The 120,012-nt window shown below is 45.8% G+C and overlaps 8 protein-coding genes and 1 pseudogene across 11 annotated transcripts; 7 read left to right on the top strand and 2 right to left on the bottom strand.

Moving 5' to 3' along the window:
* Nucleotides 1-20,023: 20,023 nt before the first annotated feature.
* LOC136537686 (dolichol-phosphate mannosyltransferase subunit 1-like) lies at nucleotides 20,024-22,964 on the bottom strand. Of its 2 annotated transcripts, none has more exons than XM_066529644.1 (8): nucleotides 22,643-22,964; nucleotides 21,584-21,683; nucleotides 21,444-21,477; nucleotides 21,287-21,327; nucleotides 21,156-21,181; nucleotides 20,691-20,855; nucleotides 20,500-20,614; nucleotides 20,024-20,406 (listed from the first exon to the last, which is right to left on the bottom strand). In XM_066529644.1, exons 1-8 carry the CDS (start codon nucleotides 22,750-22,752, stop codon nucleotides 20,302-20,304), a joined length of 696 nt encoding a protein of 231 aa, XP_066385741.1. In that variant the 5' UTR covers nucleotides 22,753-22,964; the 3' UTR covers nucleotides 20,024-20,301. The 2 variants fall into 2 exon arrangements, with proteins under 2 accessions (XP_066385741.1, XP_066385740.1); XM_066529643.1 differs by having other exon boundaries at nucleotides 21,287-21,363; nucleotides 22,643-22,963.
* A 949-nt stretch (nucleotides 22,965-23,913) lies between these two features.
* On the bottom strand, nucleotides 23,914-26,122 carry LOC136515329 (uncharacterized). Its single transcript, XM_066508958.1, has 2 exons — nucleotides 25,907-26,122; nucleotides 23,914-25,131 (listed from the first exon to the last, which is right to left on the bottom strand). Exons 1-2 carry the CDS (start codon nucleotides 25,997-25,999, stop codon nucleotides 24,382-24,384), a joined length of 843 nt encoding a protein of 280 aa, XP_066365055.1. The 5' UTR covers nucleotides 26,000-26,122; the 3' UTR covers nucleotides 23,914-24,381.
* A 40-nt stretch (nucleotides 26,123-26,162) lies between these two features.
* Nucleotides 26,163-32,859, top strand: LOC136515318 (pentatricopeptide repeat-containing protein At1g74850, chloroplastic-like). 2 transcript variants are annotated; one of them, XM_066508947.1, is made up of 5 exons: nucleotides 26,163-27,789; nucleotides 27,874-28,289; nucleotides 29,344-29,658; nucleotides 29,749-29,856; nucleotides 31,963-32,859. In XM_066508947.1, the coding sequence occupies exons 1-5, from the start codon at nucleotides 26,293-26,295 to the stop codon at nucleotides 32,291-32,293; spliced, it is 2,667 nt and encodes an 888-aa protein (XP_066365044.1). In that variant the 5' UTR covers nucleotides 26,163-26,292; the 3' UTR covers nucleotides 32,294-32,859. The 2 variants fall into 2 exon arrangements, with proteins under 2 accessions (XP_066365044.1, XP_066365048.1); XM_066508951.1 differs by lacking the exon at nucleotides 31,963-32,859 and adding an exon at nucleotides 29,979-31,934.
* LOC136515336 (mitotic-spindle organizing protein 1B-like) lies at nucleotides 32,369-37,545 on the top strand. Its single transcript, XM_066508961.1, has 3 exons — nucleotides 32,369-32,486; nucleotides 32,940-33,451; nucleotides 37,030-37,545. The coding sequence occupies exon 2, from the start codon at nucleotides 33,139-33,141 to the stop codon at nucleotides 33,448-33,450; it is 312 nt and encodes a 103-aa protein (XP_066365058.1). The 5' UTR covers nucleotides 32,369-32,486; nucleotides 32,940-33,138; the 3' UTR covers nucleotide 33,451; nucleotides 37,030-37,545.
* Nucleotides 37,546-38,245: 700 nt separating this feature from the next.
* On the top strand, nucleotides 38,246-41,922 carry LOC136537685 (calmodulin-binding protein 60 A-like). Of its 2 annotated transcripts, none has more exons than XM_066529642.1 (7): nucleotides 38,246-38,604; nucleotides 38,705-38,780; nucleotides 39,414-39,466; nucleotides 39,559-40,046; nucleotides 40,524-40,684; nucleotides 40,790-40,990; nucleotides 41,104-41,922. In XM_066529642.1, the coding sequence occupies exons 1-7, from the start codon at nucleotides 38,462-38,464 to the stop codon at nucleotides 41,689-41,691; spliced, it is 1,710 nt and encodes a 569-aa protein (XP_066385739.1). In that variant the 5' UTR covers nucleotides 38,246-38,461; the 3' UTR covers nucleotides 41,692-41,922. The 2 variants fall into 2 exon arrangements, with proteins under 2 accessions (XP_066385739.1, XP_066385738.1); XM_066529641.1 differs by having other exon boundaries at nucleotides 38,247-38,604; nucleotides 39,556-40,046.
* A 13,349-nt stretch (nucleotides 41,923-55,271) lies between these two features.
* Nucleotides 55,272-59,185, top strand: LOC136537684 (nucleobase-ascorbate transporter 6-like). The gene is made up of 14 exons (XM_066529639.1): nucleotides 55,272-55,651; nucleotides 55,808-55,905; nucleotides 56,050-56,226; nucleotides 56,319-56,419; nucleotides 56,511-56,586; nucleotides 56,688-56,747; nucleotides 56,845-57,029; nucleotides 57,174-57,270; nucleotides 57,374-57,460; nucleotides 57,560-57,618; nucleotides 57,723-57,814; nucleotides 58,018-58,095; nucleotides 58,191-58,351; nucleotides 58,634-59,185. Exons 1-14 carry the CDS (start codon nucleotides 55,552-55,554, stop codon nucleotides 58,850-58,852), a joined length of 1,590 nt encoding a protein of 529 aa, XP_066385736.1. The 5' UTR covers nucleotides 55,272-55,551; the 3' UTR covers nucleotides 58,853-59,185.
* Nucleotides 59,186-59,841: 656 nt separating this feature from the next.
* Nucleotides 59,842-63,458, top strand: LOC136537683 (uncharacterized). The gene is made up of 2 exons (XM_066529638.1): nucleotides 59,842-60,335; nucleotides 63,209-63,458. The coding sequence occupies exon 1, from the start codon at nucleotides 59,961-59,963 to the stop codon at nucleotides 60,327-60,329; it is 369 nt and encodes a 122-aa protein (XP_066385735.1). The 5' UTR covers nucleotides 59,842-59,960; the 3' UTR covers nucleotides 60,330-60,335; nucleotides 63,209-63,458.
* Nucleotides 63,459-65,988: 2,530 nt separating this feature from the next.
* Nucleotides 65,989-80,319, top strand: LOC136537682 (ras-related protein Rab11C-like; annotated as a pseudogene).
* A 16,540-nt stretch (nucleotides 80,320-96,859) lies between these two features.
* On the top strand, nucleotides 96,860-99,561 carry LOC136537680 (protein NRT1/ PTR FAMILY 5.6-like). The gene is made up of 4 exons (XM_066529637.1): nucleotides 96,860-97,159; nucleotides 97,258-97,475; nucleotides 97,579-98,105; nucleotides 98,388-99,561. Exons 1-4 carry the CDS (start codon nucleotides 97,021-97,023, stop codon nucleotides 99,265-99,267), a joined length of 1,764 nt encoding a protein of 587 aa, XP_066385734.1. The 5' UTR covers nucleotides 96,860-97,020; the 3' UTR covers nucleotides 99,268-99,561.
* The last annotated feature ends 20,451 nt before the right edge of the window (nucleotides 99,562-120,012 follow it).

Genomic DNA, 120,012 nt, shown 5'->3' with positions numbered 1-120,012 from the left:
CCACAATCTTTGGCCCTAGAGAAGACATTCCTAATTTAAGATAACGTGGACTCTAATCTTTCCCTTTTTGTAGAGTCCAACATGCTTTGTCCTGGTGCCGATCGTACTGGTGCTACCTGAAGAAAGTCGATTTCAGTGTTGCATTCGAATCAGCTGATTCTAATCTACATGCAATTGATTCCTTGATGATATGATCTTGGGAGCTTTTAAGTCCCTACGACTCTTCTTCCAAATTTTGGTGTAAACAGTTGGTTAGAAGAGAAAGAATACCAGCGTCAACAAGAAGAGCAGAGGTATGAAAGAAAACAAGTTGAATCACATTGGAATTGTCCTTTTTCAGACATTATTGGAATGAAGGTATGAAATTGCCTACCAGAAATAATTGCCCAGAGTGTAGTGAACAATATTGAGAGTTTAGGCAATCTCAAGCCAACCGCCGGTCTATCCGTGCTAAAAATGAGTACCATCATAATAATATGGATCGACGCTTAAAAAATAAAAGTGTTCATGATCGGCTCGGGAAGCGAGTTGTTGATCAAAACTAGGCTAATTATGAAGAAGAGGGTGATGAGGAAGAATATGTTTGGCAGGAAGGGCAATGATGTCCAGAAGGTTTGACAAGAAGCCAAAAAGAAGGATACAATGCCTAAGGAATAAAGAGCTAGAACAGGCTCAGGCATCTGGTAGACCTCAAGTGTGGTGTGCTAAACAAATATCCGATAGGGGTCAACCATCGGCTAATATTCAAATGGCTTTTTTGTTGCCATCATAATTTAGAGCTCTAGCAGACCAAGAAGTCTATTTAGATTTTGATGAATTGGAGTATGAGGAGATAGTTTCCAAGTTGATAGTTATACAACAAGCTATATTCGATAAGCCAGTCAAGCATTGGCACTTAAAAGCTTTATATGTAAAATGTTTCGTTGATGGGAAGCCGATGAGCAAAATGTTGGTGGATGGAGGTGCTTCTGTTAATCTTAAGCCTTATACTACTTTTCACAAGCTTGAAAAGGGACCAGGAGATTTGATTGAGATCGACATGATGCTTAAGGATTTTGGGGATAATGCATCCAATACTAGGGGGCAATAAATGTCAAATTGACAATCAAAAGTAAGACTTTGCTCACCACATTCTTCATCATTGATGGAAAAGGATCATACAGTTTACTCCTTGGTCATGATTGGATTCATGCAAATTATTGTGTACCATTGACTATGCATCAATGCTTGATTCAGTAGCATGGAGATGATGTCGAGCTGGTTCATGCTGATGATTCTGTGAGTATAGCAATAGTTGATCCAATGTATTGGGAACTAGAAGACTTCGAATGTTTTTCTAGCAAACTATAGGAAGGAGGCTTCATTAAAATAAATGATGAAAGCCAAGAGCCGATCTAAGTAGTCGGCTCTGAGAGTTTATTTTAATGGATAATCCAATAGATGGTACAGATGGTAAACTAGGACATGGCTTTACGTCGGCCAATGAATTAGAGGAGACAGATATTGGTCCTAGAGATAAGGCCTAGGCCGATGTATGTGAGTGCTAAGTTGGATCCTGAGTATAAGCAAGAGTTGATAGATTTATTAAAGGAATTCAAATATTGTTTTGCTTGGGAATAATATGAGATGCCTGGTCTAGATCGATCAATTGTTGAGCATCGGTTGCTAATTAAACCTAGATATCAGCCGTTTAAACAAGCTCCGAGGAGATTTAACCTAAATGTTCTTGATGATGTCAATAGGGAGACTGAAGGATTACTAGGAGCGAAATTTTTCTGACCATGTCGATATGCAGAGTGGATATCGAGTGTTGTTCCTGTGTATAAGAAAAATGGGAAGTTAAGAGTTTGCATCGATTTTAGAGATTTGTACAAAGCTACACCCATGGATGGTTATCCGATGCTGATAGCCAATATGTTGGTAAATGCAGTAGTTGGGCATAAGGTTATTAGTTTTTATGGGCGACAATGCAGAATATAATGGCTAAGGAAGACAACTTTCAGGTGCCCTGGTGCAATCGGCTGATTTGAATGGGTTGTAATGATCTTTGGTCTAAAGAGTTCTGGTACAACCTATCAAGAAGCGATCAATGGAAAATGTCTGAAGGAATATTATCCTAGCATTTGGATTAATACTTGATAGCCGATTTATTCAGTCATCGGCTCTAATAGCCGGTTCCAGAAGGGTATCGCCTTTAGCTCCAAAATTTCCCCAAAAAGGGGAAAAGCCGATACGATATGTATCACTTGTAGAGCAAAAAACCAACACAGAAACTATTATGGTATACACAAGACATTGTAGAAAGTACACTGAGATACGATCATAGAAAAATAGAAGACTTTATTCATTGATTAGTTTGCCCTAAGTACAAACTAGTCAAAGACATTGTTTATCACATTCTGAGCGGATGTAATGTCCACGATGGCCTCCGCTGCATCGACGAAGTCCTCGATTAACTCCTTGTGCTCCTTGGGGCCTCACCCATCGAGAAACCAGTCTCCATGGTATGGAGCTCGTACCCGGTCTGAACCTACACCGCAGCTAGCGCCACCGATGCACCACGACGAATGCCATGTAGGGCGATCTCCTAGACATGGGCTGGCACATCATGGAGGTGGGCATTAATGAAGGGGCCCTGAGCATTGATGACCACCGAAGCCACGTTTGCCGCCAGCTAGAGGTCCTCCAACTGCATCGTCAGGGCTGGCGATCATAGAAACAAATAAGATATCAAGGCAAAGACAGTGGAAATTAAAAGAAGGGTTTTTTTGGAGTTCATCTTACCTGCCAGCATGGCGTCAAACTAATGCTAAAGAGAATGCAGCGTTGATAACCGAGGACAGAAGATTGAGGAGTTTTCTTAATGAAGGCCTTGTTTTTAGACTTAATTGGATTAAGGTCAGAGGTTTGGAATCGGCTTTTCAAATTGGTTCTTTAGCCGAGACAAGAAATACAATAGATCAGCGGGAAATATGGTTCTTATTAGTTTCACATGAGATATATGTATTACAAGTAGTGACATCACAAATTTAAAGTATCTCGGAATTGCCTTCAAAGCTTTTAGCCTGAATAGCATCAACCTCTGCAATTTGTTGCTTGTCTCCTTCGGCTGAACCAGGAATGTTCTCAAGGCTACTTGCGGATAGCTTTACCTTCTTTGACCTTCGTCATCATCTCTTGTTTCTTCTATTTGATGGCGTTGGGGATCTGAACCAAGTTGGACTCATGGCAATTGATGGTGGCCTTCACACTTTCTAGTTCTCTCTCAAGTTAAGCACGCCTAGCTCTCAACTGGTTCAACTCTGGTTCAATTCTGGAAGAGGAATTCTTCAGATTGTCAATCAGTTGCGCTAGCTCCCTGGCTTCTTGTTTATTGGAATACTTCTTGGCCATCAAAGCTTCACGGTCAGACAGATTCCTCTAAGCTTTTCTCACCTTCAGAGCTTGATCTTCGATGATAGATAAAGGAGTCAGAGCTTCGATGAGATCTAGGGACCAATTATCCCTAATAGCTAAGAAGATTCTTTGTATTAAGTTTGCATCTTGGACTAAATTGGCTATATCTTTCTCAAGCATCGGTAATATATCCCTTAGCCGATTTCTGGTCTCTTCTGATAAAGTCTCTTGGAGAGAGGTGGTGGATGAACGGATCTTGCCTTCATCTATGTACTCTTCAAAATTGAAGGAGTAGCTCAGAACTAGAGAACTAAGTACCTACATATGAGTAAAGGAAATCTTGTTAAAAGGATCAGATCAGTTGATGATGAGATAAATGGTGAAGTAGATACAGTACCTTTTCTAGGGTAGCTTCTATCTAAGGAGAAGGAACAACTGATGATGCACCAATGGTGTCTGGTTGAATCGGCTCTGAACTTTCAACATTGGTACCTACAAACATCAAGGGAGATTTTTCAATTCATGATTGCTGTAGAAGGATAAAATAGATATATGATTTTTCTGACCATTAATTGTTTGCTGGACTAGGGAATTGATAGTCTGAGTGTCAACATTAATCAGGTCGCCTTCTGTTGATGGATTGTTCATATTCTGTTCTTGCGCTGGATATTTCCTCAGGGAGTAAAGTGGAAGGGTTCTCATCTTCTACTGTCTTGGAAGCATTGGTTGTTTCAACTGGAATCGGCTCCTTTTGAGGATCAACTGATGAAGGTTTGGTTGGTGCTAATTTAAATGCCTGGGATAATAGTTCAGCACCCAGAGCAGATTGGGAGGCAATAGTTGACAACTATGAGAAAAGAATCAGAATTAGAAGTTGAATATAATTTTGAGAAGAGGATAAATTGTTTTACCTAAGCAGTTGATGGTCTTGTTCTGTGAAGTTTTTTCCTAGTAGTGGTTTTTTGGGCTACCCCTTGGGCTGCCTTGCATTTTGAAGATTGATACGTTATGATTGTAGGAGCAGCCTAGGTTTTCATTAGCTTCTTTAGTGTAGGTGCAGTTGATCCTAGTCTTGAGGCTGGACACGGTGGATAGTACTCTATAGCATGCCCTTTTCTATCCACAATTGGAGGATTCAATTTAGCATCCTACAAGGGAGTTCTGTTAGATAAGTTGACAGAAAGACTTTAGTAGATGATCTTTATGGACGGAAAAGAGTTAGCTAGTTACCTCACATGTCAGAAGCAAAATCTTCATCTAGAGCTATGCAGCTAGGATGAATTGGCCTACAGAAGATAGTGGGAATACCACTCTTGCCACCAGGAGTCAAATAGGTTGGAAGAGAAGGTGACTCTTGTCTAGTCATGCAAGCAAAAGGAGGGAAGATACGATCCTAGTTGAAAGACTCTGGAAGTTTCCATTACTTCACTAATACATTCTCTTGGCTTTAGTGTATTCTTGAAGAAGAGTTGAGGAGGTAGCTGACCAAGGCTGAATTGACGAGCCATGAAGCAAGGATTGTAGAATTCATAAGTTGGAAGATTTTCTAGGGAGAAAATAACCAGTAGCCATTTTGCCACGGTCATGGTGAAATTCAGCTGGTAGTACATAATGTTTGATGATGCAACTAAAGATTGTTGCAGCTATTTCATCTGAATAGCCTGATTCAAACTGAAATTTGACTGGCAGAACTAGTTCATTATCTTCATCTTTATCATAAGGCAGCCAAGTGAAGATGTTTGCATCAAATCCTCTGTAGAATTTCTTGAAGAGATGGCCTACGTCAATAGCGATTGTTATGGCTGATGTAGCTTCACCATAGTTCATGCACTATTGAACTTCCCAGCCATTGGAGTCAATCATTTCTCTCCATTCCAGACAGTGAAAGTGTCAGGCATTGGCTTAAATCGTAAACTTCCCAGCCTCCGCCCTTTTTGTCTGACACTTTGCGAAACCAATCTCTCAATCCCTTAGATAATTTACACCAGTTTCTAAAGGGGGTTTTGATGTTCCAAGAAGACAAATATACTACAGATTGTTTGAAGGGGATTCAGTTAGTTTCTTAACTGATAAAATCAGATAGATCTGGATCACCCATAGGCCCAACATAATAGACATTGGGAGTAACCGCCGATGGAATCAAAATCTCGTTCCTCATCTTCTAGAAACCAGATAAAATAGATTTAAGAAGAAAGGAAACGTAGGGTAACAACTGATACTTGGAAGACGGGAAACTTGAAAGCATACCTCAGGGACGTGGTCACTATTCGCCATTGTAGCCAGGATGGATCTAAATCTGAGGAAGGTTACTTGAATAATAGCTTGACAGAGCAGATGATTTGCTAGAGTTAAGGCCTTGATGATGGCGGCTTTGGTTGTTGAGGCTTGCTTGAGAAAGAAGAGGAAAACAAATGGGCCGAGTAAGTTGGAAATGATACTGTTGAGGTATTATACAAAATTTGGACCGAGAAATCAGAAGTCACGCGTATATTTAGGAATGAACGGTTGTGACACGGTGAGCGGGTAAATAGATAGAATAAAATCATTTTTATCCCAAAATTGGGGGGCATGTGTTTACAACAAAATTTAGAAACAGAAGAACACGGAAACTCAAATCTTCCAAGATTGTATCATCAAGGGATCGATCAGATGTGAATCGATATCAGCCGATTTTGATGCGGTATCGGAAATCAGTTATTTTATAGATGATGTTAGTAGATAACATCAATAGATTATGTACAGATGGCGTCGGGGGAGGAAAATATGTTGGACTCTACAAAAAGGATTAGGGTCCAAGTTATCTTAAATTAGGAATATTTTCTTTTATTTCAAAGATCGTAATAAGTCGTGTTTGAGTAGGATTTATGTTTAAATTCTGGGTATAAATATTGGACCCCGGCTATTGTAAGAGGGATCAAATCAATCAATACCAATTACTTTTTTTGGCTTCACGCTAACCCTTAGGAGTTGGAGTACTATAGATCTCGACGAGTTCTTCAACAAGTGGGCTACATCGATCCAGTCGACCTCCGGCTTGTCTGTAAGTACCATCATGGCTTATACTTGTGTTTATAAGGCTGCATCGGTTTGGCCGACCTCTTTCGAGCTCTAGTATAAGTTAGTTATCGATCCTTATCTAGTTCAAGTACAGCTGCATCGGTTAAGTACGACCTCCACCGCTCGAATTAGATTAAGGTCAAGTTATCGGCTCTACCTAAGGGTGGCATCCTTTAGGTAGATTTATTAAGTTACCAATTTTGCTGATGTTCTTGTTGTTATTAGTTTCAGCAATATCAACCTGCCTGATCGAGATCGATCTAGATCGGCCTCACATCCTTTTAATGCATCATTTATTTTGTCACATTGCGATGGTTCTTACTTTAAACAATAGATTATGTCTTATTGGTCATTCTACTTCGATCTTGATCGTGCATAGTACGTGGCTAAGGCATGTCTGATCTTGAGAAGGTTTATTAGCTAGTTGAATCTGGTCTATAGCTCGCTATTATGGCTGTAACGATCCGGTCGATCCCCACTGTTAGCACTTTAAATCGGAGTATGCTAGTTGGTAGATTTGCTTTTGACTAGGCGTGACCTTGGTTGTTTGCTATGCCTGCATCTGCTAAATAGCCGATTGCCCATACTTTAACGCTTATAGTGTGTCTTCATAATTCTGTTAAATGTGAATAGATCTGTTTATTTTAAAGGTTTGATCTGCTATCTTTATCATGGTTGTCATCGATCCGGTCGAACCTCACTGTTAAGGATAACATGTTAGATTTGATGAGTTTATAGATCTATCCATATTAAGCAGTCGATTGTTCACAATGTTGTAATCCCTTTTCTACCAGAATCAGCTATTTTAGCCGATTCGCCTATGCCTTCACAGATATGGCACGCTTTCATGAACCTATTGAAGTATGGTCGGTTCTATGGATTTTCTGGTTCTAGACTATCATCATCATCGTAGCTGCATCGATCCGGTCGAACCTCACTGTTGATGGTAATATATTAGATCTAGATAGTTCGTAGATCTATCTATATCGGACAGTCGATTGTTTGCGTGGCATATCCCTTTTCACCGGATTCATTGGCTCTACACCACGTATTGATCAAATCTAATTTAGCCAGTGATGTATCTTTGACGCATACATGTTAATAAGGGAAAGGATCATTAAAACTGGGTGCATTGTATTCGTTACTATAAAATCAATTATGACCTGCGAAGCATTACAGTCCTTAACAATCGATTTATTCTTGTATCGGCTATTTAGTCGATTTTCCCATCTGGCTGCTCCCAGAGCGGCACACTTGGAACTGTCTGGGCAAAACCAGCATGTTCCACTCTAAATTACTGATAAACTTTCACTCCTTATAAATTGCCTGCTATGGAATTCGCAAGATCGACTGATCCTGCGTTGAAGCCAGGCAGATCTCTAGATCGTTATGGCTTGCTGCGTGTCCACCCGGCGCGGCTACCACGTTTTCTCGCCAACACGTGTTCTTGGTGGATGCTTTGCCACCGCGGCTACACCGCTTTTGCTGGCACCCTTGCGTTGATTATTTTTTCTTTACAGGTCCGGCCGGTTAGGTTTCTTTTGGAGAGCCTCTCCCTAACACCTTGCTTTTCGTCTGTTGTGATTTAGATTCCTAACCACTTTCTCTGTGGCTCTGTAACCGGCACTATGAGTTTTTCCATAGCTGAGTTGTGTAAGCTATTCTTTCAGCTCTTCTTCTTAATGAAATACGCGTAAAGTTAGTGGGTGTCAATATTGTTGCTACACTAGTACAGATCTCTCCAAGACGACCCTTAATTTAAGCTAGTTTATGTTTCATCGTTGCCTTCAAAGCGATAAATACTCCACAATAAAGTCGACTTTAATCATCTAATGAAATAATAATAAAATAGATGCCAATATTTTTCAACTTGATACAATAGAGTTTGAAATGGTCGATTATTTAATTTATTAAAGAATGGTCTTAAAAAATTAACAATTAGTCAATGAATATTTCTTTTCAAATAAACGTTTAATGCTATTTTGAAGACATGTTAGGTAAAAAAGGAATGATATGGTATTAAGCAATATGTGTATATTAGCATTATATCTTGTAGATAAGTTTAAGATCTACTAATAAATTTAGCATATGGCCTCTAAAATTTCGGGGATGGCCCTGTGGAGAGGGGAGGTATGGCAAGGCTTAGGGTCTATTTGTTTGGGCTTCCCGTGAGCTTTTGGACCTTCCAAGGCCAAAAGCTCTCGGAAGTCAAAAGCCAAAAGCTCACTATAATTAGCTTCTGGGCTTTTGGCTTATGGAGGCTATTTAGCTTTTGAAAAGTTTAAAAACTAGTAGTCTAAAGTGACCAGAAGCTCAAACGAATAGGACCTTGGACAGGAGGAATCGGTTATCATTTTAGACTACCTTAGTGGAAGCCTATGTTTTCTAAAGGACAAAGTCCAAATCACTCCTTCGACACTCACTCATGTCTACATAACCCTATAAACTAACCTGATCTTTTATTTCTTTACAAACAAGGGAAGTTCCAATTCAAAATTTTGTTAGGCGATAGAGCGTACATCGCATTTTATTTTTTAAAAAATACATCACCATTTTCTATCATATTTAAAAAGGTATGGCACATTGTAATAAATTGACACTAGAAAAACAAAAAAAATATGAAGCATGATAATGGCGAATTCATATTGTATTGAGCGTAAATTATGATGCCCGCTATCAAGTCACAAATTTTGAAAACAAAACTCAACTTGTACTAGAAGTAAAAAACAATCTTGTTAAAGGGTAAGTTGGATGAACCGAACGTCAGATTAAAATATTATCCTATAATAAACTAGATGGAAAAAATATTTTAGAAAAAATATTTTTGTTTTCTAAAATATCTTCCTGGCGGTGGATGTCTCCGTTGATTTGATTAACACAAATCTTGTAGAAGCTTCGGTATCAACAGGGTTTAAAATGAGTACTAATGGAAATCGGAAGCAAAAAAAAAAAAATCAGAATTAATCACGAAGATTAAGACCTACGCTACCGAAACCGAAATGCACACTGCGTCACAAACAGGCGGTGGCGGCAATATAAGGAGATCTGCATCTGCATGGGCTGCGCACATCTTCACGTCGATCGTCCCCATCAATCGTTCCACGCACGCCCCGCGCACCTGTCGATCGGCGGCGAGAAACCTAGCTAGCCGATCCACCGCCACCACCACCTCGACCTCGAGACCGGCGGCATGGTCGCCAACGACGATCACGTCCGGCCCACTGACGAGGCTTCGGTCGAGCTCCTGCGCGGCCTCCGCGCCAAAACCGTCAACCGCAGCTTCATCCACCGCGCCGACGTCTGCTCCGCCGCCCCCGAGGAGCTGGTGGCCGATCTGCAGCCGGTGCCAGGCACCGACGTGACGGAGGACGGGTACAACAGCGTTTGGTACATCTACTGCCCGAAGCGATACAAGAACACCCGGGGCAAGGCCAGCGGGCACAGGCAGCGCGCGGTGGAGCCCGACGGCAGCAAGATGTGCTGGCACTCGGAGGCTGGCCCGAAGCCCGTGCCAGGCGTGCCCGGCGCCACGTTCTGCAACTTCTCCTACGGCCGCAAGGAGAAGGAGGGGGCGTCGGGTCGGCAGCACTTGGACAGGATGGGATGGTGCATGACTGAGTTCGACGACACGCAGGGCGGCGGCGGCGACCACGTGCTGTGCAGGGTGCACCGCTCGTCCTCGTCTCTCGCCAAAAGGAAGTTCAAGTCGTCGTCGTCGTCCAAGAGGAAGGCGGCAGGCGATCACCCCGAGGCGCCGCCAACCAAGCTGATCCACGACGAGCAGGTGCAGGTGCAACACAACCCCGCCGCCTTCTTCACCAACGCTTACCCGACGATGCCCTGCTATGGATATGGACCTCCCCAAGGCGTGGATGCCGTGACGATGGTCGGAGGCGAGGAGGAGCATGGTGTGCAGCAGCCACGCGTTGAGCCGGAGTACGGCGGCGAGTTCAACTTCGATGAGTTGCTCAACATCGACGAGCAGGTGCAGATGCAGGACCCCGCCGCCTTCTTCATCAATGCTTACCCGACGATGCCCTGCTCTGGTTATGGACCACCCGAAGACGTGGATCCGGTGACGATGGTCGGAGGCGAGGAGGAGCGTGGTGTGCAGCAGCCACGGGTTGAGTTGGAGGCGGAGCACGTCGACGGCGGCGAGTTCAACGTCGAGGAGTTGCTCAACATGGAAGAGTTCACCAATGGTTACCCGAAGACGACGATGCCCAGCTATGGTCATGGTGGTCCCCAAAGCGTGGATCCCGTGATGATGTTCGGAGGCGAGGAGGAGGAGCATGGTGTGCAGCAGCCACGCGTTGAGTCGGAGGCGGAGCACGGTGGCAACTTGGGCGGGTTCAACTTGGAGGAGTTGCTCAACACCGACGATTGGAAAGGCTTCCTGCAGATGCTCCAAGCCGAGGTGGAGCAGGGGCAGCAGCAGCCATGCGCCGAGCCGGAACAGGGCGGCGGGATCGTCATCTCCGGGGGTCTACTTTATGCGTGCTGATCTTTGTTTTACTTTTACCACCATATGGCACTGACAAGATGAGTGCTTCTCTGATTGTAAACGTACACTTGACACGGAAATTAAAGATGATGTTGTTATGAATCAAAGGAATGGATGCATGCACGGTTGTTTTACGAGTTACTTTGATGTTAGTAGTTAATAGTTCTCTCAATTATTCGTCATGACTCATGACTCATGAGTGATGAATATTGTGTTGAACAAGCAATGAAAGCTGTTCGATGTTTTTCTAGTGTAGTGTAGCCTGAAGAATCATATTCACAGGGCCGTACCTATAAATTGGAGGCCCCTGTGTGAAACATAAGATAGGGCCCTAAAATCTAAGAAGCCAAGCCAAGCAGGCCGGCCGGCATTGGCCACCGAGCTTACGTCCTTCTGATCCAATTAGCTAATCGGTAATCTAAAGCCTATGTTGTAATGTTGCATTTTATTTCTTCTATCCAATAATTGATCAACCATTGTTAATTAGTACTTTGGAGGCCTTTAAAGTTTGGAGGCCCTAAACAGTCGCACAGTTTGCTCCTGCTAATCTACGGGCCTGATATTCAGATTATAGGGCGTTTTGTGGCTTTGTCAATGTGACTTGCTTTGGTAATGGCCACTGGCCAATCATGTACGAGCTAGTGAATCTTTATAGTCGTCCGTGTTGTTTCAGATAAGTGAGTGTTCACGGATGGCACAGTACACTAACTTGACATTTACTTTAACACAATTAAGACACATATGACGAGCAAGGAGCAACAGCATATTTGTCACAAGGTCAACTTGCGGAACGAATTTTAAATGAAGTTCAGGTTGCATTGGCCCTCGAACGCATGCAGTCCTTGAGGAATAACATTCTTTAATTCGTACAGTCATTTCCTCGACTAGTCTTCAGACAACTGGTATAAAAACTAATCTTCAGACAATGGACAATGGAACTGATGGATTTTTATTTACAAAAAAAAAAAACATTTGTGCTGCGGGGTAGACACCTCCAAACTATTTTAGCTTAAGATAGATCTTCGTCTCTGGAACGAAAGACTGATGCTTGATCTGTAGCGGTGTTTTGCTAGTTCGTTAGAGTGAACATGTGCCAATGCTGCACCAGTATCACTATCACATCACATGCATGTTTAGTTTCCAGAGGCCTGCGCAGCATTCTGTGTCCTTGATCATCGTCAGCTCACGCAGCATATATATAAACTGCGCAACTGCGGCACTACTGCGCAAGGTGTGCTAGTTACTTTCTTCAGTCTCTCAAGGCTGCATTCACTGGTACTCGATGCAATTCTCATTTTTTTTATGAGTCAAGCAATTTTGAATTTGACTAAATCTATATAAAATATTAATATTCATGCACTACAAGAAATAAGGCTTTATATGACGGTTTACTGGTGACGTTCTAAGAAAACATCATAGAATTCTATTGTCTGTGACGGTTCATTTCTGAGGTGATACATCTATGACGACTGGTTTAGTTGTCGTCATGGTTAGACGTCACAAATCATATTCCCCTATAAATGTTGCAAGATCCAGAGTATTGGATATCCAGCCCAGGACCCAGTACTCCTCACATATATAAGCAGAACCAAAACTTAGGGTTTCTCAGCTCTCTCACCCTCTCCCTCTCCCTCAGCCGAGGGCGGCGCACACCCTCACCCTCTCCCTCAGCCCAGCAAGCACATCTCTCTCTTCCACTCCCTCTCCCGCAGGCCTGCACCCTCTCCCTCTCCTCCTCCTATCTACGAGCGGCACACACACCTAGCATCCGATGGTGGCTGGCCGCGTGGTGGCGCCCTTTTCCTCCCCTCTGGCGTGGGCAACGGCGGGATCCGGCGTGGGCGACGGTGGTGGTGGCGGCGGGATCCCAGTGGCGGTAGCCACTGGATACCGGTGTGGGCGATGGTGGTGGCAGTGGTGGGATCCCGGCGTGGGTGACGGCGGCGGCAACGGGTTCTTAGCACGCGGGCGACAACGACGATGGGTAACCCTAGTCCCTACGGTACTGAAACTCATCGCTCCTGTGCTAGTTCCTGCCGCTCCTGTGATGCTCCTAACCCTAAGCACCTCTCCCCCTTTGTAGGGATGAGATCCAGGTGAATCCCCACCCTTCCTTCCTCGTGTTGTCTCTCTGTGTAAAGATTTGGTGACCTTGGATTCAATCTCGGTTCGAGCTGATGGTGCCTAGTGCCTGCTGTCTGGGATTTGGTTGGGGTACTGAGGCACAAGATGTGGTGCTACAAGGGCAAGGCGGCAAGCCAGATCTCATCCTCAGCTACCACCACTACAGACCAGGTTTGGATATTTGTAATTCTTGTGTGGTAGGTAATGCTAGCTTTGGTTAAAGAAGCCACAGATGTGCAATTCAGCAGGCACGTAACTTCAAATGCCTGCACTAATATATTTCATTGTGACTTACTGCCTAGTGCCTAGTGCGTACTTGTGAATATGCTATTTGTTTGCAAAGTGGAGTAGAGAGGAATGATTATGTATAAAATTCTTTGAACGACATGGATGAGGAATATAGAGGAACAATAACAATTATATATAATTGTGAAGCAAAAGCTTATATAATAATTGTTTGCTGCAGTTACTGGGCTAGCTTAGAAAACCCGATTAGATGCTTTCATGTACAAGTAGGTGAGTGAGCTTTCTTGTAATCGTTTTTCTTATGGCTTTGAATTGATCTGATACTGCAGCTAGAATACTCTGGAATACATACATGCATCTGAGGTTGATCTGAGCCTGCTCTAGAATACATGCATTGCATCTCAGGAGATCTACTAAGTGATTTCTAGTTGTTGTGACGATGGGAAGGGGTGCTGGTATTAATGATGCAGCCTAGCATGTGGGAGGACCATTGTTATGATCTGCAAACTGACCATTGTTATGATTTGGAAACTGACTATTTAGTACCTGATATCTCTAGCTCCATGCTTCGATATAGTATGGTGCTCAATATGGTATCCTGTCTCGCTGTTTAGGTTGGAGAAGCATTTTGAGCTACAGCAATTTACTGTCCTCTTACATGTTTACAGAGAGACTCAGCTGAGATGGCTACTCGCAACAATGAGTTGAAAATCATGATGCAAGCGATGGAGAAGCAAGCACAGCTAAGAAATGGTAAGCTTATTGTGATACTTGTCTGCATTGTTCCAAAATTTGTCTTGTTTCAGAAGCTAACTCATAACCCGGCCATTTAGAATGTTTAAAAAATCTCATTTTCCTAGTACTTTAGAAGTGTTGCATCACTTAATTTGTTGTAAATATCATTGAACATGAGTTTTGGACCAAAAATTTAGATGTGCGGTGGATCTGTACTCTTTTAGCCTTAGTGTCTTGTTTATAGCTAATTATTTTCTAAGTTTCTGATCTAGAAAAAAAAAGAAATTAAGTTACATTGATTTCTTTGACATTTTAACATATCCAGGATGAGAACATATCCAGGCATCAGACACTGCATACTTTGAACTACCCTGTGTTACTTCAATTATCTATTCTATAGGCTACCTGATGTGAAATTTATGCTAGATTAAGTTACCTAAAATATATTGGTTGTGCTCAATACTAACAATCAGGAGGTGTCTCTTCTGAACACTGTAGGCTAATAGTTCAAATATGATGTAGCTAGAGTACACTGCCGCTGATTGTGATTATTTCTTTGATACTCTTCAAATGCAAACCCAATGGATTGTTAGCTGAGACCAACACTTGTGCTCTCTAAATTGCGGCAAGAGGATAAGGTGCTCATGGTGACTATTTTCGTTAGTTACGAAAGATTTAGTTATCTGAGCAAATCACATGAGTTGTGTGCTATACAAGCCAACATCTTAGTTTTGTATGTACTTGAGTGTAGCTTGGTTATTGCCTTAGTATTTCCTGTGGAAATTTGTACAAAAACAAATGTTGATGGTTTTAATGAAAATGATGAGCAATGTTCTGTCAATTGTGAGTATTATTCCAGTTTATGTATTTTATGAGTGTCTTAATGTGTGACACGGTTAATCAGCCTGTTTGGTTGGCTGGTTCATTTCGTTGCTGGTTCGTGAAGAAGTACTGCTGACTGGTTTGTGTCAGAGAGAAATACTGTTCCAGCTGAAAATTTACGATCGTTTACGACAAGCCACAGCCAAACGAACAGGCTGAATGTTAATTGTATCGTTAATGCTGTGATGATTTGGCACTAATTTGTGATGTTTTTTTTGTCACTATGGTTTGGATCTAGGCTGGTTATAGGAGACGGACAACTAATTCATGATAGACAAATGCCAATATATGACGACTCAATTTGGTCCAACAAATGTTTGACGTGGTATACATGACGTTTTTCGCGATCATCGTCGTGAGTTAATTGTGACACATTTTTACTTGTCTATGACCAAATTAAACCGTCATGTATAAGGGTATTTTTTGTAGTGATGATATCAAATAAGTAGCATTATATTAATCATTGAATATATTACTTTACTATACATTTTGGAGTAACAAATGTTAATAATTATTGCTTTATAAACTTAGTTAAACTTAGAGAAGTTTGACTCGATTCAAACATAAATTGCATCATTTTTTAGACGGCGGTATTGTGTGATAGGCGCTATGGACAAGTTTATAAATTTCTCATTTTCTTTAGAAGTCAAATAGTTTTAAGTCTGACCAAATTTATATACAAAATATATATTATATATTAATATGTATGATATACCGAATAAGTATCATTAGACTAATAATATAATATACTTTCATAATGTCTCTATTTAGAGTTATAAATGTTAATAATATTTTTTTATAAATTTAATCAAATCTAAGAAAGTTTAACTCAATCCAAATTCCGAATTACGTCTTTTTATTCCTTGAAGCCAATCTGTCCTCATCTACCTGCCTCCTTCCTACTGCTATTCTTGTTTCCCATCTTCTGTTAACACTGGAGCCCATTGACAGGCAAGAAGAGATCGGGGTGTATATAGATCGAGAAATGGGGTTGAGTTCTTGGATCTGCAAAAGAATCTCTCTAATCTGAAAGGGACGTGCTAGGCGCGCCTAGACGTCCGACGGGATAGGATTCTGTCCGACGGCCATTTTTCGCATGCACCGGCACAGCCTGCGCCCCGTCCACTAACTCGCCCTACACGCATGCGCATCACGTCGTCGTCGCGTTCATACGACTCGCTCGCAATCCGCCCCCACCCATCCACGCACCCCGCACCTATCCGTTCGCCCCGCCTCGCCGTGCCCCTGACCACCGGCCTCCAACGCGCCGCGCACCACGTTCGCCGGCCACTGGCTCGCCACGCCCCATTCCCTGGCGCATGTGTCGTGCCACCATCACTCCCCCGTGCCCCTGACTCTCGGAACAACATGAAACACGTGCAACATGAAACACCTGAATGCAACATACGTCTGAAACAGATGAAATATCTGGAACATACACTTGCAGCATATGTGTGAACACATATGCAACATCCAGATAGAACAATTACAACTTACAACATAAAAACACTTGCTGCAACGAAAGACTAGAACAGATGAAACATTTGGAACATATTGTTGTAACATATGTGTGAAACATATGCAACACCAGAATCAGTTTGCAACATACGTTTAGAACAAATGAAACATTTTGAACAAACTCTTGCAACATGTGCAACATCCCCGATCTACTATGCAACATCTATATGAAACAACTGCAACATACATCTGGAACGTTTGAAACACTTGAAACATATATTTGAAATATATGGGAGGGGGAGTGCCTGTGCCGGCCAATTCCGGCTGTTGGGATGGGAGCCGGCGGCGAGTGGTGGCACGCGAGCACCACTAGCATATAGCACCAGCGCCACCAGCACTGGGCTTGGGTCGGCCGGGCAGGCGGCACGCGCGACGGGCGGAGCAAGCACCACCAGCGCGCGCGACGTGAGGGGGCGAGAGGCGTGCAATGGGGGGCGCGGCAGCAGCAAGGGTAGTGCGCGTCCGTGTCCAGAACGCGGTAGCCGCAAGGCGCTGCGATAGGGGAGAAGGAAGCAGAAGGGATAGCCGCAATTGCTTGTTCAACACAATATTCATCACTCATGAGTCATGACGAATAATTGAGAGAACTATTAACTACTAACATCAAAGTAACTCGTAAAACAACCGTGCATGCATCCATTCCTTTGATTCATAACAACATCATCTTTAATTTCCGTGTCAAGTGTACGTTTACAATCACAGAAGCACTCATCTTGTCAGTGTCATATGGTGGTAAAAGTAAAACAAAGATCAGCACGCATAAAGTAGACCCCCGGAGATGACGATCCCGCCGCCCTGTTCCGGCTCGGCGCATGGCTGCTGCTGCCCCTGCTCCACCTCGGCTTGGAGCATCTGCAGGAAGCCTTTCCAATCGTCGGTGTTGAGCAACTCCTCCAAGTTGAACCCGCCCAAGTTGCCACCGTGCTCCGCCTCCGACTCAACGCGTGGCTGCTGCACACCATGCTCCTCCTCCTCGCCTCCGAACATCATCACGGGATCCACGCTTTGGGGACCACCATGACCATAGCTGGGCATCGTCGTCTTCGGGTAACCATTGGTGAACTCTTCCATGTTGAGCAACTCCTCGACGTCGAACTCGCCGCCGTCGACGTGCTCCGCCTCCAACTCAACCCGTGGCTGCTGCACACCACGCTCCTCCTCGCCTCCGACCATCGTCACCGGATCCACGTCTTCGGTGGTCCATAACCATAGCAGGGCATCGTCGGGTAAGCATTGATGAAGAAGGCGGCGGGGTCCTGCATCTGCACCTGCTCGTCGATGTTGAGCAACTCATCGAAGTTGAACTCGCCGCCGTACTCCGGCTCAACGCGTGGCTGCTGCACACCATGCTCCTCCTCGCCTCCGACCATCGTCACGGCATCCACGCCTTGGGGAGGTCCATAACCATAGCAGGGCATCGTCGGGTAAGCGTTGGTGAAGAAGGCGGCAGGGTTCTGTTGCACCTGCACCTGCACCTGCTCGTCGTGGATCAGCTTGGTTGGGGGCGCCTTGGGGTGATCGCCTGCCGCCTTCCTCTTGGACGACGACGACGACTTGAACTTCCTTTTGGCGAGAGACGAGGACGAGCGGTGCACCCTGCACAGCACGTGGTCGCCGCCGCCGCCCTGCGTGTCGTCGAACTCAGTCATGCACCATCCCATCCTGTCCAAGCGCTGCCGACCCGACGCCCCCTCCTTCTCCTTGCGGCCGTAGGAGAAGTTGCAGAACGTGGCGCCGGGCACGCCTGGCACGGGCTTCGGGCCAGCCTCCGAGTGCCAGCACATCTTGCTGCCGTCGTGTTCCACTGCGCGCTGCCTGTGCCCGCTGGCCTTGCCCCGGGTGTTCTTGTATCGCTTTGGGCAGTAGATGTACCAAACGCTGTTGTACCCGTCCTCCGTCACATCGGTGCCTGGCACCGGCTGTAGATCGGCGACCAGCTCCTCGGGGGCGGCGGAGCACACGTCGGCGCGGTGGATGAAGCTGCGGTTGACGGTTTTGGCACGGAGGCCGCGCAGGAGGGCGACCGACGCCTCGTCGGTGGGCCGGAACTCGTCGTTGGTGGCCATGCCGCCGGTCTCGAGGTGGTGGCGGTGGATCTGCTAGGGTTCTCGCCGCCGGCCGAGAGGTGCGCACGGCGTGGAACGATCGATGGGAGCGGTGGAATCTACGACGATCGACGTGAAGGTGTGCGTGGCAGCGCAGCCCATGCAATGCAGGTCTCCTTGTATTGCCTTGCCTCTGGCGCAGTGCGCATTTCGGTTTCGGTAGCGTCGGTCCTAATCTTCGTGATTCTTTGTGATTTTTTTTTTGGCTTCCGATGTCCATTAGTATTCAGTTTAGTTCCGTGCCAAGTTCCCCTAAAAAAAAGTTCCGTGCCAAGAAAACTAACTGTAACATCGCTTCCGATGGCGCATCTACCGCCACCGAAGATATTTTAGAGAAGAAAAAAATATATTTTTTCTAAAATTAAATTTTTTCCATCCAAGTTTACTTATGTCAGAAGGACGGGTCTGGTGCAAGCGGTAGAGTCTTACCGCCTGTGACCGGAAGATCCCAGGTTTGAGTCATAGTCTCCTCGCATTCCATAATATTTTAAAGTAATATTTGGTTCAATTTCAGTAAATCCAACTTACCCTTTAACAAGATTGTTTTTTTAACTTCTTCTAGTATAAGTTGAGTTTTGTTTTCAAAATTTGTGAGTTCAGAAAATACATTATAAATTTGTCATTATCATGCTTCATAATTTTTTTTCTAGTGTCAATTTGTTACTATATATGCCAACCTTATTACGAGTGAATGTCGAAGGAGTAATTTGGACTTTGTCCTTTAGAAAACATAGACTTTGACTAGTAGCCTAAAATTATAACTCTGATTCGACGCTCTTAAATAAAAAAAAAGCATATTATTTATCTAGGAACTAGTTTGAACCATACACCAGACTGAAATGGAGAACTCAATATCTCAGGTAAGCAGATGAGTACAGGGCGTTTAGTTGGACAATCTCTTTGTTAGGAAGCTGAAATTGCACCCAGCCTATATATCATGGCTCCTGCATTCAACAATTGATCATTCAGCTACACTGGGGCATATATCTACTGTGAATCTTCATTCAGTTACACTGGGGCATATATCTATCACTAAAAAGGTACTGTGAATCTAATTATAGAGAACTCGAAGCAAAGGATCCCAAAATGGAATGTGTGGCACAAGGCACGTTAACCTAAACAACTGATCAGACCGAGCATCACAACGACCGGACGCCAACAAGGACATGATTTTTTGTATGTTTTGTAGAGACCAACATACAGCATGTCAGCATTCATGTCTGATCTTTGATATAATGCATAAACAGATAGAGGTAAGACATAAAAGATGAGTGCTCTAAAAAGATAAAGATAATCCATATATCATCATTCTATCCATGCAGAGTGATGTAGTTCATAATTTAGTTTTTAGTTTGTTGATGAGAACCAGATCCTGCTAGATGAGTAGACCAGGAACAACACATCCAGCAACAGTTCTGTGTAGACACATACAGCCGGTTCCCTTCGGAAAACAAGGGAGGTGAAGCCACACAATAGGCTCAATGACAGTAAATATTCGTAAAACATGTCAGAATTACAAACCGTTAAAAGAAGCACTGGAAGTCAACAGAAAGGAGGGCGCTGTGTTGTGTGAGAAAATGTACAGAGAAACCATGACTTGAGTACAACAATCCATTCACTGGAAACATGCATGATTGTACTGATATACAACTCAAGCTGCAATAATAACACATCAGTAAAATTCTCTATAACACGGTTGTACCCACAAACCAGAAGCCTACTACATATCTTCAATCATGTTGTGAGCAGCAGATAAACAAGGCCTTTCAAATATTCAACTATCTCGGACCCACCAAGTTTTGAAATTCCAAATACTCTGTCGACAAATGTTATTGGAACCTGGAGAGGAGAAGGCAATCAACGATTCATTTACCAAAGTCAAGAGATGATCCAATATTATTCGATGAAAAGCGAGACCCCACAGTGGCATACCTCTTCAATGTGATAACCTTTCCTAGTAGCCCTAACAATCATCTCCATCTGGAACACGTAGCCCTTGCTGACACATGAGGAGATTAAGTCTTCCAGGACATCTCGCTTATATAACCTATTATGATATGCTCATCAAAAGAGGTGATTGAAGGGTGGGTATTTAATCTGTTCGAGATAAAAGAAAGACAGACCTAAATGATCCAGTTAAATCTGAAGCTCCAGGCTGTAGTAACGTTTGTGCAAGAACATTTGCACCTCTGCTAGTCAGCTTGCGCATGAGATTCCAACCATGGACACCACCATTCTTAACATACCGTGTGCCAGTTACAACGTCAGCTCCAGTTTCCTTTTGTTTCCTGGTTAAGGAAATAACATGATTAAAAAAGACACGTTTTGTACACTACTTCATTTCAGTAGCCTCAGTGAGGAGCCCAAAGGGACCAACTGACAAGATTTACTTGAAATGTGTTTTCAGCTATTGGATCCAACAACTGTGACACTATTATTTTTTTGTCGCTAAAGATATTTTGAGAACATATTGGACTGAGAATTATATGCACTAAAAAAATAGATTTGAGGATGCAGACTAATATCTGTAAAATAACATGTAGTAGAAACCCAATAACTCTTTATATCTTCAGAGATACGATTCTTACCTAATAAAGCTTGGCAAGTATTTTGGCTGTTCAGAGTGGGAAAATAGTTAGTAAGCTAGGAAGAAAAATATTGTAAATAGCAAACATAACAAAAGTAGTAACAGAAAGAAGAAAAGGTGAAAGATTTATACATGGTGAGATAGGTCCGCATCCATGATAACGACAAATTCCCCTGAGGCATGTTTTAATCCATGTAAATATGCCGTACCTGGATATTTCCAGTTGCTACTTAATATAAGTGGGGAGAATAATTTCAGTAAAAAATTAAAGTCAAATGTCTAAACTCACCAAGTCCTAGCTTCCTTGGCCTAGCTCGCAGTAGCTGGCATCATGTCAGGTTAAAGACAATGTATTAAGCCATGACACTGAACAAACAGATTAACACCACATGTACAAAAACTTCAAGTGGACCAGGAGCATATACTTACAACAAAATCTTCACCATATACTTGCTGCAGTTGTTTTACAATGTCCTGAGTTCCATCTGGACTACCATCATCCACAACAATGATCTCAAAGTTCACATCCCTGGGGTAAAAAAATGTCAAATCAGGTTATATAATATGTAAGAACTTGGCAACATATCTATATGAATGTAACAATTTTTCCTTTCCACCACAGTAGCAAGCTTCCAGCAAACAATGGAAGTTAAATAATGGCCATGTAACGCATGGTGACATTCTAAGAAAAGGGACACACAACAAGCCAACAGTTGCAAGTTGTAATACCTAATAGTGCATTTGATATCCAAGCAGGAGAGCCTCTCATGACCCATTTGACATATCCGATGAACTCATAAAAGTTTTTCAAGTTTTTCTGTCTGATGGATTGAATTAGGCCTGCCCAGCAGGGCAGCACTAGAATGAAGGGTATCTATGACCTGTATGGCCAAAATACACAAGTAAAAAAAGGAAAACTGGTTGCCACTATGATAGTTCAAGACTTGATAAACAAGAAGCAAATTCTAGCTCAAATGTTGGTAAAATAGCACTAGAAAATTGTTTCAGTTCTTGTTCTCAGGAAAAAAAAAAGGTGGACAGTGACCACTTCAACAGTACTGGCATCATTAGAACTCTGCAACTATCTACTGTAAGATGTGCAAGCAGAGCTCAAGGGAGGGCTGGTTAATGTCCGCATAACAGAGTTCGAATTGCAGCAAAGAGGGAACATAAAGAATCTATGTCATCTACTTGGACGCATAATGGAGTAACAAGTGATTCTACTTTGCAGTTGCATCTCAGAGCAAGGTAACACCTAAACAGATCGGCAGTTCCATTCACATATTCAGATCAGGTCGATTCTTGTTAAGTAGGTTATTAATCTAATCGATCCAGTTGACGCACGCAACCGAATGACATCTAATCTAATGAAATAAAATCCGACAACGTTCACCACTGAAGATCTCGACGCAACCGTAGCAGCAAAAGGCGCAACGGAGAGAGACAGATCAGCGCCGGACGGGAGAAAGGGAGCTGGGCGGTGCTTACGGGAGGTGCTTGAAGATGAGGTAGACGATGAGGGCGATGTTCAGGCGCTCGTTGTAGGTGGGCACGATGATGCTGTACGCGCGCTTGCGGCCCGCCGCCGCCGCCTCCATGGACGGCCGACTGGACACAGCACCGGATCTCTCCTCCTCGAGCGAGCGCTCCGTCGGAGCCTCGCTGGGTCGGGAACAAGTGGCTCCGCAACTGACCGTCGTCGCTCGCAGCCCGCAGCCCGCAGCCGCCGTTGCAGAGGACGAAGCCGGCGAGACGAACAAGGCCAGGCAGGATGGCCGGGCTCAAGCCCTCATGGGCATGCGTGTGAATGGGTTTAGGCCTGCGCAACCTTCGGGCCCAGGCCCATAGCCCACGAATGTATATTCTGTCAGATAGGCCAGTGAAGAAGTAAATTTTAAAAAAAAAACGATTTGAAGAAATTAAAAAAACTTTGAAGACCTCTGGAGCATCTACGAGAGTCTTTCTAAATCACACTCTCTAAATCATCATTTAGAGAGCTATTTGCATAAAAATAACATTCTATATCTTTTTACTCTGTCTTTTTTTTTTTTGCGAAGTTCTTATTCTGTCTTTCTAAAGCCCAATCTCTAAATCATCATTTGGAAGGCTTCTTTGGCTGACGAGAAATCCGTAATAGAAGATGGCTATATTTAGATAACCAATAACCAATTAAAGAAGTTTTTATAGTGTATCTTTTTCACCAAAATCTCTATTCGTAGAATTAGAAAGAAATATAGATAGTCTCTTAGAGTTGCTCTTACACTCTTCTTTTAGTTCCAAAACCTACTTTGTATCCAAAATTGTGAAATTCAAATAAGAGGTGTTAAACTTACTTTGTATCCAAAATTATGAAATTCAAATAAGAGGTGTCAAACTGTTAAGGCTATGTTTGGATGCATATGTATTCACTTCAATCCACATGTGTTGAAATGAAACTTAGTTTAATTTCACTCTAATACACTTCAACACGTGTGGATTGAGATGAATACATACGTATCCAACACAAGGCCTAAGTTAATAATGTAAGCACACGGAAATACAGCACACAAAAAAGAGAGCCAAAAAAAACCTGAAAGTACCTCACAGGGTACCACAAGGAACAAATAATGTACTTACTCGTTTCGTTTTCATTTGGTATGTGGCCGCCTAAAATCAGTTGAAGATCATGCGCCAGATGTTATTTTTCTATAACTGATCTCATATACAGGGTTAAAGAAAAAGCATTCCAAATCTTCTTTTCCTCTCATCTTTAAATAATCATTTAAACGCAATAATTGATACAGAAAACACAAATTCCAATTGCAGCAAGATAAAGAATCCATAGTACTGTAGCAACGTAGAATATATACACACACGAAGAGAACATAAGACAACAATTTAAGCTACCAAAATAAAAAGGATCAGTACTTTCAGTACTTTCGTTTGCGCCATAAACTAATCAGGCTAGAATCAGCCTGTTCGCTTGTTGGTTTCAGCCAGCCCAAACCAGCCAGCCAATAGTGTTTTTCTCTCACAACAAACCAGCACCAGCCAGCCCAAACCAGCCCAGAAACCAATCAGCGAACATGCCGAATGATTCTTGCAGTCCGAGTGTCTGAGCAAGTCAGAAACCAACAGTAACATTTCATTCGAACACATCTAAACATACTGCCATCTCAAATTTGCAAAAGACTTCTTGCTATATTTTGGAGCTGATGAAGACCCCGAACTGGCAAGGCCATGAAATGCTACGAGTTCTTGTGCCAAAGGGATTTGAAAGGCAACTGAGAAAACCATGACTCAGAGCCTGAAGATTTAGGAGACGCACTTGAAACAGCATGCGGATCTCTCCAGAACTTGAGAACATAAAGGCTCTCCTCCTCAGTACACCTCTTCAAGACAACGCGTGATGCATACCCCATCTCGCTCATCAGATGGCATATATCTGAAGGATCATTATCTTCGAGGGCCACCATGTACAGCCACCCTCTTTCTGATAGCACCTCACGCACAGCAGGAAGGATCCTGTGTATCACTTGGCGCCCGTTCAAACCTCCTGCCCAAGACGAAGCAATGCCTTTGCATCCAACTTCTTCCACAGGAGTTGGCACATAAGGAGGGTTAACAACTGCCACATCAACCATACCAGCAAGGCGTTTATCAAGACCAGACACGATATCAGTAACAATCACATCTGCATGCACCCCATGAGCCTCAAGGGTCGCTTGAGTTGTCTCGGCAGCATGTTGGTTGATGTCAGTTGCTAGGTACTGGGCTCCAGAGCCTAATTGCCTGAGCATGATTGCAAGAGAGGTGATGACATAACCACTACCAGACCCTACCTCCATACATAACCTTGGCTGTAGTGTCAAAAGTTGCGCTTTGTCTGAGAGTAGTGCATCAACAAGGGCAAAGGAATCGTCACATGGCTCATACACATCTGGATGGCTGGCAACAAGCGGAATTTGTGCAGTGTTTAATGTCCTCCCTGAAGAAGCCTGCAAAAATAAGTTTTTGTCATACAACTAGCATAGACAATCGCAGAAATAAATATAGATTGCACATATTATTTTTTCTATCTGTTTAAAGCAAGCACAATAATTGGTTAGAATGAAACAAAAATAGTACATGACAAAATGGATGATATGCTTTTTAGCACTCCAGCAGTGAACATCGAAAAGAGCACAATAGTTGAATGTCACTTAGTGGAATTGGATAATATCTCGCCATTCATTTCCTGTAAATGCAACATTTTGGCAACCGATATGTCTCTCTTACATTAAGGATATCCAGCAACATAATTTAACGGCATTGATGATCACCAGAACAGTTCAACATGGTGACTATATGCATTACTTATAACACACTATAGTTCAGTATGCTGAGGACTTCTTTTTAGTGGGCATGTTGAGGACTTTTGAGATCTTCAACAAGACATTGTGTCCCTCATGTCTCTTTCAGCCCAAGCCCAACCATGGATTGTGTTAGTTAAATGACTTCAGTGCTTATTACTGAGAAAATTGTACCAAAGATTGATTCAGGATCAGATTTCCGAACTACTAAATCCAACTTTAGTGAGGATGGGGATCGCCGCCGCCCCTTCCGGGCAACTACCTTGCGGCGGTGGCGCCGCCATGGATATTCAAAACGAGCTCGGATCCTGCACCTCACCACCTCCGCTAGGTTTCATATCGGAGGAAACGAGGACTCCGCTCCCAAACCCTCGGCTTTTCTCCCAATCTGGAATCAGACGTAGGAGGACGAAGTGCTCACCTTGCCCCTCCTGGGGAGCCCCTTCTCGGTGCCGCTGGGGAGCTCCGCCAGCTTCCCCGTCGCCGCCGCGCCGTCGCCGGCGCCGTCCGCCATGGAACAGCAGTCGCTGGGCCGCTGGGGGTGACTGGATGAGAGATGCCGCCGCGATGTTGACCTGTCGCAAGTTGCGTGCGGCGGCGTGCTGGTGAGAGAGAATAGGAAAGGAACGGAAGTGTCTTTTTAACTGAACCGACGCCACGGCGGACAGGTTGGTCAGGCTCAGCCCGCTCGGGGAGTCGGGAGAGAGGGCGCGCTGCGATTCTATCCACTCCCCCCGGAGGCAAAAATCTCCCCTCCCCCCAAAATCCAAGGCGTGGTGGAATCCTAAACCCCCTCAGCGCGCGGCGATGGCGCTCGTGTCCACCGCCACCGTCGCGTCGTCGTCCTACCACTGCGACATCCTCCTCTTCCCGAGGACCAGGAGGAGCTGGCGCGGGCCGAGGTGGAGCCGCGGCGGCGCCGGCGCGGGCGCGAGGCTACCGGTGCTGCAGCGAGCGGGCGGTGGGCTTGCGGTGCTGGAGCGAGCGGGCGCGGGCGCGGGGCCTGCGGTGCTGGAGCGAGCGGGGGCCACGGCGGCCGCGGCGAGAAGGGAGGAGCTGGTGCCCGCGGGGAATGGCAGGAACTCGTACGAGGTGGAGTCGCTGATCGACCGGCTGAGCAACCTGCCGCCTCGGGGCTCCATCGCGCGCTGCCTCGAGACGGCGCGGCACCGGCTGACGCTGCAGGACTTCGCGGCCGTGTACCGCGAGTTCTCGCGACGCGGGGACTGGCAGCGCTCGCTCCGGCTCTTCAAGTACATGCAGCGCCAGTCGTGGTGCCGCCCCGACGAGCACATCCACGCTATCGTCATCGGCGTGCTCGGGCGCCAGGGCCCCGCGCTGCTCGACAAGTGCCTCGAGGTGTTCCACGACCTCCCCGCCGAGTCGCGCACCGCGCTCTCCTACACCTCCCTCATCGCCGCCTACGCGCGCAACGCGCTGCACGAGGAGGCCCGCGCGCTGCTCGACCAGATGAAGGCCGCGGGGGTCGCGCCCACCGCCGCCACCTACAACACCGTGCTCGCCGCCTGCGCCCGCGCCACCGACCCACCCGTCCCCTTCGACATGCTCCTCGGCCTCTTCGCTGAGATGCGGCACGACGCGTCCCCCTCCGTGCGCCCCGACCTCACCACCTACAACACCCTCCTCGCCGCCGCCGCCGTGCGCTCTCTGGCTGATCAGTCTGAAATGCTGCTGCGCACTATGCTTGAGGCCGGCGTCTCCCCGGATACTGTATCTTATCGTTACATTGTGGATGCCTTTGCCAGCGCCGGCAACCTCTCCCGTGTAGCCGAGCTGTTCTCCGAAATGGCTGCCATGGGGAACACGGCGGATGCCTCTGCGTATCTAGGACTCATGGAGGCACACACGCGTGTTGGCGCCACGGCTGAGGCGGTGGCTGTGCTGCGGCAGATGCAGGCTGATGGGTGTGCGCCAACAGCTGCCACTTACCGTGTCCTGCTCGATCTTTATGGAAGGCAGGGGCGGTTTGATGGAGTGTGCGAACTCTTCCGTGAGATGAGAACTGCTGTACCGCCAGACACGGCCACATATAATGTGCTCTTCCGTGTATACGGGGATGGTGGCTTCTTCAAGGAGGTGGTGGAGCTCTTCCATGATATGCTTGAAACTGGGGTAGAGCCTGATATGGTGACCTGCGAAAATGTCATGGCTGCCTGTGGTCGTGGTGGCCTCCATAAGGATGCAAGAGAAGTTCTTGAATATATGACCAGAGAAGGAATGGTACCTACTGCAGACGCCTACACTGGCCTGGTTGAGGCTCTTGGCCACGCGGCTATGTATGAGGTCAGGAAACAAATCCTAAAATCTTAACCCTGAGTAATCCCACCTGTGATGAAATGATTTATTCGTGACCTTTTCGGTATGCAGGAAGCCTATGTTGCTTTCAACATGATGACCGAAATCGGTAGCTTGCCAACTCTTGAGACCTACAATGCTCTTGCGTTTGCATATGCTAGGGGTGGGCTCTTCCAGGAGGCTGAGGCCATCTTTTCTCGGATGAGTAACAATGCTGGCATTCAGAAAAACAAAGATTCATTTGATGCCCTCATCGAAGCATATTGCCAGGGCGCACAATTGGATGATGCAGTGAAGGCGTACATGGACATGCGCAAATCCAGGTTTAATCCAGATGAGCGGTCCCTTGAGGGGGTACTTAATGCCTACTGCATAGCAGGGGTCATAGATGAGAGTAAAGAACAGTTTGAAGAGCTTCAATCTAGCGTGACTGTGCCCAGCACCATTGCCTATTGCATGATGTTGTCACTATATGCTAGGAACGACAGGTAATGGTGAAGGACTCGTTCATTGTCTTAATCTGTATTCCCTCTGGAATATTCCCTCTGGAAGATTAAAAAGGGGGGCAGACCCAGTGCCGGAGGCTCCCACATGAGTGGGGTCTAGGGAAGGGAAAAACCGAGGCAAGCCTTCCCCCCGCAAATCTGCAGAGAGGCTGCTTCGAACCCACGACCTGGTGACTCAGTGAGACAGCTCTCACCACTGCACCAGGCCTGCACCACTCTGGAAGATTGCTCATGGTTTTTATAACAAACAGCACATTGCATGTTCTCGACTGAAACTTAGATTGCATTAACAACGTGTTATATGTTTCCTTATGAAACTAATTGGTTCTGGGGGAAAATAGGAAAATAGATTTCTGAACTGCGATTTGATGTGCCTGTCATCTACATTTTAGATTGCTAATCAAAGTTCAAACAAGCAATTGTAACACAAATTGCAAAAAACAACTGACCCTCAGCCTCCAAAAACAATTGAGCACCAAACAGCATTCTGGTAAGCGCTAATAGAATTTAGATTAATAATTTATCAGATCAGGGATCCTGATCCTTGTTCACCCAATCACCCTTACCAATACAATTGAGCGCTCAATTTCAGAAGCAGTTGTTTCATGGTGTGTTGAGTCACACATCATGGTACCACCTGTTTTCACTTTGGTACTATTGGGTATGAATTCATATTTATTCTATGCTTTGTGTTGGAATAGGTTTCTTCTGTTATTTTGTGTGCTCTTTCTGGTGCTTAGCAATCTTACGTTGGCCATGGATATTAATCTAGGTATGGCCAGGTCTACATTATTAAGGATTTCAGGAAACTAATGGACGACTGCACAATGCCTATAGTCACAATTATCAGTTTAAACCAAACTATTGTCAAAGAGACGATCAATGCTTTGGATGCAAAGCGTATTTGTGTTTATATAACTTAGAATACTCTGAAATTATCTTATTTGGTGTCAGATATGACATTGATGTGCAGACCACATTCCCTTTTTCTACCCAATGTGATTGGACCACACCATAATCAATGTTCATTTTTCAGGTGGTCTGATGCGTATGATCTGCTGGAAGAAATGAAAACAAATCGTGCTAGTAGTACACATCAAGTAATTGCTTCCCTAATCAAAGGGGAATATGATGATAGCTCCAACTGGCAAATGGTTGAATATGCCCTCGAAAACAGTACCATGGAAGGCTGTGACTATAGTTTACGATTCTTCAACGCTCTCCTTGATGTGCTTTGGTGGTTTGGTCAGAAGGGCCGAGCTGCAAGAGTTCTGGATCAAGCAGTAAAATTTGGGCTCTTCCCTGAGTTATATCGTGATACCAAGCTCGTCTGGTCACTAGATGTACATAGGTAATGCTATATGTCTCGTTCATAGTATTTGTGTTAAGCAACCTGATTTTCTTTCGGCTAGGCTGTACTCACTATCAGTTTGCATTTCAGGATGTCTGTAGGTGGAGCACTGGTGGCTGTATCAGTATGGCTCAATAAGCTTTATGACAGACTAGTAGAAGATGAAGATCTTCCACAGTTAGCATCTGTTGTTGTATTGTAAGCTTCCAGCCTAATACTCAAATGTTCCTTTCATATTATCATCTTATGTTGCTCTCTTATGGTATATTCTTGAATTGGCTCTATAATTAGTTCAGTTGTTTTGCTTGATATATTCACAGAAGTGCAACTTGATTTTAAGCTAGTGCCTATACTGCCGTTAAGTGCATTAATAGGAAGGAGAGAAGGACATTTATAGGATGGCTAGGGTTCGTGAGAGAAAGACACGGGACCTCAACCAAGTTAAGTGCATTAAGGATGAAAGGGAGCATCTCTTGATAAAGGAGGATGAGATCCGACATCGATGGCAAGAGTATTTTGACAAATTGTTCAATGGTGAGAATATGGACACAACCTTTCAGTTGGATGACTCTTTTGATGACACCAATAGGCGCTTTGTGCGGAGAATCCAAGAATTTGAGGTCAGAGAGGCGTTGAAAAGGATGAAAGGAGGTAAGGCGATGGGACCGGATGGTATCCCAATCGAGGTGTGGAGATGCCTCGGGGACATAGCTGTGTATGGTTAACCAAGCTGTTCAACCATATTTTTCGATCGAACAAGATGCCTGATGAGTGGAGGAGAAGTATATTGGTACCGATCTACAAGAATAAAGGGGATATTCAAAGTTGTACAAATTACCGGGGAATTAAGTTGATGAGCCATACTATGAAGCTATGGGAGAGAGTTATCGAGCATCGCTTGAGAGCAATAACGCGGGTCTCTATGAACCAATTTGGTTTCATGCCCGGAAGGTCAACCATGGAAGCCATTTTCTTAATAAGACAAGTTATGGAGCGGTATAGGGAGAAGAAGAAGGACCTACACATGGTTTTTATTGACTTGGAGAAGGCTTATGATAAAATACCAAGGAATGTTATGTGGTGGGCTTTGGACAAACATAAAGTCCCAACGAAGTACGTTGGGCTCATTAAGGACATGTACAGCAATGTTGTGACTAGAGTTCGAACAAGTGATGGAGACAAGAGACATACAAGGGGACATCCCTTGGTGTATGCTTTTCGCGGACGATGTAGTGCTAGTTGATGAAAGCCGGACATGGGTGAATCAGAAACTGGAGTTATGGCGGGAGACTTTGGAGTCCAAAGGTTTTAAACTTAGTAGAACTAAAACTGAGTATATGAGATGTGACTTCGGCACTACTACTCGGGAGGAGGAAGATGTTAGTTTGGAAGGTCAAGTAGTGCCTAGGAAGGATACCTTTCGATATTTAGGATCAATGCTACAGATGGACGGGGATATTGATGAAGATGTTAGCCATAGAATCAAAGCAGGGTGGATGAAGTGGCGGCAAGCGTCTGGTGTCCTATGTGACAAAAGGGTACCACAGAAGCTAAAAGGCAAGTTTTATAGGACGGCGATTAGACCTGCTATGTTGTATGGTGCAGAATGTTGGCCTACGAAAAGACGACATATTCAACAGCTAAGTGTCGCGGAAATGCGTATGTTGCGTTGGATTTGCGGTCATACAAGAAGGGATCGAGTTCGGAACGATGATATACGTGAGAGATTAGGGGTAGCGCCAATTGAAGAAAAGCTTGTCCAACACCGGTTGAGATGGTTTGGACATGTGCAACGGAGACCTCCAGATGCACCGGTGCGTAGTGGAATCCTAAGTCAGGATGGTAACGTGAAGAGAGGCAGAGGAAGACCGAAGTTGACTTGGGTAGAGGCAATAAAAGGAGACTTGAAAGGATGGAATATACCCAAAGACTTAGCCTTAGATAGGAGTGCTTGGAAGACAGCTATTCACGTGCCTGAACCTTGATTGCTTCTGTTGGGTTTCAACTCTAGCCTACCCCAACTTGTTTGGGACTTAAAGGCTTTGTTGTTGTTGTTGTTGTTGCCTATACTGCCGTTTGAACTTTACATGAAGAGAGGGCCTTGGAGGGTATAATTGGGTATTTTACTGCAAGTACAAAATTGAAACGTAAACTTTTTCACAGGATAACAATACTCCATAATTGTCATTTCAATTTTATTCTCATAGAACAATATCTTGCCTTCACTCACATATAATTGTCTAGTTCAGTGAATATTTTCCTGCTAGCCTGCTTTGGTCTGTCTGATAGTTTTTCAATATCCAGGAGAGGTGAAATGGAGAAAAGCACAATTACAAGAGGACTGCCAACCGCCAAAGTTGTCTACTCCTTTCTAAATGATACACTATCAGCATCCTTCCACTTCCCAAAATGGAACAAGGGACGAATCATATGCTTGAAGTCCCAGTTGAAAAAGCTGCAGTCAGCCGTAGATTCCTCAAATGGATCTCGTGCAGCTGGTTTTGTCCCCATGACGAACTCCCGTTTGCCGTCTCCTGGTTCCAATACAAGGGAGGACCAATTGGAAAATGGTACCAGCCATTTGCCAGACGAACCGTTGGTAGAGGAAAAGGAGTCAGAGCTTCTCGCATTGTGAGTTCTCAGGAGCTGCTACCCTTCGCATCTGCAGTTGTGATGCCATCGGTCTGAACAAGGGGAGACGGGATCCAGAATAACAGCCATATTTTGGGAGTTTGCTCATTCAGATCTCCGTCTCAGTACTATGGCACATCCATTCGCATTTTTGCAGAGCGCGGCTGGCTTCAGTTATGTATGGTCCTTGTGAAAAGGTGAGTTCAGTTATCCACGGTGGATGCTACTGCAGATTCACATCTTGCCTGAAATTTGTCTGAAACTTGTGAGCCGCTAGCTACTGCAAGCTTGACAGATGACAGACAATGCTGATCGTCAGTTGCATTTCAGGATTTAAGCACGTTGTAGGGAGAATGAGCTTATGGGTGTGTTGTTTGCCGCTCACTTGCTGTGTATGACATCCTTGTACGTCTAGCTCAACTCTGTAAAACATGATAGCTTCGTTAGCCTGATAAGTCACTGTTAGTGAATCATGTCAACTGTTGATACCCTCTCCTGATGAGGGAAATAGTGCCTGTAGTGTGATTTCTTTTCTTATACAGGGTCGCCGTGGCAAATGTCACTTGAATTTTTTGTTGCTTTTATCTGTATCTATCTGTATGATGCCGAATCTCAGATATTGAAGTGACTTTCATGTTCAAACAAGGAAGAGCTGGGAAATCACAAAATGGATCCACTGTCATGTGGGGCAGCCACTAAACGAAGCCACTGGTATGTGGAGCCAGGCCTTTCGACTGGTTTCTTCCACCAGCCGCCGTGCTACTGCCCAGAGTATTCGAACCCGGGAGCCAGAGCGGCAGAGCCCAAGCTACCACCTACCAGAGGCTGGAAGCGACGGCGCCGCCGGAGATGGAGATGGAGATGGAGACGGAGGCGGCGGCGGCGAGGCAGGCGAAGGAGTCCCTGGAGCTGGCGTTTCAGATGTCTCAGATCCTCGACACCGGCCTTGACCGCCACACCTTGTCGCTGCTCATGGCGCTCTGCGACCGCGGCGCCAACCCCGAGGCCCTGGCCTCCCTCGTTCGCGAGCTCTCCTCCGCTGCTCCCCCAACCGCCGCAGCCGCAGCCGCCGCCGCGGTTTCCTCCCCCGTGAGCAACGGCGCCGCGGGGCCGGCCCCGGCAACTGCGTCGATGTTCCCCTCCGGCCTTCGCCGTCCCTAGGGTTTGTGATATCCCTTTCTTCCCCGATGAGACTGCTTGTCAGTTAGTCGACTAGATCCCGTAGTATGCAGCCGTTGTGAATGCCTGAATGTAGCATTTCCTTCTGTTGACTAAATTTGTGACTTTGGCTTATGATTATAATTCACAAAGGGATAATGATTCAGACAAAATGGGCATATAGCACGTGACTGCATAGATGTGTTACTGACTGCATTTGGCATTATTCAAGTTACAATGTACTTATTTGAGTCACATTATTAGTTTGGAATCTCGCATCTTGCATACAGGGAATGGTTTGGTTATTGTTTCTATGCAACATCAACAGTTGTGGTAGTTTCTCGTTCTCTATATGCCACTCTTTTAGTTATACCTTCTTGAGTGGTGGCATTGTCATGATATAGGTGTGTTGCGGTGACTAGTAGATTAATGGGGTGTTTGGTTGAGGAGTGGGGTAGTCCATCATACTCTCACTCCTAATGGGGTGTTTGGTGGAAGGGCGGGCCTGGTGCAAGCGGTAGAGTCTTACTGCCTGTGACCGGAAGGTCCCGGGTTCGAGTCGCGGTCTCCTCGCATTGCACAGGCGAGGGTAAGGCTTGCCACTGACACCCTTCCCCAGACCCCGCACAGAGCGGGAGCTCTTTGCACTGGGTACGCCCTTTTTGGAATGGAATGGATTGATCCACCATCATCTCATCCCTCATAAGCTAATAATTAGTATAACCACCTCATGCCACTAAAATGCATGTGATGAAGACCACCTCACCTGTGTTCCTGTCCAGACTTCACCGTTCATAGGGTTTGTGGCATCCTTTCTTCCTGGGTGAGATTGCTTATCATTAGTCAAACTAGATCCCACAATATGCATTTAGCCACTTTGAATGACTGAATGTAGTGTTTCATTTTGTTGATTAATTTTGCATCTTGGCTAATGATTCACATTCACAAGCAGATAATACATGGACTGTTGTAGTTCCTAGATGAATTGGTTCAGACAAAATGTGCATATGTTACAAGACTGCGGACAAGATGCCTGATGAGTGGAGGTAAGGCGTTGAAAAGGATGAAAGGAGGTAAGGCGATGGGACCGGATGGTATCCCAATCGAGGTGTGGAGATGCCTCGGGGACATAGCTGTAGTATGGTTAACCAAGCTGTTCAACCATATTTTTCGATCGAACAAGATGCCTGATGAGTGGAGGAGAAGTATATTGGTACCGATCTACAAGAATAAAGGGGATATTCAAAGTTGTACAAATTACCGAGGAATTAAGTTGATGAGCCATACTATGAAGCTATGGGAGAGGGTTATCGAGCATCGCTTGAGAGCAATAACGCGGGTCTCTATGAACCAATTTGGTTTCATGCCCGGAAGGTCAACCATGGAAGCCATTTTCTTAATAAGACAAGTTATGGAGCGGTATAGGGAGAAGAAGAAGGACCTACACATGGTTTTTATTGACTTGGAGAAGGCTTATGATAAAATACCAAGGAATGTTATGTGGTGGGCGTTGGACAAACATAAAGTCCCAACGAAGTACGTCGGGCTCATTAAGGACATGTATAGCAATGTTGTGACTAGAGTTCGAACAAGTGATGGAGACACGGATGACTTCCCGATTAGGATAGGACTACATCAAGGGTCAGCTTTGAGCCCTTATTTGTTTGCTTTAGTGATGGATGAGGTCACAAGGGACATACAAGGGGACATCCCTTGGCGTATGCTTTTCGCGGACGATGTAGTGCTAGTTGATGAAAGCCGGACAGGAGTGAATCAGAAACTGGAGTTATGGCGGGAGACTTTGGAGTCCAAAGGTTTTAGACTTAGTAGAACTAAAACTGAGTATATGAGATGTGACTTCGGCACTACTACTCGGGAGGAGGAAGATGTTAGTTTGGAAGGTCAAGTAGTGCCTAGGAAGGATACCTTTCGATATTTAGGATCAATGCTACAGAGGGACGGAGATATTGATGAAGATGTTAGCCATAGAATCAAAGCAGGGTGGATGAAGTGGCGGCAAGCGTCTGGTGTCCTATGTGACAAAAGGGTACCACAGAAGCTAAAAGGCAAGTTTTATAGGACGGCGATTAGACCTGCTATGTTGTATGGTGCAGAATGTTGGCCTACGAAAAGACGACATATTCAACAGCTAAGTGTCGCGGAAATGCGTATGTTGCGTTAGATTTGCGGTCATACAAGAAGGGATCGAGTTCGGAACGATGATATACGTGAGAGATTAGGGGTAGCGCCAATTGAAGAAAAGCTTGTCCAACACCGGTTGAGATGGTTTGGACATGTGCAACGGAGACCTCCAGATGCACCGGTGCGTAGTGGAATCCTAAGTCAGGATAGTAACGTGAAGAGAGGCAGAGGAAGACCGAAGTTGACTTGGGTAGAGGCAATAAAAGGAGACTTGAAAGGATGGAATATACCCAAAGACTTAGCCTTAGATAGGAGTGCTTGGAAGACAGCTATTCACGTGCCCGAACCTTGATTGCTTCTGTTGGGTTTCAACTCTAGCCTACCCCAACTTGTTTGGGACTTAAAGGCTTTGTTGTTGTTGTTGTTGTTACAAGACTGCGGACATGTGCTGCGGCCTGCATTTGGCATCAAGATTCAAATTACAATGTCTCTATTTGGGTTACACAATTAATTTGCAATCTGGCATTTCTACAAATAGGGAATCGAGGTATGAGGTATGGGCATGTGCACTGGGGTGGGGGGGGGGGGGGGGGGGGGGGGGGGGGGTCTATGCAAGGAGAACAGTTATGTTAGTATCTATCTCTTGTTCTATATAGATATACCTCCTTTAGTAGTGGTATTGTGATGACATAGGTGCGTTGAAGCAACTAATAGATTGATTGTCCATGTGATTTGGTTGAGAATGTTAGTACATCAAGTGTTCCATCACAAATCGATTTTATGCTGTAGTAGAGTGCTGACAAGTTACTTAATTAGAGTCTAGAGTGCCACAAGCTTCTCGATTGTCCTTGGATAGTTGATCATATATAGAGGTGATAATCCATGAACAATTCATTGATCGAGTTGAATATTATTGTCTTTTTTGTGTTCATATGGCGGCGGTGCATGTGGGTTGGCTTCTACATGTATCATTTTCTTTTGTTTCCTGGTGCTGGATAGGTCTAATACTCTGTGATATCACCAAATGGTTACATTGGATTTCAAATTGGTTGATTGTCGTTATTCTGATGAATGTTATTTATAGCTGTGGTACCCGTTTCAGAACAAAAAATAGCGTTGATACTGATACTGCTCAGGACGAAATTAGGCTTCACAACATGGTGCTGTCACACCAATAGCCCTCATGGTGACTTTTAGCTGTAAATCGTTTGGCTCAATTTTTCGAGTTTTATATGATACACATTGGTTAATCACTTAGAACTGCTCCTTCAACATTATCCTGCTGCTTATCTTTTCCATCGCATAGTTCCATGGGTCAAATCTGAGCTATCAAAAGCATTTTGTCCAGGGCATTGAGATTTGAGATTTGACCTAATCCTATCTGAAAAGCATTTGTCTCTTCATGGGGATGATATTTCTTGCATCTGTGCTTTTAATCAGGTGCTGCTAAAGTCTGGATGGAACCGACGTGGTTTTTGAAGCAAGAGCAGATCTCGCTGCTGGGAATCGCTGTCTGAAAAGGATTGCCTTTACAACTCCATGTGCGCTGTTGTGGCTGTTGTTTCGACAAGAAACCTGCGGTTGGGTTCATAGAGCTACAGAAATCCACGTATCCCTCGCAGGACTTGTGCGGGTTAACAGTAGTTGTATAATCATGAGGATTGAGGAGTCATTCGGCCTATTGGCTAGTTGGTTTGTGGGCTGATAAGTCTGACGGGTGTTGGTTTGTTGTGAGAAAAAAACACTGTTGACTAGCTGATAAGCTTTGACTGAAACCAAGAACAAACAGATTGTCTCTTCACCCATCATTGGACTGCTTCCATCAGTTGTATGTATCGGTTTCACGCCCGGTCTTTCGCTTAATTATCCTCTCTTTGACCATACACATCCTTTGGCACTGGCATGTGCTTATCTTGGGAGGAACGTGCCATGTCTACCCATCGAGCAGTGACATCTTTATCGCTACACCCCTGTCCTGTTATGAGTGCATAGTGATACCATTTACTGTTCATCCACTTGCCATATCTCGATCTGATCGAGCTCTTGGCCGTTATTACGGCGGTGAAAAAGAGCTGCTGCAATCGCCAATTCATAATTGTGTAGGTTTCATCGACGCCTACAGGCTACAGGTTGTCCAGGTTCAACGCATCGATATCGTGTTACTCCATGATTGCAGAGTTTATATAAATTTTTTGTTTTGATTGACGGATTGCAAGCTTATTTTAGCTTGGTCACAGGTCAGGAATTGTGGCTGAATCTTGGACGGAGCAAAGCAAACATATTCGAATCGATCAATCAATCAAGTAAACCACTACGGCTCCGTTTGGTAGAGCTTTCTCACCGGTTTCAGGAGTTGTTTTGGAGCCGTTTTGTATTAAACGGGGTAAAGTAAAATAGCTTTACTTGTGAAACCCCTAAAAACATATTTTCACAGTGATTTGGAGTGGGATGGAGCAAAAAAAAAAAGTGGCTTCTTCCGGCTCTTCTTTCAGGCCCCTAAAAACATGCTCTCACAGAGAAATCATTTTGCCAAACAATTTACCAAAACCACCGCTTCAGTTCCACTGGTGGAACTGTTCGGAAGAAAAAAAAAATGGCTTCTGAAGTGAAGCCTTAAAGAACGCCGGCCTGGGCCGACCCGTCCTGCCTCCGAGCGGACCTGTCGTGCGCCGGACCGCCCCCGATGGCCCACCAGCGCAGCCTCAGGTCAGTCATTTTCTAGAAGCGAAAAAAAAACATGTCCATGGAAGCGAACGCGTGGTGCGCCTCTTGTACGGCGCGGAGGTAGGTCAAGCCGCGGTTGCGACGCGGTGTGGGCGAGCCGAACCAAGCGGCGATCGATCGAGGCCAAGGCGTGGCGTGGCTGTCGGAGATGTCGCAGAAGAGGCAGCCGGATGAGAGCGACGGACCCCGGCGCGCCAGCGGCGGAGGAGGCGAGCCCGGTGGGAGCTCATCATCATCCTCCCTGCCCCAGCGCCCCGGCGAGCCGAAGCGGCAGAGGATCGCCCTTCGCGAGTGAGTTCGCCTCCCCTCGCGCTCTCGATTGGGTCGCACCGATTCGTGCGCGGCGCTCTCTGACTCGATGCCGTGGTGACTTGGATTGTTCCCCTTGCAGTGTGATCACGGAGGTGATGCGGAACACCAACATCGAGAAGTTTTTAATTGCGCTCGAGCCCCTCATCAGGAGAGTGGTGAGACCGCCTTTTGTCTGTTATTACTATTTATTTACTACGTGGCCACTTTCTCGCTTCTGTGTGTTGAATGAAAATTCTTAGGATTGAATAGTTGGTATGATGTGTGCCCTCTAGGTTGTTTATCTTTCCTTCTGTTGGTTGCATTGACGATACATAGTACTGTTGCAATCCCATCTGTATCTGTTGTTGATGACACTCTCATCTTGATTTTGGGTCATTCAATCAGTTGACTAATTCAGAAGTTGCAAACATGCCTAAGTTGCCCCCCAACCATTTCCAACTTAATTTATTAGAGCCCTACAAACCTGCAGATTGGATAAGAATTAACATGCTTTAGGTTTCAAGATCACACCAGCGAGTTCTTCTTTACCTCCCAAACTACTACTTGAGAAGCTAGGCTTTTATCTGTATCGTATTAATAGCTGTATAGGCTTGCTCTCATGATTGTGTCCAGAATGATTCCAACCCTACAAAATAAAGCTTCGTGTCCCTGTTTTCATTCTGTGTCCAGCCATTCCAGTTCAGTGATAGTTTTACAGTGGACTACAGCATAGGTTCGCCTTGAACCACCATTTGTTTGTTTCAGCCATCTACTGCTACCAGTGGTTTTGATAGTTTATTCATTTCTAGGTAAAAGAAGAAATTGAGTCGGCTTTTGCAAATCATGCCTCTATGATGGCAAGGTATGGAGTTTTAACACTGCTTTTGACAACCAACATGATTTGTTATTGTTGCTGTATCTCTAATGAGTTTATTTCTTATTTCTCATTAGAAGTGTCACAGACAATGTTCCATGTGTGTCAAAGAATTTGCAGCTGCAGTTCATGACTAGACTTTCTCTCCCAATATTTACTGGATCCAAGATTGAAGGAGAGGGCTCCTTAAGTATAACTATTGCTCTAGTCGACGCTTTGACAAGACAAATTGTAGCACCAGGCAAGGAGTTCCAGATAAAGGTCGAGATTGTAGTTCTGGAGGGGGATTTTGAAAGTGGAGAAGATGATGACTGGACAGCTCAGGAATTTAACAATAACATTGTTAAAGAAAGAGAAGGCAAAAGACCCTTGATTTCTGGGGATGTATTCATTGCCCTTGTTGATGGCATTGGAACATCAGGGGAACTTTCTTTCACAGATAACTCCAGCTGGACACGGAGCCGAAAGTTCAAGCTGGGTGCAAGAACTGAGGATGGTTGTTTCAATGGTGTAAGAGTACGGGAAGCAAAAACTGAATCATTTGTGGTTAAGGATCATCGAGGAGAATGTGAGTTTATGATTGGATTTTTTAAATTTCAATGCCCAAGCTATCCTTTTACTTTCTTGGCTTCTTGCTCTGCTAGGTTCATTCTAGGCTCATGAACGATTTGGCGTAGTGGCACTTAATTCAACAATTAGATGAAAAATATAAATTAACTCCTTGTTGTCCTCTAGAGTCTAGACTTAGTTATGGAAGACTAGTTGGGGTGGAAGGTGTGGTCATGCATCCAGTATCCCAACCACCAAGGTTTGAATCCTCTTGAACTCAAATTTGGGTGCCTATTTTCTTCTTAATGAAAAACCGCCTAGTTCCTCTTAGGCGGGTCTCGTTTTCCCCCCTCTAGACTTAGTTTTGTAGTATGTTTCCTTAAGTGAGGGGTTTTGATATCCTACTGATCTACCTTTCCAATTGAATGATGAGACATGCTATTTCTCCATTGCCCAAAATGGTATATAATTTAATTGATTATCTCCTATTGACCAGTGTACAAGAAGCACCACCCACCATTTCTTGAAGATGAAGTCTGGCGCCTGGAGAAAATTGGCAAGGAAGGTGCTTTTCACAAGCGTTTGAATAGAGAAAGCATTAGCACTGTCAAAGATTTTCTCACCTTATTAAATCTTGATGCTTCTAGGCTTCGAAAGGTATTTTTCTTGTCTCATGTTGTTCTTCTGATGTTCTGCATATCGTTGCCTATGGTAGTTGCATTTCAGCAAAGATTAACCCTGCTTTATGTCCAAATCGTGCAGATATTAGGTGGTGGCATGTCAGCAAAGATGTGGGAGGCAACTGTGGAACATGCAAAAACATGTGTTCTAACTGACAAAGTGCATCACTACTATCCTGACAGTCTAAACAAATCTGGTGTTGTATTCAATGTAGTTGGAGAAGTAAGAGGTTTAATATCTGATAAATATGTTTCTGTTGATGGCCTTACTGAAAAGGAGAAGGTAACCATGTTGCATCGCTTTCTAAGTTTCCTTTGAACAAGTTCATCCATTTTCCCTATACCTCCACCCTTTCTGATCTGGACCATCTGTTTTTACACGTTTGCTATTTTCAGGCTGAAGCACGTGCAGCAGTGAAGCAAGCATATGAACACTGGAAGGATGTCTTTACATGTGACAATGAAACGCTTGTGGAGAACCCTTCACAGCCATTCAATATGAGATCTCCATCTTTGCGTGAAAATCAATATAACCAGTTTCCCACGCAAGTTTCTACTGATGAATTTAGTTTGAGCCATTCGACCATACCATCACCTGACATTTTCTCAATGGAGCCATCAAGTGCTTTAGACCCTTGTGTATTGGAGACCGAAGAAACCAGTGCTAATCAATTTCAATCGGTGTTGCCCCCAGTTGGGGGCCATGAAGTACCCCAAGAATTTCAGTCACTGGATAAGTTCTCCAACTCTTTGGTATATGATGACTGCACCACCCATCCCTCACTCAGTGAAAGCTATTACAGCAGTGTAGATCCCAGCATATCCTTTGACACACAAGATCTTGGAGCTGCACTGAAAGGCTTCATTGCGACCATCTCAAAGCCTAAGGCGGCATATAGAGGATGGAGAACATTGTCTTATGTTCTAGGATGGATTTTCTATACGAAGAGAATTGTCGCAAAGAGAAAGAAACATGGGAAATAAGTGTACACACGTCTGTGTAGTTAAATTGCAAAATAAGCGGAGAGATCATTGTACATTAGTTTGTTTCTTGTCACAGCTGGTAAGCTCTGCTGGTTTCTTCAGCTGTACATGAGAGCATTTTATCAGCTAGGGTTCCCTATGCGGCTGTAAATAATCAGATGAAGTTTTGTACAGGGTGAGGGATGCGCAAGCATTTGTGATGTTTTGGCTGGCTGGCCGAGCTTGCTTTTTTTATGCGGCCCGTGTATTATCTATATAGTAGTATGCAGTATGCTGCTTGATTTTGCAGTATTTTGGACATTTTGAACCTACATGTCACATTTTAACAAGTTTATGTAGACGGTAATGTGTTTATATGGACCTGGATGACACTTCACAAAAAGCTAGACAGCATGTGCATGACGAATTGGACTTCATTTACAATAGAGCTTTGCCTTGCATGAAAAATCGGAGTCCACTTGCAATAGAGCTTTGCCTTCCTCCAACTTACATTAGAGGCCCAAATTTGCCCGTCATCATCAACTATCATAATGACTAATCTAGTCGCTGATCTTTTCTTCCGGGCTTAATCTCCTGGTGATCTTTTCTTCTGGGCTTAATCATCCTTCGCTCCTGTGTGGCGTGCCTAGTTAGCGATGGGTACCGCGATGCGAGGCAATAGAGAAAGTTTGACCCCTCACACCTTGGTTTCTTCCTTGCATTCAATGTATCGTAAAAAAAGCCCAATGGGTGTGGTGAATGCGCAAAATAAACAAGTACATGACGGCTTAATTCCTCGATCACTCAATTTTATATGCTCGTGAATTCTGTCTAGCACTTAATTTCTATGGACGCTCACTTGGACGTGCCACATGACATCAAAGGTAAAATTGGACATGTGGGGATTAAAGTCTACTCTCTCTCCGTCGCATAGAGCAAGATCTTCTATGATTCAAAATTTATCCTATAAATAACAACATGCTAGCAAGGTATCGGTACTCTGATCGTTAGTGCTTTGGAGTGCTATCGATATCATTTTGCTTCATGATTAATGTGTCCTAGAATGATGGAGGGGTAACAGTTTGATAGTTGAATGGAGAATCCACCATTGTTTTTCACTTTTTCTCATTGTTGTATCCTGATTTAATACGGGCTTCCAGAAAAGGGTTAAGAAAAAAAGAAAAGAAAAAGTGAAGCTTAAACCTGCAAGGCCCCAGCTGTTATTATTATTATCACTGCATCATGAGCCGTACAAAAACACTTCCCCATGAGCCATGAGCCCATGATGAATCAGAAAAGCTAGTTGATTACATTAGAGGCTCAGAGAGACGTTGGGTGGGGGAAAGCACTAATAAAGTACTCCGTTTGCAAAATCCTGATTCCCTCCCTCCATAATGCATGCATCACCGAAAGAAGAGAGAAACCAGAGAAAAGACAGAGGGCTGGATTGGCGTTTGCAGTTTTGTAGGAGCCAACGTCTTTATTCTCTGCTGACCACCGCCCTGCCAAATCTGAAATCCCTGCACCCAAACACGACATGGTGCCCGTGTCTGACTTGCTGCAGTGCTTGCAGGGTTAGCACGAATTTACTACTAACCTGCAGTAATTTGTTCCCTGTACATCCATAACCTCGTCTCTAAGCTACTACTGCTACTCCACGTTCATGCGTGTAAGGAATATGATAGTAATATATCCCTGTCGGTCGGTTTGATTCTTTGCTGCTGAGATGGATGCAAATGCAATGCATGGATCCAATCTCCTCCGGACCTCCACGGCTCCTCCACCCTCAGGATTGTGGAATAAACAAGGGAGAGACCGAAAGAAACACGAGGAGGAGGTTCCCAACTTCCCAAGATCTTTTCCTTGCGACTTTCGCCTTGCTTTTTGCAAGCCCTGGCCTCTCAGCTCGACCTCGATCTCGATCGACTTCGTTTCGTCGTAAACGATCGTGAATTATTTACTGCTGACTAGTTTGGTGTGAGAGAAAAATATTAGCTTATAATCCACGATCGTATACGAGCAAACGAACAGACTGCAAGTGTTCAGGTCTCCGTGTGGTGCCCTCAGCCTCCCGGCCCCGCTCTTAACCACAACCCCACCACATTCGAGAAATGACCTGACCAGTTGACCTTGCAGTATATACAAGGAGAACATTGGCAAATGCCAAATGGTGCACGCTGGGTAACGTTTAACTCTTGAGCCTCTAAATAGATGGTCTAAAGTTTAGACTATCTCATGAAATTTTAGATCACACAAATCAGCTAAAATGGTCTAAAATTTTAGTCATTAATTTTGGTCAACTAAAACCATAGACCTGAGAATCTAAGCAGACCCTAAAGTTGCTCGGGTGCAACTGTTCGGCTATTTGGAAGACAGTAAACACTGCAACAACAGTGCTGCTAGAACAGGCAGCTGAACATGCCCAACATTATTTTGTTCCATTTCTTGCTTTTTTTCCTCTACGAAAAATAAACCGTTTTTTGGAAAATCCGTGTACATCCATATTGAGTTCCTTGGTTCTAAAGAGGTCATGCTGTCATGCATTGGAAGTTTAGCATTGTCCACTGTTTTACCAAAACAGTCGTGCACTCGTGCGGTTCGTTTAAACACCGTGTATACGGTACATCCTTTCATTCAGTTTAATCGAACGTTTAGCTTGTTTAATAGACCGTTTAGACGTTTAGTCTGAATAATAGCTAAATGCTAGTTAACTAGTTCTTTAGCGTATATTGTGCGTATACAAACAATGGGTTGTACCGTATACCAAGCATCTTCCTCATTTCTTGGCAGATGGCCACATGCAGCATTGAAACATTACAAAAGGCACCCATCTCCATTTCCTTCGGGGCGTGTTTGATATCGGTGCTCAGGGCGCCAGAGTCTGGTCCAAACAGTATAGATGATCGTGTTTGATGTATGTCTGAGCAGAGCCGAGCTGAGTTGAGATTGTGTTTGTTTACCTCTCCAAAAAGAGTATGCCTACCTTGTGCAAGCGTGTGGTAGCCTTACCACCAGTGCTCTCCTCACTGCCATTTCATCGAGCAGGTCATGGATGCGAGCTAGTCCAGCGCCAAGAATGGAGAAGCTAGGCTCAGCACCATGGCGGCACCACGAGCGCGCGCGACGTCGCGGAGTTCCTCGGCGAGCTCCTCCGCTACTAGGAATATCCACTTCTATGACGAAAATTTTAATAACAAATTTGAAACCGTTATAAAAAATTATTTTTTATGACGAAAATTTAGGTTTCGTCATGGTGTGACGAACCTCGAATCCCCCTTATCTATGATGAAATTGGGTATCGTCACAAAAAAAAACATCACAGAACAGCACAAGATTTCATCATAGATCACTCGCGCGACTATTCATGCTCGTCTATGACGATCTTATTCATAATTGTGACGAACAGGTTTCGTTATTGCATTAATTACTGATCTGTGACGAACAATATTCAACCTATAACGACGACGCTTCATCATAGATCTCCACACGGTATCTTCTCCATCCGACGTGTTCCTATGGGACATGCAGTTACTCATCCGTGACGCTTGTAGTTCGTCATAAAAGTCTTCGCTCGATCCTTTCTTCATGCGACGTGTACCTGTGGAACCCTTCTCCATCCGACCTGTGGGACCTGAACCTGTGGAGCCTTTCTCCATGACCATCCGACCTGTGGGACCCGACGGCTTGCGTGTCACTTGTGCTTGTGGACCCTTCTCCATCCAACTTATGGGACCCGACGACACCTTTCTCCATCTCCATCTGACCTGTGGGACCCGACGATTTGCATGTCACGTGTACCTGTGGGACCATCCGACCTTTGGGACCCGACGGCTTATGTGTCACGTGTACCTGTGGGACCTTTCTCCATCTCCATCCGACCTGTGGGACCCTACGGCTTGCGTGTCATTTGTTGCCGCTGGGGTTTAATAAATTCAAACTAAAAAAACATGAGACCTAAGAGTCAAACCCGAGACCTAGAGCAAGAAATAGACCGTCTTCACCATTGCGCTAGACGCCTGGTTGTGTTGACATGTATTTGGAGTAGTATATGTTCTATGTGTGGACAGGTTGACTTATATATTGGATATATCCCTATCCCCTATAAGTGGAAACAAATCTATGCCCGTTGTACTTGCGATGACGGCGCCGACAGCGGCGGTGGCAATGGAGGATCCCAAGTGTGCTGTGGTGGCTCAGGCTTCCTTTTGGAGGCTAGGTGGTGGGTCTTCCCGATGGAGCACGGCGGCATTAGCGTCCGTGTCCATCGTGTGCCGTAGCAGAGGTGACAGATCCGATCCGTAGGTCTCCTTTCTCGCCTTTTCCTGTTTGCTTCACTGTTTTGGTCCTTGCTTAAACATGAGGTATACAAGAAACATTATAGCGTTTCAGATCTAGTTTGGCCAATGATGATGAAAAGAACTAGGAGGTGGCACTGGTTGGTTCTCTGCCAGCGCGTGTCACTTGCAGATCTGTCTAGGCAAACAAACATGCCATTTGCTTCTGTCTTAAACTATTTTTTCTATCCAATGCTTGCTTGATTCTATATTTTTGTTTTGTATGCTCCAGTGCCACGAGTGAGTTCTTATGGTATTTTGAACTTGTAACATATCTGAGGCCACATTTCTGTGCCAATGATGTCTACATAGCTGTTGAATGTATTAGGATGTAGCTCATATGTTTGCTTTATGTGTCTTCTCCTTGTTGACAACCAAGTTATCCATTTGGTTCCAAACAAGATGAAGGCATCGAAAGCAAATCAATGCTTTGTGTTCATCATTCACATGACTAAGGCCACTAATTAATGTCTAAGCTGAACATGTTGCAACTGATGCCAATGATGATCTCTACCACTTGTTCACTGACATTCTACTTGTGAAAACTAAGGTAGCCTGTTCGGGTTGTGCAGATTTGAGATGAGTCATCCCTGCTATGTTGTGTTCGATGGCCATGAGCCAGGAGTTTACTACAACTGGACTGACTGCCATAGACAAGTTCATAGGTTTCATGGTGCTTGTTATAAAAAGTACAACTCCTATGAAGAAGGAATTACTGCCTTCAAGTCAAGAACCAACTCAAATCCAGCCTTAGCTCATGATGGTGACTTCTATCTTCAAAACCCAATAGCTGCTCCACCCTCTTCGTCCTTCAAAACTGTTGTAATTGTAGTCCTCTTAATCTTTGTCTGTCTTCTATGGAAGAAGCTCTAAGCTCATGTACTGATTGTAAGTGTGATGGTTAGACTTGATTTAGCTGGAATTGTAATTGTTACAGCTCCATTAACTGCTACTCTAGTTTGAGTTATATATATCTATATGGTGCTACTCTAAATTTAGATGAGGTCGTACCATTAAAATTGTTAATGGTTATTAAAGTTGCACTTTGATATGAGTTCTAGACTTCACTGATGGATCTTTGTTTGATTATTTTCCTCCTCAATGATCTCATTACTGAGCAAGCTCTCATCCTACTACATGCACATGATGAAATGGAGGAGGCCCCCAACAAGAGGAACACACTGGCTAGCCTCATGGATAATGTCTTTGTTGAGATCCTTCGCCGCCTCCCTGCCCTCTCCTTGTTCTGCTGCAAATGTGTCTATCGCTCCTAGAGAAGCCTCATCTTGGACAACCATAAGTGGATGCCCCAGACTGTGGCCGTCTTCTTCTACGATGAATCTACGGCCAAAGAAACTTCACCAGCATCATTGGTGTTTACCCCTCCTTATCATTCTTGCCCTTCACCATGACAATGTAGCTGTCTCAGATTACTGCAACGGCCTCATCCTATGCTGGTGCCTTGGGACTGATGGATACCGCTATGTCATCTGCAATCCGATAACCCAGGAGTTGAAGGTACTGCCGCCTAGAATCCATTCTATTGGTGAGGCTCGATTGGGATTCAATAAGATGGCCTCCTCGTACTTCCATGTGTTTGAATACATGGAGGAGGATGGTCAGTGCATGGGTGTGGACATCTACTCATCTAAAACTATAGCATGGATCTTTAAGGAATCTAAATGGAGCGAGGAGGCTGAGTGAACATTGTCAAAATCAGCAACTGTGTTTCTTAGCGATTGTCTGTACTATATTGGGTTCTGCGAGGGTTACCATTGTATACTTGTTGTGGATATGGAGGAAAATTCCTAACTGGCTGCATGGTTTTTCATGCGCCAGCCATCAAGCTCAGGGTCACTTGTGTCAATGTACTGTTGGTGGTCGCAATATGTCCAAGCTTTCGATCTGGATCCTTGAAGACTATGGTACTAATAATAAATGGACATTAAAGCATACTATCAGCCTGCATAAGTTGTTTGGAAAGACTAAGAAATAAATGGGTTACTTTGATTTTGAGTCATGCTACACAGCAGTTATAGTTCACCCAGAATGAAATTTGGTTTTCTTTGTTGGGGTTGGGGTGGAAAGAGCCGTCATCACCTATAACATGGACAACAGAAAAGTTCATGTCATCCCTACACATTACATTCCGTATGGTAGACATGATTTCCTGTCAAAAATCATCAGCAAACCTTACTATCTTCCCTATGTTCCCTTATTCTCGGAGTTAGAGTCATTAGTAAAGTAGTAAATAAAGCTGCATTTGATGTATCTCTCTATCATGATATGTTTAAATGGATCAATGTTGTTTGAGTGACTATGAACATGTTAATTTTCTCTTGGATGGATGTTGTCATTATTTTGCAGCAACTTTAACTTATTTGTAATATAATCTAATGTCTGTGCAGTGTGTCAGACACATTCAAACGTACAGAGGTCGGACTTTCTTGCATGTGCAGTAACATTTCAACACCAATGGCTCCTCTTTGTTCCCAAAAAACACCAATGGCTCCTCTGTAGTAGTGATATATTAACCGCCACGATCTCTTCCGCAACTCCGCTTGTTTTTCTTCTTTCCCCGAGCCCTCCCATTCCCACTATAGATCTAAAATCGCTAGAAATGTACGGTTGCCTTCTCCAAACCTACTTCACTCTTAGCCACTACCATGGTGAAGGGCAAGCCTTCTATGAAGCACGCATGAGAGGGGGATGACACCATGCCCGTGGTGAAGGAGGATGACGCCATGCCCATGGTGAAGGAGGATGACGCCGTGCCCATGGTGAATCAAGATGAAGCTTTGGTAGATCCCTTTGAAGATAGAGACAATTGGGCCATTGGCATCATGAGTAAGGCTTTCTTGAAAATCAGGCATATGCTATAGAACACCGAGGTGGGCACCCTCAACCTGCCTCATGAGGAAAAGGTGAGCAAGTACATCTTCATTTCTCACCAACTCACCGATGTCCTAGAAGAACTACCATCCTACCTAAATAAGAAACGCGCGGACAACGCGAAGTACATCCTCACTTGCTACCGAAGCTAGATAGATGGCTTCGACACTAGCATCGCGACGTAGGGAATCAGCACTGCCCACAACACCGAGAAGCACTGACGCAACCTGGTTCATGCCGATGCTGAGTAGGTGGCCAACCGCATCACCGCTGACGAGCATTAGGGCCTCATGGCTCTAGAGGAGGATGACAATGATGTTGATACCAACAATAAGGATGAGGATGAGGACAGTGATACCGATGACAAGTAGAGGAGTAAATAAAGTTTCATTTGATGTATCTCACGTTGCATTTAATGCATCTTCCTTATGTTGGGAGTATGGATGGAGTACATGTTGTTACTCTTTCCTTATGTTGTTACTCTTCCTTATGTATCTTCCCTTGCATTTTATGTCAGACACGTTCAAATGTACAAAGGTTTTGATTTGTGAAGTCTGATTTGCATGTATGTGTTTACTTTTGTTGAACTTTGTATTAGGTGGGTTAAACTCTATTGATGATGATGTAGATCAGGTCCTTTGGTCAATTGGTAGCCGGTTTCTAGCCCCTATTGGTTGGTTTTGCCTGCAGGTTTCTTTCAGGTACTCTTTCTGATATGTAGTATGGTAAACATGCATAACAGAATTCATCCGATCAAATCTCGCATCGATGTAATGCCTAACAGAGGAGCCACATAGCTATTCAAATTTTACAGCACATGTAAGAAAGTCTGAGCATCGTAAATTTGATAGGATCAGACACATCTAACGTTATACAGGGAAACTTGTTTCGTATGAATACATTCATTGAATCCCTAAAGGAAACAAATAAAATTGAAGTTACATGTTTGGCCCATTCAAATTTACACTGCTCGGACTATCAGGCGAGCAAACGGTTTACAAGAAACATATAAATGTCATTTCGTCGAATATACTAGAGGGACATGGTCAGGGGGGAAATTGTGATCATTTGTTGTAGAGTACACATCCATGTGAAAGCATCTAGGCCCCTAATTGGGTTTTGGTGATTAATGACAATATAAGATTACTATGACTAACGTGTATTTTGTAGAGGCAATTAAGTTAGGTCATGGTAATAGAGATCGATTGGGCAATCAAGGTGGTCATGCCCCTATGATGGAAATCATTTTTGTTTTCAAAGGATGGACGACAAGGTTAAGGATGACTAGTTCTAAGTGTCGATTGGAGTTGGAGAGACACTTAGAGTAGTTTAGGACTTTGTTTTTCCTTTGGCCATACTATTAAGGGGGGTATGGATGGGTAGCTTGACCTAGAAGAGTCTAGTGAGTTAGGTGTGGTGCACACTTCTAAACCCTAGCCAGAGCTAGATCCCCTTCTATTCATCGACAGCAGGTCTATCAGCTGATGGTGGAAGCACTACCTCAATGATGGTACAAGCTAGATCCGAATCCCCTACCTAGCTTGGCACCTATCATGACCAACCGGATCTGATCCCTAGCTAGAGCCAGATCTAGTACCCCTTCGTCAACGCCGGTCGCACCAGCTCCAAGACCACAATGATAGGACGGCGGTGTCGATGACAAAACAAAGCCAGGGAACATGGAGGAAGAGGTACCTAAATTTCTTTTATGATGTGTACTCTACTATAGTGGTTGAACCAATGATATGTAGATATCGATGGGGTTACATATTTCCTATAGTTGAGTGTAGCTGAAATGTGCTTTATTGGATTAATGTCTTCTGTATAAGCTGTAGTTACTAGTTAGACGTTTATTTGCATACTCTTGCTCTGCTGTGTTGACATTCTGTAGAAGCTTTAGTTAATAAATGCCTTTACAATCTTGATGAATAGACACTAACTGCTTATAAACGAGCACGGGATGCACAAATCATAAGGAATCATAGAAAGATGGAAGAACTTGGAATACGACGTGTGGGCCCAAAACCTGTGTCTCCAAAGGAAAAAAGTTAAGCACAAAGGATAGACATGGTGAAGATTTGGAATATATCCCTAAACTAGGAGAGGTAGTTGAGGGATTTGATGATACAGATGAAACAAATTCAAATTTAGAAGATGAGCCAGTGCCCCTATCAATTGATGTGGTGCTTGTTCTATCTTGTATTTAGTTCGGAGGGGGAAGGAGGCCGTGGGGGGTAGGTAGCCATGCAATGCTTTACTATTTGGATATCAATGGAATTTGTACATGATTGCTGCTTAAATTTGTATCTCCATAGAGAAGGCTCAGCCAGACCCAGGGATCAATTCCAACTTCATCAATTAACTAGAGACATTGGTCAGGATGGCACCCTACCTAGCCCTAAGAGAGACTCCTCATGGCTAGATGATGATAGCCCTGTTGAATATGAGCCCTCTCAGCAAACTCTCGTCTCCCCCACCCATAGAACGATGAAAGTTGTCTAGGTTGGTATTACCTAACATATGTATATCAATCAATTTCCACTAGTTATTTGATATTCATGTAACTTTTCTAACAATCAGAATGTATAAAAACTATGCAGTACCATTATTGGAAAGAGCGAGGAAGCCGAGGCCTCGAACTCATGGAATTATGCTTGACAAAATGAGCAAATCACTAGGAGGAGCGATGATGTCCATCTCTGTTGCCGAGGGGAACAGAAGGCCACATGATCCAGTGCAAGCTGCTAAGTTTGCCTAAAAGGCAGGTGTAGTAGTCAGGAAGAAAGTACCAATTTTGACACATCGAAAAGAATACAAGGGGGAGAAGCCCGGTGCCGTCTATTGCACAAGATTTGTGGAAAGGCTAAATGTATGTATGGGTATCCCCTCTTGACATTCAACTCTGCTTTGAGCAAATTTAACGGATTTACTTTTCATTCACACTACTATGTGCAGGGATGGCTGCGTGTTAACGGTGCTCACTCACCAACCAAAAAGCTTACCGGAATGTAATGCAGTCTGTGGTACGACAGGAATGCTACAGGTTGAAGAGAACATACTTCAATGGCGTCCCTACTAATCAGATCCGTATGACCTCTCCTATCTCATCCATGAATGAAGCACAATGGTGTTAACTTGTCAAGATTTGGTCTAGTGTTAAGAACAAGGTGTCTGAACCCATCGGTTTTCTGTCTAGTCTTGTTATGGTCTACTTGTGCTATAGTCTAACACAAATGAAGCTATAGGAAATATCTTAGAAGAACAAGCGAAAGCGTGCAAAAGTGAAGTACCACCAGGCTACAGGATCTTGCTCCTATATTGTCTAGATGCAAAAAATTATAAGTAATGGTTGTGTTTCATTATTACTCTTGCCTTTGTATAAATATAAACCGAAACTCATGTGCAATGTGAACAGAAGGAGAACAAGAGGAATGCAACATAACAACATCAAGGACTTGAAGAAGAAAATGATCCACCTGATGAAGAGGTTAATGTTGTGGAAGTCTTCAGGGACTTCCATATCAGTAGAAAAAATAGCCTGAGCGATGTTGTAAGAGCAGTAGTTGTAAATACATTCTTTTGCTTCTCTTGAAATCTACTGAAGCCATTGCCATAAAAGAAGAAAACGTAGTAGGAGCCTAGTGTTATGGAAATTTACTAAAGCTTATGTAATCTCTATCGACAGTAGGCTGATGAAGACCTATACATTACTTGTTATGAATCAATCTCTTGGGTTTTCAATTAAAGTCCTTTTACACTATCTGTAACCTAATATTTTACTGATTGATTTTTGTAGGAAGCTATGAAAATTATGTAATCAGAACCTATTACAGATGAGCAGCAACCAATTACTAGTGTTGATGTTGTTTGCAAGGTCCTCTACGGTCGCCAGGGCAAGGCCCCCTCTCAGGGAAGCGGCAACAACCTTTTTTTAAAGAATGTTGGTATCCAGACAAGCTCCACCAGAACAAAGACATCAACGTAGACAATGCTTTGAGAACAACTTGTTGCTGAATAGGAAAGTTCCACTACCCTCGTCGATCAAGTGATTGAACTGAAGAGAAAGACAGAAAAGACTGAAAGAGAGCTTGAGGAATACAAAAAATGACAATAGGAGGAGTACAACAATCTCCGTGAGCTACGCACGTGCTTCAGCTCTTCTGGTAATTCTCAGTCTTCAAATCCTATGGCTTGATGCAGTGAACATTTATTGTTTGATGTGTTGACTCATGTGCTAGTTTGATGGTGGACTCATATGCTGGTTTAATGTGGTGATACTCTGTCAGAGGTTCATTGCTGACGTGTGAAATATAAATTGTTGTTATTTGATTGCCAAGCTAAATAGTTATGTAGTCAGTCTGTGCAGCAGTGACGATCTCCAATTACTTATATGACGAATTGATTATACTTCACACAATAGAATAAGGACATGCCATGTGATCAAATAAAAATATGACACGTGGACGAACCAGTGCACGACACGTGAATTGGTCAGGGCATGACATGTGGGCTATTAAAAATCCAACACGTGAAATGAAAGCGTCAAGCCACATGGACGTATAAAAATACGACACGTGGACGGACAACATAGTGACGCGTTGGCAGATAAGAAACAAAGATGTGGTCCAATAAAAATATGATATGTGGTCCAATGAAGAAGTGACACGTAATCCAACGACAACCCGACACGTGTGCTAGTAGAAAATAGACCTGTGGAACAACAGGGAAACGACACGTGATCCAATAAGAACCTGAAACGTGCAAGAACCAGAGATGCCGCAATAAGAAGGTGACACGTACCCGAACTATCTCTAATGCAACCGGCTATAGCATGTACAACGGAGGCGCCCACCACACGCATACCAAAACAGTTCCATGACATTCAGTTTTTCGTCACAAATCAAGGCACTTCTATGACGATTTTGTCAGATTTGTCATAGATATGCAAGAGTGACGCGACTTCTACAACGAACCAATTTTCGTCATAAATTCGTAATAAAAACTAAAATTATGACGAACTTAGCTCCTTTAGTGACGAAATCTATTCGCCATAGAAGTGGATATTCCTAGCAGTGCTCGTCGGAGAGTCGGCGCCGAGGTTGTGGAGGATGTGGCGGAGCTCGTCGCGGGAGATGAAGCCATTCTGGTCCTGGTCGAAGATGCGGATGGCCTCCCGGAGCTCGTCCTCGGCGACGGCGGCAGTCACGCGCGCGCAGTCGGCTCAGCGCACCGGCGGCTGGATCTGTGCACCGACGGCGGTGCCATGCGCGCGCGCGCGCGCTCTGCTCGCAGACAGATAGGGAGGGAGAGAGAGAGGGAGGCGGCACGTGGAGTGAAGGTGACGGATGCGGCCGCGGCGGTGGCTATAGCCTAGGACCCAATCTAGGAAGAGGGAGGCTCGATCTAGACCGAGGCACTATCAGCGGTGCAAGGAGGCGGCGACGGCGGCGTACGGACGAGAGGAATTCGAGGAAGGAGACAGCTACGGGAAAGGAGGTGGTGAGATACGGGGACTCGGGAGGTGACTCCACCGAGCGCGCGAGGGCTTCAGCGAGCCGGGCAAAAAGAAACGACCCTTTTTCCGTTTCCAGGCAGCCAGGAGAGAGTAGGAGCTCGTTCGCTGGGCTGGCTGGCCAGCCCCCTCCCATGAGCACTGTAGCAGTGAACCAGCCAGCAGTACCACTCTCTCACATAAACGAACCAGCAACGATACAAACCAGCCAACCAAACAAGCCATAGATTTTGTATCGAGGGGGCGTGGCTAGCGAGTGAGCCCAAGACATCAAACAAGGGCGTTGTAGCCTGGGCCCACGGGCCACCCTATCAAACAGCCCCTTCGTTCCTTGCAGCTGCAGCTGCAGTTGGGGCTGGGAGAAACGCCAGGAGGACGGACACCTGCATGCAGCAGGCGTATTGATTGTGCTTCTGAAAACAGCAACATGCACTCACCGCCCGCGAGGCCCGCAACAAACACAACGAAACTGGGTGAAACCGGCATGCGTGTGCGGGTGCGGCCAACGGCCATGCGGGGGTGTTTTTTTTGAACGTACCGCACGCCGCGGGGAGGACGACACGACAGGCGTGGCCGCGTGGGGAATTATGGCCGTAATAACTCGGCACCTACGCGGAGGCCGGAGGCAAAGGGTACCACCGCGCTGCTCACTCCCTGTGCATGCAGAGCTCTACCCAGTACCCCCCGGCGGCCGCCGTACGGGTACAGGGAGAAGACTAGTGTGGTGAGGATCACGTGGAGCGGGCAGGAGGACGACGACGGAGTGGAGACCCGGTTTGACGCGGCCCGGCCGCGGGACGGTGGGAGAATATTTTACTGCTCGGCCGCGGGGAAGCCGTTGGATGTGCGTGGCACGGTGGCAGTGGCAGCCGGCCAGCCGCTGCGTACGTGAGTCACCGCGGAGTCATCAGTGCCCTGCCGTTGGTGCGCTGCCTCGTGCCTGCGCCTGCGCCTCCCCACCCACGGGGCACCGCACCGTCTGCTTCAAATCGCGCGTCGCCACGACCACCACGAGGGCACCCTCGGCAGCTCTCACTCCTCACTCGCTAAGCTCCCTCCCGTTCGGGCGTCCCACGAAAAGCGGAGAGACAGAGAGAGGGAGAGAGAGGAGGGAGAAGCGGCAAACGTACTACAGCTCCTGAGATGGCGGCGCCGGCGCCGAAGCAAGAGGAGCTGCAGCCGCACGCCGTCAGGGACCAGCTGCCCTCCGTCTCCTACTGCCTCACCAGTCCGCCCCCATGGCGTACGCCCTTCCTTCCTTCCTTCCCCCCGTTACCTCCCATCTCCTCCTCCGCCCCGTCTGTCCTCTCCGCCGCCGCCGCCGCTGCCTGCGCGCGTTGCTTCCTGGATCTCTCTCTCGGGCTCGCGACTGACGCCGTCTCCCTTGTTTGCAATGCAGCGGAGGCCGTCCTCCTCGGCTTCCAGCACTACCTCGTCATGCTCGGCACCACCGTCATCATCCCCACCGCGCTCGTCCCCCAGATGGGCGGCGGCAATGTACGTCCCCCCCGAGACCCCGACTCTCTCCTCTCTCTTCTCTCTTCTCTCTTCTCTCTTTTCTCTTCTCTGTGTGTGTGTCCGCCGCCGCCCGCCAGAGCCTGACACGAAAGCTCGCCGCTTTCTATCTTTTTTCTCGCACAGGAGGAGAAGGCACGGGTGGTGCAGACGCTGCTGTTCGTGGCCGGGATCAACACGCTGATCCAGAGCTTCCTCGGCACGCGCCTCCCCGCCGTCATGGGGGCCTCCTACACCTTCGTCGCGCCCACCATCTCCATCATCCTCGCCGGCCGCTACAGCGGAATTGCCGATCCCCACGAGGTGCGCCTCCTCGCCTTCCTGTCCTGCCCGGTTCCAAGTCCAACGGAGGCTGCCTGGCTTACCGATAGCACGGATTAATCTCTTTGCTGCAGAAATTCGTGCGCATCATGCGGGGCACGCAAGGCGCGCTCATAGTGGCCTCCACCCTCCAAATCATCATGGGCTTCAGTGGCCTTTGGCGCATTGTCGTCAGGTTCGTCTCCTGCTCTCGCCGCCCCCCTCGTGTGTTCAGGTCCCAGTGTACCTCCTCTGATCCCATCTGTCTGTGCTTACTCCTGTTGCAGGCTGCTGAGCCCGCTGTCTGCTGCTCCCTTGGTTGCCCTCGTCGGATTCGGGCTCTATGAACTGGGGTTTCCAAGTGTATGTCTCTCTACATGTAGTACTACATTTTCCCTATATTATACCTGCATGATGTATTTAGCAACAGTGAGATAGTAACATGAATTTATTTTACCCTGCAGGTTGCCAAATGTGTAGAGATTGGTCTTCCACAGATTTTACTGCTTGTGGCACTTTCTCAGGTAGTAGGATGCATCAGGAATTCCTGTTGTGTGATTTTAACCAAAACGGTTGCTGGATCCTTGAGAACAATGTACAATTTCTGTTTCTCTTTTGCAGTACATACCACATCTGGTCCCCTTGCTGAGTACTGCCTTTGAGCGGTTTGCTGTCATAATGTCCATTGCCCTCATCTGGCTTTATGCCTTCTTCCTGACGGTTGGCGGTGCCTATAAGAATGCTGCTCCCAAAACCCAATTCCACTGCCGCACTGATCGATCTGGGCTTGTTGGGGGCGCTCCATGGTAAATATAATCCATCCTTCTGCATGTTCTTTCCCAACCTAAGAGGCTGAGCTTTGTATGTTTTGTGTACTTATTCAGAATGTAACATCCTGCAAAAAGCTCCATGGCTACTAGATTGATAGATTATTGATCTACAATTTGTAGGATAAGTGTACCTTATCCATTTCAGTGGGGAGCACCAACCTTTGATGCTGGTGAAGCTTTTGCTATGATGGCAGCTTCTTTTGTTGCTCTTGTGGAGGTATGTTATTTGGACAAACCCATGATATGTTAGCAGCTTTGTTATCCTAGATGGGACTGCATATCATCTTCAAGCTAATACTCCTTACTACTGCATGATGCAGTCCACTGGTGCATTTATTGCCATTTCACGGTATGCCAGTGCAACACCATGCCCTCCTTCCGTCATGAGTCGTGGCATTGGGTGGCAGGTATCATCCAAATTCCTTTATTTGCAGTTAGTGTATCTGAAATTTTGAATGACATCTGAGCATGACTTACCCAACTAATTTGTCTATGTGCCATTCCAGGGAGTTGGCATTTTGCTGGGTGGCTTATTTGGAACAGCTAATGGAACCTCTGTATCTGTGTAAGCAGATTCTAGATGGCTGCTGCAACTACTTTTTATAGTGTGATCATGTGATCTGAATACTATTCAACATTTGTCTGATTTTGAATATTGCTATGGAACAGCGAAAATGCTGGGCTGCTCGGTTTGACACGCGTTGGTAGTAGACGTGTTGTGCAGATTTCTGCTGGATTTATGATATTCTTCTCGATCCTTGGTACGGCTCATGCTTTTATGTGATCATGTATTCAACAGCTTTTGGCTGTAATACTTCGTGTTAAGTAGTTAAGGTTAACTTTAAGACTGGCTTGTTTAAGCTTATTATCTGGACAAATACAATTGAACAATTCATACTATGCTCCTGCACTTCTAATGATAATCAACTGTCTGTGATGGTAATGTTTTGTGATGCCTTTATAGGGAAATTTGGAGCTGTTTTTGCATCAATTCCTGGCCCAATAATCGCAGCTATATATTGTCTTCTCTTCGCATATGTTGGTACGTAGCACGAAGCAAATTTTAAAGTTTGCATCTTTTTAATATAGAATTGTTGAATTATTATGAAATGGCTATGTGTTCTCCTGTACAAACAGGTATGGCAGGTGTTGGGTTCCTACAGTTCTGCAACCTGAATAGCTTCCAAACAAAATTCATCCTGGGATTCTCTTTGTTTATGGGTTTGTCCGTGCCACAATATTTCAATGAATACACTTCCGTCGCAGGCTTCGGTCCAGTACACACGCATGCAAGATGGGTAAGATCCAGTTCGAAACACATTTTGGTCTTTATACGATAAGAGCAATATGGTTTAATGTTTATAGACATCATGGTTCTGGTTCTACCTGCTACTTTGCACAGTGGAATTTGATATTGTTGCATTTGCATTACATCGGTTTAAAGTTTATAGACATGGTTCTGTGACATTGTTTTCTGGTGTTATGTGCTTCTGAAATCACCTTCTAGTTCGTTTTACTGCTCATTTGGCACGCTGAAGAGCTGCAAACTAAGAGATGCTTTTCCTTGTGCTCATGTCCAGTTCAATGATATGATCAACGTGGTATTCTCCTCCAAGGCGTTTGTTGCCGGGGCTGTGGCGTATTTTCTGGACAACACCCTGCACAGGCGAGACGGCACCGTGAGGAAGGACCGGGGGCACCATTTCTGGGACAGGTTCAGGTCCTTCAAGACTGACCCGCGCAGCGAGGAGTTCTACTCCCTCCCATTCAACCTCAACAAGTTCTTCCCATCCTTCTGATCCTGCTGCTGGTAACTGAAAACGGAGAATGATGTTCGGTTAGGTTGTTGTGAATTGTGATTCTGGCAATGCCACGCCCAAGCGGCTATTTCTCCTACTTCTGTTGTACCACCCCTTGAGTTCTGAATCTTGTAGAGCTCGATGTAAACTAATCAGAAGGAGTGGAGAAATTGCTTGGTTTTTTTTTATGTAAATTGGGTTTGGTTCTCGGATAGATCGATAGAATGAAAAGAGAACTGCTCCAGTAGCCCTCTTTCTGTAGATTAAGCTCCAGTGCTATTTCAGAGTAAACTAATGCAAGTACATGTGCAATCGTTGCAGATTTGCAGTGAGATACTGATACTGAGCATTTGCTATTAATTTCCAGAATAAGAAGAGATCGAGTGTGTCCGGTAAAGGACGATGGACTGCCAGCTCACAGTTCTTTAGGCCGGCACTGTCACATCATAATTTCTATATAACTGGTGTTTTGTCCTGCATCATCCTACGGGTTAGCAGTCGCAAATTGCACATCTTATTGATTCAATTTGTACTAGGCATGTACAAATTGATTTTGCACCTCCATTCATGATGATGTATGTAAAAAAATTGCTGTGTGCGTAGTACAAAATTTAACTCAAAACTTACCTCGAAGACTACTGGATCCAACTTCTGTTATGATATTTTCTACCTGTTGCTGACTTGCAACAAATCTTTTAAACACATAATAGCTATCCATGCAACAAATCTAGTGGTGGTGGAGCCGAGCATGGGAAGAAGGTGGTGGAGAAGGGACGAGCATAAATCTATTAACCAAAATTCAAAAAAAAAACATCAATGATCAAATGGGCCACAGCTGAATGCGAAAATTGTGGCCATCCACCATACTCTTCCTACTCCGAGAGTGGTCTGAACCAAACAGGCCGATAGCCCTCTATCTCGGCCTTCTAGGCCCATATGATAGTCGCTTCAAGGTTCAAGTTGGTGGACCTTGGAGTCAACCGGCCCAACCCTCTCAATCTCAGATCGCACGCCCCCGGCAGTCCTCGCCTAGGTTTAGGCTTCCGGCGGCCGCAGCCTCCAGTCCACGCCACGAGCGAAAGGAGATCGCCGGAAGAGGGGCGCGGAGATGAGCGGGAGCGCGTTCAATGCGTTCAAGTCGCGGGTGCCGGTGGCGTGGAGTCCCCGGCTGTACATCACGCTGGTGCGGGGCCTCCCCGGGACGCGGCGCCTCCACCGCCGCACGCTCGAGGCCATGCGCCTCCGCCGCTGCCACCGCACCGTCGAGCACCGCACCACGCCGTCGCTCCTCGGGATGCTCACCCAGGTGAAGCGCCTCGTCGCCGTCGAGACCGAGGAGATGTACAACGCGCGGAAGCAGGCCGAGGCGGAGAGGCGCGCGCTCAGACCCCCGCTCGTCGTCTCCCACCGCCCGCCGCCGCCGACTCCGAAGCCGGCAGCAGCAGCCGCGGAGGGTGCCGCTGCCAATGCGCAGTAGCCTCTGGTAAGCTCCTCGAGTCCCGATCGTCCTGGTGTGGTCTGGTTTTCCATTTTGCCTGTTTGCCCTTCAAGCGTTTGATGCAATGCCTCAAGTCAGTGCGCCCTGAGGGGTTGTCAATATAAAATTCAGATGCTTATTTCTGATCCAACATTCTTACACAATGAAATGGCTTAGTTTTGCTTATAATGAAGAAGCGAGTGAAGATTTTGCGGTTATTGCATTTCTGTGTTGAGTGCTTTATACCAGACATAGGTCCAATGTTTTCTGCTACTTCTTTACCTGGTAGATCATTATAAGTCGTTACTTAGTTCTCCATGTAACGAAATGGAGGGCGCAGCTCTAACCACATTACGGTGGATAGCTCTTAAAAGTGTTTGAAAATCAGAGTATTCAGCTAGTTTACTAGTTTAAACAGAAGTAAAAGCGGGATTAAATGAGCAGTGCAAACCTATCTCGTTATTAATGGTTAATAACACTGATTATGTTTTTATTTTTCACTTAGCAGGAACAATTAAAAATGACCAAGATCTTTCTAGGTGTTTGTGGTTAACACTGACAAAATAGCATCTAAGGAAAGGGCGTCATTGTGATTAAAATTAAGTTAAAAAACTATACAATTAGCCTGACCTATCAATTCTTGTTAACCTGAACAGCTAACTGGCTGTTTCGACTACCACATAAATACAAATTGATGTCAAGTTCTTAGCTGAAGAAATAAGATAACAGTACAAAACACATTAATCATTAGTGACAAGCATGGTTATGAAGGTGTAAGGCAAGGTGGGGTGACCCGCCCCCTTCCAGACACCTAGGCCTGCGGTGACGCGACACCACACATACATTCCAACCTACAGTGGAGCAGCAATGCAGCATAAACATACCTTGTTGCTGTAGCTGACACAGAGACATATATCACAATCTGTAAACTCTAATCAATGCAAAGATGAATAAACTAACTAAAGGCAGTAAAGCACAGCCACACATTTACACATAGCAGTGAAACACTATGGATCTATGGATATACAGCAGCAGACTTGCAGAGCACAAAACACAAGTGCTGGGCACCTAGCACTAGCAGTCTAGTACAAGCAGGCAGAGCAGTTCACAACTTCGCATCCAGGCACAAGCAGGTGCATCACAGCAGAGCAGGCACAAGCTGGAGGAGCAATGCACGTCCAAGCAACAACCATAAGAGGAGGGAGGCGGGTGGGAGAGAGAGAGATACCTGTGTGCCACGGCCCGTGAGCTTGTGACAACAGGCTGATAGGGATGGGAATTGGCAGAGCAGAGGAAGGATGCGTGAATCAGAGGTGCAAACTGATCGAGAAGAGGAACGAGGCATGAACCGAAAGGTGCCAATTAGTGAAGAGGATGCCAGGATGGAGACACGAATTAAAGGCACAAATCGGTAGAGAAGAGGGAGGAATGAGTCAAAGGAGGGCCAAGGGAGGCAGCTGGATTCCGGCTAGGTGTGCTCCCTTCCCCCTGCTATGTCTATTGGCATGCAGGACATAGGGGAGAAGGACTACGGGGGTTGCAGTCGTGCGATTTCCCGCCAGTGCAACTCCAGTTGATCTCCCCAGCGCGCGAAACTCCCATGCCCCACTGCATCGTCCCCTTTCAATTCATGTGTGGTATCCGCCTCAGGTTGCTGGGTGCAAAAAGCCAAAAACGTCGCCACATTGTGCCTAGGCAAGGACTTTTGCTGTAAGACAGAATGACAGATGCGAAGGGCGGGCCTGGTGCAAGCGGTAGAGTCTTACCGCCTGTGACCGGAAGGTCCCGGGTTCGAGTCGCGGTCTCCTCGCATTGCACAGGCGAGGGTAAGGCTTGCCACTGACACCCTTCCCCAGACCCCGCACAGAGCGGGAGCTCTCTGCACTAGGTACGCCCTTTACAGAATGACAGATGCCATATGATGAGTGGTTGTGGTGAGGCCGATGCCCAGACTGAAATCACGACTGAACGCCTAGGCGCCGACTTAAAATCCATGGTGATAGGTTGCATTGTGGGTTGAGCTGGCCCTTCTGAAGCAGGAACAGTGCATGGAAACAAACATAAAGTATTTATATCCTATTTTGCTTCAAAAGTTCTTTGTTGGATGAGCTATGCTGCACATGGTCACATATCACGCTGGATTTTCTTATGGTAGAAAATGGATGAGGGTGATCAACCTTGATGCTATGCCATATGACGTTAATGTACCCAGGGTAGACCAATTAATCTAGTCCTGAAATTCTCTTGGTTGTGCGTGTGATTTGCTATATCCAAGAAGCAGATATTCTGTTTAGATAAAAAATTATATAATGTAGATATATCAATTATTATTTCAAATTGTTTCTATACTAGCGAAAACTTGGCACCCTGCCTTGTGAGTACTCATCCAGGCTGGTCAATCCAGCCCCAGGTCCTCAGATTTGAATGCCTAAGAGCGCTGCCTGACCTCAACAATTTCCTAGGTCCTCGGATTTGAATCATGCTTTGAACTTTTAATTGATATTATGAGGAAAATTCCTACAGTGTTTTAACATGTTCCATTAACACAGTTATAGAATAATTTACCATTTCTATGCCATTGCCCATTGCTTTTCAAAATTGAACACCTGAAATGAATGCCATCACTGTCAGCTTAGCTGTCAAGTAAAGTGACACATGAAAAGACAACAGCTTTTTCGCGCGATGGTAAAATGATGGGGATTGCATAGAGGGCATCATTCTTGTAACTAATTATGTATATGGTAGCATGAGTTATTTTGTGATCTGGTTATGTTATTCGGCCCCTAATATTTGAGGGGATCAGTTTGACTGATGGTATAATGGGAACCCTGAGTTATTGTTACTCAGTCCCTAATATTTTTCTCGTGGTTGTCTTGTAGGGCATCAGAAGCCTTTCATCAGAGTTCAGCGGCATAATAATTAACTTGCCTGTGTTTGGGTCTGCTGGTCTCCAGACGATCGCATTGGATCTTCTTGCTCAACAAGATCTAGCAACCGATATGATCTCAAGATCATTGTATGCTCTGACTTGCATTGGTCCTGTATTTTATATTGTTATATGGACTGAGGGAATGGTTTTCTAATGCTTTTGTCTAAAATAAAGTTCAGTGATTTGGTTTCATTACTAAATTTCCAGAAAATGTTCTTTAAGATGTGCAGGCTTCTTGTGTAATTGAACCAGAGGGTGCTAGCGTCTAAATCTGCTCAGTTATGGTTGTTGGCCAATGGCCATTAGCATAAGGTTTTATAACATTGCTTGGGTTCTTGGAGTGAAAACATATTGATTGTAGTCTTGATGGAGTCGGTGCCCTGATCTGCGCCCACAGAACAAAGGAAATCAGGATATGGGAAATAATTAAGAAAAAAATTATTTGGTTGGGCTGCTTCAAGAATCAAGATCCATGCAATATTTAGAAAGAGGAACGATTCAAGATCCATTCAATATTTAGGGCCCCTTTAGAACACAGGAATTCCATAGGAATTTCACAGGATTCAGTTTATTTTTCGCAGGAAAAACGCAGGAACGAGAAAAAATCCCGCGTTCCAAAGAGGGCCTTAGGAAGAGGAATGAATAAAGGGTAGACCCAGTGCCGGAGGCTCTCACATGAGTGGGGTCTGGGGAAGGGAAAAACTGAGACAAGCCTTCCCCCGCAAAATCTACGGAGAGGCTACTTCGAACCCACGACCTGGTTGAGATAGCGCTCACCACTACACCAGGCCTTAGGAAGAGGAATGAATCCATGCGATATTTAGAAAGAGGAATGTTGGAGCACTTCTCGTCTTCCTGATAGATTATGAACCTCCTGCATAGGCAAATTTATCTTTCTTCAGTGGACTCAGCTAGTTTACATTCTGAATATACGAGGATGGTATGAACTCTTTATGCTGAATGTATTGCAGGCTATGGAGGCGCTGCCAATGCAGTGATACAATTTGCAGTTTTTAAGATGATTTCTCAAGGTTATTCATGTCGGCCTTCAGGGCAATCATACTAATTTTCTGCAGGTTATTCATGTTGGGCTTCAGGGCAATCTCCAAAAATAATGCAATTTTAGAACAAAAACATGTTAATGTATGTTAAGTTTGACTAAATTTATATAAAAAATACTAATATTTATTGTACTAAAGAAGCACAATTAAATTTACCATAAATCATATATTATATTTATTTGATGTTTTAAATATTAATATAATATTTAAATTTGTATATTTAGCCAAACTTTAGAGTCCTTAACATCTAGAATTATTTTTTTAATACGAAGATAGTAAGTACAACTTCCAGCACAGATTGTACGTTGGTGCGTCTAGAAGAGACACAAGAAGGGGCGCGGTCACATCCTGAAACAACGGCTCAAATCTACCCCAACCTGTTCAAGAGGTTGTTCAACTAGAAAGCTGGACCATTTCAGAGTTCAAAGTACTATTTTCAAAGGATTGTGACTGGCACATGATTTTGAGTCGCATGCATGACCTCGTCAACTACCATTCTACCAACCACTAACATTAAAAAAAACAAGTACAGGTACAATGGTACAAACCGCTTGTAACATGCAAATATGTGAGAATTCATTTATTTATTTGTCTATCATTTTCTCATTTTACAGATTGCGAAACCATTTTCAGGCGACAGAAAACGTGACGATGTTTTACGCGTGAACGTCTTTCCTAATCATTTTATTTTACTTCACTAGACGCGTCAAAGACACTAAACCCGAGAGATTCAATACACTCAAAACTCCAAATTAAAGTTTTTCAAAAAAAAAACTTCAAATTAAACTGAAATCAAAATCCTCTTATCGTTTATTCCTCTCTCGGTCCTAAAAAGATGCAATTTTTGCTTGAAAGAAGTCAAGTAATTTTAAATTTAACTAAATCTATATAAAAATAATAAAATTCATGATATTATATAAGTACTATTTAATTAATTATGAAATATAATAATATTTTAATAGTAAATCTAAGGTCTTGCTCGTATCCATAGAGCTAATAGTTACTTCTTCAATCAAAACGGGTCCAGCTAATAGTCTAGTTAATTGTTAGCTAAATACCTAGCTAACAACTATCTCATTATATCAGTTGGGCCAAACCAGCTAACAGCTAGTAGTTAGTATTAGCTAGCTAACCCAATAGATCCAAACAAGATCTTAATGAAGACATAAATATTGTTATTTTTTATTTGATTTAATCAAATTTTAAAAAAAGTTTGATCAGTCTCACACCGAGAATTATTTTTTTTGAGTGACGAAGTGTTTGAACTCTTTTTTGTCTGATGAGTGACGACCAAAAAAACTGCCCTTGATTATTTTTACTTTTAGCCCCCCAATGATTGAGAAATTATGAATTAACTATTCCCTTCCACTTGCCCACCCGGCCACCCCTGCCGCGCTGTTTACGCCCACGTTTGACGCCTCCGCCCGTTTCCATTCTATTCTCCCATCGCATCCCTCTCTCTGTCTCTCATCATCGTCGGCACCTCCACCTCCATCGGCCTCCGATCCCACCACGAGCATCCGGTCGAATCCGAGGTACGCAACGCGCGATTCGCCGCGGTTCTCCTCCCCCATTCCGCGACCCGAATGATCCGCGCGGCGGCGCATCGTCGCCACGGCTTCTTATTGTGTGGATCTCGGTGGCATGCGTGCGTGCATGCTGCAGGATCCGCGGCGGCGGGCAGTGGTCGGCCGGCGATGGCGCACCGGGTGGACAACGAGTACGACTACCTCTTCAAGATCGTGCTCATCGGCGACTCCGGCGTCACCAAGTCCAACATCCTCTCCCGATTCACCCGCAACGAGTTCTGCCTCGAGTCCAAGTCCACCATCGGCGTCGAGTTCGCCACCCGCACCCTTCAGGTAAACCCACTCCCTCTCCCTACCCTCGAATCTCTCTCTAGATGGAGGAGTCGAGAGATTTATTACATTTGGTGGGTTCCTGCTACTTCCGGAAGTGTTTTGATCAGTGTCGGTGTTTTCGGATCATCGACGAGTAAATTTGTATTTGCGCATCTGGCTCGGATGGTGTGCTCGGAGGACACAAGAGTTTATACTGGTTCGGGCAGAACGTCCCTACGCCCAGTTTGTTGTTGCTCGTGTTATCGACACTTGGTTTGCAGTATGGGTTACAAACAGGCGAGAGAGGAAAAAGATCCCAAGTCTCTAATGGAAGAAGTGAACGGGTGCTGAGAGCTCAATCACCCCTTAGTCGTGTGTTCGTGTCGTGCTCTTGTGTTTTTATCTCATGATTCGGTCTCATGCGGATCTGGATTCCCCTTTCATGGGGTGCCCTGCTTTCCTTTTTATAGGCGAAGAGAAAGCGCGGGATACAGCGGAGGAAAAGGAGAAGAACGAGAGGGAGCAGAAGGCTTCCAGGATCGTCGGATCCTTCTACTCCTTCATACGGGTCCCGTCGATCCTATAGATGTCGACAGGGATGGCTCCACGTCGTGACCCATCTGCCTATCATGGCATTCTATTCCGTCCCAGCGGACGTCGTGGTGAACTGACGCGCCTGTCAGCATTCGTACAAAGTTTAGGCAGAACAGCACCGGCACGTCCGACGCTGTTTTTGATGTCAATCCTTAGGTATGGCCCGTCATGGCCATGGGTTACATCAAGGCATGCTAGTCTTCTCCCTAGTGTCAGAGTTTTGATCCAGGCCCATATGCTTGGACCTACAGTGGTTGGCAGTGGTATGGGTCCCCATCAGACGAGATGGAGCCCACGCCCAAGAGGTTGGGCGAGACGGAGCCCGTACCTAAGGGGTTGGGTGAGATGGAGCTCGCAGCCTTGGGGTCAGGCGAAACAGAGCGTGCAACCAAGGGGTCGGGCGAGATAGAGCCCGCGGCCTTAGGCGAGATGAAAACTGCGTCCTTAGGGTCGGGCAAGATGGAGCCCACGCCCAAGGGTCGGGCGAGACGAAGCCCGCGGCCTTAAGGTTGGGCGAGATGGGAACCGCGTCCTTGGGGTCAGGCAAGACAAAGCCCCCATCCAAGGGGTCGGGTGAGATAGAGCCCCGTGGTCTTAGGCGAGACCCCATGGCCTTGGGGTCGGGTGAGACAGAAATCGCGTCTTTGGGATCGGGCGAGATGGAGCCCGCACCTAAGGGGTTAGGTGAGACAGAGCCCCATGGCCTTGGGTGAGACCCCATGGCCTTAGGGTCAGGTGAAGCCTTTTAATACGTCTTGCTCCATCCGGGGAAGTCAATATGGGCGCTAACTTCCTTGCTTTGGGTATCCCTACTATCGATACCCGACAGTAGCCCCTAAGCCTGCGGAGGAGTAAAATACTCCTTTGGAGGCTATTCTAGACGGGAAGACTCTGAGGGCCTTGGCCTTCTTTTTGTGACCCGCGTCGTGTCCTAGTAGGATGGTGGTTCCCTTTTGTCACAATCAATCTTCTTAGGGGCTTGTAACTGTAGGATTCGGGAGGTCGAGAAGATTTTTCTTGATTCCGGTCCCTAGGATTCGATCGGTCCGTTGTTGTACTGTGACCACGTGTTGGGTCTCCTTACGAGTCCAACTTTCCTCGAGCCCCCGTGCATAGCAGGGGTCTAGTCGAGGGTCGGCTCATCTTTGTGATGGACGAAACATGGTGCTCGGTGAGTTGTTAATGGGCTAGTCCGAGTGGGGCCCCATCTTCCCGTTCGTGGGGGTCCAATATGGGTTAGCTGGTGACTGACTTTAGACTCTTGGCGGTCAGTCCATATAGTTTTTGGGTCCGTTTGGCCGGTCCCAAGGGCTCATTACCTTTCTTTGAGAAAAAACCATGGACTGTGAACCAACCAAGACTCGAACATTTGTCGGGATGCCCACGGCGCTCGTATGCCTAGGTACTGGCCGCTAGTGGGCCCATCCCTTTCCACCCCTCACTCTAAGGGTGCTACAGAGTGGCTGTGAACCCGTCGATGGGCCAGCCTTCAAACTCCTAGTCCTAAATGGGCTATAGGAGCATTTTCAGCTCTGGATCCCTTTTTAGCTGCAACGGTTCTTGGCCCATTTGAACGGGCAAACCATCATTCGGCGTGTTCTTTAAGGACATGGATAGAGATTGTGTGCACATGATCTTCGGAGGGAGGTGACGTGACACAGCGTAGTGGGCGCGTGAATCTAGGCGGATGGTTCACATTCTTGCCCCGCCCTGCCTTATAAATAGTGACCTCCCCCTTCATATTTCTGCACACCAAAACTGTAGCCTTACCTTCTTTGTTTCTCCGACGTCGCCGTTTAGATCTGCCATGCTTGCTAGTCCACCATCGAAGCCCTAGATCTATAGCATTCGCTCCTCCGCCGCTGCCTTTGCTTCTTCGTAGCCACCTCCATCCTCCATGGATTCATGGCCTCATCAAGCGTGGTCTTCTCCGTAGGAGGACCGATGCGTGCAGAGTGGCTTGTTCCCAACCACGAGGAGGCACCAACATCGCCCAACGGCTATGTCATCTCCTTCACGCTCTTCCATGAGCGTAGACTCACGGTTCCTCCTCACCTATTCTTCCAAGGTCTATTGCACCATTATCAGATCAAGCTGCAGCACTTGAACCCTAATGGGATCTAGTACATCGTGGCCTTCATCATGATGTGTGAGGGGTACCTAGGGATCGAGCCCCAATTCAAGCATTAGAGATATTTCTTCTCCATCTCCTTGATGAAGAAGAAGGAGAGAAGTTGGGAGACCCCGGTGCCTATGGGATGCACGGGCATCCACCTCCGGGGCTAGTGAGTGGCCGAGTACATGTCCTGCCAGCTCTCTAGATCCAACAAGGGGTGGCACTCACATTGGTTTTACCTAAAGGACGACCCTGCCACACCCTTACCAGTCTTCTCCGGGCGTTTGATCGAAGAGGTTCCACCGTCATGGCCGTGGGGGCCACCCATCAAGGAGAAAAAGAGTATGCGTGACCTCCTCAAGGTCATCATGTTCCTAAAGACCCACGGCCTCCATGGGGCCAGCGTCATCGAGGGGTATCACGCAAGGAGGCTGGTGCCCCTAATGGCACACGTCCTCCCGCTGTACGGGATGACGCCCGGCATGTAGCTCATCGAGATGACGATCGCCTAGGGGTTGCTCCACGACAGCGAGGTCACGCAGCACATCAAGGAGGCCACGTGGGAGGCCGATGCCATGTTCCTAATCTCAGGGCATCCCATGATGCGGCCAGACGTGGGCTTCATCGAGCTATCGGTGGGGTTAGTCTTTTGGGACTCCATCGCGCTGCTGCCAGAGCATGTGGCCGTGAGGGTGGCAAATCATGCCATGGATGAACAACGGAAGAAGAAGGATGATAAGGAGAAGAAACTATGATTGAAGCAGCGAGCGAAGCTGCAGCGAGGGAAGCGATGTCAAGGCTCATCGAAAGAAGAGGAGGAAGAAGAGGAGGAGGAGGATGATGGCTCCATGTTGCCCATCCCATGGGATGATCTAGCTACCGAGGATGAGGGCCCTTCCCATGGCATGTCGCGAGGCAGGAGGGGGAGGATGCACCGCCCCACCACGTCCGGGCCTTCAACGGTGACCTTAGAACCGGTGGAGCCAGGCCGCCTTGCCTCGTCTAGGCCTTCGATGGTGGCCTCGGAGCCGGCAGAAACAGGTTGCCCTGCTCCATATGAGCCCTCGGCGGTGCCTCCGTAGTCAGCGGGAGGTGGCCATTTTGATTCGTCCAAGCCCTCTGAGCCGAGGGAGGGCTCGAAGCGGCAATGTGCTAACGAGGAGCAGCCGGGCTCAAGTAAGCCAGCCCCAAAATGTCCTCGTATGATGGTGTCAAGGTGAGTCAAGAGTTTTTGTCATCCTTTTGTCCTAATGAATTTTTATCATGAACTGACCGCCATGTCCCTTGCAGTGTTGGAGGACGTGGGACTCTCCTATGGCTCGCTTCGAAAAAGATCCTTCTTCGATAAACATGCCAGGAGTCGGCTAGCGCCACGCCGGTGGTGAGCACAAGTGGTGTTGGGGCAGCCATGGCATTGATCGAGGAGGCACAGCTGATGGCTGCATCAGGGGAGGGCACGTCTAGGGAGCCCATGGCGGTCGCGGCGTGGCTGGTCATGTCCTCGACATTGTAGGTGGAGGCGGCGGGACCGAAGCCGTTGTCCGTGCAGGTGGTCGTGTCCGCGGCAGGGCGGATGAAAGGGTGTGCACCTAAGTAATCCTTCACGGATGTGGTGATAGGGCAGGCATCCGTGTCCTTGTCACCCACCCCCTCCATCGCTAGAGGAGCTACTCTAGAGGAGTTGCCACCACTAGAGAGGTCGGTGCCGCTTGAGGTTGGCGCGGGGATGTTGAAAGCTCTAGTTTAGTTTTGGTTAATTGATGATACCCAAAGTGCTAACCTAGTTTATCAAAGTGATTATGAGATAGGTAGCACTACTCCAAGTGATGAAGCAATGGTGAAGATCATGACGATGGTGATGGCATGGTGATGATCAAATACTTAAACTTGAAAAGAAGAAAGAGAAAAACAAAAGGCTCAAGGCAAAGGTATAAATAGTAGGAGCCATTTTGTTTTGGTGATCAAAACACTTTGCGAGTGTGATCACATTTAGGTTAGATAACCGTACTATTAAGAGGGGTGAAACTTGTATCGAAATGCGGTTATCAAAGTGTCACTAGACGTTCTAACTCATTGCATATGCATTTAGGATCCAGTGGAGTGCTAACACCCTTGAAAACATTTGTGAAAATATGCTAACATATGTGCACAAGGTGATACACTTGGTGGTTGGCTCATTTGATCAAGGGTTAGAAACAGTCTGACGGTGCCACCGGTGCCCTATACAGAAAAGATAGGGGTTCACAGAGTGACTGGACACTGGTGGTGCAGTGACCGGACGCTGGGTTCAGAGTTCGGTCAGTGATAGTAGTAAGCACACGGTCTCAATCTTGTGACCAGACACTGGCGTGTAAACTGACCGGACGCTCATGGTCTGAGTCTGGTTAGTGCTGACGTACGCTGACATAGGGCGCACAGAGGAGACATTGAGTGATCGGACGTTGGGTGGTCCGATCAGGCATGACCGGACACGTCCGGTCGTGAAATCTCATGTTTGGAACCTTACTAGAAATGACCGAACGCTGGAGTCCAATGTCCAGTCACTTTCTAACTGACGCGTCCGGTCATCACTTGACTATTGAGATCGGGCGATCAGCGTTTGAAGCAGGGGACACGTGGCAAAGATCTGAGGACCGGGGTACAATGACTCTATTTCATAGGGGCTTCTATTTTAGCCCCATGGCCGACTCAAGCTCTCTCTCTTGGCCATTTGCATTGACATAGCAACCTTGTGAGCTTAGCCAAAGCCCTTCCACTCATCTTCATCATTGATTCATCATTTTTGTGAGATTGGGAGAGAATTCAAGTGCATTACTTGAGTGATTGCATCTAGAGGCACTTGGTGTTTGTGTTTTGCTGCAGGATTCGCTTGTTGCTCTTGGTGGTTGCCACCACCTAGACGGCTTGGAGCAGCGGAGGAGGATTGGCACAAGTTGGTGATTGTTGGCCATCTCTGGTGATTGTGAGGGGATTTGTACCTTCCTTGGCAGAGCGCTGAAAGGTAACTCTAGTGGATTGCTCATGTCATTGAGTTACCTCACTTATGGATATGTTCTTGCGGTGTCCAATTGTGTGGATGAGGTTCGTGCAACACCTCTTAGCCGCTGAACCACCAAGTGTTGGTCAACACAACAGGGACGTAGCGTGTTGGCAAGCACATGAACCTTGGAAGAAAATTGGTTGTCTCTTGTCTGTTGGTATTCTCCCAGTGATTGATAAAGTATTCATCTTGTGATTGGTTCACTCCTCTATATGACGGTATAATCACCTCACTTACTTATTTATATTTCTATAAACTAGCTATAACAAGCTCTTTAGTGTAGCTAGAATTGAGAGCTTGCTTTGTGGATTAAGTTCATCTAGTGGAGCTCTTTAGTATAGCATTTGTGAGAGCTCTTAGTGAGTAGTGACCTAGTAAATTATGTGCCTAGTGATCATAACAACTAAGATTGTTGGATAGGTGGCTTGCAATCCTTGTAGAGCTAGAGCAAGTTTGCATTTCGCTATTTGTTATACAAATCAAATTGCTCTAGTCGGTTTGTAGATTGTTAAATAGGCTATTCACCCTTGCTCTAGTCGGTTTGTAGATTTTTAAATAGGCTATTCATCCCCTCTCTAGCCATATTAGGACCTTTTAGACGTCCTAGTCTCTGGTCCGAGTGGCTGCCCATGATGAAGCGGTAGAGAAGAGGGAATGGGGGAGCGTCCACATAGAGGATGGGATGCAGTTCATGCCCTGACCACCATGCTGAGCTCGATGCATGACATTGTCACCTCGGTTGGCTAGGTATGATATGACCGTGCTTCCAACCCTTATGTTCTCCTTCCACGCCTCTAAGTCTTGTCTTTTTCATAGATCCTTATGGCCCATAGCCGGGAGAAGTCCTAGTTCCTTGTTGAGGAGACACGGCGGAGTGAGGGGTTGGCCGCATAGCTCGTTGTCACCCATCAGGAGGTGGCTGAGCTTGCCCCTACCGCCCAAGAGGTGGCCGACCTCTGACTCAGGGAGAAGGATGCTCACGATGCCGCCTGTGAGGCTGAGGAGAAGCTCGCGGCCCTGATCGAGAGGGCATGCATGGATGCTGTGGAGGCCAAATGACTACAGAAGGAGCAGGATGATTTGCTCTGGGCCATGGAGGAGCTCTGCACGGGGACTGAGCTGGCTCTCTAGGAGCACGTCGTCGCTCAATAGCAGATCGGCCACCTCGAGAATGAGCTCTGGAGGGAGAGGGACCTAAAGGTTGCAGCCAAGGGCTTGTTCGCTGGGCTCGCTATGGAGGTCGAGCAACGCCAAGAAGAGGTCTGACGCCTGGAGGCCAAAGTGACCTGGTAGCACGATGAGGTGCATAAGCTACAGGCAGATGTGGATGGTAAGTCCTCAGTTTCCCTTGCTATCTTTCTACCTTGAATCCATGGTAAGCCTTTTGACATGATCGGTACGTGACTTGGGCAGGTCTCGACGACAAGTTCAGGGCAGAGGTGGTGAAGACCCATGGCCTAGAGAAGGAGCTCAGCAAGCTGAAGGACACCCTCTAAAAGGAGAGCGATGAACATGACAACCTATGCGTCACCGTCTAGCTGGTCTACGACGAGCTTGAGCTGGCCTCGGAGTAGGAGACAAGCTCGCTCATGGTTCATGCTACCCGGATCATAGACCGAGCACGTGATATGGTAAGGAGCGTGCTTTGCTTTGGCATTCACCGATCATTCGCGATCGCCCATTCTCATTACGAGAACATCGATCTAGCGACGATGAGCTAAGGTTTTGTGCCCATCTATACCGACGCCAAGCTAGATGACATCAAAAAGGAAGTGGCCCCCTGGTGCATGACCTTTCTGCCAAGATAGAGGATGAGATCATCCCCTAGAGGGGCTAGTTTAGTTAGATAGGTCAGGTAGTGCACTTGTAATAAGCGAACAACTTCCAACCCTTCTGTTTTGTCTAAACAAGCTTGTTTTTTCGTTTGAACAAATTTGTTCTTTCTCTCTTTTTATGTGTAAAAAAGGGGTAATGCATTCCGACCCTTCCTGTTGTTAAGACCATAAAGCTCGAGGTGTGGGCGAGAAACTCTAGTCACACTAGTAAGCAAGAGTGCCGTAGCCGCTGGGGCGTAGGTTTCTTGCAGTCCGACCAGTTTTTCTCGGCGTTCATTTGCAAAACCTTACCTCTAGTTCTTTAACACGAGAAAGAGTTGGGCATGGCGACTATTTCAAAAAGGGTATATGTATACCCTTATCAGCCCCTAAGTGAAACCCGACCCCTTACCATTGTCGGGGGCGGGTTTCACTAAAGATCGAGAAGACGATAGCGAAACTGGTAGGGGAAAGCGTTTTTTTGTTTTAGAAACATTATTCTTAGTTTTCGTACGTATCCCCTCCCTAGGATTCGAGCCATCATTCTATGACTGTGCATTTGGTCTCCTTGCGAGTCCAACTTCCCTTGAGCCCCCATGCATTGCAGGGGTTAGCTCATCTTTGTGATCATCACCCCGTCTATGGTTTCTGTAACTGGAGGGGTTGAGCTAACATCACTTGCCTTGATGGCTCGACTGTTGTGCTCAGTGAGCTCACTAATAGGCATATTCGAGTGGAATCTGGGTATGTTGTTCATAACAGGGTCAGCATAACCCTTAGTGGCATTCCACTGCTCCTTAACCCGCCTCTCGGCAAATGCCCAAGTCATTCCGGAGACCGATTCAGGTGGCCCGCTGGCCTCTCCTCGATGGAGATTATGTGGGCACGGCTCGAGGTTAGGATTGAACAAGAAGGTCAAGATGACCCTATCCACTTCTGAGCGGGTCGGGCAAAGGCCGTTGGGGCTCATCTGCGTTTTCTCCCCTAGCTCTGTTTAACATGAGGTGGCCTCAAGCCCTTCATGGACCGGCCTTCGAACCTCAATCGGTTGTCGCTCATGTTGAATGAGATGACTGTTGCTTCGTGTCGCGACGCGAAGCGTTGTGATGCAATAATTACATATGTGATGCTTGGATGTATGAGAATGGATGAATGAATGCTCATGCACTAGTAAAGTAAAGTGGGGGTTGGTAAAGTTACCTCGATGGCTCGAGTGATGGGTTCGGGGAGCTCTTGTCAGATATGTTCGAGTGGAATCTAGATTCATCGTTCATGATGGAGTTGGCTTGGGCTCAACGTCGTCTACAACTGGCTTGGGCTCCTTCTATGCTCCCCCTTGTTGGAGCCTCTGGACAAGAACTGCTTCATGAGGACACAGTCCTTGTATAGGTGCTTGACGGGAAAAGCATGGTTCGGGCATGGCCCTTCGAGTAATTTCTCGAAGTGGTCTGGGGTACCCTCGGCAGGCTTCCGACCCCCCTTGCGATCGGTAGTGGCCATGAGCGAGCCCTCGTGCCACTACTTGTTCTTCTTCTTATTGGAGCGGCTGGAGGCGCCTTCATTGGCATCCTTGTCCTGCTTTGCCTTACCTTTGAGGTGGTCAAAAATTGCCTCAACCGCCTCCTCATCCGAGGCGTGGCTAGTGGCGATGTTGAGGAGCTCCTTGGTGGTTCATGGGCCCTTATGTCCCAGCTTATGAACTAGGGACTCATATGTGGTCCCAGACATGAAAGCTCCTATGACGTCGGCATAGGTGACATTGGGCAGCTCGTTGGACTACCGGGAGAAGCACTGGATGTACCCATGAAGAGTTTCCTCGGACTTCTATCGACAGTTCTTGAGATCCCACGGGTTTCCAGGGCACGCGTATGTGCCCTGGAAGTTTCCCATGAAGATCTCTTTTAGGTCCGTCCAACTTTGGATTTGGTTAGGCGGAAGGTGTTCCAACCACGTTCGCACCAAATCGGCCAGGAACAATGGAAGGTTGTGGATAATGAAATCATCATTATCTGCTCCACCGGCTTAGCAAGCAAGCCGATAATCCTTGAGCCACAGTCCGGGGTTCGTTTCCCTAGAGTATTTCGAGATGTTGGTCGACGGTCGGTACCGCGGTGGGAAGATAGTGTTGAGGATATGCCGGCCAAAGGCCTGAGGTCCCGGTAAGTCAGGGCTTGGGCTTTGGTCCTCGCCGCTGTCGTAGTGCCCGCCACGATAAGGGTGGTAGCCACGGCTAGCTTCCTCCCTCGCATCACCACGAGCACGCCTGCGGGCGTCGAGGGTGTCACACGTGTCACGGTGGAGGCCGAGATGCCCATGCACCGGGACCGCGGTGTGTAGCCTGCCGCCTTGTCGCGCCTAGTGGACTGACACGTCCTTGTCGGGTCACTCTGAGGGTGTGCGCTGGCTGGCGTCGAGCTCGCATCGTCAGGACAGCGAGCTATCAGCCTGTGGCGCCGCCGCACGCTCGAGTAATGTGCGAATCTCGCGATGGGCCTAATGGTCCTTAGGTGTCGCGGGCCCCGGAAGCCCCTGAAGCAAGGCCGTGTGTGATAGTGATGTTCTAGCTTGCCCGGGTGAATTATGGGAGGGCTTCGTCGTCCTCAATGATCCTCCGGTTCACGTCGTGGGCCACGGCATGCGCGCCCATCGTCTCCATGGCACTCGATCTCTCGCTCAAGCTCCGCGTGTTCCTGCTCGAGCTGGAGTCGTACTTCCTCGATCTCTTGGTGCCGGGCCCTCAGTTGCTCTACCCGCAGGCGAGATGGGGCCCCTGCATCCCCCTCAACCTCATCATCGAGGTCGTTTGTTGGGATAGCCTCTCCCTCGTGGATGCTTTCGACGTATCCCTTGGGGGTACCTACCATGAAACATTCACACAAGGGGTGATGGCTCACCCTGCTGGAGTCAGAGTCAGAGGGCGACTCCGATTCTCCCGCGAGGAGGTCGTGGAAAGATTTCGCGACATATTTGGTCAGCCCCATGAACTCATCATTCATAGGGGATGAGGGCATGCGTTGCGCTGCGAGGTGGCCAACGATCTCTGTGGTGTTGCACAGACCAAATGGCAGCGCTGTCGGGGCGCTTCGGATGAGGTATTCTGGGGAGAGCGGTTCTCCTCCGGCAAGTTGTGTCATGACGTTGGCGAACGAGACGGTGAGACGGCCTAGCTCCTCCCGGGACGGTCGGGATCCTAGGAAGGCGCCGAGCTGACGCTCTAGCCTCCCGTAATCGAAGCCGAGGAGCTGGTCGCTCCTGGGAGCGCGAGTCTCCGGTGCGTGCAACTGCAGCTCCTCAAGTGCCTCGGCGATCGCGTCGAGGCCGGCGGAGTGGAGAGGTTGGACGGCGGCGGGAACCTGCGCCAACTCTCCCTCCGTCGTAACGATGAAGTCCAGGTGCGCTTCGGGGCCTAGCTAATGCCGTGACTAGTCATCCGAGGCCTGATGTGGACATCAAGACGCGCAAAAAGCCTCTACCTGGCGCGCCAACTGTTGGTGTTTTTGGACCACCGACGAGTAAATTTGTATTTGCGCGTCTGGCTCAGATGGTGTGCTTGGAGGACACAATGGTTTATACTGGTTCGGGCGAAACGTCCCTACATCCAGTTTGCTGCTGCTTGTGTTACCGGCACTTGGTTTGCAGTAAGGGTTACAAATGAGCGAGAGGGGGAAAGAATCCTAAGTCTCTGATGGAAGGAGTGAACGGGTGCTGAGAGCTTGATCGCCCCTCAGCCGTGTGTTCGTGTCGTGCTCTTGTGTTTTTATCTCATGGTTCGGTCTCGTGCGGATCTAGATTCCCCTTTCATGGGGCACCCTGTTTCCCCTTTTATAGGCGAAGGGAAAGCGCGGGTTACAGCGGAGGAAAAGAAGAAGAACGAGAGGGAGCAGAAGGCTTCCAGGATCATCGGGTCCTTCTACTCCTTCATGCGGGTCCCACCGATCCTGTAGATGTCGACAGGCACGGCTCCACGTCGTGACCCTGTTCGTCACTAGCGCCATGCGCAGGCGTCATCTGCCGGTCATGGCGTTCCATTCCGTCCCAGCGGACGTCGTGGTGAACTGACTTGTTAGCGTTCGTACGAGAGTTAGGTAGAACAGCACCGGCACGCCCGACGCTGTTCTTGATGTGAATCCTCATGTATGGCCCACCATGGCCACGGGTTACATCGAGGTGTGCCAGTCTCCTCTCTGGTGTCAGAGTTTTGACCCAGGCCCATACGCTTGGATCTAGAGTGGTTGGCGGCGGTATGGGTCCCCGTCAGACGAGACGGAGCCCGCGCCCAAGAGGTCGGGTGAGACGGAGCCCGCACCCAAGGGGTCGGGCGAGACGGAGCCCGCGCCCTTGGGGTCGAGCGAGACGGAGCACGCACCCAAGGGGTCGGGCGAGACGGAAACCATGTCCTTGGGGTCGGGCGAGACGGAGCCCGCACCCAAGGGTCGGGCGAGACGGAGCCCGTGGCCTTGGGCGAGACCCCCGCGGCCTCGAGGTCGGGCGAGACGGAAACCACGTCCTTAGCGTCGGGCGAGACGGAGCCCCGCGGTCTTAGGCGAGACCCCGCGTCCTTGGGGTCGGGCGAGACGGAGCCCACACCCAAGGGGTCGGACGAGACGGAGCCCCGCGGCCTTGGGTTGGACGAGGCCTTTTAATACGTCTTGCTCCATCCGGGGAAGTCAGCGTGGGCGCTAACTTCCTTACTTTGAGTATCCCTACTATCGATACCCGACAATCAGAGACGATTGTTTGTTTCGGCTTGGACCCATGGGCAGAAATTCGGGATAGCTAAATCATTGTGCCCTGGTGGGTCTGCTGGAATGATCTGAAGGGACGTGCTGCATCAGCATATATAGATCTGTGAAAGTCCCCGTGTTGCTGTGAGTGTTTTCTGTTGATAGGTGGAAATTGAAATTGGTATGGAACTATGGTACAGATTTTGTGAAAGTCCCCGTGCTGCATCAGCATATATATATGCAGAGAAGAAAACAACGAATTATTGTTGGTGGTACAGATTTTTGCGTCCTCGGCTAGTAAACTAGTACAACACTTTAGTCAATATAGTGTCAATCAATGATTGCGAGTTAACAGTGCAACAGTACCACTAACAAACACCCAAAAGAACAAAAAACAGGCAGATGGTTATATTGAGTTGCATGCATGTTGCTGATATGTATCCTTCAGTTTGGAGGTTTCTCAGCTTGTCAGTTTAAACTCCATCCGTTGACGCATACTTTGCTGATGGGCATGTCTGTTTTTTCTGTCACTTAAATATCTGTACTCGTCGTCACTCTTTAATTGACTGTTTTGTCCCATTATCCAATAACAAGCTCGAGCATGCTCTTGTTTGCTGATTGTCTTCTAATGTTTTAAGCTATAATAACGCTACAAAATTGGTTTAAATTCCTGTATTCAACTTTACCAACATGGTTTTAATCCTAATTGAAAAAATGTTTTTATACTGCTGTTTTAGTTGTAGTTCTGCCATATATTGTTTTCGAGTTCAGTGATACATTGTCTGGTGTATTTACAAAGCATACGCAAGCATTGTGTTTGTCATCTGTGACTACAAATCAAACATGAAAGATAGAACTATCGCGTCTACCAGGGGTCACAAATGGTTTGTTCAACCTGGTATGAAAATGAGCAACTTGCTGAGAGCATGCAAGTGTGTGGATCTAGACCAGGAATATTTCAATTTTCAGAGTAAGGAATTGTGTGGCATAATGGATTATCATGAGTTCATGATTGTGTTGTTACCATTAGTGGATTTGTCCCGTTACTTTAAAAAACAGGCCAAGGCCTGTTTTCTGAAGACATGTCCTTTCATTAATTAAAGGGTACCCTTAATTAAATACATATAAGAAAGTTTGAGAGTTGTTTGGTTGTATTATCATACTGTTCTTTTTTCCCTTTTGTACTGATTGACTGCTTTTTTTATTTTTTCTGTTTCTATTTATAGGTATTTTCATTATTTTCTTTCTGCTGATTTAATTAAGTTGTTTCTGGGATGTTTTCTGATTAAGTTTGGAACTGCATTACAGATTGAAGGGAAAACCATCAAAGCTCAGATATGGGATACTGCTGGGCAAGAGAGGTACCGTGCAATCACAAGTGCTTACTACAGAGGAGCTGTGGGTGCACTTTTAGTCTTATGACATCACGAAGAAGCAGACATTTGAAAACATACAGAGGTGGCTTCGTGAACTCCGTGACCATGCAGACTCCAACATCGTGATTATGATGGTTGGTAACAAGTCTGACCTTAACCACCTGAGGTCGGTTGCAGAGGAAGATGGCCAGGCATTAGCAGAGAAGAAAGGCCTATCCTTCCTCGAGACGTCCGCGCTTGAAGCTCTTTAATGTTGAGAAGGCGTTTCAGACCGTCCTCTTTGATATTCATCAAATTATAAGCAAGAAGGCACTTGCAGCCCAAGAGGCAGCAGGCAGTGGACCTCCAAGTCAAGGAACCACCATCAACATTGCAGATTCATCTGCCAACACGAAGAAAGGGTGCTGCTCTTCCTAGGTGCAAACAAAGACATGCTGCTGCCGCTGCAAAAAGAAAAATCTCATGGATCGTACAACACTTTAGGTGTTATGTAGGTGACTCCTTTTGGCCTGTAACTCTGGTGGGTTGTAATCACAATTCATACTTCTGCTCAGAAATTCTCCTCTCAGGTAGATATGATGTGTAGTTTCGAAATTTTGGTAGAGACCAATGTTTGGCAGACTTGCGTGGAGTCCAGCTTCGTGTTTTCTTTCAATGTTCTATCTTAATAGTCTTCTGCTGAAAAAACAAAATCAGATATTTCTTGTATTTCTAGTTGAGTTCGTTGTACTATCAGATATACTTCGATTTCTGTGCTAGAACATCCATCCGTTTTTGGCATTCCATTCTTACGAACTGATATGTTGTCCTTCATTGTTTTGGCCCTTGTGATGGTTCATCTTGTTTGCTTAATTGCAACGTTTGGCCCCCTCCCTTCTCACGTGAACCATACTCAAGTTTTTTCACATAACGCGTCATGATTGAATGATTTGAGTATGCGGTTCCTTGTTGCTCCATTCTGACAGAATCAGTTCTTCTCTATCAGCTTTAGCATAAATCATCTTTCCAGTTGCACTGCAAAGCTGCGCTGTCAGTAATGAGTGACCATGCATAAAATGTGCTATTACTCAACCTCATTTCAAACTGTTGATGTGTTCGTCTCTGGCTTTATATCCATATGTACCACTCTCATGATCTAATCTGATCCATTTCGTGACAATTTATGCTTTGCATGGAGATATTTTTCTTGAGAACCTTAATAAAGATAAGGCTAGCAATGCTCTAGCATTTTTTTGCTTTCTCCAAAGATTGGTAGAGATCCTTATTAAAAAAAAGATTGGGAGAGATAATTCAGATGCCCAGTTTTTCACAAATCAGCTCATCTTACTAACATTCTCAGAAGAATCTTCAAAGAAGATTAGGATGGAGAGGTTTCCACATTATTATTAGAAAACCAAAATTTTATTTGAAGCATATCCATCCATGTTTCCACATTATTGTTCTTCCAGGATGAACAGCTGTTCTCCATGTTTTTTTCCCTCCTGCTGGTCATGTGCTGTACCATGCATAACTCTGCTAGTCCCCATTTTAAACTTTTGATGTACTCAACCTTGGATGTGTATCCTTATATCACTCTGCCAGAATTCGTCCTTCCTGGTGACGAGAAGGACAGTCCATGCAGAGTCCAGTCTTTCATAAGTTGATAATATCAAAAAGTTTGTGCAGCATTTGTCTTGAAAATGAGTAAAAAAGATAAGGCTGGTCATGTAGTGTCCCTTGTTTCTGTCTTTGCATCCTTACATCAATCTCAGCCGATCTACTTTGCAGCGTTTTTCGCTTTCTGCAAGATTGGGAGAAATAATTCGGACGCCCAGTCTTTGAGAAGTCAGCTCATTCTCAACCCCCCAAAAAACTGCTCACCAAACTCAGAAGAACCCTTCTAAGGTTAGTTGGCCGGTGTCAGGTCCATGTGAAGTGTGACTGCATCACCTGTCCCTTTTGGCAAAATTTAGTTAGATAGATCCACCATCGTTTGGTGGGCTCACTACAGTTGCAGAGCTATGTTGTGTTTTCTTTCAGTGTTCTTAACTGAACCTGTTCTGTATTATCCGGAAACTAACCTACGAAACATTTGTGTTTTGCTTTTGCATGGCCTTTGTAGATGAGCTTTTTTTCTCCTCTACTTTTCAATGAAAGCCGGGCGATCCGGATCTTTCGGGAAAAAAATATCCAGAAACTAAAATCACGTCTACATGCATTTCTAATTATCCATCCGTGTCTCCACATTTCTGTTCTTCCAGGCCGAACGGCTCATCTGTTCTCCATGTCTTTTGGCCCTTGTATCATTCTCTGTTCCTTGAACTACACTGCTAATACATTCTGACAGAATTGAGTTCTCTGCTCAGCTTCAGCATAAACTTCTTTCCAGCTTGCACTTTGGAACTGCATCTTCTCTGCCAGTGTGACAACCATGCATTACTCGTGCTGGCTGACTGCAACGACACTCAGCCTCTGCCGAGTCGACGTCTTTTCAGATTGTGCAGATGCCCGGTCCTTCCTACAGAGATCAACTTGCAAAGTTTGAACCGTCTGGAAGAAAAAAAAAACAGAAGAACCTTCCATGATAATAGGCCGGGAGTGCAAAATTCGTTGCTAATTGTTGTGTTGGTTTCGGCTGATATATCACTCTCAGCCGATTCATTTCGCGACAACGCATCCCTTTCTGCAACCACAAGCACTGGTTCAAATTGTTCAGATGCCCAGTCTTTTCAGAGATGAGACTGACAGTATTGTCAAATCTGACGAGCATCATCTGGATGAATCCTGTGAAATGAAACGAGCCATCAGAGATAGCAGATAAGGCATCTTGTGATGCGTGTGACTGGTGACTGCACTGCGCCCCCTACCATTACCAACTTGTTATCTCCATTTGCAGCTGCTCCCAGGAAGACGAAGAACATGTTCTGTCCAAAAAAAAAAAGTCAATCTTTTCAGCCTGAAGCAGATTTCAGACACAGGACACTTGCGAAGATGCTCGCCGAAGGATGTGTGTGATCGTGCGGGCCGCTTGTCAACTCAACTGCAGAGTCTCCTCCGATGGGATTCCCAGCGACGCAAAACGTTTCTGCGGAATCGTGTTCTGTCCCCTCGCCAAGAACGTGCACAGTCATTGACCGGCTTTGCTTTTTTGCAGGCCGTTCGCCCGTTCTAGAAACCTCGGCCGGCCTGGCTTAGGTTCGTAGGATCAAAGCCAGTGCATCTCTCTCACTGGTTAGAGTGGCAGGCAGCTTTGGCCCTGATTGTGATCTCTCGTGCAGGCGGGGGTGGCTATTAGTCATGGAAGAGTCATTTGGTTTTCTTTAAACACGGGACAGACGCAAACACTCATGGATACGCGCATCTTTGAGAGATTCTATGGTCCCGTTTGGCACGGGTCTACTTCATAAGTGAAGCCATTTTTTTTTTCAGCTCCATGAATAGCTCTATTCGTGGAGCAGGAGCCGTTTTGGTAAATCGTTTGGCAAAACAGCTCCACATATAGACATGCTCTCACAGAAGCCACGCAGGATGAGGTGAAGCCACTATTTTTGGCTCCATCCCATCTCAAACTTTTATGAGAACATGATTTAAGGGGCTTCTTGGATGAAGCCGTTTTATTTTACCCCGTTTGGCATAAAACAATCCCTGTCAAACGAGGCCTAAGATTGACTGAAAAACGTGAGCATGTATAACAAGTGGTAGACTCGAATCCCATAACGAGTATAGTGAAATTAACCAATGACTTGGAAGTGACTTGGAAGGTGAAAGATGACATTAACCAATGTAAGATGGCTTTTGGATTTGTATCTAACTAATTTCTAGTCTTCTCGTTTTTGTTAGGCATGGTGTAGTGGTGGTGCCCGTAGGTTGCTCTTGCCTCTTGGAGTGCCTTGAGTGTTGGGGCTGTTTTTTTTTTCAGGCATCATCCTATATCAGCATTGTTTATTTTATATATATATTAATTGAAAGGCAGACCTCTTGTCGCTTACGTTGAAAGGAAATCCAGGTGAGCATGTTACACCACCGTATGGAACCTAAACAACCAAACTACACTAATTTCACCTTTTTTTCCTTCCCTCTATTGTTAAAGCTGATATACTTCTTCGGATTCCACATTTTTCTGTGTGCTCGAGCAGAGTTCATTATTCGTGGCTAGAAAAGATTGAGAAACGAACTAGCACTCAGTAAATTGGCATTGTATAGAAACATACATCTGCTGGTTAACTGAACCCAGATAGAAAATTACCCTTCATGATGGATTGATGTGAAGCGCACTATGGAGAAGCCAGTGCGTGTTGGATGCAAAAGCAACAAGGTATGTCGTTACTGGCTGCCACAAATCCTGATCCCCAATGTGCTAATGCTCCTGTCATGGATCATCTATTGCCAAATTGGAACTCCAATGGTTACATCCTCCCATTTAAAAATGGTTACGTTCTGATTCTCTGAATTTATCCTATTAAGTAGGGTTTGTGTAGGCCACCTTGCCTGTCATGGAAAAGAAGGTTCATCCCACAATCCATATGCTTGTCCTCATCAGAGGTTAGACTAGACCATGCTAGAAAATCACTATGTGTCCATGGTAATAGAAAAATACTCACGTGTGGCTGGAATGCAATCTGCCACTGATTATTTATTCCAATTCCACTCTAGATGCAGAGCTTTGTTAGTGTAGGCCAGGGGTTGACTGGGAGATTGTCCACTAAACTTGGAGCTAATCATTTTGCTCCTATCATGAGATTTTGGTTTGGGTGATTCCATGCTCCACAGCCTGAGTTACAAAATGGAATTATTATGTCTTGGTGAGGACGGTTTGGAAGTCAAAATGGGACCTTTATCGCCTGCACAAATGAGAAGAAAATCCTTATTTACCGCTGCAAACTAATGCTCTTGCATTTTACTGAAAAATCAAACATATATATACAGCTAAAATGCCTGTCTTTCCACTGTTCCATCAGACAACCTCACAAAGCCTACCAATATAACTTGAATACAGGCTATACATCATATCTGAATCTTATCTGATTGGCATCATCAAAAGAAAGAAAGAAACCATGTACTATTTCCAGCACATATCCAAATTTCCAATCAATCCATCAGGCCCAGAATGACTGCTATCGGCTCTATAAAGACACCAGTGATTACATAGCTACATAATCCTCTTTTAACAAAGGCGCATGCATGTCAATTGACAATAATCAGATGGCGCCCACGGTCGACACGTGGATCAGCACCACTACCCACAGGCCAGTGATGCCACCCCTAACTAACCTCTGGCTTTGCAGCATTGGTCAAAGCCTGATAGCTTCACAAGATCTACTGAAAAGCAATGCAATTTTAGTACCCTTTCAGCATGATGAATTGACAGTAGTTTGGACTGTGGTGATGCTCATTATGGGGGGATCGACCAAGAACGTGCACTGTGATCGGATAGCTACAACCGATTATCCTGCTCCCACAAAGCCCGGACCGATCAATCGCTCTTAAAGTTCTCCATGGAACTTTGCCCAATAAGGGAGGTGTTCATAGTTATCTGACCGGTTTTCGAACAGTCACTGACGGGTGGGCCCTAGCGACAGCCCTATTTCAGCTGGGCCCACATGGCAGTGGCCTGCGCCGTGGAAATTAGTATGTACCTGGAGCACTTGACGGCGGCTGGAGATCTGTATTATAAGCATCACCCACTAATCAGCTCACTACAGAGCCTGCTGTGCAAATTTCTGCAGCATTTGTTTCATGTGCTGGAATAAGTTAGCTGGAGCCCAGGCAGGCACTGACTAAAGCCAAATAACCAAAGTGGAGCTGCAAAGGTGTGGAGTGAATCCATCCATCCATCGACCCATCACCAATTGCATCCAATCCAACTCGACGTTGTCGGCACTCGGCAATTCAAGTGCATGCATGCATGGATCCACCAACATTAATTTTCAGCAAGTTTGATGCAATGCAACTACAGAACTACTGCTGCTAACCTGGGACAATTAGAAAATAAGAGTCTAAGACTGATGTGATGTACTGATCGATGATGTTCATATGTGACAAGGTCGTGGTTAGCAAGCTTAACATGGGGCTGGGAGTAGAAGATAATATATATGGGGCACACATGCCAAATTTGCTGTGTGATTTGTGTGGATGAAACAATTTCGGTTTAGAGACGGATGTAATTTTATTAGTCGCGAGTGACAGTCGGATAGCACATTAGTGTAGTTATCGTCTGATCTTGAAAATGATTGTGCTCCACCGCTGCACTAATAATGAAGACCAGTGCTCATCTCCTTTTCGCCCAATCTTAGACTATCTTCGACAACAACACCCAGAATACAATACCCATTCAACGTTTGAGTAGTGCTACAGTCAAATGATTCAATAGACATCCTCTCCAACAACAGGACCCAAAAGAGAATCCTTTCTGTAAATGGGTTTCCAGGAGAGAGGATACTCATATTTAGGTTGTGCCTCTCTGACAACCCAAAATAGATCTTTCATATAGGTACTCTGTTGGGAGCTAATTTTAGATCTTCTACTACCTATTTTAGATTTAGGTGCCCATATGGGTCACCTGGAGACCGTCTTAGTTCCTCCGCATTGTCTTGTAGCCAACTTTCCTTCTGGTCGACAAGGCGTACTGGAGCAAATGCCATCCATCATCCAACTTTGACTGGATTCGACATTTCAAAATTTGACCACTATTAGCTAGCTTTGATGTAGGCTTAAACGTAGTGAATTCTTCGTTTATTCTTACAGCTAGCAAATTTTCTGTGTTGCAGGCATGACGATCTTCTGTCAAGAGAAACTCTTCTGTCAAAAATAAACTATTGGCAGAGCCAGACTACCCAAACTACTAGCTGAAAGTTAGATATGCATGCCCAGTTGCATTTGTTGTATCAGAATAAGACCAGATTTTTTTTAGAAACAAAAATATAATACAGCCCTTCTAGCTAGCCACATAGGCTTCATGATTACAGAGGTCCAAGTGGTATATGACAACTCAAAGGGAGTAGGGAAAAAAATAGAACAAGACAACAATCATAGTGGAGTGTGACAATATGACACACTAGGCAGTCAGTATATGTATCCATGCTGTCCTGAGCAAAATAGAACCTGCTAAATTTGGGGTAATAACCGTGAATAATAATGTCAGATATGAATTGATGAATGCTCTCTCTGTCCGCACATGTAAGGACTTCTAGAATTTTTACGGAATTTTAAGCTGAATTTGAAAACACATGTGCCCTTCAATCAAGCACCTAGTAAAATCACTGTGGTAAAATTAAGATATGAGAATTCTGTTAAAAGGTTGTCAAAAGGGACAGACCTCTAGCAATAATTTATTGTCCTTACATTTATGGACATATTTTAAATCCTAGATGTCATTATATTTGTGGATAGAGGGGGTATAAGTTATATTGCCTTATATCTTCATCCAAAACTTATACTAATGAGATACACTAAACCATCCACACTGTTGTTACGATATGCGCTAAGAAAAAGATAGATCATAGAAATTCTCACAAAAAAAACATATTGTCATCAATTTGGTAGATTTTAATGGCTATTGACAATAATAGCCAATGGATCTATTTTTATAAAAAAAATATTATGGATCTATTTTGCAACAGCATGGATTACAGCCATTAAAAGAAAATTCAAAGTTTGAAAGACTAGTCTGTTCTAATGATTACAGCCATTGCAAGAAAATTCAAAGTCAGGTCAGTGCCAATGCCATCCACAAATAATATTCTGGTGGTGGTGGTGGTAGTACTTGTCAGGTGTCACAAAGCAGTTAAACCAACATTGTTTTTGCCCAGATATGGGCTACCTAGGAGATAATATTCAGGAATAAGAATGTGCTTATTAGGACACTCCTAATGCAGAAATCACCATAGTTTCTATAGACATTAATTATACTGCCACCTAAGCGTTTTGCTGATGTGGTAAGGTAGTTATTGAATAGAGATAGCAAAATTCATAGAAACCGGGTCTAAGTTAGAAACCATGTCTACACGAGAACAAGACATGAAGGGATGCGATTGGTAGAAAATGGAGAGAGAATGTATGTGATTGGATAAAAATTGTTCAATAGAAACTATCCATTGGAACCATGATTTTTATATATAGTGTCTATGTAAATTAATAAGTATAGAAACTACATGTAATCTCTAGCATTGAGACTACCCTTAGAATACACTAATTGACCCTTCATGTTAAAATAGCCTTGTAGGTAGCTTTATTACCCACTAACACAGAATGGTACTGAGGCCTTGTTTAGTTCCAAAAAGTTTTACTAAAAAGTGCTACGGTAATTATCACATCGAATCTTGCGATACGTACATGGAGCATTAAATGTAGACGAAAAAAAACTAATTGCACAGTTTAGTTGGAAATTGCGAGACGAACGTTTTGAGCCTAATTAGTCCATGATTGAATACTAACTGTCAAATAAAAACAAAAGTGCTATAGTAACCAAATTCCCAAATTTCGTCCAACTAAACACGGCCTGAGCGAAACTGGGCTTCTCCACCAAAGCCGTGGAAGATTGACCAAACTATGGGCTTAAAAGACCTGTTTTACAACCCCCAACCTCTTTTTTTTCTAGAACCAGCATCTTGAAAAAAAATGGCTTATACTCTATCCATTCCATTTGTCCTAAAATTGCCTAGAAGTTGTATAAGTGATGTAGTGTATAGCGAGCACTAGCTATTTATGCATCGATCGACGCCACGAACTCATTTGGCACCGGCTCGCACGGCTTTGGCTCCTTCTGACATAGTTACTGTAGCAATAATATGCATCGCTATAGCAAAAGGTTTATTTTCTCTCTCCAACCTAAATTAAACTAGCAAATAGGAGAAACTAGTGAAGACGGGTTTAAACGGCTTTCACTAGTTTCTGGTACATTAGTGCTACATTGCGCTACGGTCACTGTTCACCTAAATGTCCGTTTTATCTGTATAACAACGTTTAAATGGTAAACGAAGGTCACCCATGTCGTTTAGGTCTTAAATGGTGAATTAAACGGTTAGACCGTTTAAAAACCATCTAAACATAATGAAGTTAAACATAATTAAATGAGCAAAACAACCATTGAACTCACCATTTAATTGATAGGAGAATTACAGCTACCTCATTTAGCACCCAACTGACTAACATGGTAAGTATATGAGGTGGTGGGATTCAGATTTCTTCCCAAAAAATTATTTGGTAGAATAATTATCTTTCTACATGTGTAAGCATGCATACTTTCTAGCATATTTGATTTTTAATACACAAATATGCATAATTTAGTATTAGTATACCAAGCCGTTTAGACTGTTTAACTTCATTTAAACACCTGTCTACAAATAGTCTAAAACGCTAAACAAAAATGACCGATTGTTAACCGTTCAGAATAAAGCCGAAGTCCCAACCAGTCCCACCAAAAGAGGCCTGGAACTGGAAGTGAATCATCAGCCTTGAAGGCTCCCAACTCAATCACCCACCTAAAAGCTTTGCCCCTCAAAGAAACGTGAAATTTTCGTATTTTGGTCTCTTTTGAAAACAATTTTTAGAAAAATACCTACGCCAAAACATTTTCTGAAAATAGACCATTTTTAGGCGTCTTAGCACATGACGCCGAGATATGAGGCTCGGCGTCGTGTCACTCGACGCCGAGGTATTGCCACGTCACGGACGACCGGGGTCGTCGTCGACACGGTGGCGCATGGGTCCGAGATGTCGGCGTCATGTCCGCCGACGCCAAGTGCCCAACCTCGGCGCGGTTGGACTGCGCGCCGAGCTACTGCCCCATCCGGAGCGCGGCCCAGGCGGCCCAACAAAGCACGGTGGCCCAGAAGCTCGGCGCTGGGTCACTTAACGTCGAGCCTCCAGACCTCGGCGTGGCCCGACTCAACGCCGAGGTCTGGTCCCTTTAGGCCGAGGCCCCCTTCTTCTTCTTCCCTCCCCTCCTCCATTCCCCCACGGCTCCCAAATTCTGAAGACCGTCGGCTCCCAAATCCCCCACGGCCCCCACGAAACTCTAACCTCCAAAATCGACCCCCGGTGCCCGGATCTTGTCTCCCGAAGCTTCCTCGAGGTAATGGTCCCTCCCCTCCTTCATTCTATCCACGTAGATGTGCTTACATTGTCCCTAATCATGTGGAATCATGGTTGTATTGTGTTTTGGTATATTTGTGTTTGCATTTGCAAAATGTATGGCTTAGGATGATTGAGGACCTATTTGGCAGGGCTCCTCTCCGGCTCCGGCTCCGGCTCCTCCAGAGGAGCCCTGCCAAACGTTTTCTTGGAGGAGCCGTTTTTCAGTAAAAAATAGAGGAGCCGGAGCCGTTTTGGAGGAGCCACAATTTGTGGCTCCTCCAAAACGGCTCTGGCTCCTCCGGAGGAGCCCCTCAGGAGGAGCCGTGCCAAACAGGTCCTGAGTGCATTGTTGTTTAACTGTTTTATGTGCTGAACATGTTAGGTTAGTTTGGTTTCTAGTTATTTTGGTCATTAGGGTTCTTTGTTTATTGTAGGTGTCATTAGGGTTAGTTATTTGTTGGTCATTAGGGTTACTATGTATTTTATTTATTTGTTGGTCATTACATTTCAATTTGTTATGACCAAGACGTTTTGCTAAGGCACTCCTCTTTCAATTCATCCATTTAGATTCGTTTGTTTTTGAACTTGGCATTATAGGTTTGGTTCATGTTTATGTCATTCGTGCAATATATGGTGGTTCAAATGATTGAATGACCCAAATGTATGGTTGTTGCTGCTGTTGTTGTTGTATATGTTATGGTTTATAATCATTGAGTTAAATTTTGTGTTTGTTGGAATTCAAATTTGTTTAGGGTTTGTAATGAAAAGCTTATTTGGGAGGTATGGTGATTTAGTGTTAGTACCTTTACATTCGTTGCAAGGTACTTTGGATTAATTTTTTTTCTATGTAATGTTATGATGCCAAGGCGTGGTAAAGCTCGTATTCCAAGGTAATCCCAATGTTTATTCATTATCTGTGCAACAAATAGGAAACCCTAGGTTTAGGTTTGGTTCTCCGTTAATATGACTAAATTCTTTCAATTGTAGCTATGGTCGTCAGAGGGCAAATCCCTACGACCTAAAGCCTCTCCCTGAAGGTGTTCCTCGACCAATGTGCTTTTGTGGTGATCCTTGCAAGGTAGACATCTCTGAAGATGAGGAAACATATAGACAGAGGTACTGGATGTGTCCCAATTATGCATGGGAACCTACAAAGCAACAACGCCGTACATCGTTTGTGAGGAATTTTTATTATGTTAATTAATTTTCTTGTGATATTAAGTATTGCTTATTTATTTGTTTTGTAACAATTTGTTTTTCTTGCAGACCGTTCCACCACTGTGTGACTTTGAGCAGTGGATTGACACTGAGATCAAGGAGTCGGACAAGCAGCGTCTAGAAGGCTTGAAGGAGTGGGATGCGGAGGTTAAGGAGAGGTTTGAGCAGAGACGCGGACTGGAGGCTATAGAAAAGGAGCATAAGGAAGAGGAGGAAAGGAGGCGTGTTGCTACGTACAGGGCGGAGAGGGAGAAGAAGCTTGAGCGTGTGCGCCGAGCGAAGGCAGCGATGGAGGAGAATCCCGATGCTGAGAGGAAGGGAAAGTGGCCTCGTTGCACTCAGTAGGTATTTGGTTCATTCACGAGCGATGTCGTGTAGCCCTGGACTTTTTTTACTATGTTGTAATGCACTCTGCTTTTATTTCAGATAAACTTATTCCCTGGACTTTTTTTATTATGTTGGAATGCACTATGATTTTATTTCAGATGGTCTTATGCCCTGTACTTCGTTAACTATCCTAAGACTGTAGTGGTACTGTTTGTATCACTGAAAAGACTACTTGTGTTATTGCAGTCACTAAAAGGGCTACAAATACTGTTGCAGTCACTGAAAGGGCTACAAGTCTATTTGAAAACTTACTGAAAAGCCTAGATTCGTTTACTGTTGTATCTGTATACGCAATGAATTAATATCAGAGTGATGTACTGCATTTAGATGAAGTGACAAAACATAGGTATAGCCTTTTCAGATGAAATGACCAGTCATGGTTGTAGGCTTTTCAGATGAAGCATCTAGCCTTTTCAGATTCAATAAATGAGTACGCACACATGTTTTTTGTCAAGTAGCATTCATGGTGAACCTACCTTCATCTCTATATATAGTGCTCCATGTCTTGCTCCACATCCACACAACTTGTTTTCTGGTTTAGTTTTAGCAAATGTCGAGCGGAGATTCCTCGAGTGGAAAAGGTTTCAGTGGAGGGAGAGGAAAGGGGGTGAGCAAGGGACCTCCGATTGTGTGGGAGGGTTCTCTGGGTCCTGATTCTTTTGAAGAACCAATAGAGGAATTTCCTTTGGAGAGGAAGAGTGACTTCACCCGTGAGAGACCTCTTAGATCATACGAGAAGCGCATTGAAGATTGGCCAAAATGCCGCCACGGTTTGGATTGCGTTGTGCAGATGTACAACGACTGTGACGGTGGAGGCCGTCGTTTCTTCAGATGCCCACGAGGATTTGTATTACCTTTGAACTCTCTCCTTTTTTAGATTTGCATTTGGTTTCTAGTAGTACTTATTGGTAGATGGGTTTTCAGGATTCAAGCTGTCCAGATAACTGTGGCTTCACTAGATGGGTCGACCCTCCTCCTATCTATCCCCATCAACAGTACATCACATATCTACAGGGACGCATTTTGACCTAGAGTATGGCCCTAGAAGTGGTAACAGGGACAAGTCAGACGACGACAACAACAATGATACAGAGGAGGCACTATGCAATAATCCGTACTGCGAGTGCCCGTACCATAAGAAGGACGGGCCTCCTTCTCCACCGCCACCGCCACCACCACCGCCTCCATCAACTGGAGGATACTATGGGGAAGGCACAACTCAGTTCAATATGTGGGAGCATTATTAGGACCAACCTTTGTTAGTCAATCCGAATGTGGAATGATTGTATGAGTTGTTCTTTTCAATCTTGTAAGGCATGCTAGGTTTAGTTTGCAACATACCATTGTTAGTTTTCATGTGAGTGTGTACCCTTTGCAATGTCTGTATCACTTGTTTCTTTCAATCCCCTAAGGCATGCTAGGTTTAGTTTGCGACATGCCATTGTTACTTTTGATGTGAGTGTAATCGTTGTGCATTTGCTATTTCATAAATTGCAGTTTACCTACCTCTAAGTTTCATGTACTATGGTTGATTCCCAAACTGAAAAAAAAGATTTGAGTCTCTCTAAAAATAGGGGATTGAAATCGAACCAACATTCGGTTTTTCCTGCAGGAACAAACATACAAACATAAATATAACATGTCTACTCTTATTAGTATAACTCGTGTTAGTCAAAGAGGAATCGTTGCGAAAGATTTTTCATTTGAATCATGCAAATAGGATCGCAACATATGCCAAAGGGTTTGGGTCTGCGTTTATGTGTTGGGCTGAGGCTCGGCGTTGAGTCGGCCCACGCCGACCCTAGGGTTTGGCTCAGCCGTGAGCGAGGTGGGCTAAGGCTCGGCGTTGAGTCGGCCCACACCGACCCTAGGGTTTGGCTCGGCCGTTTGCGAGGTGGGCTGAGGCTCGGCGTCGAGTCGGCCCACGGCAACCCTAGGGTTTGGCAACGGCCGTGGCTAGGTTTGGGCCGAACCTCGGCGCTTAGTCGTCCCACGCCGAGGTTAATGGCTCGACGTCAATTTACCGCACGCCGAGCTTGGGCACCTCGGCGCTTCGATGCAAGGGTTTCCAGTATGTACCAGGGGTCGGCGTCAAATGACTAAACGCCGAGCTTGGGCACCTCGGCGCTTCGATGCAAGGGTTTCCAGTATGTACCAGGGGTCGGCGTGAAATGACTAAACGCCGAGCTCCTAGGTTCATCAAAATATATCATCTCTTCTTTGATGCTTCACTATTGCCCACTACTCTAATCAGCCGACGATGACCTTGTGCCAACAATGGACCTAAGCTTGCTAGCTCCCCGACTCTCCTAAGCCGCTTCGTCCCCTTTGCGTGCTTGCCATGTCACCGTGGATCCAACAGAGGTTGATCATAACATGGAGGATGGGGATGATGACACCCCTTCTTCCTTGTGCCTTGCAATGAACCTAGAATTGAGCTGTAGATGGTTCTCTTCTGCCTCAACAGTGGCACAAACATGTGGTTGCTTCACTGAGGTAATCTTCCATTTGCCTGCCTTCGTCTTCCTAGCACATACTCTCCAACCACACTGTTGTTCTTCACAAGCAACAGTGTACCCTTCTCCTTGAATGAATTGATGACCCTAAAAGGTCGGTTGTGTACAATGGAGTACTCTTGCAACCATGATTTCAACTCATCCATGGTAGCAAACAATATGCCCTTCCATATGATGAGGCAACCGCTAACATCAGGCACAGTTGTATCACTTGGCCCACCATCAGCTACTGCCTTATGACCATGGCTAAGGTCCTCGAAATCACCAACTAGTGGATCTCTCCAAGGCAAGACCCTAGACAATATCTCTATTTCTCTAAAATTTAGACGACCAACAGGGCGATCGTCATCAGAGTCTTCGGCTATCTTCTCTACGAAGGATTCATCATCTCCAGCTATCTCCATGTCAAAACGGTTCGTAGCCCTAGCATCACCAAAGTCTTCTGCACCACTAAGATCATCTTCGTCGCTAAGCTCATCCTCAATAGAAAAGTCTCCGCTAGCGTCGTCCAAACCTTCTTCTACATCAACAATTATATAATCATCATTCTCTTCATCACTATCATGATTGCCCTCACCATCGGTAATCGGATTCTCTTCCTCATCTCCACCGTAGCCTAGTTGTGTGACAAGTATTTCTTCTTCAGGCAAAGAACCATAACCTATGTGAGCGGGGGAAGATGGCCATGCTTCGAAGTTATCATTTCCTAAGTCGGACTCCTTACTACTAAATCCAAAGATCGCACTTCTGAGGCCAATACAACTGTCTTGTAATCATTCCATTCAGTCTCGCTTGTAATTTTGAGCAACCGCTTGATCTGAGGACCCTTCGATGACCCAACATCTATGACACCTTCAAACTGAACATGCACGTCTCCTTCATTCCAGCCTAACTTAACCTTGACTCGCTCCACTAACTGGGTCAAAGATGGTGTTTGAGAAAAAATCAACAACTCCTCACACATGTCCAGAAATTCCAAACTATCATCTCTTGTCCTAACAATACGGCCTCCATGATACAACCTCACTAATTTATCCATCTACAGCCATCACACAACAAGTAGTGTCACATATCAATATATCATGCGAGTTTCAATCCAATAAGTAGAAACTAAAATATATCATTTCATCTTTTTCAACCCCAACAACATAATCATTTCTAGTCATAACAAATTGAAATGTAATGACCAACAAATAAATAAAATACATAGTAACACTAATGACCAACAAATAACTAACCCTAATGACACCTACAATAAACAAAGAACCCTAATGACCAAAATAACTAGAAACCAAACTAACCTAACATGTTCATCACATAAAACAGTTAAACAACAATGCACTCAATCATCCTAAGCCATACATTTTGCAAATGCAAACACAAATATACCAAAACACCATACAATCATGATTCCACATGATTAGGGACAATGTAAGCACATCTACGCGGATAGAATGGAGCAGGGGAGGGACTATTACCTCGAGAAAGCTTCGGGAGCCGAGATCGTGGCACCGGGGGTCGATTTTGGAGCCTAGGGTTTGGTGGCGGCGCGGGGGAGAAGAGAAAGAGAGGGAGGCCGGCGGTTTCAGAATGGAGGGAGGAAGAAGAAGGGGCCTCGGCGCGGCCTAAAGGGACCAGACCTCGGCGTTGAGTCGGGCCACGCCGAGGTCTGGAGGCTCGGCGTTAAGTGACCCAACGCCGAGCTTCTGGGCCACCATGCTTTGTTGGGTCGCCTGGGCCGCGCTCCGGGTGGGTCCAGTAGCTCGGCGCGCAGTCCAGCCACGCCGAGGTTGGGCACTTGGCGTCGGCGGACACGACGCCGACATCTCGGACCCACGTGCCACCGTGTCGACGACGACCCCGGTCGTCCGTGACGTGGTAATACCTCGACGTTGAGTGACACGACGCCGAGCCTCATATCTCGGCGTCATGTGCTAAGACGCCTAAAAATGATCTATTTTCAGAAAATATTTTAGCGTAGATATTTTTCTAAAAATTATTTTCAAAAGAGACCAAAATACGAAAATTTCACAAACAGCTGGATACCTGCGCAATGACAACGTGAGCAACTGGCAATGCCAAGAGATCCAAACGCATGCACCCCGCGCCCGCGTCACGGGCTCGTGGCCTCCCGGATCCGGCCATCCGGAATCCCGGGTTGCACTGCGTCACGCTGTGACCTGCTGTCTCGGCTGCTGCCCGATGGATCGGAGGCCTCTTCTGAGCGCGTTCCTTCTGAACCGGGTGCCTGCTGCCGATGAATGTTATGGCTGGCGTCTTCACCTCTGACTTCATTCGGTTCGGGACTTCGGGCGCCAGGAAAACTGAACTGGCGTTGCCTGCGCCGAGATGCAGCTCTTGGACGATAATCGGAGGTCGATCCATTTGTTTATTTGTATATATAATATCTTCTTCAGTTCAGCAAAGCAGGATCGGAGATATTGCTAGAGTTAGTATACTACGGGCACATCTATATCAATTTGCTGATACTACAGATTTTGTACGGATAGATTTCCTGCAATCGATCTTCATCCATTAGTGAGCTAGTGCCGGCCTGCGATCTCCATCCATTAGTGAGAGCTAGTGCTGCCTCTTTAGTCCTTACTCAACAATTGCCACATTATCAAATTCCCTCCACGGATTCGCCTCTTTTTTGTTTTTTCTCCCCAAAAAAGAAGGGGAAAAAATACATACCGTCAGGCTCAGGCACCTCTCTCCTTTGCTCGATTCGATTCTCCTCAACACAACGGCGACCACTGTGAACGGCGCCTGCCTTTTCTTCCCCTCTTTCCCATTTCCCTGCTCCTTTCTCGCCCCCTGCCTCTTATCTTATATCTTATATAAAGACCTGACCACACCCAGTTCTTATCAGCCTCACTCCAAGAGCGGCATGAACAATGCTGTTGCATTTTTTGGTCAGCTACTAGATAGATAGATCAAACAAAAACCCTCCTCTTCACTAGCAAATTAAAGGGAGTGAGACCTTCAGCCTGTCTTTTCATCGAAGTGTTTTGTTGCTAGGATGGAGAAGAAGAGCTTGGAGGTTGGGGTCGTGGACGATGACCACGAGGTCTGGGTGCACGACTCCTCCGTTGATCACCGCGGGAGGTCTCCCTCCTGCGCCACCACCGGGTCGTGGAAGGCCGCAATGTTCATCATCTGTGAGTAGTTTAGTTAGATTGAGCTGCACGCATCGATCAATTGTCGCGGGGTGTTCTTCCTAATTACATGGGGTTTCTTTCTTCTTTTTGCCATGTAGTGATTGAGTTCAGCGAGAGGCTGAGCTACTTCGGCATAGCCACGAGCCTGATGATATACCTCACCAAGGTGCTGCAGGAGGAGCTGAAGGTGGCGGCCAAGAATGCCAACTACTGGATGAGCGTCACCACGCTCATGCCCTTGCTCGGCGGCTTCCTCGCCGACGGCTACCTCGGCAGGTTCTCAACCGTCGTCTACTCCACCGCCGTCTACCTGCTGGTGAGCATCCCCCTCCTCGCACGCCATTCGCCATGACACAAACAACCGGCAGCAGCTGCGGCTTCACATTCCCCCCTCCTCTCTCTTCCTCGCATGCACGCAGGGTCTGACGGTGCTGGCGACGGCGCAGCTGGCGCCGGGGCTGAGGCCCGACCACTCGCCGCGCCTGCACGAGGCGCTCTTCTTCGCGGGCATCTACCTGGTGTCCGTGGGCACGGGCGGCCACAAGCCGGCCCTGGAGAGCTTCGGTGCGGACCAGTTCGACGAGGCCCACGCGGCGGAGCGGGTGCAGAAGATGTCCTTCTTCAACTGGTGGAACTGCGCGCTCTGCTCGGGCGTCCTGCTCGGCGTCACCGCCATCGTCTACGCGCAGGAGCGCGTCGGATGGGGCGCCGCCACCGTCGTGCTCGCCGCCGTCATGGCCGCCTCGCTAGCCGTCTTCCTCGCCGGCCGCCGGTCCTACCGATACAGGGTGCCCGAGGGCAGCCCGCTCACGCCGCTGCTCCAGGTCCTCGTCACCGCCTTCCGGAAGAGGCGGCTCCCGCTGCTGGCCGACGCCGACGAGCTGTACGAGGTCAGGTCGCCGCAGAGTGGCAACAAAAGGCTGCTTTGCCACACCTACCAGCTGAGGTAACAACAACTCACTGACGTTGCTTTCCATTCCCCGATCGAACGGCCTTTATTTTACCTTTCACGATCGATGGGCGCGTAAACAAAAAGCGATCACGAAATGCAATGGCTCCCTAGAATTGACGCAACAGTCGCTAGTGCCTCGTGATCGCGAGCCGAGTTCATCCATTTTTGCTGCTCCTGGGCGAGCAAATGTGGAAGAGATCTTCGAAAAGCAAAAGGAGCAGTCGAAGCATGAGCGGTGGACCGGTGGTTGAGCGTGACGTATGGTACGTGCTGCAGGTTCCTCGACAGGGCGGCTATAGTGGAGCCCGGCGCCGGCGAGGAGGCTTTCGGGCCGTGGTGGCTGGCGACGGTGACGCAGGTGGAGGAGACGAAGCTGGTACTGGCGATGGTGCCCATCTGGGTGTGCACGCTGCCGTTCGGCATGGCGGTGGCGCAGGTGTCCACGTTCTTCATCAAGCAGGGCAGCGTGATGGACCGTCGCCTGGGCCCGCACTTCGAGCTCCCGCCGGCGTCCATCTTTGCGCTGTCCGCGCTCGCCATGATCGCCACGGTGGCGGCCTACGACAAGGCGCTGGTGCCGTACCTGCGGCGCGCCACGGGAGGGGAGCGCGGGATCAGCATCCTGCGGCGCGTCGGCATCGGCATGGCGTTCGCCATCGCGGGGATGGGCGTGGCGGCGGCGGTGGAGCGGCGGCGCCTGCTGTCAGCGGCCTCGGCCGCCGCGCGGCCGCCGTCGGTGCTGTGGCTGGTGCCGCAGTTCGCGCTGATGGGAGTGGCGGACGGGTTCGCGCTGGTGGGCCTGCAGGAGTACTTCTACGAGCAGGTCCCCGACGGCATGCGCAGCCTGGGCATTGGCCTCTACCTCAGCGTCATCGGCGCCGGGAGCTTCCTCAGCAGCCTGGTGATCACGGCGGCCGACCGCGCCAGCTCGCGCGGGGGGCGCGCCAGCTGGTTCGCCAAGGACCTCAACCACAGCAGGCTGGACCTCTTCTACTGGCTGCTGGCGTGCATCGGCGCCGTCAACCTGGCATTCTACGCGCTGGTCGCCACCAAGTGCTCGTACAAGCAGACCGTCAGGGCCGGCAGGGTCGGCGACGACAAGTCCGCCGCCGCCGGTGACGACGTCGAGTGCGCCGCCGGCTTCGTCGCCGCGTAGTTACGGTGTGGTCATGGAACCAAACCATGCATGCACATGCCACTAGTAGCTAGCTGCAGGATCATCGTGTTGATATTATTATTAGCGGCTAAGTAATTATATCTAGGTATAAGAAGTGTCGATCGTGTTGTTGCTCTAGTGCGTCACTGTGTCGTGTCACACAACTCGCAAGGATTGGTGTACGACTGGCTGGCGCGTCGTGGAATGTACGTGTACAAGTGCAAGCTGTCTGCTGTCTGGTTCGTTTGTAGCAGCGATTTATCACATGCATGAGTTTGGGGCCTGTTTGCTTAACCCCTACTAAAATTTAGCTACTAAACTTTAGTTATTTTAGCTACTAAACTATCAAACAAATTGACTAAAAAGGGACTAAAAGAGTTAGTCACCTAAGAATAATTAAAAGTGGGCTAAAGTGTCTAGTGGACAAGGGTTGCCCCTCATTATTACTGGTCCCCATCCTGATTTGGGCATTCATTAGGGATAGTTTGGTCTTTATTGAACTGTTTTAATGGCATTTAGTCATATTTAATCACTAGAACCAAACATGAGTGACTAAAATTTAGTCATTGGTTTTAGTAGTTAATAATTTTAGTTACGGGAAACCAAACAGGGCCTAAGTAACTACTCCTTCGTAAAGAAGAATGGCAAACGTACGTGCACGTCGGCACTCATCGCCTACTCGGCGATAACTGTGGGGCACCGTAGGCTATGACGGCACACATTCCATTCCCGGATGCCACCGGCACCAGGAAAGAAAATTTGCTGCGGGTGGCGCCGCCGCAGTGCCGTGGCGGGCATCAGGTTCAGGACTTGGGCCTTTGGGCCTTGGGGTGAGAAACTGGCAATGGGCTAAGAAGAAAAGAAACTGGAGGAAAGAGGCCGTCGAGTTGTTGGGATGGAACGCTCCATTCATGGGACGAAACTAGTTTCTCAGTTGGACTCGCGCGCGAATCTGTTGAGATTTGCTAGGTTGAGTAAAACTAGCTAGAAACTCCAACTAGTTAATTGCAAGCGAGCTCAATTCTTACGTGAACGAAAAATGATTTGGTTTTTTGCCCAAACAACGAGTCCCCTCTGCCTAGGGTGCAGGAGGGGGGGCTCAAGCCCCCCTACCGCTGAACCCATGGACCCCCTCAGTCCCCTACCGCCATCGATCCAGCGGTGGGGCGGACATGAGGCGTCGAGCAGTGCGCCCAAAACACCGACGCCCGACGGAAGCGAGGCGTCGAGCAGCGCACTCGTCGTTTGTCCATTCTGGAAGACCCTGCAGTCTTCGAGCTCGTCCCTACCCCTTGAGCCTTTGCTCTTGCATGCATGTTAAGGACGCAAGAGCCCGCCCATGCCATGCTTGTGAGGATTCCCTCGGATTTGTCTGCCCAGAGCCAAATCTAGCGGTGGGGCAGGGGGCTCGAGCCCCCCTACCACCAATGATCTCATGGAGCCCGTGTCACATCATGATGCGCTGCCGGGTGGTCCTAGGCCTCCTGGCTCCCGTGTCACCTCAGATCAAGCGCTCTTGGTGCGGCGGTGCTCCGCCATAGGCGGCTCCTGTCGCATAGGGAGTAGCGACCACGGTAGTGGTACGTCTCTGCTGTCATTGGCCGGAGGAACTGCAATGGTGATCACGACACCCCTGCACCGGGGCGACCGTGGGGTTTTGGCAGCTCCCTGCAATGGGTTCAAGACCGAAGGTCTGAACTCGGTTGAACTCTCGTCTGAAGCTAGAAGATGACTCCTTGGCCGTGACTTGGGCTATGGGCCTACTTCTTCCTAGACTATTGGATTTGTTATAGCCCAACAAGGTCCATGCATTTTGGGCTTGAGGAATCTTCTCGTGAGCCTAGCGCAGCAACTGTGCGAGAGCAACTCCCGACCCCCGTCCTCCTTGAGACTCATGTCATCCTGTGTTCGTAGCCCTAGAGCTAGCGGAGACGACGATCGATGGCTGCACGGATTTAGTGACATGCGGTCGCGGGTGAACGAGGCGTAGGGCAAGGGGCGGATCCAGATGCAAACACGGCTCGCGGAAGCGGAGGTGCGGGCGGTGACGCGGTGCCACGGCGTCCAGCCGTTAGTGCCATGCCCGCCAGCATCGTGTGGGTGCGGAGGTTCTAGGAGGCCAGCGGCCTAGTCCAGGCGGCCGGCCAGCCATTAGTCCGTTCGTCGATACTATATTACTAAGGGCATGTTAGATACAAAAGCTAATCACTAGCTAGCTCAAAATTAGCCCATATTATCTCTAGTGTATCCAAACAACAGGGCTAATATAGGGGGGCTAATTTTTTAAACAAGTCTTCAACTAGTTTTTAACCAACTAGCTAGCCAACCTTGATGGATTTTGAGCTAATTTTTAGCTCAACTAGTAACTAGCCCTAGCGGAGTCCTAAGTTACTAATTTTTGTTTTTTTTTTCTCTGATTTGTGCTTGTCTTGTTGTCTGTATTTGTGCAGCATCTGGCTCACTGGGAACGGCAAACATCAGTAACCACGGCACCGCATCAACCAGACCAATCAATGCCCGAAGGCTAAGCAAAATAGCAAATGCTAGAGAAATTGCCCACGTATATAAAATATTCAGGGCCGTTCTCTTGTATAGTAATTACTAATTAGCTTTTAATTGCACATTTTAATTCTCTGGCATTTTATTAAGGCCATATGCAATGGTGACAAAGCTGCGTGGCAATTCTGTTGTAATTACTAATTAGCTTCTGGTAATTGCTTTGAGCGAAATTTAGTCGACATTAGCTGAGCATCACATTTTCAATTGAGATTGTCATTTGTGATGAACTAAAAATGTGAGAAACTGGAAAGAAAATAACATTTTCCTCACCGTGAATCATTACTTGTTTTCGTATAAAATCGCTATAAACTACTACATCTTTAGATAAAATGGACTTATGTTGTTCTAATCTTGCACTTTTTTAAGCCTCCTATATATTTTTTTCTGGATCCGCAGCTGGAAACTCCAACGTGGTCCGGACAAAGTACGAAACCAGAACTAGCCTCCTATATATATTATCAGAAAGATGGAAGCCTCCTGAACAAGGAAGGGTGAAAGTTAATGTCGATGGATTTTTTATCAAGAAATTGGACGTGCGGGCATTGGTATTGTGATAAGGGACAGTGCAGGTATGGCTATTTTTTGTGCTTCGAAGGCCATCTTTGATGGGATGAATGCAGAGGAGATCGAAGGCTTAGCTTGCTTAGTAGGGGTGCGACTAGCTTTGGAATAGTCACAGAGTAAAACCATTATTGAGTCTGACTGCTTATCGGTTGTTCTAGCTGCTTGCCGTGTAGGTGTGGATAAATCGCAACTCGCTTTTATTGTAAATGGTATAAAACATGTCTAGAATGCTATCAGAGGTGAGCTCCCAATATGTGAGGAGAGAGCAAAATGAAGTCGCTCATGAACTCGCACAGTTGGTGAAACGCACATCACACTCAATAGTGTGGCATGCGCAGGTTACCCAATGCGTGGAGTCATTGATTGCGAAAGAATGTAATTTTTTTCGTGAGTAATCAATAGAGCTTTCTCCTTTTCGCAAAAAAAAGTAATTATTAATTCGTAAATGGAAAACGTGCACGTTGGCGCGCGAATCTGGTGAGCCTTGCTGGGCTGGGTAAAACTAGCTAACGGCAAGGGAGCTCGCTTCTTCCGTGAAAGAAAGTTGATCCTGTTTTGTTTTCGGCCCAAACTACGAATCCATGGGCCTTTCTTTCCCCTGTGCGCTCGAGGCCAAGCAGTGCGTGCGTTTGCGCGTGCTGATACGCCGACACGGCGATACCGACAAGGAGCTGGACGGAGATCCCCTAAAAGTATTTCTTTTTCGGGGAAAAAATGAAAGAGTTGGACGGAGAGGTGGTAAATTATATATGACTTTGATCTTGACGAAAATAGGAAATCGAGTACAAGTCACACCACTCCCCTCGTAGAAGTGGATGGGGAGCCCAGCCAGAACAACTAAAGAAGACCACTGAGCACTGACATGCACCAACAGGCCAAGTAATAAGATTCTTTTTCGTTTTGAAAGATTCTTATCAGATTCGTAGACGCACGGAAAAAACGTAAGGCCCTGTTTCCCCGCTAATAGGCTGGATGATAGGTATGACATATGAACTAACTTTTCCGTTTCAAATTTGCTACATACTCATTCCGTTTCAAATTGTAAGTTATTTTAAATTTTTTTAGAGAATTATAAGTTAATTTGCATGTCAGGTTTAACCAAAATTATATAGAGAATTACAATGACTTAGGACATATACAAATAGATGTACTATAAAAACATAATTAATAAAAAATCTAGTGGTACTTATTTTTTATCATAAATGTTATTGTTTTATTATATAAATGTTATCAAACTTGAGGTGCTTTTATTTTCTAGAAAGTAAGAATGACTTATAATTTGGGATGGATGGGATATATAAATCATAACGGCTTATAGTTTAGAACTGAATAAAATATATATTAGTTAACGATCCAAACTCTATCTCATCTAATTTTTAGCAGCATTTTTTTTAGCTCCGCCGAATCTATACGTTCCCGCGTAACCACGACTGGTTTAAATTTAACAAATTGATTGAGCTGAGGCGACGAACCCTAGCTGAAACGTGGTCCGCATGCACATGCCGCCGGGGTGTTTGTTTCTTAAACTTTGCATTACGGCTGCTAATGCAATGCCAAGCGGTGGGCAAAGCCATGGTGGCAAAGGGAATATCCCCTCCGACGATCGTGCGGACCGGAGGAGCACGCTTTTCTTGCCTCCATTCTTCAGGTCAAGTCAAATACGTACTTGTAAGCGTTCTGGCCTGCGTGTTGATTTCGGTTGAAGAGAAAAGTACTCACTGTAAAAGCGAAGCGAGTGGAGGAAGGGAAGGACGAAGGAGCCCTGTGGCTGGAAAGGAAATTGGGAATGCGGGAGTACGTGGCCGTCCATACAGCCTGTTCACTTACTCATAAACGATCGTAAATTTTCAGCTAAGAATAGTGTTTTTCTCTCACACCAAATCGGCCAACAATAAATAATCCACGATACGATACGGTCTTCCAAACAGGCTGCATATCCTCTCTCTCTTGTTTGCTAACATTTCCTCGTCGCCGTGGTCCCGTACCCCGATCTTCTGTGCGCGTAGCTCTGTAGACTGTTCACGTTGGTGTTGCATTGCATGGACGCCCGCTCTCACGCATGGATGCACAAGTCCACCTTGTTTGGCATAGCTATGGCCCTAGGAAACTTGTAGATTTCTTGGAGGTGCTTACCAGTACAAAATTCTACATCTAGAGTTTATACATGTTAAGTGCATTTACATGACTTATTTCGTTTATATTTTAAATTAAATAAAAATATTTAAATAACTCCTGGTTCCAGAGATGACATGGTCTCAGGTGGATATCCCATCTTGCTTTTGCGTTTGGTTCAAAGCCAGCTAGAGACAGGATGATCACACTAAGAAATATACCCTCTAGGTATGGGCTCTACTTGCCTCTAAACATCTCACGGATGAAGTCATCCTAGGTGGAACGAGTGTTGCATACATGGGTGAGAAGTGCGGGGAAGAAGAGGAGCGCGGGTTAGGTCGATGCCGATGTTGAGGAAGAAGGTGGTGTGGGAGCCACGAGTGCGGGGAAGAGGGAGTTGCGGGCATGGGGAAGAAGCCACGACACGCAAGAGCAACAGGCTGCTGTGTCATTTGGATGGGCCGTTTTATCCCACCCAGGGCCGCTCCTGAATTTTTAGGGGCCTAGGGTGAAACAAAAAAATTGGGGCCCTTATGTACACATGAACCACGAAACTCTTTTGGGTATTCGAGAGAAAAAAAACACATGAACAACGCTGTAGCCACCGTGATGCACGACTTCAGCAAGGAGATGTTGCGATGGAAGCATATGTTGCAAGCGTATGTTTCAAGTGTTTCGGACGTTTTAGAGGCATGTTGCGATTGTTTTATATGGATATTATAAAAGTATATCAGGGATGTTGCACATATTCCAAGTGTTTCAGAGGTATGTTACAATTATTTCATATGGATATTGCAAGTAAATCAGGGATGTTGCATATATTGCAAGTGTTTTAGAGGCATGTTGCAAGTGTTTCAGAGGTGTTGTTCAAAATGTTTCATTTGTTCCAGACGCATGTTGCGACGTTCTGATCTGGATGTTGCACATGTCTCACACATATGTTACAAGAATATATTCGAAATGTTTTAGTTGTTTCAGGCTTATGTTGCAGTGCATGTTTTCATGGTGGCAAGTTGCAAGTGTTTTATCTGATATTGCATATGTTTCACACATATGTTGCAAAATGTATATTCTAAATGTTTTATCCATTTTCTACGAATGTTGTATTTAAATGTTTCATGTTGCGCGTGTTTCATACTATTTGGAGAGTCAACGGGCACAGGGAGGGATGGTGGTACGGCACGCACACCGGAGAATGGGTAGTGGTGAGCTGGAGGCCAACGGTCGAGGCATGATGGGGGTGGGGTGCACGTGCGGGACGAGGCGGGCGGCTTCGAATCTAGGTGAACATGGCATGCTGCGGGGGCCGAAGCAAGTTGTCTGGACGCATGGGCGCTGCGACAGGGCGGGTGCATGTGTGGGGTGGGAATAAAAATCATCATCAGCGCATGGGGACCTTGTCAGTGTGGGACCCACGGGATACCCCGCAAGGAAGAGAGAAGATCTAGTCTAACTAGGATTCTTCCCTTGTAATCTTAGTAGCAGTATTATTCTGTAATCCTACTAGGAACTTTCATTGTAAACCGATTAGGACTTTGGCCTCCTGACTATATAAAGGAGGGTAGGGTTCCTTGGATCGGGAGTTCAGAGAACAATTGTACGACACAACACTTTACGATCAATCCAACGCAAAGGCTAACGTCGACTGGACGTAGGCTATTACTCGATCAAAGATCGAGGGTCCGAACCAAGATAAATCGACTATCTCTTACGTTAACTGTCGAGTTCTGCATACACCGAAACCCGAACATACTGCCCCGAGGACCCTCGTGGCAGGCTATCGGTGGTCAAACATCGACAGCTGGCGCGCCAGGTAGAGGCTTTCAGTGACTTTGCATCCGAGAGCTCGATGGACCTCGACAACATGACTTCCTCGACAGGGTCAACCTTCATCTTCGGTTCATGGATCTACGAAGCAGATGACAATGGCAAGCTCCAAGGCTATCTCCTCGAAGATTCAGATCATCATCAAGACCTTTTCATTTTGGCAACAACAGATCAACTTGCTGGAAGATTCATGTAGATCGCGATATCCGATCCGACTCAGATTTCACAGTTTCATGCATCCGATTCAAACTCAAGTTCTACTTCCGAGACGGAGTCTTATCCGAGCTCTTTTGGAAAACCAAGTTCTTTTCCGACAAGGCTTCGAGGCACGATGTCAACCTATCAAGGATACAACTCGGAGTTCACTTAGAGCACTTTAAAGAAGTCGGGCACTCTTCCATTCGGACTCCACAACATGGCAACATTTTATCAGACATGGCCCGAAGGATCCACCAATCCCGTGCTTAGAATGCCACTAAAAGGAGCCTAGGAAGATCTCGTCTTAACTATATCATCTCAAGACTGCATCGTCCACTGGTCAGGTTCCATTCCTGAGGATGGTGGCACCCAACTAGTCGATGATACGACAACAACGATTCTACCCTACCAAGAAGGAGACTCGATCTACGACCTAGAAGCCTCTACTGAAGTTATCAACAACTCTGATAGTACGAAAACCAATGCTAATGATAGAACAACTCACGCTCGAGAAGTGTTCATGATTCGCCATCCTCGATCACCATTAGTCCACCCCAAAAGCACCCGATGTCAGGTCTTTAGATGAATCTGAATCCAACATATCACCATTTATCCAAGGGCACGATGGTGAGACTAAGAGTCAGAGGCAAGCCAGAGAGAAAGAACAAATTGAAACAAGGACGTCAACGCCATGCTAAGCAGTGAAAGGAAACTTGGATCAAATATGAGTCAGACCTAGCCGAGTACAATAGAAGAAAATCAAAGCGAGAGGTCAAAGAAGGATGAGCAGCGAATACACCCTACGATAAGATCCGAGAAGCACTAGAAGAACTCAGGGCGACTTCATATCCTAATGAAAAACAAGAACGGCTCTAGGACTTCCTCCGATCAACAGTCCTTAGGATGCACAATGGAAGGGCAACATCTCATGAGCAGAAAGATCAAAATCAAAGGAAGTCCGCCTTCGAGAGACTTGGACCAAGTGGAAGTCACAACAAAGAAAGTAAAAGAAACTATAGTCAAAACGACCGAGTCAAACAACCAAGAAAGACCAGAAGCAATGCACCTACTCGGATAGCCACGCAAAACTATTCTCACCAAGACAACAGTTGGCAAGAAGGGGACGCCGAATCAGAATACACAGAAGCCAGAACGTATGATAGATTCCCCTATTTTACAAACAGACTTGCTTTAATACGATTGCCTCACAAGTTCAAGCCGTCCAACCATTCCAAGTATGATGGCAAGACCAAACCAAAGCAATGGCTCAGGATTTACTCATAATCGATTGAATTGACCGGAGGAGATGATGACATCAAGACCTTGTTATTTCCCATGGCCCTAGAAACCATGCCACTCCAATGGTTTAACAAATTGAATCTAGGATCAATCAGAAATTGGGAGGACTTGCAAAGAGCTTTTTGTGAAAATTTTGCAGGTATTATTACACACCCAATCACCCACGCAGAGCTAAAATAACTCAAGCAGAAAGGAGGGGAAAGTTTCAGAAATTATTATCGACGATTTGGCAAACTATGAGCTCAAGTATATGACATCACCCAACAAGAAGTAATCGAGGCTTTCTCTCATGGAATCATGGCTAGGTGGCAATTTCAAGATTTCTACAAAGAAAACCTAAGAAACAATGAAGAATTCAGACAAACAGTGGAAAAGATGATTACCACAGAGGAAAAGACACGACAAAGATTCCCGGATAGAAATAACAGAGACAACCCAGACAGGCAAAATCCTCGAAACAACAGACATCAGAAAAGAAAACATGGTCTAGACAACACCGTAGCAGTGACTGACAAATCAAGGAAGTTTTCAAAGCTCAAAAGATATGACGACATTGAAAACATGTGTTGCCCCTTGCACCCCAAAGGAAATCACACCATCGGAGATTGCTACACCTTTAAAGATCGATACACGAGGAAAGATAGTAAGGGGAATACCAAAGAAGGCAATCAGAAAAAAGAAGAAGACAACCACGAAGACAAGGGATTTCAAAAATCCAGGGGGACAGTAGCAGTAATCTTTGCTGGGGTTACAGATTCCAGAAGCAAACATCAAGAAAAGCTAGCATTACGAACCATCATGGCAGCAGAACCGGCTACACCAAGATATCTCAATTGGTCAGAATATCTAATCCAATTTTCAAGAGAATACCAATAGACCAGCGTAGGAAACGCAGGCCATTACCCACTGGTTTTAGATCCAACCATTACCGGTATGACTGTTACGAAAGTACTAATCGACGGTGGAGCCGGACTCAATATCATTTTTTCAAAAACTCTAAAAAAGATGGGACTACAACTTATCGGGATGATCACACCAACAAGCATACCTTTTTATGGCATAGTACCCGCAAGGCAGCAATGCCACTTGGACAAATCACTCTACCGGTTACTTTTGGGACTCCCTTGAACTACCGTATAGAGTTCATCAAGTTTGAAGTTATGGACTTCGATTCATCATATCACGCAATCCTTGGGTGCCCAGCACTAGCAAAATTCATGGCAATACCACATTATTTGTACCTGTTGCTTAAGATGCCAGGGCCCAACGGTGTCCTCTCTCTTTAGAGTGATTTGAAGCGCGCATTTGACTGTGATGTTCAGGCAATCCAAATTACAGCAAAAGCATAAGCCAACGATGGAAGAAAAGAAATAACCACTGTTGCAGCAGAAATGAGCCTAGAAGAGCTAGAGATACCAGCTAAAAAACCCAACATCCTAGCACCACCAAAAGAAGCCAACATCAAGCAAATCGACCTAGACATCGGTGATCCCTCAAAAACGACAACCATCAACGCCCATCTATCGGCAAAATAGGAACTCGCGCTCACCAACTTTCTTTGGGACAATAAGGATATCTTCACTTGGAAGCCGGTCGACATGCCAGAGGTCCCAAGAGAGTTGGTTGAGCATAGAATTGATATCCATGAAGGCTCCAAGCCTGTGAAGCAACGACTACGACGATTCTCACTAGACAAGAAGACAGCAATTAAAAAGAAAATTACAAAACTAATAGTAGCCGGATTCATCAGAGAAATCTTCCATCCACATTGGCTAGCAAATCCAGTTTTGGTACACAAAAAGAATACAGACAAATGGCGCATGTGTGTTGACTACACAGATCTCAACAAACACTGCCCGAAAGATCCATTCGGGCTACCACGCATTGATCAGATAGTTGATTCAACAGCAGGGTTTGCCCTATTATCCTTCCTTGATTGCTATTTAGGATATCACCAGATCGCATTAAAGGAACAAGACCAGAGCAAGACATCTTTCATCACTCCATTCGATGCCTACTGCTACAAAACCATGTCATTCGGACTCAAAAATGCTGGTACCACCTACCAAAGAGCTATCCAGACATGACTCGGTGATCAGATCAGCGAAAACATAGAAGCATACATGGATGACGCAGTAGTAAAGACAAAGAACCCGGATACACTAATTGAAGACTTAAAGGAAACCTTCAAAAACCTAAAAAGATGGAGGTGAAAATTGAACCCAAACAAGTGTGTATTCAGAGTTCCTTCAGGACAACTACTCGAATTCTTGGTCAGTCATCGTGGAATCAAAGCAAGCGCCAAGCAGATTCGAGCCATAACAGAGATGGGCCCTCCTCAAAGTGTCAAAGATGTGCAGAAACTAACAGGCTGCATGGTGGCCCTCAATCGTTTCATATCAAGGCTGGGCGAAAAAGGGTTATCTTTCTTTAAATTGCTAAAGAAGACAGACAAGTTTGAGTGGACAGAAGAAGCCAACGAAGCTTTCAAGAAGCTCAAGGCATATCTCACATCCTCACCTATTCTCACACCTCCGAAGAAATACAAAGACATAATACTGTACATTGCGACAACTTCTACTGTGATCAGTACAACGATTGTCGTAGAAAGAGAAGAAGAAGGGCGTGTATATAAAGTACAACGCCCCATATACTACATCAGCAAAGTACTGTCAGAATAAAAAATCTGGTACCCGCATGTGCAAAAGCTACTCTATGCCCTCCTGATCACTTCACGCAAGCTTCACCACTATTTTGAAAGCCACAAGATTACCGTGGTGATAGATTTCCCACTTAGAGACATCCTACACAACAGAAATGCAATAGGGCATATATCTAAGTAGGCAGTTGAACTTGGTGCTCTCAATATCGATTTCACCCCACAGAAGGCAATTAAATCTCAAGCCCTGGCTGATTTTATTACCGAGTGGACAGAAATTCAACAACCCATGTTAAATACCATCCTTGATCACTAGAAGATATACTTTGATGGATCACTCAAGCTAGGCAGAGCCGATGCAGACGTTCTCCTCATTTCTCCAGATGGAAAACAACTCAAGTAGGTCCTTTAGATACTATAGCAAGCTACAAACAATGAAGCAGAATACGAAGCCCTCATCCATGGGCTACGAGTGGCAATTGCCCTCGGAATCAAGCATTTACTTGTATACGGCGATTCAGCAGTAGTCATGAATCAAGTCAACAAAGATTGGGATTACACCAAAGAAAACATGGGCGCTTACTGTGCAAAAATACGAAAGCTCAAAAAACATTTTCAAGGATTAGAAAGTCTACACGTCCTACACGATTCTAATATAGCAGCAGATGTCTTAGCCAAGCTTGGATCAGACAGGGCGAAGGTCTCACCCAGTGTATTCATAAAGGAGTTATCAGCTCCCTCTATCAAACAACCCAGTAAGATAACCCCTGAAATCTCAGCTAAAGGCATCCAGATTTTGGCAATCATCACTTTATGGACCTAGGTTTTTATTGATTACATCAAAGAGAATAAGTTGTCAGTAGAAAAGGAGGAAGCTACCAGAGTTGTTCGCAGAAGCAAGAATTACGTCCTAATAGGAGACAAACTCTACAGAAGAGCCACATCATCAGGAGTACTCCTAAAATGCGTCTCATTTGAAGAGGGCAAAGAGATCCTAGACGAAATACACTCAGATTGCTGTGGAAATCACACCGCTTCAAGAACACTAATTGGAAAAGCATTCCGCACCGATTACTACTGACCAACCGCTTTGAAAGATGCAGAAGAACTCGTCAAAAGATGCAAAGGTTGTTAAATGTTCGCAAGATAGGCTCATGTGCCAGCTCACAACCTCATCTGCATCCCACCTGCTTGGCCTTTCTCCTGCTGGGGGCTAGATCAAGTAGGACCTCTCAAGAAAGCAAAAGGCGGCTTCGAGTACATCTTCGTAGCAATTGACAAGTTCACCAAGTGGATTGAATTCAAACCACTCGCAAAATACAGCACAGCCAAAGCAGTCAAGTTCATCCAAGACATTATGCACCGCTTCGGCATGCCCAATCGAATCATCACGAATCTGGGTTCTCCCTTCACAGCCACAGAATTCCAAAGTTGGGTACAAGACTGCGGCTTTAAAATAGATTACGCATTAGTCGCACATCCAAAGGTCAACAGACAGGTCAAAAGGGCAAACGGACTCATAATAGCTAGATTAGAACCAAGATTGTATGAAGAACTAGTAGACTATGGATCAAAATGGATTGAAGAATTACCTAAGGTCGTATGGGGGCTACAGACTCAAATAAGCAGAGCCACCAGATACTCACCTTTCTTCCTGGTTTATGGATCAGAAGCCGTACTACCTGTAGATTTGATCTAGACGTCACCAAGGATAGAACAATACGACGAAGGAGAAGCAGAACACACCCAAAGATTAAAACTCGACAGTACAGAAGAAGTCAGAGTAAATGCTACCCTTCAATCAGCAAGATACCTCTAAGGACTAAGACGCCACTACAACAAAAATACCCAGTCTTGATCATTACAAGTCGGAGACCTAGTACAAAGAAGAATACAAAAAACCAATGGATGCCATAAACTACTCAGTCCATGGGAAGGTCCTTTTATCGTCACAAAAGTCAGCGGACTAAGCACATACAAGTTGATAACTGAAGACGGAAAAGAAGTCAACAATACATGGCACGTTAGTCAGCTATGAAGATTCTACGCATAAAAACAACTTAAGGGAAAATATATATACAAGCCATAAGAGATCAACGTTCATGATCAACAAAGATGGCGCTCATCAACAACATATGTACTATTGTGACCTATCAATATTCATGATCAATAAAGATGGTTCTTTCTCGATAAACATGTCTTATTATGGCTTTCTCCGAGTTGTTTCCAATGAGAACAAAAAAGTAAAATGGCTAAAAAGACGCCTGAGCATACCGGTCGAGAGCAAAAGAGCTGAAAACATGCTTGAGCCCGCCGATGAGGGTAGCTAACAAGCTAACACCCAAAACAAAAAGTAAAATGGTTAAAAAGACGCCTAAACATACCGCCCGAGAGCAAAAGAGCTAAAAACATGCTTGAACCCACCGATGAGGGTAGCTAATAAGCTAACACCCGAACCAAAAAGTAAAATGGTTGAAAAGACGCCTGAGCATACCGACCGAGAGCAAATGAGCTGAAAATATGCTTGAGCCCGCTGATGAGGGTAGCTAACAAGCTAACACCCAAAACAAAAAGCAAAATAGCTGAAAAGATACCTAAGCATACCGGTCGAGAGCAAAAGAGTTGAAAACATGTTTGAGCCCGCCGATGAGGGTAGCTAATAAGCTAACACCCAAACTAAAAAGCAAAATGGATGAAAAGATGCCTAAGCATACCGGCCGAGAGCAAAAGAGTTAAAAACATGCTTGAGCCCACCGATAAGGGTAGCTAATAAGCTAACACCCGAACCAAAAAGTAAAATGGCTGAAAAAGCGCCTGAGCATATCGGCCGAGAGCAAAAGAGCTAAAAACATGCTTGAGCCTGCCGGTGAGGATAGCTAATAAGCTAACACCCAAACCAAAAAGTAAAATAGCTGAAAAGATGCCTGAGCATACCAGCCAAGAGCAAAACAGCTAAAAAGATGCTTGAGCCCGCTGATGAAGGTAGCTAATAAGCTAACACCCAAACCAAAAAGCAAAACGGCTGAAACTAAGTGTGAACAAAAATCAAAGCAATTTCAAGACAAGACCCTCCAGCTCCTTGTTCCAAATAGCAAGAGGCTTGATGGCTATACTCAGAAGATCCCAAGAAGCGCTACATAGTTTTGCTCAAGAAAGCACTCGGACAACGCTTGTTCTTGCTCAACAAGACTTGAGGAAAACAAGACGAGACTTCCAGAGCTCTACCATAAAGTGCTCGGGGGCTTGCCGGTCCTAGGATATTTTCGCAACCAGAGATAAGACCAGATGCTGACCACACTCTGAGCTAAGCCAAGAAGAAGAAGCTAGAGATATCCTAAGTCTTTTTAGTACTAACAAGAACACAAAGTTCATCGAGACAACAGTCTATACCGAGTTGTTTACAAGTCATAGACGAAAGCAAGACAAGCACTCGACAAATCAAGGAAGTCTGTCAAGACATCAATCTACATATACCGAGTTGTTTATAAGGCTCAAACGAAAGCCAGAAAAGAACTCGATAGATCAAGAAAGTTTGTCAAGACAATGATTTACTAAAGCTGAGTTATTTACGAGACAAAGAAATACAGCCAAACAATACATCAACTATCTCCATTTAGTTTTCAAGTATAGTGTTTTGTTACAAGAAGCTAGAATACAAAGGTCGATTACAACAGGCATTATCATCAGGAGAAGAAACATCAATGTTAAGATTATCTACAATCTTCCTGGCTAAGTCATCAACCTCAGGCTCCAACCTCTCAACAGCATCTAGGTACTCTTGGCTCTTGGCTTCATTGGCAACCTTGGACAAAGGAAAATCCGGAGAAAGAACTCAGACCTAGGCAAGAACGTTCCTAGTGCAAAGATGGGCACATCGCTTTACGAACTCCTAGAAATAGGTCGGCACTTAGGGAATGAATTGAGCCCAAGAATGACCATCGTCTACTAAAGTCCGAAGAAGGTCGGCTACTGACCGAAAAGATTTCCACAAAGCTTTCTAGTTTTTAGTAGCCATTGCCAACTTGCCAGTCAAGTCCTCGACGATCTTTTGGGCCTGCACAAGATCTCTGTCAGCTCCACACCTAATCAATTTAGCAAGCGTGAGTTTTTTTCAGCTTAAGTAATTATCTCCTCAGCCTTATTGTGGCTAGTTTGAGCAAGCGTCTTCATCTTCTCAATACTCTCCGAGAGCTTATGCTTTTCAACTTGGAGAGCTAGACCAAACAAGAAAAGACAAGTCAATAGAAAAGCAAATTTGAATACAAAGAGAAGCGAAAAAGAACTCGTGATACCATGGCACTCTTTCTTCATGGCCTCCATATTTTCCAGGGCCTCCTGAGTAGCCGCATCTCACTGTTTTTCCACCTCAACTACCCAGGCACGGAGGGCCTTCTCCTCATTCTGATGCGGCTGACGCTCAGACTCCAACTCGGCCCAACAGAGGTCAAGCTCAGTCTTTAGAGTACTCACCTCAGAAGATAACTTTTTCTCATTCTCAGATGAGAAAAAGAAACCAGTATGATCATGAGAAAAAGACTGAGCAAAAAGAAAGAGAGAAAAACAAGACATAAGGACAGAAGAAAAACAAACATCCAAAGAAAGAATTGCAGAAAAACTTACCTAGAGCCTTTCCCCAAAAGAAGTCGCAAGGGTTGACAAGCTTCCCTAGGCGGCGGTTAGCTTTGACAATCGATGAGTGGCATCAAACTGCTGCACCACATCATCAGCCGAAGGTGGACCACCAGAAGCAAGAAGAGGAGAGGGAGAAGATGGTCGAGGCAAAGAAGGCACGACCAAGGCAATCTCCTAGGAAGCAACGGCCAATACCTCTGATGAACCCACCGCCATGGCCATGGTCACCTTGGGAGCTGGAACGACCAACCCCTCAGATGAACCCGCCGCCATGGCTACGGTCACCTCGGGAGCCAGCAATTTAGCAACAACAGACTCTGTCCCCCTCACAGCCACCTCGGCGACCGTGCATTCTGAGTCCTAAGACTCAGTATGCAAGGGCACACCAGAGGTTTGACAAGAAGTCGACTGGAGGCTTGGGGAAGACGAAGGCCTAAAAGTCGATAAGGAAACTCGTCAAAAAGAATAAGAAAAAAGGAGAACAGAAGCAAAGAAATAAAACCAGAATTCACTCACCCAATTATCTTCTTCTTCGTAAAGCTAAAAGAAGACCTTGTAGGGGGAACCACAGCAGCAAAAACGTCACCGCCACCCTACGATAGGAGCGGTGTGGCATATACTGGAGCCCCAGAAGAACTTGAACCACCCTGCGACAGGAGCGGCACGGCAGGTACTGGAGCCCCAGAAGAACTCAAACCAGATGACCATCTACTACAAGAGAACAAGACCAAAGTCAAAACAAGAAGAGGGTTTCAACAACAGGAAAACAAGAAAGGAACTCACCGATGAGTAACGAGGGGAGTATCATCATCCTCTTCTTCCTCACTCTCAACCAAGGCCACCATAGCACCAGCTGAAAAAGGACAAAAATACTCAGTCAAAGATATAAGCAAACAACAAAAGGACAGAGCATATTAATATGCTCACCTAAGAGCATGCTAGCTACAACTGGACTACCTAGACGAGTACTTGTCTCACGGGACTTCTTGGCAGTAGATGGTGTAGAAGAAGAACTATCCACTCGCCCCCTCTTTCTAGAAGTACGAGGAGCTCGAGGAACTAGACGAGGAACATACTCTTCATATACGTCAAAAAATGCTAAAGAAAAACCAGGAAGCATTATAGTAGTTTGAGACTTATTGGTCAAGGACTCCCCAGCAAGACTACCCCCAGCCTCCACATTTGTAGGGAGATCATCAAGGGGAATTGGATCAGAGAAATTATGCTCCAATTCCTATAAAATAGTAAAACAACAAGACAAGGAAGATTAAGCAAAAATGGATACAACGAAAGAGAATCAAAAGTACCCGCATAAAGAAAATAACAACTCATAGTAGGGGGCGGGTTCTTTGCGCTATACTCAAGGACAGCAAGCGGAACAACGCTTACTCCTTTTAGCATCTTCTGGAGACGCTCAAGCACTTCCTCATTGGTCAACTCAAGGGCAGAGACCATACGAGAAGGGTCCTCCACCCCAGAGTACTCGAAACCATAATGTTTGCGCTCCTTCAAAGGTTGAACTCGGTGGCGAAGAAAACTTGAAATAATACCGAAGCTGGTCAAGCCTTGCTGCTTCAGAGTGCAAATCTTCTCGAGAAAGAGCTTGATCGTCTGGAGCTCAGCAGTCGTCACCGGGTTCCTTTCCCATCGGTCAAGCCAGTCAAGCCTTGCTGCTTCAGAGTGCAAATCTTCTCGAGAAAGAGCTTGATCATCTGGAGCTCAGCAGTCATCACCGGGTTCCTTTCCCATCGGTCATTAATCAAATTGGTAGCATAAAACCAATCAGCACACCAATCTCTTATAGAATCAATCAGGTCATAGTCACAGAATTTACTTCTAAAACCCTGGTGAAACTAAATCCCACAGCCACTAAGAACGCTGGTGTCATTGCGGCGAGGTTGGGGCTTTAGACGAAAGAAGTAATGAAAGAGAGAAAGAGAAGGAGGAATTCCAAGGAAGATTTCACAGAGATGAACAAAGACAGAAAGATGGAGAACAACATTGGGAGCAAGATGATTTAGGCTAATCCCAAAATAGCCAAGAAACCGATGAAGAAAAGCAGAAGCTAGGAGGCAAACTCCAGCACGGATAAAGGAAACGAAGAGAATAATCTCACCAGGACCTAGAGCAGGGACCCAATGCTCGCCTAGAGCCCTCCATTCAGCAATGTCCTTGCTCTAGATCAGGCCATCGCTAGCAAGCTCGTGAAGCTGGTCTTCAGTCATTGTCGGAGCCGGCCAAACCTTCTGGGCAGCCCTCATGGCCATGAACTCTTGGTTCTCGATCATAGAAAGTGATGATTCCTCATCCACAAAGGCTGCCTGGGACTTGCTCATGGCTTTCTTCCTACCTATGTACTAACAAAGGCAAAAAGGCACTAGGGAAAGAGAAGGCTCGGACAACAGCACTCAGATGGCGGTGGCAATGGCGACGGCGGAGTTGCGAAGGCTAGGGTTTTCAAGGCAAAGGCAGGGTACCAAAAAAAAGGAGGAGAAAGGCCTTTAAATAGATTTTACACCGGTAAAAACACAGCCCACCAGGCCCGTTTTAACACAGCATGAGGACGCAACGGTCCATTTACTGATGCAGCTAAAATGATGGACGGCTCAAATCCACACAACGGTACAGTTCAACAGGTAGATTTTAGACTTATCCATCCAGCACCACGGTGGAGTTATCATATTACCACAAAAAGAACTCATCAACAATAAAGCAAAGAAGGGCTATCTCACAAGGAGCGTAATGACCCGGTCCATACAGAAAGAACTCAGAAATCTCATTAACAACTGGGACATCAGGAAAATAAAGAATTACAACTCAGAAGACAAGATTCTTTCCATTATAACTGGTTTCAAAAATAGAAGATTACACATCTTACAAGACCCAATGAACTCAGTACCACAAAAAGCAAAGTAGCAAAGAGGAACCCAGACATGGCTAGGCTCTAGAATGACTACGTGTTCTAAATTGCTACTCGGAAGGACAAACCGCCCTCGGCTACACTGTTTTCTTTAAAGGACGGACGCAGTGTATCCAAGGCGGAAATCAGCAGCATGGCGGGACAACATAGAGCAGAGAAGGCCGGCAGGCATTTATCTACCCAAGTCCAATGTGATGCAGGATATGGTGTTGATCTGCACCGGACAGTCTCATGATAGGTGACGAGGATCAACCCAGAACTACCAGATGAAGGATCGCATCCCACATCATAAGACTCCCTCCAACTACCGCCACGTACTTCCAAGTACAATGCTGCTACAGGATTAGCCTACCTCTAATCCCTATCATAAGACTCCCTCCAGCTACGGTAAGACACACAAGAACTGCAAAATACGCCTAGGGGCTGCTCTACTTCACAAACTACCATATTCATGACTACAGAGACTTTAGAACAAGCAACAAAATGCTTAATGAATCAAAACAGCACCCTAGGAGGGTATTTATAGACCGAAGGAGCGGCACACATGGACCAGGAGCACCAATGAAACAATCCTAATAAAGAACACAGTGAAAAGATAGAATTCAATGAAAGAGGACCCAGGTGTGAAGGAACAGTACTCAAGGATAAGTATATTCGAAAGGATATACCAACACTATACAACTCATGAACAAACAGCATTTACACTCAACCACCATCATACAACTACATCTGACAAAAGTAGGCTACTAGAGAATATGCCAAGACCCTGTATCCGAGTTCTTCCTGAACAAAACAACTCAGATATATGCTCGGGGGCTGCAACAGGAGAGGTTTTTAGTTCTTTCCAATAACTCAGATTCAAGACTCTCTAACTTTTTATTTCAAATAGTAAGAGGCTCGGGGGCTACACTCAATGAGTGCACTTTTTCCTTCAAAAAAGCGCACGTCACCAAGAGGACTACTTCAAGACAACAGTTTTTTAAATGACATAAGATTCAAGACCCTCTAACTTTTTATTCCAAATAGCAAGAGGCTCAGGGGCTACACTCAGTTAGTGCACTTTTTCCTTCAAAAAAGCACACATCACTAAGAAGACTTCTTCAAGACAGACGACTTCAAGGCCACACGACAAAAAGAACCCGAATATAGCTATATCCGAGCTCTTTTCAATAAAAAGAACCCGAACATAGCTATATCCGAGCTCTTTTTTTCAAAGAACCCAGGAATATGCTTAGGAGCCCTTCGATGAAGAATTAGGGCGATTTCAAGAAAAGACCCTCAAGCTCCTTGTGCCAAACAGCAAGAGGCTCGGGGGTACATCTAAATGGGAGTACTTTTTCTTTAAAAAGGTACACACCACGCAAAGATCTCACGAAGCGCTATATGGTTTTGCTCAAGAAAGTACTCAAACAACGCTTGTTCCTGCTCGACAAGACTTGAAGGAACAAGGCGAGGCTTCAAGAACTCAATCATGAAGTGCTCGGGGGCTTATCGGTGCGGAACCCACGGGATACCCCGCAAGGAAGGAAGAAGATCTAGTCTAACTAGGATTCTTCTTCTGTAATCTTAGTAGCAGTATTATTCTGTAATCCTACTAGGAACTCTCATTGTAAACCGACTAGGACTCTGGCCTTCTGACTATATAAAGGAGGACAGGGCTCCTGGGATCGAGAGTTCAGAGAACAATTGTATGACACAACACTTTACGATCAATCCAACGTAAAGGCTAACGCCGACTGGACGTAGGGCTATTACTCGATCAAAGATCGAGGGTTTAAATCAGGATAAATCGACTGTCTCTTACATTAACCGTCGAGTTTCGCATACGTCGAAACCCGAACATACTGCCCCGAGAACCCCCGTGGCAGGCTATCGGTGGTCAAACACCGACAGACCTGTTGCACGAGCGTCCTCGTTGGAGTCTCACTCCGAGTTGGCCGCCCTCCGCGGCGCCGCTGTTGAGTTGGTTGATCGC

Source organism: Miscanthus floridulus, chromosome 2 (assembly GCF_019320115.1).
Source record: "Miscanthus floridulus cultivar M001 chromosome 2, ASM1932011v1, whole genome shotgun sequence".
In the NCBI taxonomy this organism is placed as follows: domain Eukaryota; kingdom Viridiplantae; phylum Streptophyta; class Magnoliopsida; order Poales; family Poaceae; genus Miscanthus; species Miscanthus floridulus.
Note: the sequence above shows the minus strand (reverse complement) of the source record. Positions and strands in the feature narration are given on the sequence as shown.

What these genes read in the sequence shown, in the direction of transcription:
- LOC136537686 (XM_066529643.1), bottom strand. Translation starts at nt 22,752, where the DNA reads ATGGAGGCGGCGGCGGCGGGCCGCAAGCGCGCGTACAGCATCATCGTG. An exon ending in CTCATCTTCAAGCACCTCCC is followed by an intron (nt 21,684 to 22,642) that starts GTAAGCACCGCC and finishes TTTTTACCCCAG; the next exon opens with GGATGTGAACTTTGAGATCA. An exon ending in GCCAAGGAAGCTAGGACTTG is followed by an intron (nt 21,364 to 21,443) that starts GTGAGTTTAGAC and finishes GGAAATATCCAG; the next exon opens with GTACGGCATATTTACATGGA.
- LOC136515329 (XM_066508958.1), bottom strand. Translation starts at nt 25,999, where the DNA reads ATGGCGGACGGCGCCGGCGACGGCGCGGCGGCGACGGGGAAGCTGGCG. An exon ending in GGCTCCCCAGGAGGGGCAAG is followed by an intron (nt 25,132 to 25,906) that starts GTGAGCACTTCG and finishes TTATTTTTGCAG; the next exon opens with GCTTCTTCAGGGAGGACATT.
- LOC136515318 (XM_066508947.1), top strand. Translation starts at nt 26,293, where the DNA reads ATGGCGCTCGTGTCCACCGCCACCGTCGCGTCGTCGTCCTACCACTGC. An exon ending in GCCACGCGGCTATGTATGAG is followed by an intron (nt 27,790 to 27,873) that starts GTCAGGAAACAA and finishes TTCGGTATGCAG; the next exon opens with GAAGCCTATGTTGCTTTCAA. An exon ending in TGGTCACTAGATGTACATAG is followed by an intron (nt 29,659 to 29,748) that starts GTAATGCTATAT and finishes TTTGCATTTCAG; the next exon opens with GATGTCTGTAGGTGGAGCAC.
- LOC136515336 (XM_066508961.1), top strand. Translation starts at nt 33,139, where the DNA reads ATGGAGATGGAGATGGAGACGGAGGCGGCGGCGGCGAGGCAGGCGAAG.
- LOC136537685 (XM_066529641.1), top strand. Translation starts at nt 38,462, where the DNA reads ATGTCGCAGAAGAGGCAGCCGGATGAGAGCGACGGACCCCGGCGCGCC. An exon ending in TAAGGATCATCGAGGAGAAT is followed by an intron (nt 40,047 to 40,523) that starts GTGAGTTTATGA and finishes CCTATTGACCAG; the next exon opens with TGTACAAGAAGCACCACCCA. An exon ending in GCCTTACTGAAAAGGAGAAG is followed by an intron (nt 40,991 to 41,103) that starts GTAACCATGTTG and finishes TGCTATTTTCAG; the next exon opens with GCTGAAGCACGTGCAGCAGT.
- LOC136537684 (XM_066529639.1), top strand. Translation starts at nt 55,552, where the DNA reads ATGGCGGCGCCGGCGCCGAAGCAAGAGGAGCTGCAGCCGCACGCCGTC. An exon ending in GAATTGCCGATCCCCACGAG is followed by an intron (nt 56,227 to 56,318) that starts GTGCGCCTCCTC and finishes TCTTTGCTGCAG; the next exon opens with AAATTCGTGCGCATCATGCG. An exon ending in CTTTGGCGCATTGTCGTCAG is followed by an intron (nt 56,420 to 56,510) that starts GTTCGTCTCCTG and finishes CTCCTGTTGCAG; the next exon opens with GCTGCTGAGCCCGCTGTCTG.
- LOC136537683 (XM_066529638.1), top strand. Translation starts at nt 59,961, where the DNA reads ATGAGCGGGAGCGCGTTCAATGCGTTCAAGTCGCGGGTGCCGGTGGCG.
- LOC136537680 (XM_066529637.1), top strand. Translation starts at nt 97,021, where the DNA reads ATGGAGAAGAAGAGCTTGGAGGTTGGGGTCGTGGACGATGACCACGAG. An exon ending in GGCCGCAATGTTCATCATCT is followed by an intron (nt 97,160 to 97,257) that starts GTGAGTAGTTTA and finishes TTTGCCATGTAG; the next exon opens with TGATTGAGTTCAGCGAGAGG. An exon ending in TGCCACACCTACCAGCTGAG is followed by an intron (nt 98,106 to 98,387) that starts GTAACAACAACT and finishes TACGTGCTGCAG; the next exon opens with GTTCCTCGACAGGGCGGCTA.